At 43.9% G+C, this 129111-nt stretch overlaps 2 protein-coding genes across 3 annotated transcripts; one reads left to right on the forward strand and one right to left on the reverse strand.

The window, feature by feature from the left end:
- Nucleotides 1-26960: 26960 nt before the first annotated feature.
- Nucleotides 26961-74490, forward strand: tox (thymocyte selection-associated high mobility group box). Of its 2 annotated transcripts, XM_056293362.1 has the most exons (10): nucleotides 26961-27531; nucleotides 47141-47206; nucleotides 51493-51603; nucleotides 57551-57832; nucleotides 64687-64932; nucleotides 65816-66052; nucleotides 68393-68473; nucleotides 68608-69117; nucleotides 71616-71773; nucleotides 71965-74490. In XM_056293362.1, the coding sequence occupies exons 1-10, from the start codon at nucleotides 27430-27432 to the stop codon at nucleotides 71972-71974; spliced, it is 1803 nt and encodes a 600-aa protein (XP_056149337.1). In that variant the 5' UTR covers nucleotides 26961-27429; the 3' UTR covers nucleotides 71975-74490. The 2 variants fall into 2 exon arrangements, with proteins under 2 accessions (XP_056149337.1, XP_056149338.1); XM_056293363.1 differs by lacking the exon at nucleotides 71965-74490 and having other exon boundaries at nucleotides 65819-66052; nucleotides 71616-71777.
- A 32734-nt stretch (nucleotides 74491-107224) lies between these two features.
- Nucleotides 107225-115130, reverse strand: cryz (crystallin, zeta (quinone reductase)). The gene is made up of 8 exons (XM_056293323.1): nucleotides 114998-115130; nucleotides 112232-112384; nucleotides 111796-111959; nucleotides 111648-111699; nucleotides 111328-111477; nucleotides 110085-110186; nucleotides 109899-109994; nucleotides 107225-108252 (listed from the first exon to the last, which is right to left on the reverse strand). Exons 1-8 carry the CDS (start codon nucleotides 115103-115105, stop codon nucleotides 108091-108093), a joined length of 987 nt encoding a protein of 328 aa, XP_056149298.1. The 5' UTR covers nucleotides 115106-115130; the 3' UTR covers nucleotides 107225-108090.
- Between the last annotated feature and the right edge of the window lie 13981 nt (nucleotides 115131-129111).

Raw genomic sequence — 129111 nt, forward strand, 5'->3', positions numbered from 1 at the left:
GCAATGTAAACAACAGCTGAAGGATATAACCCCCACCACCCACCCCCAAATTTTGGAAATATACCTCGATAAACAAATGAGAGAACAAGCAAAGCTGACTTACTTTCATCTCACAAATTTGTGAGCGTTGTTAGACAACTGGGAGTACTGCCGATGAGCTTAAGGGAAGCTCTGCCCTCTCTCCACTGCTGTCAGGATTAAGTGACGGCTTTGTTTATTTATTTATTTGTCTTTTACTCAAAATGTGAGAATGTATTGTATTGTTCTTTCAAGTTAAGTGTGAAATAATAAATGCACCATGCGGAGAAAAAGACTTGCGAGAGCATCCCTGTTAACTCGCAACCTAATCTCAACACTTGTTTTGTGTTTATTTCAGCCGGTCATCATGTCGGAAATGCCATCGTTTGCATGTTTGGTTGCTAATTAGCAGCAATTTGACAGTAAATCATCCGTGCCTAGTTGGCAGTTTTAGCTAAAAAAAAAAAAAAAGAAAGAAAAGAAAAGAAAGAGAAAAAAGTTAATAAGATATTAATAACGGGCGAATCTCAGCCAGAACTGATGTGAACTTTGGCTGTAAAAGTTTTGACGAGTGATCCCACTTCAGGTAAATGGGAAATTCAACTGAATTTGTGTAGGTGTTACTAGTTCCATTTAATCTAAACATCCACTATGTTTGTGACAGCTTTTTAAAGTTTTCATCTGTTGTCTTTTGTCTTTCAGCCGCCCCCCTCCCTCAACGCCCCACGTCAGTCGTTTGACTGGCAGGTTGGCATGAATAAAACATCACCTGCTTACCATGGTGACATCACATCCTCACACATTGTCTGACACTACGAACGGGGCCCACCGTCTCCATCTGTTTCCCGGCTCCCTCTCTCACTCTCTCTCTCGCTCAATCTGTCTGTCTGTTGGTCCGTCCGTCCGTCCGTCTGTCTGTCTGCCTGTCCATTTCAGCCCTTTTTCCTACCTGCCTGTCTTCCTCTCTTGTGTCTCAGTCCTCAAAGGTCTGCCCCTCACGCCCCTCCTTCTTTCTCCCCTCATCATCTCACGTTAAACTGAACGGCTGGATGTAGACTGATGAGAATTTACTCAACTTGGCTGCCATGGCAACCGCGGTTCTTTAGCTGTGCAAAGGAAGTTTATCCTCCACTGTACAGAACTGATAGCGTCCAATCACAACACAACAATGACGGAGTGAAGCGAGAACAGAGGGAGAACATATGTCGGGTTGGATTGGGTCTTATATTACTAGTCTAATTAATTGAGGTGATTGAGCTGAATAAGCTGAGGGATCAGATATGAACATTTTGTTATGCGGGTCCTTGTTGCTGCACAGTCATCAGATTCACCTGCAGTTATCTGCACTATGTATTTAATGCCATCTAAGCGCATACGGATTGATTTGAGAGGAAGAGAGAGAGAGAGGGATAAAAGAGAGAGGGAGGGACGGGGGGTAGAGGAGGAAGAGGGGGGATGGAGGGATGTTGCCATGACAACTGCCATAATAATCATCTCGATGATTGATGTGCTGCGCTCTATTTCTCCCCGTTTGGACTGTTGGCTGCTATTTCTTTCTCTCTCTCTCTTCCCTCATCTCATTATTATCCCTCTCTCTCTCTCTCTCTCTCTCTCTCTCTTTGTCAGACTATCTCTACTTCTCTTTTGCTCACTCATTCCTCTGCCTCTTTGCCCTTGTTTTTCTGTACCATAGTGCATATAATGGGCGATAGCCATCTGGCTACAGTTTTTCACAATCGCTAACACACTGAAACGTCTGCCATGAAACACCCCAAACCTTCACGTTAGCTACCAAATCCAAGTCCCGTTCAACAAACCTACAAGCACCACTCACACCTTTACACCCAAACAGCAGATTTGTTGAATCTTTTTTTTTTGCGAATCTCTAGTCTCAAGTCTCTTCCTAGAGCAAACCTCGTGTTTTGATAGAAAGCCCTGCTGTCGATATCCAACACACAAAACATTACATTATATTACAACTCCATTCAGTTAACACACGAGCCTCAACATGCCAAAGGTAACGAGCCTAATTACTCAAATACCGGTCAGAACCTAGGGATGTATGCACGAGGGCCACGGATGCACTGACATACGTTGGAGCAATGGACGCCAACCGTGGAGAGAGAGAGAGAAAGAGTACAGATGAGGGGAGGTGGATGAGGAAGAGGAAGAGGAATGGCAATTGAAAGAAAAATGAAGATTCACGTGACTTTGGTTGACCATGTTTCTGTCCATAATATGAGAATGAGGGAAGCTGGGCAGAGAAGACAGCTTAATTAAGTTTCCTTTATTAATCCCCTTGGGGAAATTCAGTTACCGCAAATTAACCCATGCTAGCTGTGATCTGTGCAGCCTGGAGCAGTGGGCTGCCGCCTTCATGCTGCGCCCGGGGACCAACCGCAGTTCTTTCCCCACGGCCTTGGTCAGGGGCTCAGAACACGCATGTTTCTTTTGATGGTGGGGGAAACCGGAGCACCCGGAGAAAACCCACCACAGACACGGGGAGAACAGGCCAACTCCATACCGAGGATGACCTGGGATGACCCCCTCAAGGTTGGATAACCCCCTCAAGGTTGGACAACCTCAGGGTTCAAACCCAGGACCTCCTTGCTGTGAGGCGACAGCGCTAATCCCTGGGCCACCATGCTGCCCGGTAAATTCGAGGCGCTTCACTGTTGCACCGGTGATGAGGACATTGAGAAAGAGGTTTATCTAGCGCTGTCTGACGCTGGAGTGCTGTACCCTGTTTGCGTTGTTGTGTTGTGGAACTGAGTGCACAAATAAAAGAGACAAGGGAAAAAATACATCGCATGAACTTTTGAGCTGGATTCACGTTTTGTGGCCCCAGCAGTTGGTGTTTGTTTTGCTGAACTGAGAGACAACCAGCTGACGGTGGTAGACCACACATGTTCTAAGAAGAGCAGGCAACTGGCAACGCAACTATGGTTCTTGTCAACTGTGCTATTTGGTTGCATGAAATACAAAGGAGAATAATTATGGGTGGAGGTTTTTTTTTTTTTTTTAAGAAATGGACCGAGTGAGCATTTCAGCCATCGACTGTATCCTTCAACATAACCGCACGTGACTGGAACAAGCCTCCTGTGTCCCGATCCAAAGAAACTCTGAATGAAGCTCTGCAAAGTATCTGCACTTAACATATGTGCAAGTAAGTTACATACAATACTTTGGGGAAATATATTTCAGCACTATGTAGTGTACTGTGTATGTAGGGTACTGTTTATGTAGTGTACTGTGTATGTAGTGTACTGTGTATGTAGGGTACTGTTTATGTAGTGTACTGTGTATGTAGGGTACTGTTTATGTAGTGTACTGTGTATGTAGGGTACTGTTTATGTACTGTACTGTGTATGTAGGGTACTGTTTATGTGCAGGAAGTGTACTGTATATGTAGTTTACTGTGTTAGCATGTATAGTGTACTGTGTATGTAGTGCGCTGTTTACTATGTGTATGTGGAGTACTGTGTAGTTTACGGTGTGCCTGTTGTTGTTTGTGACCTAGAGTAAATGTCTTCAAAGTCTCCATATAAATAAAATGCATTATTATTTTACTGTTAGCTATGAAATGGCTAACTCCCCCCCCTTTTCTCCCCAATTGTACCCGTCCAATTATCCTACTCTTCCGAGCCGTCCCGGTCGCTGCTCCACCCCCTCTGCCGATCCGGGGAGGGCTGCAGACTACCACATGCCTCCTCCGATACATGTGGAGTCGCCAGCCGCTTCTTTTCACCGGACAGTGAGGATTTTCGCCAGGGGGACGTAGCGCGTGGGAGGATCACGCTATTCCCCCCAGTTCCCCCTCCCCCCTGAACAGACGCCCAGACCGACCAGTGGAGGCGCTAGTGCAGTGACCAGGACACATATCCACACCCGGCTTCCCACCTGCAGACACGGTCAATTCACCCTTCGCTAAGCCATGCCCCCGAAACGCAGACTGGCCAGTCACAGTGCAGCATAGGACAGAGGCCCGACACTTTCATGGCGGCGCTCTGTGGACTCCGAGGTAAGTAATTACTTATATTAACCGCAAAATAATGTTAAAGCTTGACGGACTTAGCAACAGTAACTAAGGGGGACGGGCCTTGGCGAAGGGTCAATTGTGTCGGTAGGGATGCTCGACCAAGCCGGAGGCAACACAGGGATTCGATCCCCATGTTGGTAGGCAACGGCATAGACCACTACGCTACCTGGATGCCCAAGATGGCTAATTTTTGCTGGTAGCTTTTGCAGGACTTTACAGTCCTGTGCTGAGTGCAGTGATTTATCTCCGACAGCGTTTCTTCATGAATATTTGAGTTGGAAGTCAGAGAGACCCCAGAAGAATACACCTCTGTGGGTGAGACGGGAATGAACCTGACCAAAGAAGAAGATGGACCATGGCCACCGTGCTATTGTGGATGTCCCTGGCCTGCATGGAGGCAGCATCCCTCTTAGTGCAGCCACCACCTCCATTACCACGCCATCCTGGGCCAACGTAACACACATCTGCTCATATGCTCCTCCATGTTCCTCAGGCTTCATCATCTGGGTTCTGGTTTGCAACTGGCACACAGACAGCCAGAGATTCTCCGTTTGGTTTCCTCCACGCCACAGCAGCTGAGGGGATTCACATTGCCTGTGATACAGACCCAGACCAGAATCAGTATGATCTTTTTAGTACTATACCCATATCCCTTATTTTAGCTGAAAACTCGTTTAGACTTTCACTTGAGTTGTATTACCAGTTTCCACAAACTCTATGCTGGTATTTTCAGTTCACAGTGAATTCAGAACATAGCATTTTGAATTTAAGATATTGTGTATTGTTTTACTTGCAAACTTACACAATTCATGCAGATTACTGTAGCAAAAAGTATCGGGGTTGTTCTGGAAAAGCATACGCCGGCTGACTCATTTGCATTTAAAGTAGTTTGTTTGTTATTTACGTCACCTGTGTGTAAAGCTATTCGGCAGTTTCTATATTTTTGAGGGTTTTTTTTAGTAGTGTTTCTTAAAACAGCAAGGTTTTGCTAGAGCAGTGTAGGCTTTTGGTTTTGTGTGCTGGCAGTTCTGGGAAAACGGAGTATTGATGGAAGGACTATGCGTTGGGACTTGTGAGAAACTGTAATAACAGTCACACACACACACACACACACGCCTGTTGGCTCACTGGGCAGCATGAAGCAAGTCATTGAACCGCACTAGGCTACTTATTTGGGACTACAGATTGTAAAAACAAGCAAATAAATAATATGATTAATATGGATGATTAGATGTCTTCTGATTACATTCAGTGACATTTTATTTACTCGGCCGATAATAGTCTTGAATATTGAGAAAAGATGGGAGGAGGGAAGAGATAAAAGAAAGAGAGAAGAGGAGATGACATTATTTAATATGATGGGGATGTGGCCCGTTTAGAAGCCTGAATCAATCTCTCTGTGTCATTGTGTTAGAGCACTCAGGCGTTAGATGTGTGTTAGTATGTGTGTGTTTCTGTGTCTGTGCATGTGTGCGTGTGCGTGCGTGTGTGTTAGTATGTGTGTGTTTCTATGTCTGTGCATGTGTGTGTGTTAGTATGTGTGTGTTTCTATGTCTGTGCATGTGTGTGTGTGTTAGTATTGTGTGGTTCTATGTCTGTGCATGTGTGCATGTGTGTTAGTATGTGTGTGTTTCTATGTCTGTGCATGGTTGTGTATAAGCGTGCATGTGTGTGTACACACAGATAAGCACATGTCGTTATACAGTGTGTGTGTGTGTGTGTGTGTGTTAGTATGTGTGTGTTTCTATGTCTGTGCATGTGTCCATGCGTGTGTGTGTGTGTATGTTAGTATGTGTGTGTTTCTATGTCTGTGCATGTGTGTGCATGTGTTAGTATGTGTGTGTTTATATGTCTGTGCATGGTTGTATATAAGTGTGCATGTGTGTGTACACACAGATAAGCGTATGTGTCGTTATAGTGTGTGTGTGTGTGTGTGTGTTAGCATGTGTGTTTCTATGTCTGTGCATGGGTGTGTATAAGTGTGCATGTGTGTTTACACAGATAAGCACGTGTCGTTGTACACTGTGTGGGTGTGTGTGTGTGTGTGTGTGTGTGTGTGTGTGTGTGTGTGTGTGTGTGTGTGTGTGTGTGTGTAAAAAAGTGTCATGATAAATAGCCATGTAGTATATCAGAAACACACACTGTTCCATAACTGAAGCGTTGGATGAAGCTTTAGCTGCCCGTGTAGACCAGCATTAGTCAGCGGCCATGTGCCGCTGCTGTAAATACAGGGTTCAGCGCGTCACAGTGTGGACACCCTGTACTGTTCAGTGGGTCCTGAAATTCACCGAGCTCAACACAAGTCACCGCGGTCGATACTTTGGTCAACACCATTTGGAGGGTGAAATATTTTGGTACATGATCTCGGTTAGCATGTTTTACTGAGGCGGCTACAGCTGTCCCCCGCACTTTACCGGGCCAGCCTTCCTACACCTCGACTCTACTGCCCCTGAGCAGGGCTCTGCAGAGCCCCTTCTCCAGGCCACCGGACACCACTGGCGAGTCCAGTTTGAGCCGAGCTCCAGCCTGCATTATAATGAGCCCCGACACCACACGCTGATCCAGAACTCTGTGATATGGGTTCTCGTAAAATCTCGTTCTAAAATCTTCTCATAGGTGTGTTTTTATTTATCCGTCCTCGAATGTCTGTATTGTCTCCTTTTAATTCGTTATCATTCTTTCACTGACTGATCTGCTCCCACGATACCCCCAAAACAAGAGCCCCCCGTCCACACCCCTTCGTCACCTTGACAGCCAGCAATTACTCTGAGCCCATGTGATCCGCTTTATGTTTTGTTTTTCTCTCTGTGCCCATCTCCCTTTATACTGCTGCGCGCGCGTGTGTGTGTGCATGTACGTGTATGCGCGCATGTGCGTCTGTGTGTGTGTGTGTGTGTGTGTGTGTGTGTGTGTGTGTGTGTGTGTGTGTCTATGTAAGGCAATCTGTCAAAATGGAGCAGACCTCATCTGCACATTGTTGTCTATTCAATTTGACAGGCTGTCTGCAATGTTCTCTCTTCTCTTTCTTTCTCCCTCCCTCCTGCTCTAACTTTCACTTTCTTGCTTGCTAGGGCACACACACACACACACACACACACACACACACACACACACACACACACACACACACACACACACACACAGTCAGTCAGTCAGTCAGTACACAGTAAATCAATCTATCCTGTGCTATCAAATAAATATATATATATATATCAGCACAGATACAGGAAAAAAGTTTGTATCTGTGTTGATATTCCGCTCCTCACTAGTTGAGCACTTATAACACCATTGACAGTTTCGGGAAAAAAACGCTATATACGATATATATACACTCACTGGCCACTTTATTAGGTACACCTTGCTAGTACCGGGTTGGACCCCCTTTTGCCTTCAGAACTGCCTTAATCCTTCGTGGCATAGATTCAACAAGGTACTAGAAACATTCCTCAGAGAGTTTGGTCCACACTGACATGATAGCATCACGCAGTTGCTGCAGATTTGTCGGCTGCACATCCACAATGCGAATCTCCCGGTCCACCACATCCCAAAGGTGCTCTATTGGATTGAGATCTGGTGACTGTGGAGGCCATTTGAGTACAGTGAACTCATTGTCATGTTCAAGAAACCAGTCTGAGATGATTCGAGCTTTATGACATGGCGCGTTATCCTGCTGGAAGTAGCCATCAGAAGATGGGAACACTGTGGTCATAAAGGGATGGATATGGTCAGCAACAATACTCAGGTAGGCTGCGGCGTTGACACGATGCTCAATTGGTACTAAGGGGCCCAAAGTGTGCCAAGAAAATATCCCCCACACCATTACACCACCACCAGCAGCCTGAACCGTTGATACAAGGCAGGATGGATCCATGCTTTCATGTTGTTGACGCCAAATTCTGACCCTACCATCCGAATGTCGCAGCAGAAATCAAGACTCATCAGACCAGGCAACGTTTTTCCAATCTTCTATTGTCCAATTTTGGTGAGCCTGTGCGAATTGTAGCCTCAGTTTCCTGTTCTTAGCTGACAGGAGTGGCACCCGGTGTGGTCTTCTGCTGCTGTAGCCCATCTGCCTCAAGGTTCGACGTGTTGTGCGTTCAGAGATGCTCTTCTGCATACCTCGGTTGTAATGAGTGGTTATTTGAGATACTGTTGCCTTTCTATCAGCTCGAACCAGTCTGGCCATTCTCCTCTGACCTCTGGCATCAACAAGGCATTTTCGCCCACAGAACTGCCGCTCACTGGATATTTTCTCTTTTTCTGACCATTCTCTGTAAACCCTAGAGATGGTTGTGCGTGAAAATCCCAGTAGATCAGCAGTTTCTGAAATACTCAGACCGGCCCGTCTGGCACCAACAACCATGCCACGTTCAAAGTCACTTAAATCACCTTTCTTCCCCATTCTGATGCTTGGTTTGAATTGCAGCAGATCGTCTTGACCATGTCTACATGCCTAAATGCATTGAGTTGCTGCCATGTGATTGGCTGATTAGAAATTTGCGTTAACGAGCAGTTGGACAGGTGTGCCTAATAAAGTGGCCGGTGAGTGTATACACACACACACACACACACACACACACACACATATTTCATTGATATTTACATAAATGTATATTTCATATGCACAGTCACATAAAATGCATACATATGTTCATGTACGTATATGCACACTTGTCTTTCCAGTTGTTTTTCATTACTATGTACAACTGGATATCGTAGAGACTGTACAGTAGTGGCCTGATGAAAAAGGGGGGAGTCAGTACGAGAGAGGAAAAGCATCAGATTGGAAATCAGAACTAAGAAATCCAGAGAGAGAGAGAGAGAGAGAGAGAGAGAGAGAGAGAGAGATTTTTTTGATTTTTAAAAAGTGACTTTTATTTTAGAAAAATACAATCATATTCAAACCACAAGCCAATAAATAAATTGCGTAGAAAATAAAAGGTAAATCACATCAATTCTCCAGAAAAAACAAGTTGGTCATCTTTTACTGAGCACAACACTTCCCTGTAAGCCCAGATAGCACTGAATTGCTGGGTATCTTTCATTTCTTTGTAATAATTGAAATCAAGAATCATCCTGGCTTTTACCATTCTAGTAAACAGCAGCTTTACCTCAGTGTCTACTGAGTCTTCTATCTTTCTTTTTCTGCTTATATATATGGCCAGTTTCGCTTGTCCCAGGATGAAATTCATCAGTTGACATTTGTCTTTCACAGTACGTTTATACACAAACCCCAGAATGAAAGTGTGCTTGGAGAAAACCTCCCCTACCTTTCTGAATAAACTCTCCAACAACATGAACAGTGGTACCAGGCGCACGCACTCCAGGTAACAGTGGAAAACAGTTTCTTTGTAAGGGCAAAAAATACATTTATCACTCACACCCTGACCAATAACAGAGAGAAAAGCATTAACTGCTACTATCCCATGCACAATCCTCCACTGCAAGTCAGCAACCTTCTTTGTTAATGGCGGTTTATATAAACCCCTCCAAGCAGGTCTGACATCGACTCCCAAGCCCAGATGACTTCGCCAAGGTGTGTCGACTCGGTCGTGTAGTTTACCTTTGTTTAGACATTTAACCATCGTTCCATACAGTAATTTGCCTTTTGCTTCTTCTAAATTTAGAAAAGTACTTCTCTTCTCAGTAAAAAAAAAAACCTGAACAGTCATCAAAGCTGGGACGAATACTTAAACAAGGAAAAGGATCATCGACATTAGGCACGATCAAACCATTGCTGTATCCATTTAACAGGACGGATTCATGTCTCGTCAGACAGCGTCTCCAGTGGTCAAGCAGCCTGTTGATGATCCTCACAGAACGCACTCCCAGACCAGCCGCAAGAGCAGCTGCATTGCACAAGTCAGGTCCAGCAGTGCGCACCACCGATTCAAGGGTTAGAAAACCTGCTCTGCAAAACACTTCTGTGACTGCCGATCCTGCCCAGCAGGGTGTGTTCAGACGTCCTCCATGCGCCACAGGCTCCCTCAACAACCAGTACAGGGAGTCGCATTGCTTTGTCCTCTCTTTCACCACCATCTTCCACACTGTGAAGACACCGCGGTAGAAAGGTGGCAGGGTTTGGAACTTCACAGTCTTCAAATCCATGAGGAACAGTGAGTCATGCAGTCCCAAACCACCAAACTTCTGCAACACTATGTGTGCCAGTGGTCTCCACACCAAGTCTTTCGGGCCATAAAGCAGTCTCTGGAGGAATTGAAGGTGGAACGCAGCGCCTCTACTGGCCAAATGTGCAAGTCCTTGTCCTCCTTCCTCCTTTGGGAGAAAAAGGACAGCCTGGGGAATCCAATGTAAATTATCCCCAAAAAAAATCAACTAAAACAGCTTGAATTCTTGCAAGTAAATTTGAAGGGGGGTCAACACAAACTAATCTGTGCCATAATGAGGAGGATACTAGATTGTTGATTACAAGCGTCCTCCCTCTGTAAGACATGCTTGGCAGGAGCCACTTCCACCTTTTAAGCCGGCCTTCTATTTTTTCTAAAATGTTCTCCCAGTTCTTTTCTAACACAGATTCTTCACCCAAATAAACTCCCAAGTACTTTATCCCTCCTTTTTTCCAAATCAGCCCTCCCGGTAGAACTAAATTGTCAAGTGGCCTTTTCCCAACCATCACGGCTTCACTTTTTTCCCAGTTTACCTTAGCAGATGACAAACTATTGAAAAGACATACAGTCCCCTCCAAGGTATCAATATCACTCTGTTTGTTAATCATTATCATAACGTCATCTGCATATGCTGAGACCTTCACAGCTGTGGTACAACCTGGGAAAAAAACACCTGAGAGTTTTTCCCTGAGTTTGTGAAGGAAAGGCTCAATGGAAAGGGAGTACAGCATTCCAGAGAGTGCGCATCCTTGACGTACTCCCCTCTGTACAATGAAAGGTGCAGCCAAACCACCATTAATTTTCAGTATACTCACAATGTCACGGTACAGTACCTGGATCTTGGCTATGAAACCTGGGCTGAACCCAAAGGCATTTAGCGTCTGCCACAGGTACTTGTGTTCAACCCGGTCAAAAGCCTTTTCCTGGTCTATGGAAATGAGACCAGTATCTACACCCAATGACCCAGAGAGTTCCAAAACGTGCCCAATTAGTGTGATATTGTCACTTATTAACCTGCCGGGCACACAGTAAGTCTGGTCAACATGAATGGCCTTACTCATCACCTCTCTAAGTCTAGAGGCTAAAACTTTAGAGAGGATTTTATAGTCCCCACACAGCAGAGATACAGGTCTCCAGTTCTTCAGGTCTTGTAGATCCCCCTTTTTCGGCAGCAAAGTGATAACTGCCCTTCTACAGCTCAGCGGTAGCTGTCCTCTGCACAAACTGTCCTGAAGCACCTCCAGCAAATCTTTGCCGACCACAGACCAGAAAGACTTATAAAATTCAACGGGCAGGCCATCAATGCCAGGTGCTTTACAATTGCCCAGGCTCATGAGAGCAGTGTACAGTTCATTCAGAGACAGTTCTGCATCTAACACCGCATTGGTATCACCGTCCACCTGAGGAAGCCCAGCATAAAAAGAACTGGCCAACTCTGCATCCTCCACAAATTCACTTTTAAACAGGTCGTTGTAGAAGGAGGTGGCATATCTGCGGATCTCAGGGGTTCCCGTTATTGTGGTTCCATCGCCAGAGCGTAACGAATGAATGATCTTCCTCTGACCATTCCTTCGCTCCAAACCAAAAAAAAACTGTGATGGGGCATCCATTTGAGACACATTCATGAAACGTGAACGGACCAGAGCTCCCTGTGCTGTAGTGCCCAACAGGTTGGCTAAGGCAGCCTTTTTAGCTTTAAGGGCTTCAATATGCCCTTGATTTCTTGTAGAATCCACTAAACCCTGTAACTCTACTACTTCAATCTCCAGTTCTTTAAGAGATCTGGTAATGTACTTGGTGACATTGCGAGTATACTCCTGACATAATTGTCTTATCTTGCTCTTTCATACATCCCACCATTGCTGTAATGAAGAAAAAGTGGTCTTGCTTTTTCCATGCAAAGCCCAAAGAAACTCAACAGCCTCTCTGAAAGTTCTATCATGTAGAAGACCAGTGTTAAAATGCCAATATGCACTCCGTACTTTAACATGCTGAATGAAAAAAGAGCACTGAACAAGACAATGGTCAGAAAAACCAACAGGAGTTATTTGACTTGATTTAAAGATACCAAAATTATGTTTGAAGCAATAAAAACGATCAAGTCTGGCCAGAGATAACAAATTATCCTTGGAGTGACTCCACGTGTACTGCCTGTCACTCTAGTAAAAACCTCTCCAAACATCCTGTAGGCCATGGGTTTCAATCAACCGCTTAAGTTTAGCAGATGAAGCGGGATGAGGCTCTAGATGGTTCCTGTCTAGTTTGGCATTTTCCGTGCAATTGAAATCACCTCCCAGAAACAAAAAGAAATCGGTACAATGGTGAATTACATCACATAAGGTGTTCAGTAGTCTCATTCTCTCAACGCCCGAAACTGGGGCATAAACATTCACAAAAATCAATTTCGCACCCTCATATTGTACTGTGACTTTTAGAATGTGACCACACACTATCTCTTCAACCTCAGAAGAAGAGGGACTGAAACCCTTAGAGAAAAGCACACCAACGCCGCCACTGTTAGTTAATTTGTGGCTTAGGAAGACCTCCCCAGGCCACTCCTTCTTCCAGTCACTTTCATTCACAGCGTCACTGTGAGTTTCTTGAATAAAGACCACATCCAACCCTTTCAATTCTACCAACTTGAAGAGAGAAGCTCTCTTCACATCGCTCCTGGCGCCATTTAGGTTTAAAGACCCTATCTTCAAATCAGCCATGAAAGGGAAAGAAGTTGTCTCTGCAACAAGAAAAGCACATACAAACAATATGAGGAGAACAAACTTTGTCTTAATCATCACTGATTAATTGTGCCTTGACTTTTGTCGTGATTTTCTTGAGCCGGTAAACCTCTTGGTCAGTGAAAGCCCCCTCTTCCTTCCTCAGTCGTGCCACAGACCTGACGAAAGATCTCAAATCGGGGAAGAACTGTTCGGTTTTAACCGCCCTTTGCCCTTTAGTGTCAGTTAAAAATTTCCTAATTGTCTCGAGGGGATAAAAAATGGTTTCATCCTCTTGTGATGGTGTCCACTCACTTTCCTCATCCGATGAATCATCCAACACTTTCTTGGCCTTGGCACTACCCTGCTCTTTGTCAGACATTTTCCTTTTACTGCGTTTAGCTGTTAAACCAGTCTCCTCCGTAAACATGGTGCCATCTACCAGTTCCTCACTGACCACACTTTCCACACTCTGACCACAGTTCATTTTACCTTTATCACATTTCCTTTCCTCTGCCAGCTTACATTTTTCCGGTTTCTCTCTGGTCTGGGCATTATCGGCATCATTTCGACTCGTAGCTTGGTCCTGTTCCTCACTCTGCTCCCTGTCCTGCGTGTCTGCCTCGGTCTCCTCTACTTTCTCTGCGGACTGCTGTGCACCAGGCGAGTCGGACTCGGCTTCAGGCTGCGGCGCGTCAGGCTGCGGCGCGTCAGGCTGCGGCGCGTCAGGCTGCGGCGCGTCAGGCTGCGGCGCGTCAGGCTGCGGCGCGTCGGGCCGCGGCGCTTCAGGCGGGTTCGAGCTGGTCTGCTGTCCGGCCTCAGGGCAAGACCGAACCACATGTCCTTCTGCACCGCAACCGAAGCATTTCATCGTCTCAGAGGTGGCAAACACGGTATAACTAAAACCGTCCACTTTGAACGTGAAAGTCAGGTTTAAATCGCCCGTGTTGTCCTTAAGGATCATGAACGCCTGTCTTCTGTGACACACAACGTGTCTTAGTTTTGGCGACTTGGACCCCAGCAGAACCAATTTAATGGGGGACACCAGCTGCCCGAAACGCGACAGCTCCGTGCCCAACACTTCGTTCTTAATGAACGGAGGCGCGTTTGAAATAGTGACCTTCTTTGCCAGGTTCCCCAGCGGGAGAACAGGGGTGAAAGAGTCGCGAATCACGACGCCATTTTCCACAACCTTTCCAACTTTGGCCACGTCATCTAAGAAGATGACAACAGCCTTGTTCATACGCGAAGCAGACTTCACACTTTCAAACCCGACAACCTCTCCAACAGCATAGCTGGCCTCCTCCACTGAACAGCCGACACTCGGCAATATCTTAACCGCATGACGGCGTGTCAGCTTCTCCAGCTCCGCACTACTACTGACAACGGGCATAGTGCCCGGCTGCCAACCGCACCACCAAACTACACCCCAAAAAATTGACCACCTAACAACAAACTAATCACGAAAATAGATACAGAAAAGAGAAAGCATGGAAATTTTCACTCACACCGAAGCAAAAAAACGCCGTCGCTCCGTCCACTCACTCGCACTTCCGCTCAGAGAGAGAGAGAGAGAGAGAGAGAGAGAGAGAGAGAGAGAGAGAGAGAGAGAGAGAGAGAGAGAGAGAGAGAGAGAGAGAGAGAGAGAGAGAGAGAGAGAGAGAGAGAGAGAGAGAGAGAGAGCAAGAGCAAGAGCAAGAGCAAGAGAGAGAGATTCAGCTAAATCTGAATTCATCTTCCATGCTGGTAAGTAAGAGGTTCTGGCTGGTGGGGAATGTGTCAGCTGGTACATCAGGAAGAGTGGGGTCGTGTATGTAACACATATGATGATAACTTTGCCTCCAGACATTTTGACCTGGGGTAATATTAATAAAAAAAAAATAATAGACGGGATTTCCTAGTGAAAACTGCTGGACTTCCATGGCTTGTTTGTAAGAGAATCAGTCAAGGTTGTCTCTCTCTCTCTCTGTTCACTGACAGACATGCACTGACCTGAATGAGTCAGGTTAGTCAATACCCATCAGATAAATAAAAAATGAAAACACACACACACACACCTAATTCTAACCTTAACCCTACCTCCAAATTCTAACCCTAAAATGGAAAATTTTCCTTATGGGGACCCCAAAAAATGAAAAATGTCCCCACAAAGTAAGTGACTTCAGGTTTTTCTATTCTAATGGGAACAGTTGGTCCCCATTAGAATAGAAAAACCTGGCTCTGGCACAACACACACACACACACACACACACACACACACACACACACACACACACACACACACACACACACACACACACACACACACATACCTAATTCTAACCTTAACCCTACCTCCAAATTCTAACCTTAAAATGGACAATTTTCCTTATGGGGACCCCAAAAAATGAAAAATGTCCCCACAAAGTAAGTGACTTCAGGTTTTTCTATTCTAATGGGAACAGTTGGTCCCCATTAGAATAAAAAAACCTGGCTCTGGCACAACACACACACACACACACACACACACACACACACACACACACACACACACACACACACACACACACACACACACACACACACACACACTTGCTGCTGAGGGAGATCATAATGCATTTTCACAACTGTTGTAGGGATGCTGGCCAGAAACAAAAAAGAGGATTTAAACTTGGCTGCAAACTCTGTCCAAAGAATGTGACATCCATAAGAACTGTGATTCAGAGTAAAAAGCAAATGGCTCTTATTGCCAGCTTCAGAGGACTGTAACTGGCAGAGGAAACGAACTCTCCCCCGTCTCCCCTGCCGAGGCTCTCCCCTGTCTCCCCCGCCGAGGCTCTCCCCCGTCCCGCGTGCTGTGTGTGACGTGCTGACGAGTCCCCGCCACTCAGAGCTGCCGCCATGTCAAGTCCGACGGCAGGGACACAGCGGGAGAACATGGGAGGAATCCAAATCCCTCTTTTTTATTATAAAATCGCCAGTGAACGATCCCCACACCTGGCTATTTGAATAGTTTGTCAGCTGCTCTTCGTGTAAAGATTAAAAAAGTCAGTCATCCGCCAGGGTCTGGTATTACCTCTCCTCTGCACGGCTGAGGGAGCCAGGCTCCTCTGTCTGAATGACTGACAGGCCATGTGGCTCGTCTGTTGGGACTTCAAAAAACACAACAACCACAGAGTCAGACCCATCCACAAAACTGGACTGGAGTAGAAGTGGGAATTCTCTAGACCGTCCCGGTCCCGGAGCATCCACAGAAAAGGTTTGAGGAATGTGATAAACAACATTTGCAACCATCATTGAAAACATTAAAGGAAAAGTGAACCCACTGAAAAACCCAGTTAGGATGATAAACTTTGACACAAATTAATGGCGTTAATGACTGAAAACAGAGAGCTCACACAACTAGCGCGGAACTGACGATTTCATGAGCGCTGCCTTTGGAATTACTGTAACGCCTCAGAGGAATCCGGCGGACGTCTGGGGGACTTGACTGGCTGACTTGATTTGGGTTTCACGCGTTACACCGGTCAGCGTTGCGTATGTGTGACGTCACAAATCGCGCTTGCCGCAGACTGTATTTCGCCCCCTCGTGGCAGTATAACAGCCATACAGGAAACACTCACTGTCATAAATGGTCAAACATACCCGTGTAGAGGAGCTCACGCAGGAGTCGTGACAACTTTCTCTTTCGGCTACACAACGTGCACCATTTATTCCTTCCACCATTACAACAACAACAAAAACCCGCGCAGCGGAACTGTGTCACTGTAAACCCGAACCTAGAAAACAGCAGCTGTAAACCAACGTTCCTACTAGCTCAATAAGGGGAATTATGTATCCCCATAACCACTACACCCGGAATGTTTTTTTTTATTTCTGATTTTCCCCCCAATTTAGTGGCCAATCGATCCCTATTCTTGTTCAAACACCCACCCTCGTACTGCATGCGTTCGCCAACTGCATCTCTCCGGCCGGCAGTCTCAAAGACTGTCTCGCCACTTCCGTGACAAGGCGACTCCAGGCCGAACCACTGCTTTTTACGAGACACACAGAGACGCATTCATGTGACGAGCACAAGCCGACTCCGCCCCCCTCCCCAAGACATTGCTGCTTCATCGAGTCCGGCCATAGTCGGCTCTGACGAGACCGGGGCGCGAACCCCGACCCAAGTGGGCAACTGCATCAACACAAAGCCGATGCTTAGACCGCTACACAAGATACCAGGCCATGCACGTATTTATTTACTTTTTCTATCTCCATAGTCAAAGAAAGTTGAATCAGTTCATCTGGACACAACGTTTATTGAGAGAAACGTTTCATCACTCATCTAAGTGACCTCCAGTCTCAGCTGACTGCAGGTATCCACAGCCTTACAAACAATACAGTGGCATAACGACCAAAAACAACGATCGGTTTCATATGCAAATTGCCGTGATCATTAACTAGAGTTACAATGGCCACGTGTACTATTCACAGAGTAATATCCGGTTGAAACGGAACGGTCGGATGGGATTTAGTGCGGGGAAGGCGTTTGATTTGATTGACAGCTTAATAATAGCCAGGCATCTTAGGGAGAATGTGGATATCGATATGCAATTGGAATGAACATCACATCCATAACACTATGGATTTCGTGGATTCATAACCAGTCATTCAGAACCATAAACAGGTCAGGAGTCACTTGGAGAAGAAGACAATTTACAGGCTAAGCAGAGGGATATCAATGGTTTCAAACAACCAGAGCTGTGGAGGAGGAGCTGGTACACGAGAACATCTCATTCCTGCCATAAAGAGCCCTTTGCCCACCACTGGACCCCCGGCTGGCCTCAGAGGTGCTAGAGAATCTGACCAAACATCCCTGGCAAACCTGACTGTCAGCATGTAGGATAAGATGAGAATGAATTTCTTCCAGTCATCTGTAACTGTAGACCTGGAAAAACTACCCATCCCTCTCTCAGCTGGTCTGAGGATGGCCTCAGGCTCCCTCCGACCAGTTGACTTGCATATGGGATGTTAAATCTGAAACCAACACAGTCTGGACCAGTGTATGATGCTACACCATACATGGGAGTAGCATCTATGAAATCAGCCATCAACTTCTGAAGAGTCTTTTTTGAAGCCACGAGTTTGGGGGTTTATCTTTCAGTTGCTCCAGAGAGTGACCTGCCAATCAAGGCAATCATGCCCCCAAACATACCTATCTTGAAAACTTTATATCCTCTTAATGGAACAATAACTTTTGAAACCCCCCACCAAAAACACACAGAAGAAGTGAAATTAGCTATTGAGTCCCCACCCTCTTGTGCAAAAATAATAATACAAAAATAAAGAATAAAAAAATCCCAAAAAAAACTTTGTTTTTCTGGAGAGAAGTTGGGAGTTTTTCCTCTTGACTTCCATATAACTGGAATCTTTTTCAAGCTAGCATCTAGTGAACATTCAAAGAATAGTATTTTAAGGCAATTCCACATCCATCCATTATCCAAGCTGCTTATCCTAATTTGGGTTGTGGGGATGCTGGAGCCTATCCCAGCAGTCATTGGGCAGCAGGCGGGGAAACACCCTGGACAGGCCACCAGTCCATCACAGGGCCGGCAATTCCACGTTTGGCTTCTAAGATCAGCTGTGGCAGTTGCCACTTCACCTGAATGCTATGAGTAACAGCAAATTCGAGGGTCATAGGACACAATGACTGTTGATATATAACCCCCCCCCAACCCCAATTTACAAAAGGGCTAAAACACTCATAATATAGGGGCAACCCAGAAACCACTGCTCAGCGGCATGTGGACCAAAGGAAAGCTTTCATTGTTTGGTCCTGGTGCTTTTACACACTGATTCACCTTCACACACACCTTAAAGCGAGAATTTTTCCAATCATTCAGCTCCGTCCCCCGAGAGCGGTCCCTGTGAGCGCTGCCAACACCGTCGCACAGTCATGTGTCCTCTGAGCTGGGATAACAAGGATGACATTGAGACCAGCATCGATGTGGTTTCTTATGATGAAACCTCACAAAAAAAACAACAACACTTTAGGCAATGCGGTTTGAATTTCTGCAATAATGCAGTTATTACCTGAGAACATACACCGGTTTTATCCTGTTTGGAATGACCGTGACCGTAATTTCATGAAAAACAACAACAAAATCTATCCCGTGTCCTCAAATTGTACTTCAATCAAACCCCACTTTAGTCACATCCCATTGATTAACAGTAGATTAGAGGCAGAGAAATATAATTTGTATTAGTACGGTACATCCTCTTAAAACTGAGGAGAATTTAGGAGATTTTAGGTACCGAGTATAGTGCAGCACAGTAAATTGTTATTTTATGAAAATAACACTGGAGTGTGTCCTGGCATTGTCTTGTATTAAAAGCAACGCACTCTCTATTTTCTTAATCTCATGTTGTCAGGACAACTGGTCAAAGTGCACCATTGTGATTTGCCCAACAACCACCTCATTGAACTTAATAAGGGACCCTTTTTTGGACTGCATCCCAGCTGGACCATCCTGGCAGCCCCCCACACTCTAAAAAGGGGACTTAGGTTAATGTGTGTACAAACCTTGAATAAAGTACTCCGCTGATAGTCCTCGTCCATATCTGTGCACCCATGTCTCATTAAATGCTATGTACACATGGGGGCACCTCAATAGCCAAATGGTTAGAGTGCATGTCACATGGTTGCAACCACCGCTGGTTCGGTTCCAACTGGTGACCTTTATTGCATGTCTTACCCCCCCCCCATTTCCTGTCTGCCTCCACTATCTAATAAAGGTATAAAAAATACCAAAAAAAGGAAATTTTATGTATGTAGAATATGGTAGCGCCGGTGTGACCATGTTTAACTGTATGGAGGTATACACTGATCAGCCAAAACATTAAAACCACTGACAGGGAAGTGAATAACATGGATTATCTCATTACAATGGCACCTGTCAAGGGGTGGGATATATAAGGCTGCAAGTGAACAGTCAGTTCTTGAAGTTGAAGTGCTGGAAGTAGGAAAAATGGGCAAGTGTAAAGATCTGAGTGACTTTGATAAGGACCAAATTGCGATGGCTAGACGACTGGGTCAGAGCATCTCCAAAACAGCAGGTCTTGTGGGGTGTTCCCGGTATGCAGCAGTCAGTATCTACCAAAAGTGGTCCAAGGAAGGACAACCGGTGAACTGGCGACTGGGTCATGGGTGCCCAAGGCTCATTGTTGTACGTGGGGAGTGAAGGCTAGCCCGTTTGGTCCGATCCCGCGGAAGAGCTAAGGTAGCTCAAATTGCTGAAAAAGTTAATGCTGGCTATGATAGACAGGTGTCAGAACACACAGTGCATCACAGCTTGCTGTGTATGGGGCTGTGTAGCTTCAGACCGATCAGAGTGTCCATGATGACCCCTGTCCACCACCAAAAGCACCTACAATGGGCACGTGAGCGTCAGAACTGGACCATGGAGCAATGGAAGAAGGTGCCGTGGTCTGGTGAATCATGTTTTCTTTTACATCATGTGGATGGCCGGGGGCATGTGTGTTGTTTACCTGGGGAAGAGATGGCACCAGGATGCACTATGGGAAGAAGGCAAGCCGGTAGAGGCAGTGTGATGTCCTGGGCAATGTTCTGCAGGGAAACCTTGGGTCCTGGCATTCATGTGGATGTCATTTTGAAATGTACCACCTACCTAAACATCATTGCAGACCAGGTAAACCCCTCCATGGCAACAGTATTCCCTGATGGCAGTGGCCTCTTTCAGCAGGATAATGCATCCTGCCACACTGCACACATTGTTTAGGAATAGTTTGAGGAACATGACAAAGAGTTCAAGGTGTTGCTTTGGCCTCCAAATTCCCCAGATCTCAATCCAATCCAGCATCTGTGGGATGGTGCTGGAAAAACAAGTCTGATCCACGGAGGCCCCACCTCACAACTTATAGGACTTAAAGGATCTGCTGATAACGCCTTGGTGCCAGATACCAGAGGACACCTTCAGAGGTCTTGTGGAGTTCATGCCTCAGTGGGGCACGAGGGGGGACCTACACAATATTAGGCAGGTGGTTTTAATGTATTAGCTGATGGATATAAGTATATGTATGGAGGTGAACTTGCATCTGTTGAGTTGAACTTGTAGTCTGATGTTTGGAGCTGAACTTTTAATGTACAGGCTGCGAGAACAAGTTTCCAAGGTAGGACAATAAAAAAATCTATTTATCTGAACCTTGAGAAGTATAAATAACCCTTTGGAGACCACTTTCCTTGTGCACGTTAATCGATTTATCATGAGATAATATAAATGCAATCACATTAAGGAGCAGAGGAAGTTTCTGGCATGATTAGATCAGGGCCTCCACACAGAAAGGTTTCTCATTACCAACCCTGCTCCCAAAGTATTGGTAACAGTTAGTGCTGTGCAGGCATATATAGATAAAATATGAATGCTGTCATATCCTCTAATTCAACCACAAGGAATGCATGAAAAGCTTTATCCTCAGGTAAATAACCTCAACTTCTTTCTACTTATATGGAAATGCAGTATTTCAATCTTAATTTTTGTTCTGCATTTTTTTGGGGAACATGTCCACTGGAGTATGTCTGGGTTACTGTGTCTGTGTGTGTGTGTGCGCGCACACACACACACACACACACACACACACACACACACACACACACACACACACACACACACACACACACACACACACTATTCTGGCATAATAAATAGCCTTGTATGAAATAATGATGAGATTGGGTGTAAAACAGTGACAGTGGGGAAAAATAGCCCAGGATGATGCATCGACCCTCAGCTAAAAATGTGCAAATGAATTCAGTGCACTTGACATTCATCCAGTATCAGATTGTCAGATCATAGTGGATATACTGCGTGCACGTGTGTCTATGTCTATGTATGTGGCTTGTGTTTGTATGTGTCTGTCTCCGTCCGTGTCTGTATTCGTGCATGTGTGTGTGTGTTGAGAGATGAAGAAATTTGAAAGCGGGGAAAAAAGAGCACGATCTGAAGAGAAAAGGGGAGCGATGGCGAATCAAAACGACAGATGGATAGAAAGAGGGAAAGAAATAGAATATGTGAGCTCGTACGAGGGTCAGGTTGATGATGAATATGCCTCTGCCCGGCATTTTTCACTCTGAACTTCTGCCTCTCCTCCTCCTCCTCCTCTACCGTTTCGGCTCTCCATCTCCTCTTCATCACCCCTTCTCTCTATTTCTATTACCCCCACCCTTCTCTCTTCTCCCCTCCATCTTTCCCCTTTCCACTTCTAAATTAAATTATCGATCTGCAGTTGTAGTTTACAAAGTCAGTATTGACTAATAATAACTCCGGATAACCATTAAAATCGTATAAATCTCCCAACATCTAGAGCGTTTCCAAGCATTCTGCTGCTACACCTGGGCAGTGCCGACCCAGTCAAGATGACGGCTGCTCCTTAAAACTACAGGACCAAAAAAACAACAAAACAAAAAGAAAAAAAATGGATTGCAAACCGATTTCCTGTAAGTAACCACATGACAGGGGTACCAGTATATTTTAATGAGCCCGGCTCCCAGGGGAAGAGACCAAATCTCTCTGATAGGGGTGTGCAGCAGAAATAACAATCTGCAGCTTCTCCTGCACATCAAAGGGCGACGTGCAGGATGTCTGAACAAGAGTGTGGAAGCAGGACGCCGATGTTAAGCACGCGCATTTACCGTCCACTTTGTCTCTTTCAACATCATCAAGCTATGATATCGAAATGTGATTAAAAAGAAGAAGAAGAAGAAGAAAAGTCCAACAACTGACTCAATTCACACACTTCCAAATGTTACAAAGAGCAGACAGGGATGAGGAGCTGTGCACCAGCTTCAAATGAATCCCTGGGCACACAATGAGCCCGCATGAGCAAAGCACCCTCCTTCCATTTTTAGGATGTAATTTGCAGTTCTATTTGTATGTAAGTAACCGTTGTCCATTTGTCATACAGCTGTTTTGTGATTGTTTTGTGTTTTTTTTTCTCCCCCAGCTGTTCCAACTCGACGTTCCTTTGGCGCACACGTACCACTCAGTGAGCTTCATTTTAACAGATTTTTTTTTCTATTTCTCTGATTTTTTTTTTCCTTCTCCTCCTCGAGTCCTCAAACCCCATCCCAGATAGCCATACGCATAATGAGCGGTGTGTTTCTGCCAAGGAGTGGACTGCCGGCTATGAATCTATAATGTAATCCCCAACATGAAGAGACACATATCATTCAAGCACTGCAGAATTTCATCACATCAGAAAGCCAATGCATGGAAATCTGAGAAATGTGCGTGTTGTTTCAAGGGAGGGAGAGAGGGAGAGGGGGGGAGAGAGCAAAAGGGAGCCACTCTGTGTATGTTTGTGTGTGACTGTGTTTGTGTCTTTGCAGGTATTAATATGAATAGTATAAGATTAGATGTGTGTATGTATCCAGCTGTGTGTGCGTGCATTCCTTTGTGTATGTCTGTGTGTCTGTGTGTGTATGGTTTTGTTGCACATATTCATGTGATTGATGGTTTTAGTGTACATGTGCATGCAGTTTAGTGTGTGTGTGTGTGTGTGTGTGTGTGTGTTTAGAGTTTTATGGAGAGGAAATGTGCATGGGGGAGGAGAAAGTGGAAGTGAATTATGCCTTTTGCAGTGGGGGAGGGAGGGCGGATGTATGTATGTGGGGGATGGGTGAATAAGAGACTGTATGGATGTGTACTAAGTATGAGTAGGGTGCATGGTGGTGTTTGTGTATGTGTGAACTGATAAGGGAAAGAGAATGAATTGTAAGCAGCACTCGTGTGTATATTTGATCGTGTGTGTGTGTGTGTGTGTGTGTCTGTGTGTGTGTGTGTTAATCTGTTTTGGAATGCACATCTGAAGCATGTGCTTTGTTCTCGATAATGGAAATGTGTTGTTGTGTCATTAAATGTCATTTAGGCTCCAGATGATTTTCTCTCTCTCTCTCTCTCTCTCTCTCTCTCTCTCTCTCTCTCTCTCTCTCTCTCTCTCTCTCTCTCTCTCTCTCTCTCTCTCTCTCTCTCTCTCAAGCAATGTTGAGTCTGCCTGCATTAAAGGAATTTTCTCCTCTCTCACTTTCTTACACTGGTTTAGCGAACACATCCCCAACATGCTATGCTAGCATCTCTCATTAACTTCCAGCCTCTTCCTTCTTCTTGCTCTCTCTCTCCCTCTCGCTCTCGCTCTCTCTCACCTAATCTCTTTATCCCATCTGTTTCTTGTCGTCTATTGAGACACAATGTTTTCCCTATATATCGTTGCGCCTCCTAACACGTGTTTCTGAGTATAAGTTACAAGTTATAAATTATAAATTATTTGGGGACAAATGAAGGCATCTCGGCTTTCTTTATTAAACTGTATACGTGTGAGAGTGAGTGAGGTAGCTAGAGATGGAGAGCGAGAGCGAGAGCGAGAGAGAGAGAGAGAGGGAGAGACAAAGCATTTGAATTTTAAAAAGACCTTTATTGACATATTTTTAGGAAAAACAGTTTCAGACATGTTACAAAGAGGAAACTTTTGGGATTGTGAGATTTAAAATATTCACAAATGCATTTACCGCAGGACTACCACAGAGAGAGAGAGAGAGAGAGAGAGAGAGAGAGAGAGAGAGAGAAGAAAGAAAGATATGCCATAAAACTAATAGCTATGCAATGTATAAAAAAAGCAACAATAAACCACCAGAATTCAAACAACAGAACACAAAGAGATAATAAAAATCACATGCAATTGTATCATATGTGCAGTGCATAGAGAGAGGCTGTAAAACTAATCAAAATCACAACACTGGGTAATGTAAAGTTGCAGGGTGTGCAAGAAACAGACCGCAAATAGCCAACATCTGGCAAATGTTACGTAAAGTAAGGATGAAGGCTAATATTTACATATTCAAAGGTATACTGATCATCCAGCCTACATCAGCTTAACTGAGATACCATGTTGGAAAAGGTAAACTTTGAAATTATTCATTTACCATTTAGTTTGTTGCTGTTTGAGTGCATGTGTGTATGTGTGTGCGTGCATGTGTGTTGCTGCCAATGTGCGGCTCCACAGCTGGTTGTTATGGACATGGACTACCCACATGCAAAACTGCCTGCAACCAGCTGATGAGGTGCTCGGCTCTGCCCTACCTCCTCATAAGGAAAGTCATAAACCCTATCACCGACTGCACGTTATAATTCAACTATGTTTTCTTTTTATGTTTTTGTTAGGTAACACAAATACACTCTGTGAGTTCTGAAAAGAGCAAGCATGCAGCGTTGTTGATTGTTTTTGTCTCAATTTCCATTCCACATTTACCTGTGGAGGGCAGCAATCTTACATAGTTTACCTTTCAAACAAGGGGGGTGCGTGAGAATTGGTATGACATGGAATTTGTGAGAAAAAAAACATGAAAAATATGCTTTTTATTATAATTTTGAATAGCGGATGAAATATGGGTGACAACTGAAAGACTGGCTGAATATGAAAAGCAATATCCTGGATGCCCAGAATAATCATAAAGCGTGCAATATTCCTACTGAAGGAACCAGATGGAAATGAATCAGGTACTGAACACACAGATGTTGGGCAATAAGGCCACGGATAAATGTGTAGATCGTTTTTGGACATGCCAGTCATATAGCATTTATCTGGCAGGTTGTACCAGTTAGACGTTGGCGGCAACCTGCTTTATTGTGTGATGAATTTTAACCTACCGGTTAAAGGTCATTGGACTGACATTACTCATGGGTCTGCGCCTGAAGAGCGGTTTCCACCACTCCATAGACTGCTGAATGAATTGTGGTGAAGCCATCACCTAGTCTACATTTCTGACTGGAAAAAAAGTGATAATTTGAGTAAGACGGCGTTAAAAGGGGAGCACTTTTCAAGTTTGTGAACTCACAAAGTAAATGCTAAAATGTGTTAACACCAACCGTTATATTCCACTGCCTGAAGCCAGATAGCTCACACTTCCTGCGTTGAGATATAATCTATTAAAGCTACAATCCTGAAGATTTACACGCAAAAAAATGTCCATTACACCTTCTAATGCTGCCACTGTAAGAGCACATTGAACCAGCAAACGACCACTTTTGTGGTTGTTCATTTGAATGGCTACTGTTGGATATGAGTTAATATGGCAATAATGGTTTTATGTCTTTAACGTGCCAGCCAAATGAGGAAGAATAAGGTAATGTTTGAAGAGGAAGCGAAGTCGTTTATGACCAACAAGCAGATATAGCTTGTAAAAGCCTTTTACCAAAACCCAGTGAGACATCAGCGGGTTAAGTCCCGTTCCAGCCATGCTGTGTTTGAGTGTCTGAAGAGAAGAGAAGAGAAGAGAAGAGAAGAGAAGAGAAGAGAAGAGAAGAGAAGAGGAGAAGAGAAGGTGCTGAGGTAGATCTTAACACTGGCCACTCACGCTGAATGGCTCTCTGCTCAAATGCCACTACAGCCACGGTTCCCATAGGTGTCAGCAACCCAGACTAGGCGCCAAGATCTACAGCGCAGCAATATTCACCTACGTCCGAGTTTCTACTCACATGAGCTCGGTCATTGCTGAAGCAGAAAACGCACCTTTGTTACCTGAAACTCTCCCTTATTTCGCCCCCCTCCCTCCCCCTGTCTTTCCATCATTCCCCTCTATCCACACATTCTCTGTTTCTCAACTCTCCACGGACCTATTTCGGTACCGTCACACAAGTCTTGCGCTTCACTGGTTTCTGGCTTTTCAGGAACAATTGTTTTCCATGCTAAATGTTCCCTGGACATGTTCGACAACCACGCTGAATAAAAAGCCCCGCACGGGGTATTTTTGGGTGTATGTGCGTCCACCCCTCCCTCCACCCACCACCCAGATGGAGCGCTCCTCGCAGCCCTTTGTATGAACCGTGCGTGAGACACGGCGTGAAAACGCGTCGGTGGGACGAGGGACGACACTCAGTCCCGACCGGCGGCCGGCACAGTTCAGCGCTGCCTGTCCGCATCCACGGCTGGAACTGTGGGTCTTCCGAGAGCGAAGAAGCAAACAAGAAAGAAGAAGTAGAAGTAGAAGTAGAAGAAGAAGAAGAAGAAGAAGAAGAAGAAGAAGAAAAAAACAACCTACCACTACACCGATTTTCAGTCTTTTTTTTTTTACGTTGCGTTCGGTTTTTTTTTTTTTTTGAACTCCTTCCATCGGGAAGTTTGAACTATAACCTATGGTGAAAACCGCGAATCTCACCGGCGCGAGAGACCGAGGGGAGAACAACGCAGAGGACATTTAGGAAGTATCGAAGCTGCTGTTTTAAACCCGTAGATATCCCATGTGCCGGAGACGTGATGCTCTCTCTCTTATTCTGCTCCAGTTCTGTATGAAAACGAGATAGTCCGACTTTATTACCGAGCTAAGCTATTTCGACTGTGGCTGTTCTCCCAACTTTTTTTTTCCTTCCGGGCTCTTTATATATAGTCCCCTGGAGCTCTCATCCACGCTAATCCCGTGCCGGAGAGTCCAGTTTAGACTTAGTCTTTACAGGGGAGAGAAGGAAGGAGAAAATCGTTTAAGTTGGTTGTTGTTTGAGAGATGGATGTGAGAGTTTACCCACCGCCTCATCAGCTGCTAGCCGCGTCGGACCACGCTAGACTGGGACAGCTTTCATACCCCGACCCGTCTCTAGTGAACAAGGTGAGCGAGAAACATCCATCTATCTATCTGTCTGGCAGGCTATCTATATATCTATCCATCCATCTATGTATCGATCCATCTCTAAACTGGGAAGAGTGTATTGGGAATAACGTGTAGTGTAACGATTAAGGCTAGCTGGCTTCCTTTAGTCAAACTCCGGTCGTACTAATTGAACGGTAATTACTCATTTAATCAGTGATTAAGTTTCAGCTGATGAGTGCAGCAAGTGAAGTTGGCGAGGTTGTTCGTCCCCCCTCTTAACGAAGCGAATCAGACGACGGGACAGGCCTGCTTTCTTTTTAACGCTAAAATGATAAAGCGTGGCAATAACAAGGTGCCTCTTGTTCAGCTCTGGGAAAACAGCGCGTGCGTACTATAAACAGAAAGTCTTGTAATGCAAAGCTTATTTTTGACGCTTTGCATTAGTGTATAGAGAGCATAGTAAACCACATTGCTGAATAACTTTTGAATAAGGTAGACTGCTTATCTCGAGACTCCTAAATGTGCTTACTGTAGGCCTACAAAATAAAATAGATTATCTTAGCAGTGTATGACCAGCACAGCCAACTCAAATGTACTAGTACTCTTGTTAATCTGACCAACCAAAAACAGATATTTGACCCAATTTGAGTCCCAAGCCACAGTTAAAAAGATGGGGGGTATATTCTTGGGTTAGGACAGTAGCTGGATCACTCGATATCGGTCCTGCAATGACTGATTTAACCTACTGTTCCCTCATTGTCTGCTGTCTACCTTTCTACAGACTGGGGGTTTGTACTTCTCTCAACCCCCCCATTCTAACACTAATGTCAGTATAAACACCGACTGGCTGACTTGCTGGATTTATTGTAGGGACTTGCAAACTACCAGGCTTACTACCTGACCCCCCCCCCCCCTTCAACTAAAACTTACTGATTGTTTTCGAACTCACAGTAATGTTATTTGGAGGGTTTTAACCCTGACCCATCTTCTCGGCGACTTACACACTACCTTATGATTACTCAGTTGTCAATCCACTCACAATGCTATGAAGCTGAATTTGATTCTGCCATGACTTCACAGCTGTTTGCCGTCCTGTTCTGGCTGGTTGTCAATCCGCCAAATCATTTTATGAGTTTACTGACTGAAATGACTGACCGCCCTCTAATCCTGCATCGCTGGTTCATTATGAAACTGGTGCTGCTAAAACTAGCAGCGTGTATGGTCTGAGCCCAGAACATAGCTTGGTCTGCTGAGCTACGTATATTATCAGTAGCTGCATCATGAGAGTGTGTATATGTATGTATGTATGTGTATGTGTATGTGTGTGTTTGCGTGAGTGTGTCAGAAAGAGAGTTGGCCGGTAGATAGAGGCTGGGGATGCAGGAGAAAAAGAGAAGAGTGAGAGAGAGATAGCGCGGTAAAAGAATGAGAGAGAAAGAGCTTGGGGATTGGGGGTAGGGATAAAGAGAGAGAGAGAGAGAGCGAGAGAGAGAGCAGGGAGAGGGAGTTGAGGCAGATTGGGGGTAGGGATGTCATAGATGAGAGGGAGAGAGAGAAGGGGAGAGAGAGCTAGAAGGAGGTGTAGTGGGGGTGGGGCTGGTATGGTTTGTACTATATTTCTGTGTGTGTGTGTGTGCGTGCGTGCGTGCGTGCGCGCGCGCGTGTGTCTTTTGATTCACGGTGCTGTTGGTCTGATAGAGGAGATCATATTACTCTGCTGGGGAAGAGAGTGAGACAGAAAGAGGAAGGGAAAGAGGGAGTAAGCAAAGAGAAAGCAGAATCAGAATGAGAGAAAGAACAGGGGTAGAAGAGCGAGGCAGGAGAGAGAGAGGATACGGGGAGAGATGGAATAAGAAAAAAGATAGTAACAGAGACAGAGAGAACAGAAGGGAGAGACACTACAAGAAAACGAAAGGAATGAATGTTAAGGATGCCTGTGTGTGTGTGCGTGTGTGTGTGTGTGTGTGTGTGTGTGTGTGTGTGTGCTTGTGAGGAGTATAGAAAAACATTGACTTGAAGGTGCACAACATTTGTGTGTGTGTGTGTGTGTGTGTGCATGTGCACGTGCATGCGTAGCCTCTCACCTGGTGACCCCCGAGCTCATTAAAACATACGAGTCCTCCTGTTGTGTGGAAACCCAAATTAATGTGCAGTGTGTGCGTGTGCTCTGTGCGTGTGTCTGAGGAGGGGCATGTGCAGTGCTACAGACATGTGAAATGTAAGAAATGTGATGTCTGTGCTGCAGTCTACTTCAGACACACGGCTCCACAGAAAGAGTAAATTATCTCGCAAACAGGGCCGAAATGGTAATTGCTCTGTAAAAAAAAAAAGCCTTCAAAATTGCCGAATGCGACGGGTGCAATTATTGATTTTAAATATTCATAACACTGACATAATTTTATTGTAGGGCTCTGTAGCGCAGCGGTTGTTTTCCGATGCTACGCTCCTCTAGCATCAAAGTAGTATTTACTGTAACGGCTGATCGCAAGACAATAGAGAGATTGTTTTTAATCTTATCATCTCTGTACATTTACATAAGGGACCTTTAGCGTGGTCTTTCTTCATACATTTACATAGTACGATGCGCTTTACCTTTGGCTCGTTGTTGTGATTTCATCGTGCCTAAGGCTGCCTCACAGTTAGGGAGACGCACTGAACAATGACCCTGTTGTAGCACAGTGGGGAGAGGATGGAGTACTGTTGCAGTATTGGCCTTTGTGCACTCATCATACTGGGTTTCGTTGCATTACTCTACAATAAAACTTCTTCCAAGATTCAATATGTATGTAACAAAATTCCAAAAAAATGCAGTTTGCAAAAGTGTCTGAGCTTCTTTGACTTGCAATAAAAATATTTTTCAAACGGCAAACCGTTTTTTTTTTTTGTTGCTATGCTTCCATGTTGGGAATTGGAAGACAGGTTTGTTTTTCATCAGTGGCCATACCTATTACCTTACTGGAGTTGTAGATGGAGAAAAGGGCCAGCCAGTCATTCCGCCTCAGTTATCCATGATGCAAAGTTCAAGTGCCAGGCTGCTTATCTCTGCGGCCAGCAGCCTCCTCGGCTCAGTTTCACTGTCTGCTAGGCTCCTGCAAGTTTTAGTCACATGGAACGGTGGATATGAATAGGGATGAATAAGCTGCATACTCTGCATTCAACGGCTATGATGGGTGACGGTGCTCCTTGTGAATAGCCGTAGATGTAAACGGGAGCATTTCAGTCGGTACGGCAGGTACTCGAAATGAAATCAGATGGAGGTAAACTGTTTAACATCAGAAACTAAACTTGTGGGTTTTTTTTATCAAATACTACACAGTTGTTAATCAGGCAAACTTATATTTAAATCTATAGTGGTTTGATTGCAATCACTCCCAAGAGGGAGAAAAAGACACAGAGAAAGAGAGAGAGAGTGCATATCAGAGACGAGAGAAAGGAAGGGAGAAAAGCATGTGTGTGAGTGAGAGAGAGAGAGAGAGAGAGAGAGACAGAGTGAAAAAGAGTGAAACAGCCTAATGTAAACACGTGATTGTGAAAGCTGGGTTAGGTATTTCTTAAGCAAATAGACAGAGAGAGAGAGAGAGAGAAAAGGGAGAGGAGAGGAGGCAGAGAGGAGGGTGAGAAAATGGAATGAAGGACAGCAGTGAGAGCGAGATGATTTAAAGAGAAGAAAAGCAGAGATATAAGAATCCCTGAATGAGAAATAGAAATAGAAATAGAGAGGGTAGAAGGAGGACAAATGAGGTAAAAGAAGAGAGAATGGTGAAGAATAGGAGAGTGAGAAAAGGCGAGCAGAGAGATGAGAGTAGGGAGTCTTAACAGCTCTCAAAACATGTCCCAGTGCTGACAGCAGGCTAAGAGGAGCTGGCACTATCATTTGGTCAAATCAAACATCAAATCAGAAAACCTCTACAGCCAATCTAAATGGTCCAAAGAAGGACGGGCGTGATTGGCCCATACAAGATGGTCTTAGTTGGTGTCAGCTTATCAGAAAAACTGGAGATACTGTTGGTTTCACGTGTAGTTTTTCAGCTGGTTTGACGGGCACCATGTGCCTCGTTCACGCTTTTCTGCTGTTGCATACCTGTCAGAGCACCAGACGTGAGGCTTTGGGTAAATGCATGCTTACTTAAATCAGTGATCGATATCTCTTCACTCAAGTGTTGTGATAGCGAGGATCATGGAACCCATTCAAAACACACCGATTTATCCCAAACCTATTGCTTCTCACTTCCTTAAACGCTTATCTGATAGCAATTTGCGTTTTTCATTTTAGCAACGGAACAGAAAGGCCGCTTGTTGCTGAAAGCTGGAAAATGACTCCTATCTCTTAAAGACCCCGACAAACAAAAAGTCAGGAATAAACATTCTGAGGCAGTGTTGTGACTTGAGGTATGATAAGGTACAAACATGCATGCAGTAAAAAGATGGCATCCTCACTTCCGAATTTTCACTCTAAATGTAGTTCCCAACGCTATCGCGTGAAAATCGACTTTTGTGTATGCATTGTGCGACGATCACTTATTTTCAGACACAAATGTCATTGAGCACGGACAAAAGAAGCCATTTGTGGGGGTTTAGATAAGGAGAAATCGGCAGTTTACGGGGTCTTTAATGCATGTGCATGCTGTGTGGTTCTGCATCTGCATGTTTGTGCAGAATTGATTGGATGCTCATTACCTGCAGATAAAGGTCAGAAAGTATAATTCTGGAACCTCTAACAACCAAATCAATCATCATGTCATCATTTCTTCCTGAATATAGGACCACTGCGGCCAGTTGTATACACTTTCCTTTAGCAACTATATCACAAAACGGGGTAGGGGTAGTTCGAATGGAAGTTCAGCTCAAGTGGACTTGAAATCCTCGGCCTTTCCATTCACCTTTGTTCTTTGCCTTTCTTTTCATCTCTTTCTCTATCGTACATTGTTTTTCTCTATCATACACTCACTCCCCCACTCTCCCTACTCCCTCCCCCCCTCCCTCCTATAACTTTGTAAACCGTCAAAGTGTTGCTATCTCAGCTAATTATCTCTCTGACTGCAACCACCGAAACGTCTGTCTACCCGTCTGTCCCACAGTCCATCCTGGCACAAGGTGACCACATTCTGTCCCACTCCCAAAGCCTTCGCCAGGGGACCCCCAAACGCACGCCGATGTAACGGGCCCTCTCGGCACCGTTACTCACATCCTGGTGTGAGCGAAGGCTTTTTGATTGGTCGACGCGCGGGGACCGAATGATAAGGGCTTCTGGTTGGTGGAGGGATGCCAAATGGAACAGATGAGCGGAGTGAGAACGTTGCCAGGAGAGACTAATTATCGAGAATTCGTTTCCAAAATAAACATATTGCAATCAAATCACATATTGCAATCATTCCTACATTGTTTTCTTTGTGTATATGTGTCAGTGAGGGTGACTTGGACAAGCTAGGTAGCTGTGGCAGATTTTGGAAAGGCTCCTGAAGCACTCGGGATTGGGAAGTTGTTGTCCTCCATTTTACTTCAGCGGTCAGCTTTTGTTCGCTATCACATGCTAACAAATGCCATGTTCAAATCTGTTGTGTGATTTTACTAATTATTTCAGAATTTTGGCAGCCTGAAATTTGTCGCTTTTAAAAAAGCTACAGGCTCATTTTGATCCCGCGTCTCGCTGATGCAAGGCAACCTTTGGTTATCGGATTTTCCGAGCCTCTGAAATCTCTGGGCCACATCTGACACACCGGGAGTGTTGTTCACCGTTCAAGGTGTGTTGATTTTTTTCTTTTTTAGATCTCAAAAATTGTAAATTTCCAATTGTTTCTGCTGCTCACTGGACCCAGTGTACCTAAACCCTCGTGACACAACATACAATAACCCACCAGCAAACTCTGTAAGTGTGTTTTAGTTACCATGGCGATGAATCGGGTAGCAGAGTAATATTTATATCTCCATCAGGTCATTTTGGTCACAGGGTGGTTTTGTTGGGGTTCAACAGTGTGGTTCGAAGAGCTGTATATTGTATTGTTATTATGGTATTACTGCTTTGTTACATAGTAGGGACTAGCTGGAAAAATGGAAGAGCTCAACTTAGTTTGGCTAGTTTCAAACCCTCTTTTTTCAGGTCATGGTTTCTACTACACCTTTGCCAACTGAGTAAGGATGTCTTAAAAGGCTGCTTATTGACCGACTGGCGATACGTTGCTGCATAAGTCATGTTGGTGGAAATGGAAATGGAACTGTGGATGAGGTCAACCGAAATGTACTGAAGCAAGTGTGAAAAAAAAACGGCTTTTTCTTCAAATTCTGGTGCCCTCTATAGAAATAGGAAAATTTTCAGAAATTGGTTAATAATATTGGCAAATATTTGTAGAATTTTGGCCGCTGCACTCATTCTGTAACACAAACACGCTCAGGCATTCAGATTCTAATTTTCCCTTGTAGACAGTAACACAGACACCCCCCCCCCCCCACACACACACAGAGTCAATACAGCCCTACAGTAATGGTGGGTGGGTATAGTGTAACTAATAAAACTTGGTTTACATTCTTGTCATGGTGATAGTGATTGGTCAGATAAACAGTTGCTCAATTTAATGACCGCAGCTGTGTTAATGTCACACACACACACACACACACACACACACACACACACACACACACACACACACACACACACACACACACACACACACACACACACACAGAAACATGCACCAAGGCTCACAGATCCATTTCTATCTCCAACTTGAATTTATTAAGTGAAGCAAAACCTAAGCTTGGCTAGAGGGATGTGCCAGTTGACCGTGTCTGCCTAATGCACTTAAAGAGCCAGACCAAATTCATCAGGTCACACAGTTAGACAGTCCACCCAAAACTGACATTTTTAAAAGAAAGAAAAAAACATTCAGAAAAGCATTCAGTTCTGAGTTTAAGCTTGCTAGCTACGATGACTTTGCTTCTTCGAACTTGGTGCAACCTGCCTTTATCACCCACATTTGGCTGCCGCGTTAAAGACCTAAAATGATGTACACTGCCATGTTTCGCAGAAAAAAATAAAACTAAATTAAGCGATGGTGAAAACACTGATAATTTAGATATTCTCCAATAAGCTATTGTGTTAAATACATCAGTGATATAGGTATCAAACAGGATGTTTGTTTGCATGTAAATCTCTAGAATTTTAACTAATAGACCAGCAAAGTGCTGTCTTCATCTCAGGGCTTCCAGATTATTTCCGGTTCCCTTGTTTTTTGTGCCTATGGTGAAAATGAGCAGGACTTCTGGCTCCTGTTTACCAATTGGTTCATCATTTAGATATATGAATCCAAGACAATAGAAATACCATAGAGTGAATTCTCTACCCGTGTTGTCCACTTAATCTAATTTAAAATATGTATTTGCTCAGAAACTAGGTGAGGATGTGCGTCAAAAAGCCATCATTTCTTTCACTGCCGTATCTCCAGCTAAAGCAGGCCACAGAAATGCTTACATTTATTAATTGCAGCTTCAACATTTGGTTCACATCCACCTAAACAAATACAGAAATCCATTTTAAATACACATTTCTTGAGCAAAATAGTCAGTGGCATAACGACCGAAACCAATGAGTGTACTATTCACAGAAGATTGGGACATGTTTGCAATCGTCGTAAGATGGCGACAGATGTACTCTTAGCCCCCCCCCCCCCCCCCCGTTCAGGGATGGTCATCCCCTCTTCACATAGATGGCCTCTTTGACTCCCTGTGCAAACCGGCATTCGTCCATATCAAGAAACCGTTTTGCATACGAAATGCCACTGTGTTGTTTATAAGGGTGGGGATACCTGGAGTCAGTTTAGACCGAAGACGTCACTTACGCCCCTTTTCCACTACATGGTACCGGCTCAACTCAATTCAACTTTTTCGTTTTCTGTCACTGGAAAGTACTGACATTTTGGTAACTGTTACCACTTTTCTAGTACCATCTTTGTCAAAGTTCCAAAAAAACGGGAGCAAGTACCAAAATCAATGCGGACCAGCTACATTAAGGGGGTACTGTTACGGTAATGGAAAACAACAGTCAACGAGTCGAGTCGAGCCAGTACCATGTAATGGAAAAGGGGCATTAGATGAGTGATGAAATTTTTCTCTCTCAATAAACATTGTGTCGGGCATCCAAGTAGCATAGCGGTCTATTTCGTTGCCTACCATCACGGGGCTCGCTGGTTCGAATCCCAGTGTTACCTCCGGCTTGGTCGGGCGTCCCTGCAGACACAATTGGCCGTGTCTGTGGGTGGAAAGCCGGATGTGGGTATGTGTCCTGTTCGCCGCACTAGCGCCTCCTCTGGTCAGTCGGGGCGCCTGTTCGGGGGGAAGGGAGAATAGTGTGATCCTCCCACGCACTACGCTACGTTCCTCTGGCGAAACTCCTCACTGTCAGGTGAAAAGAAGTGGCTGGTGCCTCTACATGTATCGGAGGGGGCATGTGGTAGTCTGAAGCCCTCCCTGGATCGACAAGAGGGGGTGGAGCAGAGACCGGGACGGCTTGGAGAGTGGGGTGATTGGCCGGGTACAATTGGGGAGAAAAAGGGGAGGGGGGGGGCAAAAAAAAGTTCTGTGATTTCTGTACCTTATTATTGAGCATGCATAAAGATGATAAACAATCTCTTATTTGGGTGTAAAGGTTACGTCACACTTTGGTCTATAGGTAAATAACTTTAATTAAATTCTGTATACTTACAATTGCTAGGAAGCTCTGTTACTTATATTAAAAGACCTAAATGAATATAACCAATACAACTGCACAGGAAATTACTTAACATCCAGGTCTGGTCGGAGCTGGAATGATCTGACCATCTCTCTCTCTAGCTCTATCGCCATTCATCCTGTATCTCTTTATTACTCCCCTGTTTCTCTGTCCTCTCTCATCTCCTTTCGTACCGATCTCCTTCATCTCCTCCTTCTCATCTTATATTTTTCTCTCTTCTCCTCTGCCCCTGTCTATCATCCTAACAACTGCCCCCCCTTGCTTGTCTCTCCACCCCCATCAATCCTTCCCCTGCCCCCCCAACCCTGCTCCTTGCTTCTCTCCTCTTTCTTTCTCTCTCTCTCTCTCTCTCTCTCTCTCTCTCTCTCTCTCTCTCTCTCTCTCTCTCTCTCTCTCTCTCTCTCTCTCTCTCTCCTCTCTCTCTCTCTCTCTCTCTCTCTCTCCTCTCTCTCTCTCTCTCTCTCTCTCTCTCTCTCTCTCTCTCTCTCTCTCTCTCTCTCTCTCTCTCTCTCTCTCTCTCTCTCTCTCTCTCTCTCCTACCCTGACCCATTTAGCTAGCTGCTTGTTATTCAAACCTTTGCTTTACCCCCCCAAAATACACACACACGCGCGCGCATGCATACACACACACACACACGGAGAAATGGGGGAGCTGAGATGAGAGAGTGGGGGGAAGAGAGAGGAAGAGAGTTGGAGGAGAGTGGAGGGAGAGAGACAGAAAGAGGAGTATAATTTGGTTTGACAACAAACCTTGCCATGCCGCTCGCTTCTCTCACAGTAACGCTTAAGATACATGATTTTTTTAAAAAGTACTTGATCTGATAAATACTACTACCAGAGTTTTGCAGAATTTAAACTGTATTTGGGTGTCACCTTTTTTAATCGGCAATTTGCCTAAAATTCTCATTTACATCTGTGTAAATCCCTGTAGGAGCTTTTATTTTTTACACAGCTTCAGTTTGCCTTATTGTTTTTACATCATTTAAGACGATCACATGCTCAGCTGTTCCTTCCATGTTGTTTTTCCGCCACAAAAGTACAACTGAAGGCTTTCTGGCTGGGAACAAAAATCAAGACAACCAAACAACATCTACCCGTCTAGTTGCTTCTTTTCCGACAATACTGTAAGTGTTATTTGCTGATATTTTAGGTCTCCCTGAGTTATTATTTTTTTGTGTGTGGTAAAAGTTACGGTATTATGGTATATTACTGCGGTATTACTGTGTATTACTGTGGCATTACTGTATATTACTGCGGTATGTGCCTGCATACAAACACTTGCAAGTTCATTTTGAAGTGGTGCCATTTGAAATCATATCACGATGGGGAAATTCCTGTCACTGCAAGAATTGATATGAGCACTTTACTGGAAACATCACTCTTGAGGCTCTGATGCATTTTATAAAAAAAAAACCGATGCTATTAGTTCTGGATCGTCTGGACTTCCCTGTACTCTCTCAGCACATACTGAGAAATAACGCACCTTGTTTACTTTCACTACAAGTCAACAAATGGGAAAAAATATTCTTGGCCCTTTCAAATGATAGCCCCACTATGATAATTATTTAGCAGAGAGACAGAGACAGAGGGACACAGACAGACTGATAGAGACAGACAGAGAGAGGTTTTCTTAATCTATCAGATGAAGAAAAACTAGCAGTCCTACTGGGGGAAGACCCAAAGAGCTGTAAGTTAGCAGCAGTCTATGTTGCTGCCTGCCATAAAGTGAGGGACAGTGAGTGACGGTCACCCGACACACGTTGTCGCTGTTCTATTCGATGACAGTATGTTCCTTTGTTTTGTAGTATGTTTCTTTGCTGTGCTATGTTTCTTTGCTGTAGTGTGTTTGTTTTCAATGGTGTTTTCCAATTAATGTTTGGCTTTTTTCAATGTTTGGAGGCTTGATTTGGCAATATGTACATCATTATGTCATGCCAATAAAGCCATTTGAATTTGAGAGACAGAAACGGAGAGAGAGACATACAGACAGAGAGACAGACAGACAGAGAGAGAGAGACAGACACAGAGGGAGAGACAGAGAAACAGAGATGGACACAGAGAGAGAGACAGACAGAGAGAGAAACACACAGAGAAAGAGACAGACAGAGGGAGAGGGAGAGACAGACAGAGACTGACACAGACAGACAGACAGACAGACAGAGAAAGACAGAGACAGGCAGAGTGAGAGAGAGACAGACAGAGAGACAGACAGACAGACGCAGAGACAGACAGAGAGCGAGAGAGAGAGAGAGCACATATTGAGACATTTTAATGAAGCAGTTCATGAGATGAGAGGGGAAGCATGCCGGGCTTTCTACGCCATAAAAAATATACAAACAGAAATACCAGTTAGAATTTGGTTAAAATTAATTGAGCGTGTTATTGAACCAATTGCACTCTATGGCAGTGAGGTGTGGGGTCCACTTACAAAACAAGACTTTACTCAATGGGATAAACACCCCATTGAGACCTTGCATGCAGAGTTCTGCAAGATCGTCCTACATGTCCAGAGGAAACTACAAACCATGCATGCAGGGCAGAATTAGGCCGATACCAACTAATACTAAAAATACAGAAAAGAGCAATTAACTTTTGGACACATCTAAAACTAAGTGACCCCCTCTCGTATCATCACCAAGCCCTGCAATGCCAAGAGCTCAGGAGTAATAGGAACCCCCTTACCCAACTGGTCCTGAGGCTGAGAGCACAAACCTGCTCTATTAACACACCTCAGGAACACAACACATCACCAGTCAGACCCAATCAAATTACCAAACAGTTATAACAAAACTACATCACCCATTGGCAAACACAAACAACAACACAGAGCAAAATGCAGTGCCATCTGGCTCTAAATGGACAGTACACCACAGCAGATGATGTGAGCATGGTGACTGACCAACAACTAAACAGAACCTTGACAAAGTACAGCCTGAGTGAGGACAGCCCTGCTATTGAAAAGGGGAGACACAGGAAAACCTGGCAGAGCGAAGGCTGTGCTGCCACTGCACCCTCAGTGGGCCTGAAACAGAGCCACACTTCCTCGCCACATGTGAACAATATAAACACCTTAGAGAAGCACATTTTAAACAATTCCAACTAATAACTAAAGGTTTTCTTAACCTATCAGATGAAGAAAAACTACCAGTCCTACTGGGGGAAGACCCAAAGAGCTCTAAGTTAGCAGCAGTCCATGTTGCTGCCTGTCATAAAGCGAGGGACAGTGAGTGACAGTCACCCGACACACGTTGTTGCCGCCATATTCGATGACAGTATGTTCTTTTGTTTTGTATTGTGTTTCTTTGCTGTAGTGTGTTTGTTTTCTGTGGTGTTTTGGCTTTTTTCAATGTTTGGACGCTTGCTTTGGCAATATGTACATCGTTACGTCATGCCAATAAAGCCATCTGAATTTGAGAGAGAGAGAGAGACAGACACAGAGAGAGAGACAGAGAGATATGTCGGTGCATGTCACAGCCTAAGAGACAACCAGCACAACGCACGACAGCTGCACTTGATCTCCTCCCAGCTCATGCTCTACTTCTATACTGCTTTACTTCTCTTTCTTTATTGTTGTTTTATTGTTTTTTTTATTGATCGGTATAATATTGTGTGTTCATTATTAGTGTTATTGTGTACTGTCCAAATATTTGGACAAATTGCACTTTGATGTTTTGGCAACATCGTTTTTTAAAACGTTCCTGCCAATAAAACCCTTTGAATTGAATTGAGAGAGAGACAGACAGACAGACAGAGAGAGACAGACAAAGAGAGAGCAGAGACAGAGAGAGACAGACAAAGAGAGAGAGAGAGAGATAGACAGAGAGCAGAGACAGAGAGGGTGACAGCGAGAGACAGACAAAGAGAGAGAGAGATAGTATTATGTAGTAGTATTATGTAGTATTATGATCCCTGCCAGGCTTTACACGCTCACATAAGTCTCACATCCTTACTTCATCATACACTTAATCCAGCAATTATACCTAAAAAAGAGCCTTTACTTAATTTTGATGATTGATTTGGTGGCACTTTAAGAGGTAAAAGTCATAGCCATTTACTTTCGGTTTCACCAAAATCTCTGAAGTCCCAGTGAAAATCTTGAAAATCAACACTTTGTCATGTTGTTGCTTTTGTACAACAGCAGTCTGTACAGATCTATCTAAATGGTTTTCTCCAAATGGTGTAGATGTGTTACTATAAAAACAGAGGTAAATATGTGAAAATGCTTACTAGCTCCCTGGTTGTCAACAGATAGAGACGGACTGTGTTGCACTCACAGAGAAAATTATTTTCCAGTCGGCACAGACCGGCAGCAAACCCCAACACAGTGAATCATACAAAACACAACAGACACAAATAAAATAGCAAGTGATTTAGCACAGCAACCAATAAAGTAGCAAACTATGAAGAGAAAATGTGTTTTTGGCCAATTAGAGTGCACAGATGAAGCCACCTAATGGATCATAATCATGCTGCGGCTCTATTAAGTGGTTTAGTTGAAGTGATAGCAAGTGTCCGTCACAATTACCGCAAACTCTCCAAAGAGTCTCTCCTCCCTATCTTTCCCCCGCTCTCTTCTCAGGGTTGATGGAGAGTGAAATAGGCTCCACTCTGCCCATCACGTCGAGAGCCTGATGAACGGAAATGATCACAATATCTCTAGCCTCTGTTTCCCTCTCATTTCTCCTCTTCACATGTTACCGCATGCAGCATCCTTCTTTTGATCACAGCCGGTGATAACAACCTGCTGCAGTGCTAGCAGCATAGCTTAGCAACAACATCCCTTACTGTACATTCAAATAGTGGTATGTACACAATGAGAGCCCAACATACGCTAACACTACCGTGTAGCGCAAGTGTGTCAAATGGCTGGTAAACCCACATAAGAGGTAGAAGTACCGACCTTTGCTATTTAGTGTGGCAGTAAAAACCGAAGTAGCTTTAAACTCATGTCAAAGTGAAGCAAGCAGAATAACTAAACGGTTGAGGTCAGGTTATGGTTAAGAGATGGAGATCGAGTGTTGGTGATGGGGCTTCAGTTTTAGGTGATAGGTAGAAAAGTTGAAAGTGGCAGCTTGCAATCCTGATTTTTTCTTTTTTTAACAAACTGATACTTATGGTAGTTTGTTGTTATTGCGGTGGTGTACAAGTATTCCAAAGTCCCAAATATCCATTAGAAATAAAACAGAGTCACCAGTCCTGTTGTGTCAGCACGTTCGCCAAAGCCAAACAAGAAGACTCATGGTTGAACCTGAGTTTAAGCTAATGATGTTGTCGTATCTGTTAGTCAAGGTCTTCTATGAATTTGTCCTGGCATATTTGCTTGGTAGCCACAACAATTTTGCTAATTCCTCAAACTCGCTGCTCCCTCGCCTTCTCCTTCTACATTTGGCTGCTAAAATGTAAAATGCTGTGTGCTGTATGTACGTGCACAGCGGCCTAGTGGTTAGCATTGTTGCCTCACAGCAAGAAGGTCCTGGGTTCAGAATCAGAATCAGAATACTTTATTCATCCCCGAGGGGAAACTGGGTTCTACTACAGATACTCACGCTCCAGTAAGAAAAAACTAAAAACTAACAAGATAACAAGCAATAGAAACAAATAGAAATAAAAGATAAAATAAGAAATAGAAATAAGAACAAAATATATCAACAAGCATGGTGCACATAACACCCTATCTATACTGCACTACTGCAGCACAAAACAACAGCACAAACAAAACCCAACAAAGTTCGAACCCCAGGCCATTCCAGGTCCTTTCTGTGTGGAGTTTGCATGTTCTCCCCGTGTCTGTGTGCGTTTCCTCCGGGTGCTGTGGTTTCCTCCCACCATCAAAAAGACATGCATGTTAGGGTTAATACTCCTGCCTGTGCCCCGAGCAAGGCAGTGGAAAGAAGAACTGGAGTTGGTCCCCGGGTGCCGCAGCTGCCCACTGCTCCTATACAATAGGATGGGTTAAATGCAGAGAACACATTTCGTTGCAACCTGTACAGTGATGAAATAGAGTGGCTCTCTTCTTTCTTCTTCGTCTGATTGTTCCAGTGGAAGTCTTGCCCAACAACACTCATTACAATGGGGAAGTAAAGGAGGCATGGATGACTTGGATTTTCCCAAGTTAGGGGTTTGCCTTAAAAGTGGCCATCTTGTCGATTCTCGGTTAAATAAAGGTCTGTTAAGTTGCTACCGTTCGCCGAACAAGGTGACACAATGATGATTTGGCCTATTGGACATTGATGAAAGACCACGCGTTTGCAGTAATACGAAGAAATACAAACAACAAACAGGCTTAATAATGCCCCCAAACTGAGTGGATACGGGATGACCAGCTATCATGTCCTCTTTTAAAACATTACTTTTTTTTTTGTTAAAAACAAGATTTTTTTTATCATTTAAATTTGCTTATATTATTCTATTTGTCTGTTTTATTACGATGAGACCCTGTTTAAAAAAGATTGGTGTTTTTAATTCCAGTTTTATTGCTTGCCTTTTATATGTCATACTGTTTCTAAACTGCTGTACAACACAGTTTTGAAAAGCGGTAGATCAAGTTTATTACTGTGTGTGTGTGTGTGTGTGTGTGTGTGTGTGTGTGTGTGCTTGTACATAACAGCCCATATCAAGGGTAAATGGATAAAGCCAATTTGACAGTGAGGTCAATATGTCTCCTTCCTTCTGTTCCTCTTCTCTCTACCTCTGTCGATGTCTCTCCTCTTCTTCCCTCTAGACGCTTCTGCAGTTCTTTCCTTTCCTCTCTGCTCTCCCCTCCTCTCGTTTTTCTTTTTTCTCCTGTTTTGTTTGGAACAGTCAATGCTCCCAGATATATAGAACAAGATAAGACAGAGAGAGAGAGAGAAATCTCCTCCCTAGCTCTAGCCTATTTCTGTTGTTGTATAGATCAATGGAGTTGCTCCAAGTAAGTATCAATAATTAACTCTGTGTGTGTGTGTGTGTGTGTGTGTGTGTGTGTGTGTGTGTGTGTGTGTGTGTGTGTGTGTGTGTGTGTGTGAATGTTGGGGGGGGGTATTAGATCATCCATGACTGTGTTTTGGCTTTCTGTTGACTCTGTAAAATTACACCTCATTTGCATAGTACCCAACAGCTGGCAAATGGAGAGGGGAGTCATACCTGTTTGTCCACCTGTAAGTGTGTGTGCATATCTGTGTGTGTCTGTGAGTCATCTGTGCGTGTGTGTGTGTGTGTGTGTTTGAATCTGCACATTACTGTGCACCTGTTCAAACTATTATCTATATTGGCCTACCCAACCAATGATCATTTGCCAATTTATACACATAGCCAAACAAAAAGAGTTGAAATCCAGTAAGAAATTGCAGTTACATGATATATGTAATCCAGTGATTCAAGTAAATTCCTTATGAGACAGTACAAGCTATACATCCTTATTTGTTGAGCACTTTTCCTATCATTGAGTGTTCCTTTAACATAGTTTATATATATATATATATACACACACACACACACACACACACATACACACACTACTATATATTTATACACACACACACACACACACACACACACACACAACAACTACTACTACCACCACTACTTTCGGCTGTTCCCGTTAGGGGTCACGGCAGCGGATCATCTGTTTCCATTTTTTCCTGTCCTCTGCATCTTCCTCTGTCACACCAGCCAACTGCATGTCTTCCCTCACCACATCCATAAACCTCCTCTTTGGCCTTCCTCTTTTCCTCTTCCCTGACAGCTCCATATTCGGCATCCTTCTCCTAGTATACTCAGCATCTCTCCTCCACACATGTCCAAGCCATCTCAATCTTGCCTCTCTTGCTTTGTCTGCAAACTGTCCAACTTGAGCGGTCCCTCTAATATACTCGTTCCTAATTCTGTCCCTCTAATATACTCGTTCCTAATTCTGTCCCTCTTCGTCACTCCCAATGCAAATCTTAGCATCTTCAACTCTGCCACCTCCAGCTCTGCCTCCTGTCTTTCATCAGTGCCACTGTCTCCAAACCATAAAATATAGCTGGTCTCACTACCATCTTGTAAACCTTCCCTTTAACACTTGCTGGTACCCTTCTGTCACAAATCACTCCTGACACTCTTCTCCACCCACTCCACCCTGCCTGCACTCTCTTCTTCACCTCTCTACTGCACTCCCCGTTACTTTGGACAGTTGACCCCAAGTATTTAAACTCATATGCCTTCATCAACTCAACTCCTTGCATCCTCACCATTCTGCTCTCCTCCCTCTCATTCACACATATGTATTCCATCTTGCTCCTACTGCCTTTCATTCCTCTTCTCTCCAGTGCATACCTCCACCTCTCCGGGCTCTCCTCACCCTGCACCCTACTCTTGCTACAGATCACAATGTCATCCGCAAACAAGAAAGGGCTCAGAGCCGATCCTTGATGTAATCCCACCTCCATCTTGAACCCATCTGTCATTCCAACCGCACACCTCACCATTGTCACACTTCCCTCATACATATCCTGCACCATTCCTACATACTTCTCCACAACTCCCCACTTCCTCATACAATACCACACCTCCTCTCTCGGCACCCTGTCATATGCTTTCTCTAAATCCACAAAGACACAGTGCAACTCCTTCTGGCCTTCTCTATAATTCTCAATCAAAATTCTCAAAGCAAACATCACATCTGTGGTGCTCTTTCATGGCATGAAACCATACTGCTGCTCGCTAATCGTCACCTCTCCTCTTAACCTAGCTTCTAGTACTCTTTCCCATATCATCATGCTGTGGCTGATCAACTTTATACCTCTGTAGTTGCTACAGTTCTGCACATCGCCCTTGTTCTTGAAAATCAGTACCAGTATGCTTCTTCTCCACTCCTCAGGCATCCTCTCACTTTCCAAGATTGTGTTAAACAATCTATTTAAAAACCCCACTGCCATCTCTCCTAAACACCTCCATAGATAGTCATCAGGACCAACTGCCTTTCCACTCTTCATCCTCTTCATAGCTGCCCTTACTTCCTCCTTGCTTATCCACCGCACTTCCTGATTCACTATCCCCACATCATCCAACCACCTCTCTCTCTCATTTTCTTTATTCATCAGCCTCTCAAAGTACTCCTTCCACCTTCTCAGCACATTCTCCTCGCTTGTCAGCACATTTCCATCTCTATCCTTGATCGCCCTAAACTGCTGCACATCCTTCCCAGCTCAGTCCCTCTGTTTAGCCAATCGGTACAAGTCCTTTTCTCCTTCCGTAGTGTCTAACCTCTCATACAACTAGCCATATGCCTTTTCCTTTGCCACCTCTCTCTTTGTTTTACGCTGCATCTCCTCGTACGCCTGTCTACTTTCTTCATCTCTCTTGACTATCCCACTTCTTCTTTGCCAACCTTTTCCTCTGTATATTTTGCTGTACTTCCTCATTCCACCACCAAGTCTCCTTGTCTTCCTTCCTCTGTCCAGATGACACACCAAGTACCTTCCTAGCTGTCTCCCTCACTATTTCTGCAGCACTTGCCCAGCCATCCGGCAACTCTTCACTACCACCCAGTGCCTGTCTTAACTCCTCCCTGAACTCCAAACAACAATCTTCCTTCTTCAACTTCTACCATTTGATCTTTAGCTCTACCTTCCCTCGCTTCCTCTTCTTGGTCTCCAAAGTCATCTTACAGACCACCATCCGATGCTGCCTAGCTACGTTCTCCCCTGTCACCACCTTGCAGTCTCCAATCCCTTCCAGATCGCACCTTCTACATAAGATATAGTCCACCTGTGTGCACTTTCCTCCACTCTTGTTCGTCACTGTGTTCCTCCTTCTTCTTGAAATATGTATTAAAAAAGTTATATCTATCTATCTGTCTATATCTATGTATACGTATATATCTATATATATATATCCACCTGCTGCCTAATGACTGCTGGGATAGGCTCCAGCATCCCGTGACCCTGAGTAGGATAAGCAGTTTGGATAATGGATGGATGGATAGATATATTTTATTTTATTGAAGTTTACATTGTTTACCTTGGCCTGTGAGTCTAGTTTTTATGATTGCATTATAATAGTTTTATATTATTTGAAAGTATTAGTCAACGTGGACTTGAATTCCAGTGTTATTGTAATATTTACCCCCCCCAAAAGAAAAAAATAGTTTACGTCACAGAGGAGCCAGCCATCCAGGAGCCAATGAGATGAAAGATCACTAAAGTACATTAAGTAAAGGAAGAGGGAGTCTGAGAGAGCTTAAATGCTTTTAATCATATACAATGGACAATGGACATGTGATATAACCTACTGTCTGTCTTCTTTTCCACACACAACCCATGCACGCACGCACACACACACACAAACACACACACACACACACACACACACACAGGATACATGAGATCATCTATTGAAATGATCTATCCTCCACTATGGCTTGTAGTTTAGAACTTATGTCAGACATGTGGGTGGTGGTGTGTGTGTGTGTCTGGAAAATAGATGGGATGGGGTGGAAGGAGGTGAGGATTTAAGAGAGCAGAAGAAAACGATAACAGAGTTTAAAAGGAAGGATAATCAAGGGAGTCAGCGATGAAGAAGGGAGTCAGAGAGAGACAGTAGGGGGAGTGAGGGCAGAGAATAGGACACAAGTATGTTTGAGAAGAAAGACAATTATCGGCCATAGTTTTAATCCCTACATGTGAGGTTCTGTATGCTCTCATTCATCCTTGCACTGACCACAGTGTCACATGTGAGTCTCCCACTGACTTTCAGTGAATACGAGCTAAACCTAGCCTTCACTCTCTTTTTGTTTTGATGTTTGTTTCCTTTCTCCCCCTCCCCTTCCATCACCTTTGGCCAACCTGGACTGTACCCATCCCTAAAATCCATCCTTGTTTATGGCTTGTGTTTGCTGACGGTTATTTGTAACTTATTGATGTTGTTCCTGTTGTTGCTTTACAGATGGATGGGGACACTATGTTCCTGGGCATGCCAGAGGCCGGATTTGACTTCGCCTCAGCCAATCAGGTGAGTGGACGACAAGCTATCACGCTGTGTCTATGTGTGTGTGTCTGCGTGTGTGTGTGTGTGTGTGTGTGTGTGTGTGTGTGTGTGTGAGTGTGAGAGAGAGAGAGAGACAGACAGACAGACAGACAGACAAACTCAGAGAGACAGTCTGCTTGCTATTATGGTCAACAAGCAAGTACAGAGGACAGATGTGTTGTCTGTGTGTGTGTTGTTTGTTTCTGTTTGTCTGCAGAAGAAAGAAATAACATGACTGAAGTGTTTTACAATGGTAATAACACATCAGTGGCTATCTGGTGTTGTATTAAAAGTAGCTTATGCTACGTAAAGCTGTTTGTAGCAAAGGTCTGGTTAAGTCAAGTCAAATCAAGTCAATTTTATTTGTATAGCCCAATATCACAAATATGCCTCAAGGGGCTTCACAGCAACACAACATCCTGTCCTTAGACCCTCACATCAGATAAGGAACAACTCCCTAAAAAATACCCTTTAACAGGGAGAAAAAATAGGAGGAAACCTCAGGGAGAGCAACAGAGGAGGGATCTCTCTCCCAAGACTGACAACATGCAATGGATGTTGTGTTTACAGAATTTATAGAACACAACATTGAAAAAGGATAACAGAATTATAAAATTTATGAAGAATATGATGCGCAGGATGCCAAGCAGTGTCCAGATGCCACCGGAGCAGCCCAGGACCCAAGCCATGTGACCAGCATCGCCACAAAAAAAAACAAAAACAAAAAAGAGAACACATCTATGTTAGCTATGTATGTGTTTTTGTGCATGTCTGTGTGTGTACTTAAGAGAGGCAGAATAGAAATACTATCAAATCAATCTTAAACAAGAGTATAGCTGATCACACTTTAACTAGATTAGGTTATCCTTACCAGTATGACTAGGTTGAAAAACCAAAAGCCAACGTGTCTTAGCTCCGGTTTCAATCTCATTATGTACTTTTCATAGCACCAAACCAACCGTTTCTCCCACGGTGATCCAGAAATCAGTTTAATTTATACTTACACCCAACCTGGCCGACCTATAGCTTTACATTCATTTCCATCTCAGGCATTATCCATTTTAGAGAAATGGCAAATCCTTTATTTATTGAGTTATATTGTAGTCTGTTGAGTTATATTGAGTATTTGCTGGGAATTCCTCTATAGATGGATTCCCAGAAGGGTCTATGATTAAGCTTAATGTAATTCAGATGAAACTATATAACATTTCTTTAATCAACATAATGTTTTAATTGGAATACATTCTTTATTCTAATTCCAGCCACGTGGCAAGCAAGTCTGAGAAAGCATCTGTAAATAAAAGGGTAAATGTCATAGCAGTCACAGCAAAAGCTTGTTTTTTAAGTTGTGTCATCTATGCTGTCTGCTTTTACAGCATGTGAGCAGTGGGCCAGATGCTTATGTAAATTAGCTGAGGTTGACTTGCCTGTGAAGAAAACCTTTTGTAAACTCTGCCTGAAACACCAACCACAATTAATTTTCATCGCTTCATACGGGCAAAATTAGGTTTTAAAATAACGTCTGTACAGTTTCAAGCAAAAATGAAATGTTCATACTGTAGGTTCTGTTTAGACACGCGGAAATCTTTTAAACTCCCGATACACATGGCTGTCTGTGAGGAAAAACTACCAGCTCCTCCAGCTTCCTTCAGTAATACCTACACACACAAGCCGGTATTACTGATTGACATTAAATGTCTGCGTAATCTCTACTGACAGACAAGATTCCGTGGGCACGGGACAAGATTTTGGTATCAGAAGTGTTCTGGTTTCCGTTTCCGATTTAGTCCGAGTAGTACTGACCAATCACGTTTGAGTAGGCGGTGATTTCTACAGGAACGCGCTTTGGTCACATGTTGGTAACGTTTCGTGTGGGGAGCGAAAGAGACGGAACCCAGTCGCCAAAATGTCACCTGGACCTCAAACACCTACAAAAAGTGTCGATGTTTGTGTATCATGTGGAGAAACACACGACTCGTGTCAACTACTTGTGAAACTATCCGGTCGTAGACGTCGACTCTCAACTCTCAACTCCACTCTCGCGTTTCAAGTTGCTAATCCGACTGGAAACAATGACGGGCGCACGGAAGAGGAAGTCGTCATAGGAAATGTAAGCGAGCAGCCAGCAGCTACACCGGAAGCACCGAAATATTGGCCGTTGTCCCTCTGTGTGTTCCGAGATGGATGCCTGTGTCTCTAAGATAGCAGTGATGTACATGAGAATTCAGTGTCCAGATGAAGGGAGATATGGTAGACATGCAGGCAGAACAATGCTTAAGTGAAGTCTGGTCAAATATAAATATGGCTGCTATGTTGCGCCCCCGTATCTACAATTAACACCATCGTCATCATTTCAGTTGATGTCGCTGCAAACTACTAGCATATTTCTACCCTGTAGCTCAAATGCATTGATATGATCACTGCATCAGGTATTGTTACTAATTTGAGTTAACGTTAATTTTCATTCTAACAAAGATTTGCTGATGTAATGTGGCCATTTTGTAAACTAGAGTTTGTACTGGCATTATAGAGGGATCCAAAGCAGAGTAAAACAGTATTTATTTAGGTCCCATCCCCCCCTTTTTTTTTTTTTGGCGGGGGGGGAGGTCATTGTAAACAGCACATCAGATCAATGCAAACAACAGTTTCATTATAATTTAATGTGACAGCACAAATGGAGTGTGAAGTACGAATCAGGGTTCATAGGAGTTGGCTGTAATTAAAGTTACAAATTACATTCCTTAGGATTTACATGCAAACAAATGTCTATTCTAGTACTTTCTATCACTGGCGCATTTAAGACGATCGCTTAAACCACAAATATTGAAATCCTGAATGCTTTTGTAGTTTCTCATTTTAATGGTAATGGTCAGGTAGGCCCTAATAACACTGGCGAGTCTGATTCATCTCTAATGGATCTCCAGGATTTGGAGCGCTTCATCACGGCTGAAATTACTACGTATCGCCATAACATGGCTGCTGCTTATAGCCATGATGGACATATAGCATGGTTCTTGGTACAAGCAGATTAAGTAGCTTGTTTTCAGAGGACGAGTGAGGCCTCTAGGGGGTTGTGTGTTTGTTAGTAGAATATTCCCTCAACGCCTAGCAAAGCCCATATTAATAAGTAACTCCACTACAGATACATTATTCATAAAGTACAGTATGGGGAATATTGTGTGGTATAGGAGTCTATGATTTGATGTTTTATTCATAGGGTTGTACTACTGTACGTGGTGTGGGAGGGGTGTGCGGAATAAGAATGTGCGGCAGTATTTTTGAAATACCGTTGCTTCAGTAAAATCATTGCCCATTGTGACAAGTGTAACAAATTTCAGTCCAGTCCGGTCTTCAGTTTCGCCATTTCCTGATTGTTAGTAGTCCAGTGGAGTCACATTACTGGGCTATGAAAGAGAACTGTCAAATTCTGGAGAAATTAATGCAGAGCAATGAACATTATGATAACCTTAAAGGTAATCGACAATACTATGTAAAACGGCTCTATAAAAAAAACAACAAAAAACGGTGTAGGATAGTTGGTTAGCCGCCTAAAAATAGATCAACTTCAGTATTTGCCAGGGAAAACAGCTTTGGCTCAGAGGATAAATCATTTTGATATGGTCTCCAGAGGGAAAGTATGAGCCTTACTCTGTGTAAATGTAATCAAGGCACAAGATTCCGTCGGACGTCTTGAAATCCAAAGCTAGAAATAAGTGTGTGCTCAGGTTGAAAAAAACAAAAAAACAAAACGTGTCATTTAAAATACACATGCACATCCACAGAACCCATACAATGCCCATTTTAATACTGTAAATAATCCACTCCATCTAAAGCTGTCATGTTTATGTGTTGAGCATGGGTTGGAAAAGTAAATGTGTGCGTTTGCATGAGAACGCTGTGCATACCTGCATGTCAGTGTAACTGCAGTATGAGACCCGTCTCTATACTGTCGCTGTCCAGTAAACACTGTATTATCTGGGACTGGGTGTTAAGGTGTTCACTTAACAACTTATTTGTTTAAAGCCTATCTGTTTCTCCTTCTCGTTGTCTCTCCCTCCCCCTTTCATTCTCTCTATTTCTGCTTCTCTCTCTCTCTCTCTCCCACCCTCCTTCTCGCCTTTTCTCTCTCGCCCACACTGATCCTCTTTTTGTTGCTTATTCTTTCTCCCCTGCTGCGTCCTCACTCCTCTACCTGACCTTTTTATTTGACCTCTGACCTTTTTCTGACATCTTTACCCTGCCCTTTTGACCCATGTGTTTTCCCCCCATAGTTCCGTGTGCCGCAGCCTCCCCAACCGCCCAGCAAGCAGACACCCCCCAATCTTGCAGCACAGCACTGGAGGAGGGAGACTAACATGGCCGACACACACCGACTGCCCTGGGTAAATAAAAATTTAGTGAAACACACGTGCACACACACACACACAAGTAGAGTGTGTACAAGTCATCTTGAGAGGAAGGTTGTTCAGCTCAAGGAGGGCAGGAGTTGTGTGGGCCAAAACCTAAGGTTTCTGAAATAACATTTATCTATCCTTCTCATGCTTTCTCCGTCTCTCTCCTCCCTCCCTTTGCTCACAAACGACCAAACAAGACAGATCTATAATCTCTATTTTGATATGAAACCACCGTGTAACCACCTGACTCTAGTCCTTTGACTCACATGATTTCCAACAGCAGTACATTTTATGTGAGAGAGGCAACACAACAGAAAACAAATCTCATATGGGTTGAACGTTCTGTGGAAAACATTAGTCAAACTATTAGTCAAAAATCTGAGAATGAGTGATGTGTCTTGCGATGCATTTATCACCATGTACAAATTCACAAAAACTCTGGGCTTTCACTCTCTCTTGTCTCTGCCCCACTGTTACTCAGTCATATGCAAACACACAAGCACACAGCTATCTGACAGCATTATTAATGCTTTGCAGTCTTTGATAGCAGAAAGCTAGGGTGAAATTGGAGTGAGAGAGCCGCTGATCAGTCATCCTTCTACCACACAGCTGCTTCTGAACTGTCTCAGTTTCTGTTTGTGCGTGTATGCAAGAGTTTGTGTGTCTGCGTGTTCGCTTTGTGTGCATAGAATGTCCGAGGGTGCTGCCTGCATAGAAGCAAACTATATGGGTGTGTGTCACTGTAACTTTAGGGATGTGTCTCGGTGCGATTTTTTTTGCTATATTTTGTGTGTATGTGTTTGTGTGTGTGTGTGTGTTAAATTGTGTTTTATTAGTTCACGTACTCAAAGACTGCCATTTCTATTTCCATCATCTTTGACAGGCTGACGCTAGTCAGACGTCCTACCTGTTTTCCAGAATAGCAGACTTATGTACAAAGTAGGAGCGTGACGAATTAAGATGAGATAAACCATTTATAATTCCAAGGGGAAATTGGTTTATTATTACAGGAAGGGTCTGAAATGAAATGAAATGATTAAAATGAAGTGATTAAATGTACTACATTAAAGATAAAGAAGGCTGGCCTTTGGTTTGCTAACTCAGAGTGCCAGTTGGCTTGAAAGGGTTCTCGCTGTCCGCTGTTATCAGATTTACTCAGCAGATTTTACAAGTTTGGCTCGCTAGCCAGTGAACAAACTGAAGTAACAAACGTACAAACCTGTTCAAAACAGCTCGACGAGCTCATATACACGTATATGTGTTGAGAAAAATCCACCGTACGAGTTATTTTTATTGAAATAGACCAGTACTCTACCAGGCAGGACAGATGTACGTTACAGCAAATTCCAAAACACAAGAAGCATAAGTCTTCTGGTATGTGTGAGATTAACACCAGTCCTTCATCACTGCTGATGACTATGAAACTAAAAAAGAGGCAATGTTGTAGTGAACATGAGGGTAAGTGGTGCAGGCTGGCATATAGACATCTTTCATGAGTTACACTCATATCTTTCATATCTCTGTACATACAGTGTGTTATGTCCATATGTTGATCTGATAGTGATTCGCCTATAAATGCACATGGGCAAACCCGGACAAATTGTCGTACGTGTTTCCTCCACCCGACAATGAGAGTAGCTTGCAATACACAACTGCCCATCAATTTATGATTGTGTTGCTTTTCCATAATAACTTATGCCAAGTACTGTACATTTGTACTATTCTTGTCTACATGTACTATATCCTAGTCACTGCTTCAGTAGCCCAGGTTCCCCACAGGTATCCCCGAGGTTCACCCGAGTCCAACATACTCTGATCTGGACTGGGAAGGTCCCCCAGCAATAAAATAGTCAGTGTTTCTGTTTTGACACAGACTTGGTCTAGCACTTACCCACTGATTCGCCTTTAAAGCAAGGCACTTATTACTCACCTGCTGTGATAGATTGGCAACTCTTTGTGCCACTGTTGTTTCACAGACACGTCGACACACACACACTTTACACGCAACTGTTACAGCAACTCCTTCATACTGTATTTGCTGCAACAGTCATCAGGAGCGTTGTAGCTGCGAGAGGTGCGTTTGCATGTGAGCACAGTGTGTGTGTGTGTGTGTGTGTGTGTGTGTGTGTGTGTGTGTGTGTGTGTGTGTGTGTGTGAAAGGACTTAATCCTGACTACATTAGTCTTTATTGGAGCCCCAGTCACAGGGAACTTGCTATTGTACAGACATGAATAGAGCAAAAGAGGACTACAGAGATAGACAGAGGACAGAGAGAGAGACAGAGAGCGAGAGACACACACACACACACACACACACACAAGGTATAATTTATGCAGAGTTTAGAGAAATGAGAAAGAGCGGGTGGGGGGCGGGGGGTAGACAGACAAACAGACAGTCTAGTTTATGCAGAGCTTAGAGCTCTAACCCCAAACTGTCGCAGGTCTGGGGACTGCGGCAGACGGTTGGTCCAGATAGTTCCAGTATAGATAGGAGAATCAGGAACTAACAAACACCAGGGCAGGGTGCACTGCCGGGGGAAATGGGAAACATGAGCGCTAAATTTCCCGCTGTATAAAAACGGACGGCGCAAGAGAAAGTAAACAGTGTTGCGGGGAAAACTTTGAATGGCTGCAGGAGAATTAGAAAGTCACAGGGGCCATTTTGACCCTCAGCTGTGGAAGGGCTATAACGGGTCAACATAAAAACCCAGGGCAACTCGGGTTGTGCCGATACCTAACCAGTTCCTTTGTTTCTAAAATGGTGTTATTGTGAACAGTTTGTCATGAGACATGATCTTATGGTCGAGTTGAGAATGTAAAAATGAGGTTCGGTGTTCACTAAGTGGACTTTCTGATAGGTTAGAACTGGTTGGATCGGGCTGCTCTGATGGCCGAGCGGAATAAACCGCCATTCTTGCAGTCTGCTCATGTGGCTGGGAGGTTTGTATCCCAGACTCGCCGTAACTGGTCACGGCCAGAGCGTCCACGGGGTAAGGCATTCATTAGACCACCCTTACCCGAGGGATAGTGGGTGTAGTGTTCGGGGACTCTTCGTTCTCCAGCGGCCCCTCTGGCCCATCCGGGCGCCTGCAGCCAAGCAACCGAAAGCATTCTCCCTACGTCTCCTTCGCGGCCTGAAGGTAATGCAATCCATGCTAGGCTTCAGCGTGTAAAATAGCGAGAGCAGCCGACACGACTTTGAAGGAAGCTGGTGTTTCGACTATCTCCTTCCTGTGGAAACGTGAGCCAGGGGAGTTATTCGACAAGAGTTCCAGCCATATGCCATTGGGTTAATCGGGTGGGATAAGGGGAAAAACTAGAAATTAAAAGAAAAAAGAACTGGTTGGATCAGAATGGTTCCTGGTAAAGCTTAAGAATTTATTCATGAGAAGTGGTTTTCTAAAAAGACCCTCTATACTCTCTGATAGTGATGTTTCCCCCCCCAATCCAACGTGATGTAAAAAGTGGGTTATATAAAACAAACTGCATTGAAAAAAATATTTTAATCACAGTAGCAGCTTTGAAAGGAAGTCATTCGATTTTATTTCTGTTCATCCAGTTATCTATTTATTTATTCTGAAGTGCTAGCATACTTAAAAACGTATGGAGAATTCACCTCACCGGGGGTGTAAGTAAAGAGTGCAGTGGGGGTATGTAAAATGAGCTGTGCTACTTATTGTGTGACGTTATGAGAATGAATGACTGATAGGGAACTTTGTTCATAGACCTCCCATTAAATCTGATAGATCTCGACCAGTGTTAGCATACACGTGCTGTTCATCAGCTCTAAATGGGGTTTCATTAGCAATAGCTGCTGTTTGATGCTCAGCCACCGAGACGCACAAGCGGGACCGGATGGATGGTTTGGTTCTGGTGAAATATGTTCTGCTCGCCGTGTTTTTGTTTGGTGTCAGGTTATTTAACCAAGTGCCTTTTATGTCACGGACGTGAAAACATTGTTTTCAGCGATGCTTTATTTGTCTCCCGTCATTATAAACAGCACTCTAACCGGCGGGCTCTTCTTTTTTTTTTCTTCATCACTTTATTTCCCCATTTCAGCCCCCCTCCCCCCACTCTGTTTAAATCTGTACAGTGTAGACTGCCAACAGATCGCTTACTCTTCCCTGTGACATCTGCAACACAATACCATAATTGTGTGTGTGTGTGTGTGTGTAGCTCTTTACAAAGTTGATGCGACTGGAATCAACTGGAATGAGTACTTTAAAGAGCAGCTGGATTAGAGAGCGAGGGGAAGTGAGACAGCAAGAGAGAGAGAGAGACAGGCACACAGACAGAGAGAGAGAGAGAGAGAGAGAGAGAGAGAGAGAGAGAGAGAGAGAGAGAGAGAGAGAGAGAGAGAGAGCACAGAGACAGAATACAGACTAAAAGAGGGTTTCAGATTCACTGGTCAGTCAGGCCACAAACCTCCGTGATAGGTTTTCTGAAGGATAGCCCCACCTGTTTTCCCAAACACAAACATAGAAATTAAACATGAATGTAGGCCCTGGTAGGCAAAAAGATGGTGCGTGTGTGTGTGTGTGTGTGTGTGTGTGTGTGTGTGTTTCATGGGGAGGTTACATTTAATTGGCAATGGAGAGGATAATGTGCACAATTTTCAGGAAAGTGTTAAGTGTTGTGTGTTTCAGTTTTAAGTGTTAAAATTATGAAGTGTTCAGGATGTGGTGAACCCAAACACAAACAGAGAGAAAGAGAGAGAGAGCAAGAAAACAAGAAAGAGGAGAGAAATTGTGAGTGCGTGTATGTGTATGTGAGAGAGAGAGAGAGAGCAAGAAAATAAGAGAACTTGTGAGTGCGTGTGGATGTGTGTGTGAGCGAGAGAGAGAGCAAGCAAACGAAAGAGAAATTGAGTCCGTGTGTATGTGAGAGAGCGAGAGAGCAAGAAAATAAGAGAGGAGAAATTGTGAGTGCGTGTACGTATGTGTATGTGTGTGAGAGAGCGAGAGAGGCCAGTCAAGCAGAACAGGCTGTCAGTCTCTATAAAAGATCTCCTCTGTCAGATTAGTATTAGAAGGGCTTCTTTAATGTTCCTTCTTACTTCTTTTTCTGTCTTCCTCTCACTCACTCACACTTTCATTTACACATACTCTTCCTTCTCTCTGCCTCATTCTGTATTTCTCTCTCCCTCTGATTTCATCTCTCCCTCTTCTCTCTCATTCCTTTTTGTCCTCATGTATTTATTTTCTCACATACAAACTCGTTTTTGGCCGGCATGTCAGATGAGCGCTGATGGACCTCTGCATACCAAGATATGCCTGTGTGTTTTCAAGTGCACGGGGGACCGTGTATAAATAAATAGCTGCGTCTTCGCAGTTCCACTAGTGATTGAGTGAGTGTTTGTTTACAAGGCTCCCTTTCAAGGCTGGGGATCTCATTAGTGGTAATTAGTCTATAATAAGAGCTCTCAATGGGCAAAGATTGTTGTGCTGAGGTGGAAAAGCCTTTAAGAGCTGGTTCAGAACCATGCAGCAGAAAAGCAGTGTTTTTAGAGTCAATTGATGGACAATTTTTCCATCTGTCATCAGCGACAGTAATTTCACATCAAACTTTTTTTCCCCTAACAAAACAGGCCACTTAAAGCTTGAACATACCTCAGATTAGTTTTTGCAGTTATTATTACTACCTGCCCACTGGCTTTTATATATATATATAAATCTTTTTTCCTGTATCCGTGTTGAGATATATATATATCAACAAGCCATAAATATATATAAGCCAAAGCCATATATAAGCCACACATATATATATATATATATATATATATATATATGAAAGCCAAAAGAAAATTTCTGTAATTGCAAACAACCCAGAATACGTTTTAAAAATAAGTTTGTTTTTCCCAAAGTTTCAACCATTTTCATGTTTCTATCTTGCTTTCTCTTTCTCTTATCTTTTCCTGTCTTTTGTCACGTTTCTAGTCATACTCAGTGGGTTTGGGTGACGAGGATTTCAACATCCCCCACATCACTCCCTCAACCCTGCCAGAGCACATGCTGCCCCAGCATCTCCCCCCTGGCTCCACTTCCGGACCGTACCATCCGCTAGCCCCCGCCTCTGTCTCAGCCCCCCAACACCCCTACCAGCTACAGGGAATGGACCTGCCTGGCATGCCTGGGAGCCATGATGGCGGCTCTGTGTTGAACCAAGACGGCGGCGTGTTTGGCCAAGACAGCGGCCCGATGACGAGTACTCTGTCAGTGGTGAGTGGTACCAAATGAACAAATATATGGTTGGTCTGCTTTACAACGCACAATGCAAGAGACACACAAAACAAGCCCTTATCCCACTAACCTGCCAGGTCCCGCAAGTGTGGACGTTTTTAGAAAAAAGTTTTATAAGTTCAACATTTGTTGAAGATGACAAGTTACCCACCCCACGAGACAAGTGTATGTCACCCGTAACAGTATGAACATCCGTTTTCCATGACTGGATGTAGCTCAGAGCAGAACGAAGGTGATGCTGAACGTCTCAGAGTCTGGATACTGCTTTAACGTTTCCATTATGTTATCGAGTTCATGTCATAAAATTGATTCAGTCCAGCTTGATAAACAAACTAGACACTTAGTACTGTTTGAATATTTCTCATATATTACCATGACTCATATCACAACAGCAAAATATGGCGGGATACAATTAACAAATACTGGTATCTTTTTTGATACCGTTAAAGGCTTACCACAAAGTGTTCATAATTATTTCAACCTGTAATTTGTTCAGTGATGACTCAAAACACTTTCCCTCTCTGGACACTCATGAACAGCTGAGGGATAACTGGTCAACCACTGCTTATCATCTCTGATCATTTCTGGCCATTGATCAGCTCTGCTAAACTAGCCTGGGGTTATGTCCCTTGCCCAAGGGCACACTGACAACTGAAGAGAAAGGAGTGGTTGTCATTCACCTCCCCAGTCCATGGTTTTTCAGTAGGTCCTATTGATTTAAACCGACGGCGTTTTTCTAACAACTCTGACCAAAGAGATGAGATACATCTCAAATAGACGCCATTAAATTTCACTAATGTGTTTCAAACTGTTACGGCTAATTCACTCACATGGCTTTCATCCATCATTTGTTTTTTTCTGTATGTGAAATGAAATGACCCGGGAGCCATTTCATTCGAAGGCCAATTATGGTAGATAGTAGATGCGACATTTCTCTGGAACTTAAGTCTCCGTTTCACAGTAAAATGAGAATTATGTGTCCGACTGTGACATTCACATGTTTGCCAGACAGTCTTTCTCATATGGTGAAGAAATGAAAACTAGACTGGCTTTATATTTTCTTCAAATGCTGTGGCTGTAGAGGTGTGTGTGTGTGTGTGTGTGTGTGTGTATATATAAGGGCATCAATATATGTGGGTAAGTGCTGACTAGCCGTGGTCTCGTTAAGAGAGATTTCACTCATTTCATTCAGAATGAAACTTCCCCTCCCACTCGCAATCTTTCATTCGGTCTCTCTCTCACGCTCTCGCTACACCACTGATGTCTCCCTGTCTGCTATATTATGAATAACTCTACAATGTAAAACTCAGTAAAATGTCTGATGTGTGTACAGAACAACATCTTTAGATTTCCACACCTCTGCTGTATCAGTCCTCCTCTATAGCAAACCCAATGTAAGTAACCTGCTAACATCTATTTCAGCATCTCTGATATATCCTCCGTACCACCGCACTTTACCACCTTCTCATTTCGCCTGTGTATAGTCAGTCCTTGTGCATATATCTGAAGATTGTTGTGGTGTAGTGTTGTTATTGTGTTAAGTACACAGAGAGAGCCACGAAACCGCAGTCAAATTCCACATCTGTCCAAACCTACATGGCCAACAAACAGGATTCTGAAATAAAGCAGACAAAAGCTTTTAAAAATCAGTTTCATGAGCAGAAAGTGAAATTTGAATGTTGAATTGTCCAACAGTCATGTACCACTCAGAGGCCTGCTGGAGACCCAGGCCAGACAAAAGAAAAAAGGGAACAGGAAACTAGAGAAGGGAAGGGAAAGGCTGATAGATATATTCTCTCTATCCCATGTGTCCGTCTTTGTTAGTCTCTCTTGCCTTTTTTGTCCTGCCTTTGTTTTTCACCTTTTTCCTCCTTCTGTCTGTCTCTCCTCCACCCAGTCACTCTCTCTCTCTCTCTATCGCTCTTTTACACTCCAATTCATTACTCGCTTTCTACCCCTATCTCTATCACTCTCTCGTCCTCTTTTTCTCTCTGCTTCCCCATCACTCTCACCTCTCTCTCTCTCTCTCTCTCTCTCTCTCTGTACCTCACCTTAATATTCTCACACTAGCATCCATTTACTGCTGGCCCATGAATTACGGTTGCTTAGCAACCAAGCCAGGCTCGGTAGAGAGGGGAGGGCTATAGTGGCTGATAGAAAGATTCAGTCTTCCTGTGTGTGTGTGTGTGTGTGTGTGTGTGTGTGTGTGTGTGTGTGTGTGTGATTATTCCTAGAGGAGACTCGGGTAGGCTCTGTTTGTTAATAAGATTCAGATTTGGATACCTCTTTGCAGTGGACTTACACATCTGTGTGTTGAGCTAATGAGCTAAATGTGATGCTTTGGATGGTGGTTTTGTTGCAACACGACTCAACATAAAAACCCATCAAGCTTTTTTGTTCCTTCTTTTTCCAGTTCGTTTTGTATCAAGTGAAAATTAATATACTGCAGTTTAGTCAATGGGGAAAAGACTTAAGAGTGACATCTGTGCCCCGGCCCCAAGGTTTTGGATCGTAGATTATGGCCTCATGACCGAGTGAGGCTTTTTTAAGTGTCTGAGAACAGGCAGACACAAACACGCATGAAACCGTCTCGTGTCATATTCAGATATGTTTTGGTCTGAGTCTGCTAATCGCTGCTGTCAGATCACACATAACCTTCAGAAAGTCGAATTTCCATGAATAAGAAAAGCGGGTTTGTCGGCAGACTGACAGCCATGTTTTTTTTTTCGAAGCGGGTTTATGTACACCAGGGTGATGGAACTTTCCTCTGCCCGACAGCAAATTACTGAACTTAAAGGTCTCCCGATGGAAATCAATCGCTTTTCGATTTCCAACATCAGAGGTTTTTTTTTTTCGGTTTTTTTTTCTTCGTCAGAAATCTCAAAGATGTGCGTTCGACCTCATTATAACCCCGCACGTGATGTTAAGCGTGGGGGGGGGGGCATGTGAAAAATAATTAGCTTTGCTTCTACTCCTGAGCAAACGCATACATAGGAACGTTACTAGATGTTATGGAAATAATACTAGGCGTGTCATCGTGGATGTGTCAGATCTGATGGCTCTGTTGATGCTCACGAATAACATCAAATCACAAAAACTGCTTATCTTCAAAGTCAGTAAGTCAAATAAATTTTGCGCGACTGAAAACCAGTTTGTGAATACCAGCCTTTAAAAATGTGGAAGTTCTAGTGAATGAAAAGTTGCTTGCAGACCCCACACATCTACATCTGCCCTTCAATAGCTGAGGTATACTGTGATTGAAATGAGAGAAATCTGTCTTATTAGGTTGTTATTTTTGCTTGTAGGAAGTTTCCTGTGTTTGGTGTGGTGTGTTGATATTGTTTGCTCGGCAGCGTGCGTGATGCTGTTGTATTTGCCTGCGAACTCAGTGTAGTACTCAGTGCTGTACAGAATTGGAGTCCATTTAGATATCCTAGCATTCTAACTCGATAGATCGTTCTCACCATCTGTGGCTGTGATATTTTCCTCCGTTTTGACAGCCGTGCTACGCTTCATACGCTAGTGACATTCTCCAACCCGTGGCCTCCACTGATCAATACATCATTCCGTGAAGGGGATCTCGCCCTTTTCATAACACGTAAAGGACCCAACAATGCTTTCATGGGGCAGTAAGTAAGTGTTGCTACACCAGCCTGTGGCCCAGTTGTAAGAGTGGACACAACCATGCTGTCCATATTAAAACCCGGTCATTACACTACACATATAGATGGAGATAGGAGCACACTCTTAAATCTCCTATTTTGTATGGGGTGGGGGGGGGTATTAAATAAGTTAGCGTTGGCGGTCATTATCGGGATTTTACCGTAGCGTTATTCTCACTCACATTTCTCACTTGCCAACCGAAGGAAAATATGACAAGTTAATCTTATAAAGCATGTAGTCGTTTTTTTTTAACGTATTTATTTGACGCACTTCTATTTCTGATCAGTTTTTTTTCCACGGGTGAGTTTCAGCAGTGGTGTTTTTAAACCAAAGCGTATTGCTGCCTAAGACCCACCATATGTGTCATATTACAATGGCCAGGGGAAATCCAGATAATGACAAATAAAATGTTTCCCTTCACATTATTACAGTGTCATTTTCGATTTGTACTTTCCTCTAATATCACACCTACACCAACCTACATTATTTCGCAACGTTTTCCTCAGTCCGTCTGAAAGGAGACGCCGCATCATGTCATCAAAATATTCTAATTTTGGCAAAACATCCAAATATTTTCACTAGGGAGACTCCGCAATCCTAAAGTGTATTTCAGAAAATGATTTGCCCTCTTAATCTGCGTATTTTGCAGCGTTAAAACATTTGGTCCATCTGGTTCAGTCCCAGGCTTGTGAGCGGTGCAAAAATAAGATGAAAACCGCTAATAAAAAAACCGTTATAATTGAGAAAGGCTTCTAAAGCGTGCTGGTGACGTGTTTTTGGACAGTGTAGCTACTGATGTGAGTTTTAATTCAGTCCAAACCTACCAACAAAGAAACCACATGGGCTATTATTCACTTTTCTCCCAGTAAATGCGTCAACATGAAACCTATCTCAATGTTTGAGAAATAGCTCTCGGTTTTCCATGCAGATACCACAGTTGTATTCTGAGGGTGGGTCCGGTAAATGAGCGATGAGATCAGGTTCTGTGTCAAGGAAAAGAACATTTAGTATGCCCGACCACATCCGACATATATGGAGACGATAACGACAAATAAGTGTATCACCCAAAACCATTTTGTTTGTGGCAATAGGCATCACACTCCTGTTCTCAGGGTGTTAACAATAACAGCTTTTGTGTTCCTGTGAAGGAGACGCTCGTCGAGAACATTCGTGCCAGGGACGGTGTATGTATATGTCACTGTTGACTGCTAATGGACAAAATTCATTAGCATAACTTTAACACTGACAACAGAGGCAGAGATATAAGCTGAGGAGAACGGAGGAGTGAAAGAGAGGCTGTTAAGAGCAGAATGGAGGAGAAGAGAAGAAAGGAGAGGAGGGATGAGAGATTAGATTCTACAGGTCATAAGACCACCTGGTCTATTCTGTGTGTGTGTGTGTGTCCGGGGGGGGGGGTGCAGCCATGAGAATGGAGCACCTGTTAAATTGTCTGGTGTCGGATGAAACGATGGGTTAAACAGAGAAGAGTCGTATAGAAATGAGGACGTAGAAGCAAGTATACAGCCTGTATCATTGTGATTCGGATAATTAATTTAAATTAATCACAAATTATTTATTTGATTTCATTATTTGGTGGAGAAAAGAGTGCGTGCACACCTCCGTTGCACTCTCTGAAATGCCATTTTATATCCACTTCCTCCAAACTTGATTTCCATCCCACCTGACCTACGTGTCATGGCATGTAGGTCAGGTGAATCGGCCATACGGCCATACTAAACTGTCCTTAGGTGTGAATGTGTGTGAATGTGACGAACTGGCGGCCTGTCCAGGGTGTCTCCCCACCTGCTGCCCAATGACTGCTGGGATAGGCTCCAGCATTCCTGTGAACCCTGAGCAGGAGAAGTGGTTTGGATGATGGATGGACAAATTATTTAATGTTGTTCAGCCCACTCTGATCAAGTGATAGGGGTCACATGATATCAAGGTGTATAAGTCAAGACATATGTGCTCTTTCATAACAACTAATATGTGAGGGATAATCCACGACAAGGTGTGCGTTTAAGGATGCAGAGGCAAAAGAACCACCGGATGCGAAGTGGTCAAAATGCTTTAACGCACACTTTGGAGTGGATTATCCCGCTTATACCACAGTCACTTACCAAAGAATGACAATGAAAACATTCTCTTACTTTTTTGTTGAAGGTTTCCGACTTAGAATTAAAACATTATGAGGAAAAAGTTAGCCACTAAGCTAAGGCTTTGAATGTTCAGCGCGCTTGCTACTGATTGTGTGTTGCTGTGGTTACAGTATATGAATTTTGAACGGCGATTAAACTTGAGCCGACGGTTTTAATGCACACCCTCCAGCCAATCAGAGACCAGTATTCTCTGTGAGTCAACATGTTAATTGCAGTAATGTCTGAGACCTCCAAGTCCTGAAGAGATCGTTTGAAATGAAAGAGTCGCCAGTGCTGTTCCCTCAACAACCTCTCTCTCTGCCGCCGCCGAAAAAAATACAGCGGAACCCGAGTTTCAGCTATTGTTGCCATAGTGACTGTTGGTAAAGGTGCGTGGGGTGCTTGGTTTGTCATATCTGATCACTAGCCTCAACAACTTTGCTTCTTCATCTGTATTTGACTGGTATAGAGAAATGTGAAACATATGCTCCACATAATTTTCCCCAGCAAGTCCTGCCCAACTGTTAAATCCTAACTCGTTAACATTGAAATGAGGAACTGCAGAAACATTAATGACTTGGATATTCATGGATTAGTTTCCTGCTAAATATGCCAGCAGTAGGAAGTATCAAAAAGGACATTTGTTTGAAATGAAATATGTTCATTGAATTACCATTTGATCAGTGCACCACTCCACTCTTCTCTTTCACTGTCTGTTTTTAAAGAGAGTTTAGATGCACAACTGCTGGTATTCATTGACTGAATTGAACCAAGCTGATTGATTTTATTAGCCTGTTATTTGAGTTCATTATTACGAGAACACAATTTGTAGGAATTGAAATAACTTGTGGACTTATGTGACACCACTGGTCTATAGGGCCAATATGACAGCCTGGTCTAAAAATGGCTGTCCCAGTCCAAGTTCCACAACTGACAATTTGCTTCACCATTATCAATCAAAATTGTCAACTAACCTCATCTTGTATTTCCTTTCATAATCAGTAACAGTAACCGCTTCCTGTTTTTGCCCAGATGCAGCAGATGGTAAACTCTGATTTGCGGTTTGCCAGCAGCCAACAGCCAATAGAAGCAGCTCTTGGACCCAGGGGCCAATCAGGCATGGGCCAGCAAAGTCAGCTAACCACTATTAACCAATCCATGCTTGGGCTGAGTGGGAACTCTGTCACCCATAATTCTCCTTCACCACCAGGAAGTAAATCTGCCACACCCTCTCCCTCCAGCTCTGCTCATGAAGACGAGAATGATGATGCGCTAAGGGTAAAATGCATTCAAATAACACATGCACACACAAACATACAGAGATGTATGAAAACACACACACACACACACACACACACACACACACACACACACACACACACACACACACACACAGGGCTGTCTGTGTATTCAACCTTATACAAACAGGTGGATGACGGTGTGTGTGTGTGTGTGTGTGTGTGTGTGTGTGTGTGTGTGTGTGTGTGTGTGTGTTTGTAGGCCATGGAGAGTTGTTGTGTTAAATGTTATGTGTCAAAATGGGCCCATTGTCCACCGCGCATATCAACTAGATAGAAATCACCTCCCTCCCTGTGAGGCACCCCTCCCCTCCAAAACAGACACTCTGCAGCAGACCGACTGCTCGTATTCTTGGGAAATGAGCTATTAGTGTACCGCTGAATACTATTTACCACCATTCTTATTGTTGCGAGTTATGTATGGGGCTGTGTGTGTTTGCACCCTGAAATGCAGCCAACATTCAGAGCTAGCACAGACAGGTGAAACATTTTTACGCAGGGATGGGGATGAGGAAAGAGGATTACACTGACATTTCCATTGACATATTTTACTGTGAGGGTCGAGAAAATATCATCCCTGCAACAGGTTATCGTAACAGTCAGCGTACAAAGTAGTTGTCAGCTCCTGTTTGGAATAGATTGGGTTTCATACTTCATTAAGGGTTATTCTATATGTGAAACTTTGGTTTGCCAGAGTTTATGCATTTTTCACTGAAAGCAAGTGACGTAGCAAGCTACCAGCCTGCAGCTAGCTCTCAGACATGGTTTCAATGTAGATTGTAAAACCTGCTAACGGCTATCCATCTACACATGCACAATCTCACCGTAAAACCTTCTCTTGCTCTACCCCCTCTTCCTCTTAGCAGAGTAGTGGAGCGGAGAAGCGGCCAGCAGCATTAGACACCCTTAAAAAACCCAAAACACCAAAGAAGAAGAAGCGTAAAGACCCCAATGAGCCGGTGAAGCCAGTGTCTGCCTACGCCTTGTTCTTCAGAGACACCCAGGCCAACATCAAAGCACAGAACCCAAACGCCACCTTCGGAGAGGTGTCAAAGATCGTGGCCTCCATGTGGGACGGCCTCGGGGAGGAACAGAAACAAGTAGATTGTTTTTCTCTGTGCTTGCATATCACTTTGTCGGTCTGTCTCTGTGTGTTTATATACACTACCGTTCAAAAGTTTGGGATCACCCAAACAATTTCGTGTTTTCCATGAAAAGTCACACTTATTCACCACCATATGTTGTGAAATGAATAGAAAATAGAGTCAAGACATTGACAAGGTTAGAAATAATGATTTTTATTTGAAATAAGATTTTTTTACATCAAACTTTGCTTTCGTTAAAGAATCCTCCATTTGCAGCAATTACAGCATTGCAGACCTTTGGCATTCTAGCTGTTAATTTGTTGAGGTAATCTGGAGAAATTGCACCCCACGCTTCCAGAAGCAGCTCCCACAAGTTGGATTGGTTGGATGGGCACTTCTTTGAGCAGATTGAGTTTCTGGAGCATCACATTTGTGGGGTCAATTAAACGCTCAAAATGGCCAGAAAAAGAGAACTTTCATCTGAAACTCGACAGTCTATTCTTGTTCTTAGAAATGAAGGCTATTCCATGCGAGAAATTGCTAAGAAATTGAAGATTTCCTACACCGGTGTGTACTACTCCCTTCAGAGGACAGCACAAACAGGCTCTAACAGGTACTATTTAATGAAGATGCCAGTTGGGGACCTGTGAGGTGTCTGTTTCTCAAACTAGAGACTCTAATGTACTTATCTTCTTGCTCAGTTGTGCAACGCGGCCTCCCACTTCTTTTTCTACTCTGGTTAGAGCCTGTTTGTGCTGTCTTCTGAAGGGAGTAGTACACACCGGTGTAGGAAATCTTCAATTTCTTAGCAATTTCTCGCATGGAATAGCCTTCATTTCTAAGAACAAGAATAGACTGTCGAGTTTCAGATGAAAGTTCTCTTTTTTTGGCCATTTTGAGCGTTTAATTGACCCCACAAATGTGATGCTCCAGAAACTCAATCTGCTCAAAGAAGTGCCCATCCAACCAATCCAACTTGTGGGAGCTGCTTCTGGAAGCGTGGGGTGCAATTTCTCCAGATTACCTCAACAAATTAACAGCTAGAATGCCAAAGGTCTGCAATGCTGTAATTGCTGCAAATGGAGGATTCTTTGACGAAAGCAAAGTTTGATGTAAAAAAAATCTTATTTCAAATACAAATCATTATTTCTAACCTTGTCAATGTCTTGACTATTTTCTATTCATTTCACAACATATGGTGGTGAATAAGTGTGACTTTTCATGGAAAACACAAAATTGTTTGGGTGATCCCAAACTTTTGAACGGTAGTGTATATATATATATATATATATATATATGTGTGTGTGTGTGTGCATCCGTCTTTTTCTGTATTCCACTCTCAATAATGGTAATATTTACTGGAAGAAGAGAGAGGCAATTATTTTTTTCCGATTTTCTTTTTAACTTTTTTTTGTTTCTTTGTTGAGTCTTTCTTTCATTCTTTCTCTCTCTGTACTTTTTCTCATCTTCACCAAGGGCAGGCGGATTAGGGTCGGGGTAAAAACAAACTCTCTCCCCATCTTTATTTTTCTCTCAAACAAACACACAGATGCACATGCATTCTTCTTATCCCTTTCTCCCTGTTGTTTTCTGTCTCACTCTTGTGCCTTCAGTCAAACACACACATCTACGCAATACACACCACTACGCACACATTCTTATGGAGAAGGATGTTTAACAGAAGAATTAATAGTTCACTTCCTGGTGCAGTATATACTGGGTAAATAATGACAGCTCCATAGGGGTGGCTTATCCACGAAAAACAGGAGAGGAAGAGGGCTCTGAAGAATTGAAGATGTAGAATAAAACAAATATAATGGATAAACATTTGCATAGGGTGATTGGTCGTCAAGTCATTAAAGGGTATGGCTTCTCCACTGCCATTATTTGAACAGATATTACAAGTGCTTTACAACTTGTAATGCCACTCTCCAATTGCTGTTTATGCTGTTTGAGTTGTTCTTCTAAAGGACTACACATATTTCCTCTTAACACTAGTTTGACCCTGTAACATAATGCTGTCTCACTTCTCAACGTCACTGTTTTTAGTCACGTGTATCAGAAATTAACAGAAAGAGATGCCTGGATTGTGGACTTTGTGTTGTGCGATATTTTATAGAGCAATACATGTGAATTATGAACTTCATAATGTTCATGTGTTTGATGCCCAGAGTGTAAATGTAAATGCACAGTTCTGCTTCAAAGGACCCACCAGTAGAGCTGAATATCATAACACTGACCAAACCTCCAAAACTGGTGTCGGTGTTCTGCGTTAGTTTGTGAACAGTCTCTCTCTCTCTCTCTCTCTCTCTCTCTCTCTCTCTCTCTCTCTCTCTCTCTCTCTCTCTCTCTCAGGTGTACAAGAAGAAGACAGAGACAGCCAAGAAGGAGTATCTCAAACAACTGGCTGCATACAGGGCCAGTCTAGTCTCTCAGGTATTACACAATTACACACACACACACACACACACACACACACACACACACACACACACAGAAGCAGAGTACATTTGGAGATCACCAAGTTAACTTAGTCTTTGTGTCTCTGCCTGTCTGCTCCCTGTCTCCAGAGTTACAGCGACCCATCCGAAATGAAACCTCCCCACTCCTCCTCCTCTTCCTCTTCCACCTCAGGGTCCATGTTCACAGCCAAACCCCCAGTCTACCCTGGTCATCCAGGACAGCACCCCTCTCCTCACTCCCTCCCCCACCCTCCTCCCATCCCTGCCCCCCACCACCCGGGCATGTACATGCCCTACCCGCACCCCACACACCCTTCCCATACCCCAACCTCTGGCCTTAGCCCCCACCTGCCCCCCCACCCCCAGATGCATCCCCAATTGCAAGCCCTGTCCTCCAGAGGGACCGCCCCCAGACCAAGTGTCCCCCACCAGGGTGCCCTGTCCCTGGGCAGTGTGGTGGCAGCTTCCCCACCCCCGCTGCAGGTTAGCCCTCCGCTCCACAGTCAAGCACACCTAGGAGGGCTGCATAGTCCACACCATCAGCCTCACCACCAGCAGCAGCATCAGCAGCTCAGCGGACACACACTGGCCATGACACAATCACCTGCCATCACACAGGTGAGACACACACATACACGAAAAAAGGACTTTTAACATGCATGGTATTCCACATAAAACAGCAACATACAATTCTATCTACCTAAGCGTCACTGCCCTTCCTTCCTCCAACACACACATAAAGAAACACATGGATACACACACACACATATAAACGCACAGACACATTTAGGCTTTCCATCTCCTGGAGGTAATAGCCATCTCTCTGACTGAGCACTGCTGATTTAAAAGCTCCAGAGAGGTGGATGAAGATGGATGAATACATCAGTGGAGGAAACAAATCACACACACACACACACACACACACACACACACACACACACACACACACACACAGTAAATTAGATGGTTGCTAGTGAAGAAATACATCAGCCTCTCATTGGGACCCCAGCACTAAACAGAATAGAACAGAACAATGGTTGAACTGTATTGAACTAAACTGAATTGATGTAAACTATTTAGAAAAGGTGAAATTTAGTAAAAGTGTATTTTAATACAGGGGATAGTAAAGGTGAATATTATCTTAGCATTATGACCACAAATCCTGATCTTTGGCTAGGTTTACTGCCCCCTGTAGTTTATCTATCACAACGGCTGTGTGGCGAAGTAATGGAGTACTTGAAATAAGTTGTCAAAAGGTTTATGACAGACACTAATTATTTTCAAATTGTTGAAATTTCAAGCTTTTTGAATGGTGTCTTGGAATATTTGCATATAGCTGATAATGTTTTGGCTATACAAGCAATTCAACAGTGTGAATAAAATCCATTGTTGGAGGACTTCTGAGATTCTAATGACCATCTGCCTGTCTTTGTCTGTCAATATCTGCACTATACTGCGGTGTTTGTGTCTGCCTTTTCATCTTTTTTCTGCGATGTCTGTCAGTCAGTCCAGCCAAGATGCTCACATGGACAAAAAGGTTTCAGGAGGTAAACAAGAGCAAACTGTTTCACAGGATTCATAAATATGAACTTGCAATCGGATCCAGTATGTGAATTCTTGCACCGGGGATAGCCTGTCTCTTCTGATTGGTTAAAGTGGGGGGTTGGGTTGCCATTAAGTCTCCCTTTCCCATTTTATCCCCCTTTTATGGAGCACTTTTAAATCCCACACACTCATAATCCCCTTTTCTCCATTTTGAATATTTGTAGGAGAGGGAGAAAGAGAGAGCAAACAGAGAGAAAAGCAAAAAAAAAGACAGAGCTCCAACATTTTTTCCCTGAGAGGAGGGGAGTGGGGGATGATGGGGGATGGGGGACAGAGAGAGAGAGAGAGAGAGAGAGAGAGAGAGAATGAGACAAAAGAGGCAGATGGGGTCTTTGTGGAGGAGTGAAGGAGAAGAATTTACTGAACAATGGATGAATAGGTGAGGTAGGGAAGAGAGGGGGAGGAGAGGGGGAGAACCCAACCACCTGCTGTCCTCCTCTTTCTCCTCTTTGACTCCGACACTCAGATTAACTCTCCTTTCAGCCTCTCTCTTGCTGTCTCTCACTCTCACACACACACATATTTTCTGTTTCTTTTTTTAGTATTTTTCCTTCTCTGTCATCCCTTTTCTTATCTTCCTCTGTTTTTCCATCCCTCTATCACTCCTCTCTCTCTCTCGCTCTCTCCGTCCACCTCTCCTCTGTCCTCAGGAGAAAGGACAAATCCTCAAGTAGGCTGTTGTTAAAATAACTGCTGTTCCTCCCCATCTCCTTTTACCTTACTCCTCCCCTCTTACCCCTTTTATCTCTTCTCCCCCTTTTTTCCCCTGTCCTCACCACTCCCCCTCGCTGCCCCCTGGCAGATGATAACATCGGCAAGGCACTAAAAATACTAATTACTGGCGACAAACACAGGATTAATTCCTCTCTCTCTCTCTCGTAAAAAAAAAATATATATATATATATACACAATACAAACAAATTCTAAATAACACCTGTATTTTATTTATAAACAAACTACATAATATTTAAATTGGTTCATATATGGTGCACTTGGTGCTTGGTGCAGCTTGCCATACACTTGAGTAATACACTAAGTAAAATCAGTTAAATATTTTGTAAAAAAGAAATGTTTGAGCTGGTATTTTGCTAGGTCTGTCTGCTTTCTGTTGTGTAGCTGTCACTCGCTTGACACTGATTTGAACTGTGTCTCTGTTAGAGTTATGGAGAGCGCTATTCATCAGTAGTGTCCGAGTCAGTTCTGTGACATTCCGTTGATTTTGGATTCCTTCGAATTCGTCTGGATTTCCAGAGGTCATCATTCTGAACCTTCCTTCTCTCTCTGGCTTCCTACTGATCTGCCAAACCTATCTGACTTATTGTCTGTCCATATGCTCTGTCTTGTCCGTCTTCTCTGTCTTGTCGCTCTCCTGTCTATGTAGTCGCCCGTCCAGAGTGCTGTAAATGTATTTGACAGTGAACATATAATTCACCCCACCAGCAGAATGATGAATAAGTAAAAGTGTTATGTAAGACACCGTTTTAAATATCCCCTCCACCCCCCTACTGCAGGGTTACCCCGCCTCGCTCCAGTCAGAGTATCAGCCAATGGGAGGAGGTATGCTGAGTAGTGGAGCTGTGATGTCCTCCTCAGTGGATTACCATCAACTGGGGCGACCTACACCCAATCACCATTCCCTTGACTGGAGCACTGATTACCATGGCAACGGGTGAGTACCATAAGATGCATGTCTCTTTTCATTTTTGACACATGCACTGAAAACAGTAACATTTGTAAAATGTTGATTAATTGACAGTTAAGTCTAGTCAGAGACAGAAGTGGTCATGCGAGTTCTCCTAACCTCTGTTGTCTTCTTCGTTGTTTTTGTGTGTTTTTCTCTCTGCCACTCTCCTCCTCCAGGGGTCTCTAGAGATAACTCTCTGATCATGAGTTAGTCTAAGGTTGAAGTGTGAGACCAACTCTCAGCCAGACCCTTCTTCCTTCACAGCTCATAGCAGACCTCTACTAGACCTGGACCCATTTTAACCCAACCTTAACCCCTTGCAAGACCACAACACAGGCCCATGCAGTTGGACCTACACGGGATGGATAACCCAACCCAAGCCAGGACTGTCTTTTTTTGGATTTGACATTAATTGGGTTAACTCCACCTTAGTTAACCACTTTAAGCAGAAGCCTGTCACTGTACAGCCAGATATATGGCCCGATAAGGCAATGCAGGACTATATAAAGGGCAAGCAGTGTTGGACCACCCCTGAAAACAACCTCAACCCAGTCCCACCTGTTGATATGCCTTCCTCAAACTGACAGAGACCACAACTATGTGCTCCTGTATACTCGACCTCAACCCAACTTCATCCCTGTTTCAGCTAGTCCTGCTTTACTTTCAACTTCAACTTGTTTTGATGGCATTCAGCTGACTCTGAGCCAGAGAAGTCTGCTATACTTTGCTCTCACATGTACCATTTGGTCTCCCCAGTTGAACTAATCTAGCAGAGGATTTTAAATGGGGACACAGGGGAGCCATAACTTCAAGTGAGAGCAAATATTGAGTGGCATCAGTAGAATTACACATTCTTGTATATCACCGTGTTCACCAGTAGTCTAAGAATAAACTACTGTGGACACAGCAGGGCAGCATTAGGAACAAGAACAATTCTTTTAGCCCTTGCATGACTCAAACTGTCTGATGCATACTGTGGGTAAATTCTACCAGCGACTGCATGTTAAATTCAGCTGATCATCTAAACACACCGCTGTATTCAGAGTTCTTTAACAGTCCCTAAATAAACAATATCATAGATTTGACGAGGGATATACTGGCTAAGGGAGTGAGTTCAGCCTGTTCTGTGATCCAGCTGTCGATATATGTGTCCCTGGTTATTTAGCTCTTTGGTGGTATACTTAAAATGGATGTAGAACAAGGTAGGTATACTGTGATATCATCAGCATAGCTTTATAGTTCATTGGTGACTAGGCTAAGAGTTGAGTATTCACAACATGCCCACAGAAAGCTGGGGGATACTGCTTGTTCTTTTTATTTCAGTTCTGCCCCAATGGTCTTTTAGCACTTAACTAGTGGAGTTTGACCTGACACATAATAACCACAAATGAACCAAATCCACACACTTAGTTTTTAGAAAACGCTTTGAAAGTTGGCTCCAAAAAGGGTCTGAACAGTGAATGTTAAATGCTGTAACACAGGTGTTTGACCGGTCCATCAAACGTAAATAAAAAATACTGTCAAAGCTGACCGGCCTCATCTTTAACCTCATAGGTAAGGATTAGTCCACTTCAAACTCTCTGGTTCTGCATCCAAAGATATCAGAGCGAGGGACCACAAGCGAAGAAAAATATGCTGCTGTCCGATGCTATTTGAGCTCAGCGGCATCATTAGTGATGGTTCCCTTTTGTGTTACTGCTCACAGGCAGACACAGGCAATAAGCAGAAAGAATCAAAAAGCACTGAGGATTTCATCGGTGCCTGTCTGATTTCTGGCTAGTCTGACACAAGTACATCTATCTATCTGTGGTAAACACTGATTAGAATATACCCCCCCCCCGGTTTGTAACTTCATACACTGTGTGGAGGAGTCCCCCCCCCCCCCCCGTTTGTCATACATCGTCTACTGCGATAGACAAAAAGTATTCTAAATTATGAACGGAAGCTGTGTTTGAAAAGCGGCGTGATACTGCCCCTTGATCATGCCGGCTTATTTAACTGAAACGTAAGGAACGAGAAAGAGAGCGAGAGAGGGAGAGAGAGAAAGAGAGGCGAAACAGCAGCCGAAGCTGTCAGTTGCCTGTTAACCAGGCGTGGAATTGTGAATAATTATGTGAAATGAAACTGTTCTCATAGTTCTCTAGCAGTCAGCCTCAGACCTGCGGCGGATGGAAAACCGTGGCTTTTAAGTCCACTAGAAATGAAACAGTCAAAACGATGGTTTGCTTAGAAAATACTCCTGTAGAATAACAACGCCGTGTTGAAAATGTCTGTTGATTATATTGATTTTGATTTGACAAAATCCATGTGTATGTGTGTGGGGGGGGGGTGCGTGCGTGCGTGTGTGTGTATGCATGGATGTTTGTGTAAAGCCTGTAAATGAAGGAGGAGAAGCCGAACTGTAAACCCAGATACGCAGTTGTGTCAGCTGTACCTCTTTACGCCCGGTCACTATTTAAGAAACTATAACTGTTGCAGGGTTGAATGCCTTTTGTTGTTATTGTTTGTTTTTTTGTTTGTTTTTTTTTTAAAATAATGTAAAGTTTTGTTTTTAGTGTTAACGGTTTTGACAAGGGACGTCAGCCTTTCTGTATCTGTTTATGATTAATGTGTCATCTGACGGGGAAAAAAGGACTCCAGGCAACAGTAACCACGTGAAGATTTTCCTATTTTTAGATTCTAATAATGTGTTTGAGAATAAAGTCAGCACTGCACTGATGTGCAGTCATCACTTAAGTACTTGTCTCCCTCTTGTCCTTCACTTACTTAATGCAGAAAGTACTGTGACATGTCTGTCGGATGAAAACATAAGCTAAGTGCACCCTTTAAGCCCACTTTTGAATCTGAAATCACATTTTTTTAAAAAGAAGCCAATATTCTGTGCTGTTTATGACTAATCCATCTATTCAGCACACAAACCAATTAGATGTATCGATGCTGAATACGTTAGCACAAAAAGACACATTTTTTTTGGGGTGCCTCAGAAAAACCCTTTCCTCAGCTATTTTCAGTCATTTCTTTGGGGAGTACACATCCACTATATTAAATAAAAAGATTTGTGTTTTGGTCTATGCAAATAATCGAACGTTCATTTGACAATATGTGCAGTTTCTTGTCACGTGGAAGGGGGATTTTAAGGGGCAGGGGAACAGGCCACGTGGTACGTTTAATGCATCAGATTTAAAATGTGCTGCTCTGCAAATCAATCAAGCGTACTTAAGCATGACTACATTATTTTTAATGCATTTCTCATTATTTTCCTACATGAATTGGAATTTTTTTCCTTCAGGTATACAGTACTTGGTCTTAAATGGTGCACTACCGAAAGAAACAAGCTGCCTAAGAAGAGCTGAAATGAGAATAAGCGGCCTAAATATTTCTACATATGATCAAAAGTTTGTTTATATGTTTTAGCCAACAGAATATTTTTTTCTAACCTTGATATGTTTTTTTTTCTTCTTCTGAATTCCTTGCTGGTATGACGTAGTCTTTATTTTTAGCCATTAATCATCGCCGTGCCATTTTAGCCCACTATGAATTTTGAACCAATCTCAATGTAATCTCGACTATAGCTGATTCAGAAATTTAAAAAAAAAATATTTCGTTACCTCAGTGTGAGATCATCAATACCTATATTCAACTATCAGTATTGTCACAGAAGTTGATTCAATATGTGCTACCGACTACATCAGCTAATATGTTTTATTTAAATCGGAAGCATGATGGAAAAAAGTTACGTTTATGTGCCCGACTGTTAAGAGGCATGTCACCTTTACCAAGTTCAGCACAACTGGAAAACCTGTTAGCGTGTGAGAAAATATAGACAGGAAATCACTGAGGCGGGGAGTGATGGCCTAGATCAGGGCAGAGGCGCAATGTGGACTTCAGACCTTACTGGTTTCAACAGTAGAGGGGGACATGCCACAGTGCCTTTAGGTAAGCCATAAACAAGAAGATGCAGTCAATCTGGGCCAAACCTGATAAAAAATAGGGCAGCAAATGTGAGGCCGTAACGTTATCTTACGGAGCGCCGAGATCAATGCTTTCTTTCTTTGTCTTTCAGGTTCTTAGTCAATGAGGTTGGGGCTTCACTCCATTTTCTGTGAAAAAAATTTGTTCCATCCTTTTTTGTTCATCAGAATCAGAATCATCTTTATTTGGCAATGTTTGTTTACACATATACGTAATTTGACTCCGGTTTAGTGGCTCTCAATGTACTTACAAAGAATAACAGCTCCACAGTCTCCAGGAATATATGCAACGGATGACTACAAACAGGTGAAACAGGAAGGCAATGGTGCAGAGTGCAAAGATGCTGAAATAGATATGTTAGCAGGTTACTTAGTATATACATGAGGTAGGTGGACGTGACAGAATACGCATGTATATGTACAATACACAGTCTATACAATGTGCTTAGATTTACACTCACCGGCCACTTTATTAGGCACACCTGTCCAACTGCTCGTTAATGCAAATTTCTAATCAGCCAATCACATGGCAGTAACTCAATGCATTTAGGCATGTAGACATGGTTAAGACGATCTGCTGCAGTTCAAACCGAGCATCAGAATGGGGAAGAAAGGTGATTTAAGTGACTTTGAACGTGGCATGGTTGTTGGTGCCAGACGGGCTGGTCTGAGTATTTCAGAAACTGCTGATCTACTGGGATTTTCACGCACAACCATCTCTAGGGTTTACAGAGAATGGTCCGAAAAAGAGAAAATATCCAGTGAGCGGCAGTTCTGTGGACGAAAATGCCTTGTTGATGCCGGAGGTCAGAGGAGAATGGCCAGACTGGTTCGAGCTGATAGAAAGGCAACAGTAACTCAAATAACCACTCATTACAACCGAGGTATGCAGAAGAGCATCTCTGAACACACAACACGTCGAACCTTGAGGCAGATGGGCTACAGCAGCAGAAGACCATACCGGGTGCCACTCCTGTCAGCTAAGAACAGGAAACTGAGGCTACAATTTGCACAGGCTCACCAAAATTGGACAATAGAAGATTGGAAAAACGTTGCCTGGTCTGATGAGTCTCGATTTCTGCTGCGACATTCGGATGGTAGGGTCAGAATTTGGCGTCAACAACATGAAAGCATGGATCCATCCTGCCTTGTATCAACGGTTCAGGCTGGTGGTGGTGGTGTAATGGTGTGGGGGATATTTTCTTGGCACACTTTGGGCCCCTTAGTACCAATTGAGCATCGTGTCAACGCCACAGCCTACCTGAGTATTGTTGCTGACCATGTCCATCCCTTTATGACCACAGTGTTCCCATCTTCTGATGGCTACTTCCAGCAGGATAACGCGCCATGTCATAAAGCTCGAATCATCACAGACTGGTTTCTTTAACATGACAATGACTTCACTGTACTCAAATGGCCTCCACAGTCACCAGATCTCAATCCAATAGAGCACCTTTGGGATGTGGTGGACCGGGAGATTCGCATCATGGATGTGCAGCCGACAAATCTGCAGCAACTGCGTGATGCTATCATGTCAATATGGACCAAACTCTCTGAGGAATGTTTCCAGTACCTTGTTGAATCTATGCCACGAAGGATTAAGGCAGTTCTGAAGGCAAAAGGGGGTCCAACCCGGTACTAGCAAGGTGTACCTAATAAAGTGGCCAGTGAGTGTATTATGACAATGTTAAGTGTTCATCAGAGTGACAGCCTGTGGAAAGAAACTGTTCTCGTGCCTGGTTGTTTTGGGGTACAGTGCTCTGTAGCACCTACCAGAGGGGAGGAGTTGGAACAGGTTGTGACCAGGGTGTGATGGGTCTGCAGTGATGTTGCCTGCCCATTTCCTGATACTGGAGGTGTATAAGTCCTGAATGGAGAGCAGGCTGGCACCAATGATTTTCCCTGCAGACCTGGCCTGTCCGTTGTTGTCAGTTCCTGTCCAATCCAAACCAGACAGTGATGGATGTGCAGAGAACAGACTGGATTATTGCAGAGTAGAACTGAATCAGAAGCTCCTGAGGCAGGTTGAACTTGAGCTGGCAGAGAAAGTACATCCTCTACTGGACCTTTTTGATGATTGTGACTATGTTGGACACCCACCTTAGGTCCTGGGACGTTGTGGATCCCAGAAGGTTTCCCTGAAGGTTTCCACAGCAGACACAGTGCTGTTGAGTATGGTGAAGAGGGTCAGTATTGGGGGGCTCCTCCTGAAGTTCACTGTCATCTCTACATCCATAAGTCTTGAATATATTGTAATTCCTTATATACACACTGATGAACCAAAACATTATGACCATCTGCCTAATATGGTGTTGGTCCTCCGTGTGTTGCCAAAACAGCACCGACCCACCACAGCATGGACTCCACAAGACCCCTGAAGGTGTCCTGTGGTATCTGACACCAAAACGTTAGCAGCAAATCCTTCAAGTCCTGTAAGTTACGAGGTGGAGCCGCTGTGTTTCGGACTTGTTTTTCGAGCACATCCCACAGATGCTCAATCAATTGAGATCTGGAGAATTTGAAGGCCAGGATAAAACCTTGAACACTTCATCATGTTCCTCAAACCATTCCCAAACAATGTGTTCAGTGTGGCAGGGCGCATTATCCTGCTGAAGGAGGCCACTGCCATCAGGGAATACCATTGCCATGAAGGGGTGTACCTGGTTTGTAACGTTGTATAGGTAGATGGCACGTGTCAAATTGATGTCCACATGAATGGCCGGACCCACAGCTTCCCAGCAGAACACTGGGGAACCTCTTCTTGCAGTGTCTCCATCTACAAATTGATTTTTTTCAACAGGATACAGTCCCACAAGGCTTGTAAAGTTTGTCCCAGAATGATGTCACAAACTTGACAAAGTATTTAGTATTTGGATGGGAGACCTCCCGGGAAAACAGTTGCTGCTGGAAGCGGTGTTGGTGGGCCAGTAGGGGGCACTTGTCCCTCTGGTCCTAATAAACAACAACAAAAATCCCAATGCCCCAGTACAGTGAAGGGGACACTGTGCTGTAGGAGATGCTGTCCTTCAGATGAGCCGTTAAACTGAGGTCCTGACTCACTGTGGACAATAAAGCTCTCGTGGCACTTATTGCAAAGAGTAGGGGGTTCCCCGGTGTCCTGGCGAAATTCCCAGCTTGGCTCTCTCCATCTGGCCACCTAACCATCCCCCCCCATGTAATTCGCTCAATGAATCCTCCCTCTCCACCTCAAGCTGATGTATGATGAGCGTTCTGGTACAAAATGGCTGCTGTGCATCACCCAGGTGGGTGCTACACATTGGTGGTGGCTGAGGTGAGTTTCCCCCCTTTAATGTGAAGCGCTTTGGGTGTCTAGATAAAGCTCAATAATAATCATGTATTACATTTATATAATTATTATTTAGCACATGCAGTGGCCTGCCCTGTCATCTGACCTCAAGCCAATGAAATGTCTGTGTGATGAGAAAGTGAGCCATTCAGAGCAGCAGTCCAATACTAGTCAACTCAACACAACTGTAAGAGGCACAGGATTCAGCATGGGCCAGCAACCCTGTAGAGCACCGTTGAGTCCATTCAACAAACTGAAAGTGTTATTTATTTATTTATTGGCTTCCCCCCCCCTTTTTCTCCCCAATTGTATCTGGCCAATTACCTCACTCTTCCGAGCCTACCTGGTCGCTACTCCACCCCCTCTGCCGATCTGGGGAGGGCTGCAGACTACCACCTCTCCTCCGATACATGTGGAGTCGCCAGCCACTTCTTTTCACCCGACAGTGAGGAGTTTCGCCAGGGGGGACGCAGCGCGTGGGAGGATCACGCTATTCCCCCCATTTCCCCCTCTCCCCGAACAGGCACCCCAACCGACCAAAAGGAGGCACTAGTGCAGCGACCAGGATACATACCCACATCCGGCTTCCCAGCCGCAGACACAACCAATTGTGTCTGTAGGGACGCCCGACCAAGCCGGAGGTAACATGGGGATTCGAACCAGCGAGCCCCGTGTTGGTAGGCAACGGAACAGACCACCACGCTATCTGGACGCCCAAACTGAAAGTGTCATGAGAGCCATATAAGATAGCTGCGCTACTGGAAAGCCCCCCCCTAATGTACAGTACATAGTTAGCTATGCACAACTTGTAAAGCAAATCTCTTTAAAAAGGTCGAGATTCTCCTACACAGGGAAAAACACAAAATACATCTGAACTCTTTTTGTCACATATCTGAGCGTGTGGTGATGGTTTTACGTGAAGAGAAAATAGAGAAAGAACAGATATTCCATTTAGATTCTTTTGTTTAAACAGCCAAGCTATATAGTTGATATATCGTGACTGTGTTGAACACTTATATAAACATGAGCCTTTTACAGTTTTCTCCTGAAACAAGCCAACAGTTTGTGCTATAAAGCCTGAAACTTTTGAGGGAGGGTCAACGCTATAAAAACACCAACCAGATGTTAAGTTAGTGCTGTGTTCAATGGCCTACATGAACTGCACATTAATACTTTGGATAAAGATTAGATTAGTTCTGAAAATAAACGGTCTTACTGGAATAACACTGGTGCAGGCCTGAGTGATACTGCTGAACTAGGTATAGCTGTCACATTCAATTCAGCAAGAAGTAACTAAATACATATACATATGTATAGATACACACACACACACACACATATATATATATATATATATATATATATATATATATATATATATATATATATTAAAAGTGCGTGTGTGTGTGTGTGTGGTTGGGGTTTGGGGGGGGGGTGAGCCAGGTTTGTAAGCAGCCATGTTCTAGACATTTAAACATTAGCACTGTATGTTCATAAAGTTGTAATTGTTTTGTCCTTATTGAGACCCATGTAACGCTACGTCTGAAATACTAGCGTCAAAAAAACATCCATCCATCTGGACCGCTTATCCTGCTCTCAGGGTCGCGGGGATGCTGGAGCCTATTCCAGCAGTCATTGGGTGGCAGGCGGGAAGAGGGGGCCCACAGGGCCCACACACACACCCATTCATAGTACCTAGGGACAATTTAGTATGGCCAGTTCACCTGACCTACATGTCTTTGGACTATGGGAGGAAACCCACGCAGACAGGGAGAACATGCAAACTCCACACAGAGGACGACCCGGGATGACCCACCAAGGTTGGACTACCCCGGGGCTTGAACCCGGGACCTTCTTGCTGTAAGGCGACCGCGGTAACCACTGCGCCACCGGGCCGCCACGTCACAAAACATTACCGCCATTTTGGAGACAACACCAAACATCCAATTACACCCACAATAACAAAAAACTGACTTTGCTCAACCCCACGTCAAGACAATATTTTCAGAATAAATCCAGATAATAAAGTTGTGTTAGCATTATAAAGTTAGCCGTCTCACACAGATAACCATCCTTACCCGTATTTTTTTTCTTGTGTTTTGTCACCTCTAGAAAATGCTCTTTCAGTTCCTTCCCTTATAACGAGTTCAGTCTGAATTTCTGCCTTTCTTTCAGCAGGTTCACATTGCCCCCTAGTGACAGAGAGGGGGAACTACATATCGTCCCTATGGTCCTATTTGTTTTCCAGACCACTTTTTATTATTATTGTTATTGGCAAGAAATCAAACCGACTCTATAATCCAGAGTCCTGCCTGGCAGAAAAACAACATGAACATCAGTCTGTATCCAGTAAAAGGTTCACAATGTTAAGTAAATCATACTCTTGCTTTACACGGCTTCTTCTCAGCATGTGTGTGCCACTAGTGAATAGTCGTAGGGATTATTTTTGATGAAACTTGAATGATCTGTAAAGGGTTGAATTAAAAGACACACAAGTTTTTCATCCAAATAATTCCATGCCACCAGCGATGAAAGATCTATCTTATTGCTGGCCTGATGTACACACATTTGATTTATTGTGTTGCCAAGACGAGGAGAACCATGCATTACTGTCCCAGAGTCCTATATAATTAAGGCTGGGTTCATTCTGTAAGCCATTATGGCCCTGAGTTGGCTTGCTTTACTCTTTGTAACTTTAGGCTTTGTATGCAGCACTTAGAGAGTGTGACCAGTGAAACCCAGCACACTGTAAAGAGTTAGCATGAGGCCAAAACAGAAACCCAATACAGCTGCACCACACCAGCGTCACAACTACCAGAGAACAGCGGTCATTCCATTTCTGCACTTCTTTTATTTGTTGTCCGTTACATTATACCTGTTTGTTTATCCGTAGCTTTAACTTCTAAGTACGTTTTTTTCCCTTTGAAACTAGTGCATACGAAAATGTGATATTGTTTGAGTTGGGTTTCATGTATGTGTTGCAATGAATTGCCTTTTTGGACATTACTAACGTTTACTGACTTCAGCTGAACATAGGAACACTAGTCTTATCACACAACTACATGGTTGTGTGACCAGAGAGGAACAGTTTTAGGAATAAACATGCAATGTGATCAAGTATGACATCCTGTACACTGATATCAAGCAAGGTTCTGGGGTTTTGGTGGCCCTACACAAGAACAGATGTGGAGCCATAGCAGAAAATAAATAACTCTACTCACAGCAGACTGGATGAACTTTTTTCTTGCTTACAGCAGTCGTCACATAAAGCTGATGCCACCTTTATGCTTTGGATGAAACAATACCTTCTGATGCTTTGTCTCTGTCATAAGAACACAAAGAAAACAAACAGGTAGGTTAACAAAAAAAATAAATCCCTTTTTATAGTCCAACAACTGGAAGATTTATAATGCATGTTGATGATAAAAAGAATATTTAAGACTGAAATGTTGAGTACTCAAACACAACAGTCAAACTTAAATTATCAAGGCACTGGAAAATAAAATATATATGCATACTGTTATACATGAACTACATAAAATAGAAGAAATCAAAATGAATAAAAAAATAGCATATTTCAACATTATTATTATTACTACTATTATTATTATTATCATTATTGTACTTTATTGTTTGATCAAATCTGAAAATGTTCTTGCATCGCAGCATCTCCGGTTGCAACATCACAGAAAAGACAAAAATTAAGACAAGAAACAAAGACACATATATTTAACATAACATTATAATCAATATTTAAGCCCCATCAATGTACATTTGATCTCGGATTATTATTATCATTATTAATATTAAACACAACGAGTGCAAAGTTAGTTAAAAAGTGTCACATTTAGTAAGTATTTTTACTATGGTACACTCACGCACCGCACATAAGCTACTGTGAAAGTGTCCAACATCAAAACATCCCCAGTAAATGGTCAGCAATCAGTCAGTCAATGTAAGAATGTAAAAGTCTTCAAAATGGGTTCTACTAGATGTACACATATATATATCCATAGCGGCGAGAAGTAGGGGTGCTGAGGGTGCTGTAGCACCCCCTGGCGTGGAGCCCAAGAAAAATTGGGGGGGGGGGTTAAAAATAAATAAATAAAAATGTTTTAACAAAACATAAATTCAATTTATGCATTCGTCTATTCATTAAAATTCATTGGAATCATTAATGACTTGACTGTAAAAATCAAGTGGCCTAAGCCACAATGACAACAAGCAACAAATGTCTCGTGACGGCACCCGTCAGTGCCTCAGTCAGGTCACGTGTCTGAACACCAGTCCAAATGGCGCTGTAGCTGCCCTCGATGTTTCTAATGAAGACGAAATGTGGAGAGTCTCAACGGGTGCATTTACTGCTTCAGACACCACACAGGTACATTCTTGTCGAGCACCGTGAAAACCATATAGAATAGAATGACAGTCACAACACAATTAGGCTAACTACTTCATAGCTTCACAAAATAATACACATTTAGAGGAATGTACCATAAAAGAAAACACATGAGCAATAGTAGGCTACACTTAACGTAAAACATGACGTACCTCGCTCCGCTTATCAAGGGGCCAGGGAAATCTTAGAACGCCATCTTGAGACACGTCTTGGAACAGCTAGCAACGCGCAGAAACTGCAACTTGCTCTTCATCTCTAACAGTCTTCTGGTCTCAAACGTTTTAAACTGCTTATCAATAGTTTTGAATCAATTGTTGTTCAGTATTCACAAACATTTAGGCTAATTCTCGTGTTATGCAGTGAACACTACGATCCTTTTCATATTGCGATCGCACATGCACATGACTTCACCTGCGTTATCGTTGAGCCAACGTGAACTTCCGCAAGTCGGACGGCAAGGAAAACATTCTTCAAAATAAAAGTCCCCATACATAGGTAAAGCTATCTCAAATTAAAAGTACCTGTAGGTAAAAAACGACATTAGGGTTTCGGTCACTTACACTCCCACCAATCATGTTATGATGAGGGAAAATACAGATGAACCATATTAAACGAAAGATACATGATTCCATATAGGCTAACCATTTTAAGTTTCACGGCTATAGTATACTAGATTGCTAAAAAATAAGCATGTCTGAGTGGTTGAGGTGTCACTCCGCTAATCACTCACTCTCTAGGAAGAACCAATTTCTGAATGGGCCTTTCTATGATTGAAGGTTTAGATTTAGATGGATGATCTTGTTTTCCCACTAACACCTTTACACGGCGTACTAAACCTCTCTTCCGTGGTTTCACCCACGCGTCCTAGATGCCACTGGTTTCTAGGAAGGGTGTCTTTGTAAACTTGACTTCCGGGTAAACATTTTACATGTGGTTTCCCACATGTGGTGCACCTGAATGGCTTCCCCCCTATATGAATCCTTATATGTCTTTCTTTAGGGAGAATGATAGGGTGTTTAAGTTCAAGACTGAGAGATGACTGCTTCAGTCTTCCACCGACACGAAGAATACCTCTGTCCAAAATAGGACAGAGGCAAAATAGAGGACTTGAGCTTGGAAGACTGTCTCCTCTTTGAAGTGTCTTCATCTCTTGAGAGAAGGCTTTTTGTTGCACAAGCTTTATTACCACCTCAGACAGCAGTGGACTTCACCCCTTTCATTTTTGAATCTGAGATAGGAACATGTCCCATATCCCACATTACTAGCATCCGAGAAATGGTGCAGGTCCGTATTGACAGTTTTGCTGATGTCTTGTGGGCGGTAGCATCTCGGTATTGAGACTTACTTCAGCTTCTGGAGATCGTTCTTGCATTCCTCCCACCGTGGGTTCTAGTCCTCAGGAAGTTGGTCATCCCATCCAATACCTCTATGGCACAGCTCCTGAAGGATGCACTTTCCGCTTAGGGTGAATGGAGCGACAAACCCCAGTGGATCGTACAAGGAAGCGATGACTGACAAGATACCACGGCATGTTGAGGGCCTATCCGGTAAGTCAGCATTGAAGCTGAAGGTGTCATGTTCTAATGACCACTGGATACCGAGTTCACATTCTGCTGGTGCAGCATTCAGGCCAAGATTGAGTGGTTCGGTTGTTACTGTTCTTTCAAATGGGTCCACAGAGTTCAGGACTTCTATTTCATGCGAGTTGAATTTGTGAAGGCATAGACCTCCTCTTTTGCACAACTCTTGTGCCTCAACGACCAGCTTCTTTGCCTCTTCTATTGAGGGGACACTGGTTAGACCATCATCCACATAAAAGTTCTTCTCAGTAAAGGCTAATGCTGTTGGACAGTTCTCTTTGTGTTGTTGAGCTAGGTACTTCAGGCCAAAGTTGGCACATCCGGGGGACGAAGCAGCACTGAAAAGGTGGACAGCCATCTGATACTCTTGTGGTTCTCCTTCCCAATCTCCGGTCTCCCACCAGAGGAACTTTAGGTAGTTCCATAATTCAGGAGAGACAGAGAATTGGTGGAACATCTCGATGTCGCAGATCACAGTTACAGCTTCTTTCCTGAAGCGATGGAGCACTCCCAACAGGGAGTTGATCAGGTCAGGGCCTGTCAGCAGCATGTCATTTAAAGAGACACAGTGGAACTTCGCTGAACAATCAAACACGACCCTTATCTTTTCTGGCTTCTTGTGGTGGTACACCCCATGGTGGGCTATGTACCGCACAGTCTGCCCTTCAGGTGTTTTAGGGGCTGGCTCTGCATCACCTTTGATCATCATGTCCTCCATGAAGGCGGTGTACTGGTCACGATACTGTTTGTTGGCCTTCAACCTTTTCTTTAAGTATTGCAGTCGGACTGTAGCCAGCCTTTTGTTGTTTGGTAGTGAAGGTGGACTGTTGCTCTTGAAAGGGAGAGACATTTCAGTGTCCATCTTCCCTCTGACTGATGTTGTCGCTAAGAAGCTGTACAAAGTGGACGTCATCTTGGGGTACATACTTGTCCTTGTGTTCATATCTCCTTTCATTGATGTCTGATTCCAAGACCTTCAGTACATCAGTGGTAGATGGAGCTGGTATTTCCCTCACTACAATACGATGCACAAAACTCTGGTTTCCCTGTCAAACTAAATGTGGGTTGGATGAGCCTACTATACTCCATCCGAGTTCAGTTCTTTGCGCAAAGGAATCATTATCACTTCCTGTGATGACCTCAATGGGAGCTAATGCTAACGGACAGTCATTTCCGATTAACAATCCCACTTCACAGCCTTGTAGTGGAGATAGGTTGTTCGCGAGAAGTTTGAGATGAGGCCACTGCAGCGCAGTCTTCTTAGTTGGAATGTAGGACTTGTCTACTGGAATGAAGTTGTGGGTGTAGGCTTGGCGTAGTTGGATCTGTTTTTCAGATTGTAGCCCTCTAACTTGTAGACCACGAACACATCTGCTTGCTATGACTGTGTCAACAGCCATCATTGTGCTAAGTTTCAGTTGTACTGGTTGAGTGTCTACTTTTAGCTCTTCAAGTAGATCTTCCAAGATGAACGTCGAGTCACTCTGCATGTCGAGTAGAGCATAAGTGAGAACTTCTCTCTGTGGCTCTTCTGTTGATGACATGAGAACTGGAACATTGCTTGAAGTGGCAGAGGCGTGTTGCATCACTGTGTTTGACGTGACCGTGTGAATTTCCTGGCTTGCATTGTCTGTGGAAGTGGAATGTTTCTCTAATGCTTCCACAGCCCTTTTATCTCTCTCTTCATGCAAGCAGGTAGGGTGATGTCGGTTGCATGTGCCACATGTTTGTCATCTTTTGCAGTCTTTGCTGCTGTGTCCCTTTCTCAGACATCCAAAGCAGAGGTGATTTTCATGAATGAAAGCCTTCTTGTCTTGCATAGATTTTGCTGCAAAGGTGGGACACTTGGCGAAACTGTGCGTTTCATCTTCGCAGGTGGGGCAAGGTGGTTTTGGCTTGGAATTGGATGATTCTTGATTCTCTGAGGTGGCCTTGTTCTTATGAGCGCTAGTGTTGAGTGCTCTAGCTCTCTTAGGCACTCTTTCATCCGTGGGCTTGTTATTCATTAGGAATGGAGAGGCAATGGGGTTTACAGGCTATGCGGGCTTCTGTTTGAATGAACTCAGTGAAACAGGAGAAACGGGTAATCTCCAGATGCGTCCAATTCTTTCACAACAACTCGGCTCCATCTACGCACGATCCACTCTGGTCATTTTTTTGTTGTTGAATTTATTTCTGATTTTTCCCCTTTTCTCCCAATTTAGTGGCCAATCAATCCCTATTTTAATTCAAACACCCACCTTCATACTGCATGCGTTCGCCAACTGCATCTCGAAGGAGATGCCTTGCCAATTCCGTGACAAGGCGAATCCAGGCCGAACCACTGCTTTTTCCGACACACACAGAGACGCATTAATGTGACGAACACAAGCCGACTCCGCCCCCCTCCCGAAGACAGAGTTGCCAATTACTGCTGCTTCATCGAGTCCGGCCATAGCCGGATCTGACGAGACCGGGGCGCGAACCCCGGTCACCAGTGGGCAACTGCATCGACACAAAGCCGATGCTTAGACCACTACACCACCGCGAACCCCCACTCTGGTAATTTTTTAAGCATCTTGCGATTTTCTTCACAATCATTTAGAATGGACAATCCTCTAACATGGGGCATTGCCTCAATGCAGCCTTGCAGGAAGTCTGCAAACTCTTGAAGCGCAAGAGGATCATTTGCACTAACCTTGGGCCATTTCATTAGCTTGTCTCGAAAGGCTTTCTGTACAACAAAGGGGTTTCCATACCTCTCTTGCAGGACTTTCAAAGCCCCATGATATGCATCTTCTGGGTTTCTATAGAAGAATCTCTCTACAGCCTTGAGAGCATCTCCAGCAAGGTAGATTTTCCGATAAAACACCTTCTGACTAGCTGGTAGAGGCTGCCAGTCTATCAGAGCCATGAAGGACATTTTCCAGTCTATGAACTTTAAGGGTTCGCCAGTGAATGTTGTTGGCTCTGGAGCAAGCAGACGATTCATACTTAGCAAGCTTATGATTGCTTGGGTTAGACTATCTTTCTCCTGAGTTACTGGTATTTCAGGGTGTGCTTGTGGAGGTTGGAATGTCATGGCTTCTGGGTTTACATGGATTTTCGATTCATTATTTCGAGGAACAGAGAGCGTTTTGTTATCAATCTCTTCATCACAATGCTTAGAATCATCTTCAAAACTGTTGTATGCTCTCACCCGTGCCGCTGCTACTCTAACTTCTTTCTCAGCTTGTAGCAGCTGTAGCTTTGTCTTCTCTTCTTGCATCTCTGTCTCTAGTTTATGAAGTCTTGCTTGCTGAGTATGGATTTCATGCATGGACTTAGCTTGTTCTTGTTTAGGTGCAAGTTCTGCTTCTGCATCAGCTCGCTTGCTGGAAGCCTTGGAGGAGGCATTTGAGTGGTTGTCTGATCCCTGTGATGACCCTGAGATTACGGTTTCTGTATTTGTGCCTCAAAAGACAGGCATATACTCATCCTAAATTAGCACCATCCTCCCTCTTTCCTTCTCAAGATGGGCATTGAAGGCCTCATCAACGGTCTTTAGCCGTTTACTTACAATGTCACATATCCCTGCAGTTATTGCAAGACAGGCATCCATTTTATGAACAATATCTTGAGTAGTGTGCAGTTGTGTTGGATGAGCTCATAATGTAGGCTTATTACGTTGTGCCTGGCTTGAATATCCTTTTCAATTTCATCAAGGTCTTCTTGTGAACAGAATGATTTCAGTGCTGTTCTAGCTTCCCTTGCTATCTCCTTCCAGGAGTTATAAGACTTGTTAAATGCCTTTGCATGTTTCTTTGTTTCCTGATTGTACATCTCTCTGCCCTTGTCTGTTAAGCTTCTTTCACGAGAGCTTGACCTAACCTGTTGTGTGTCAACCATTGTCTCTTCAGGGATCGACATTTTGTTTAGCTTGTACAGCTGTATGATTAACTTATGACTTTAGAGTGTCTTGAGTCTGGGTTTGAACTTCAGTGAATATAGACTTTCTTTTAGCACTGAGTGACACCACTAGACATATACCATTTTAAACACCTAAAGGATTTCTATCAAACAAACATTGAGTAAATCTCAAAGTACAGCACAATTACACAGTTTTCCCTTTTTGATAGTTTTACAGTAACACAGGTTCAGTAGTTCTAATTTTAAGTGATGAAATTAACTGTAGGCCTATTCTTAGATCATGTAACTAAAGTCTTTAAATCCCTTTACAAATCAGAAAATATACAATCATTTTCAGGTAACTTTCAGTCCAATACGTGGATATCAACGTTAGGCTACTTTTATCAGAAAAGGTCTCTCACTGCGTCTGTGGGCCAAACGTGGGCCAATGGACTGAAGGTGGGACTTCAGGCACTCTCGAAGCACAAGATGGCAGATGGCAGATGAGGCGTTGCGTTGTCGTCGATGCTCAGCGGTGAGTTTTCACTGTAGCTGCCCTCGATATTTTTAATAAAGACGAAATGTGGAGAGTCTCAACGGGTGCATTTACTGCTTCAAACACCACACAGGTACATTCTTGTCGAGCACCGTGAAAACTATAAAGAATAGAATGACAGTCACAACACAATTAGGCTAACTACTTCATAGCGTCACACAATAATATACATTTAGAGGAATGTACCATAAAAGAAAACACATCAGCAATAGTAGGCTACACTTAACGTAAAACATGACGTACCTCGCTCCGCTAGCAACTCTGCAACTTGCTCTTCATCTCTAACAGTCTTCTGGTCTCAAATGTCTTAAACTGCTTATCAACAGTTTTGACTCAATTATTGTTCAGTAATCACAAACATTTAACCTAATTCACATGCACATGCCTTCATTTGCATTATCGATGAGCCAACGTGAACTTCCACTAGTCGGATGGCAAGGAAAACATTCTTCAAAATAAAAGTCCCCATACATAGGTAAAGCTATCTCAAATTAAAAGTACCTGTAGGTAAAAAAAAAACGACATTAGGGTTGTGGTCACTTATAGCACCAGTGATGGCATTTTGTATGAACTGATGCTTGAACATACCTACAACCTCCCAGGAGAGAGACAGCGGCTTGAGAGGAGAGATAACTGGCTCTCGGACACAATCCAGAATGAAGTCATTCAACAGTATGCCTGCGCTATTCAATGTGAGATTGTAGCCCGTGCCAGAAATAGTCCGTACTATGGACTCACAGCTGATGGTACCACCAACTCCAGTACAATAGAGCAGTTCTCATTAACGCTGCAGTATGTGGATGAGAAATTGGAGATTCACTCTGAATTCATTGGATTTTACAATAGCCCCGACAGCAGCAGAGAGACCCTGTTCAAGTGCATCAAAGATGCATTTCTCAGGCTAAACATCCCAATTAAGCGTGTCCTTGGATATTGTTTTTATGGAGCTTCTAACATGTCAGGACTGGTTTTGGGTGTTCAGGTGCGGCTAAAAGAAACATGCCCTGAGCCCCTCTTCGTCCACTGTGCCAACCATTCACTTGACCTAGTTCTTCAAGGAGGCTGCGTGTGAGGTGGGTCTCATCACTGATTCAATTAACTTTGTTCAGGGCATAGCTGTGGTAATCCGTGAAACAGCAAAATGCAAGGAGCTCTATGAGTCCATGTTTGGCTGCAATGAGATAGTTACCATACTGGCCATATGTTCAACAAGATGGTGCATACAAACAATAGCTATCAAACGTGTGTGTAGTGGCTACAGAGAAATCACCAAAACACTGGAGCAGCTTAAGGAGGACAAAAGTGTGAGGAGAGAGACCAGAGCTAAGATCGGAGGCCTGCTCAAGCAAGCAATGAAGGCTAAAACATACTATGGCCTCCTCTGTTGTGAAGCAATACTCAAGCCGTGCGAGTCGGTGGCCAGGAGTTTGCAGCAGCATACCAAAGCCAGCGCACCGGGCGCCCTTGAGTGTGCCGAACTCCTTGGGAGGCGCACGGAGGCCCTTCGGCATGATACAGTGGTGGATAACATGCTACAACAAACTGTATCCACAGCGAGACTTAAAATGCCAGGTGAGCACAGGGTGACAAAAACCCCAGCCCGTTATCAATACACAGCAGAGCCAGAGGCAGACACACAAGTTGTGCAACACTCATGGAGAAGAGAGTTCTATGAAGCTGTGGACTTGGTCACAGCAGAAGTAAAGAGGAGATTTGATCAAGATGGTATGAAAACAGCAGCTCCCTTCACCTTCCCTTGCACTTTGACAAAGCCCAACTGGAGATCCAGCTGAAAGTGATGGGAGACCTCTGCAGTGATCTCCCAAGACAGTAAAAGACATCGCAACAACCATGTCTAAACTCCATCCACAAATAAGGGCTCTTTTCAACGAAGTTGAAAACCTCATCAAACTCTGCCTAAGTCTCCCCATCTCAGCTGCTTCATCGGAGAGGACATTTTCCGGTCTCCGCCATCTGAAGACATGGTTACACACAACTATGATGCAAAAAAGACTGACTCACCTTGCTCTGATGCATGTTCATGGAGATATATTGGACAGTTTGGACACTGATGCAATCATGAGGGACTTCATCAGCGCCAACTGCCAACTATATATTTCTTGATTGGAGATTGTGGCTGATAGGTCTATGTGTATGGGTTGATTTTTATATGCTGTCGCTGTGCAGCCTACAGTTGTGTTTTGGAGATTGTGCGTTGGCTATAGGCTACATATATTACGTGTGTTTATGTGTTTGGTTTTTTTATGATGCCGCCGAGCAGTCTGCATTTGTGTGGTGATGTGCTTTTATGTGTCATGCATAAATGAGTGTTGACTGGAAAATCATTGCTTGCGCCCTTCGGCATTCAGACAAAGGTTGCAAGCAATGATTTTCCATCAGTTATCACACTTTTCTATTATAATACATGCTTTATGTAAATATAACAATTGGATTTTTTACACACGCGGCACCACAATTTAAAAAATAATTTATTTGTTACACTACTTAATTCGAACTGTAGGTAGGGCGGCGCCCCTAGTGGACGACAAGCCACTGAATTCAAACATTGGTTTGGCAGTTGCTCTACTAGGCCAGTATCACATTTAGAGCCGTTACTTACGTATGGGACGTAGAAGAAGGTGACGCACCAGGTGTTTCTTCGTTGGCTGGGCCAAGAGCAGTCACACCAGAGGAGGAAGATAGCCTGGTGATGTCCCCTTTATGGCATCTGCAGCAGCAATCTCAAAGGGAGGAGTGATGCGTCTGAACTCTCTGATGATGACTCCTCACCAACATCTATTTCAGCTAAATATGTGGATGGTCCTGCTGCCCCGGATGAGGATGCTCCTAATGACTTCGGTAAGTCCTCTTGGCAGAACACAAATTCATATCATTTTTTCTTTTTTTTTTGCCAACAGGCTGCCAGCTTTTGTTGACAGTGCCCCAATACTGTAACGTGCATGGGTAAACAAACACGCTGGCCACTGGTTCGCGGGCCTAACCCTTTAGTCGAGCGGTTAGCGATGCCTCCTGCGGTGCGGGCGGTACGGGTTCGCGTCCCGGCCGCGGCAGTTCCTGTGGTTGCGTTGTCCCCCGAATTCGCCATAAAACCATTTGTAGTATATTTCAAATTGACAATCTCGCATGGATATTTGCCCTAGCAAGTGAATGCAAAACTTATACTACAAATCTTCAAGTTAATTAAAATACCAAACTCAAGCAGTAATAAAACTATGCTAACCTCCCTCTGAGAGCAACAACTGCTGGCATCTAAACCCTTGTGCAAGGCACTGTGTAATGTGCTCGCTGTGAAGAGATAAAAATACACTGCAGTTCAGTGCTGTAGGTAGGCTACGCAAGCAAACCAAAATACAACCAGACACTTTCAACCCAAAACAACCGTAAACTGGTGAAAGCCGACGCGCGTGGCGTTTTTCCATCTAACTTTCGATAAGACTTCCGTGTGACGAAAGCGGATTTAAAAAAAAATACAAAATTGGATTGGCTAACTCTAACCCCAGCCCAAACCCAATTTAACGAATCAGAGGCAGGCCTTCCCGAAAACGGTTGGGAAAATTCCTCGCGAAAGGCGACACGAATTACACATGACGTCCTCTCCGAGTTGCCGCATGAGGACGTTATTTTATTTTATTTTTTTGACGTGAGCTAGCTTGAACATTACAGCTAGCAAAGTTAACTAAAACACAGACATGAAGGAGCAGGTAAACACAGGTAAGTGAGCCAACATGCACAACAGCAGCGCCCTGACTCTGACCTGAAAGGATCGGAAGCTTAGTACCATTACCTGTGTTTTCCTACTATTTCATGTCAAAATGGCCGCCGTGAAAAAGGGCTATCAACCAGAATTACATAGCTGGCCTTCACCAGCTGTTCTTTTCTCTTCTGCTATGTTTTTCTTTTCTTCTGCCCCTTTTCTTGTAGGAGGCCCTTTTCCCACTTCTTCCTCTACTGTGCTTACCATCTGGTTCGTTTTGGGCATCCATTGTTCTTGTTGTGTGTGTGTGTGTGTGTGTGTGTGTGTGTGTGTGTGTGTGTGTGTGTGTGTGTGTGTGTGTGTGTGTGTGTGTACAGGGGATGGTTTTTTGTTTAGAGGTGAGATCAGACACCTCTTTTAAGTTGTCCATTTGAACGTATAATATGATCTGACGTATAAATTCACTGATAGGTTATTTGAACTGCACACAGCAATCTATTTTTCAATTAATTATGATGGAAAAATGTTGAAACTGATATTACAGGTAGTTGACGTGCTGGTTGCACTGTATCACAGTACTTAACTTCCTAATGTAAGCTAATGGAGCAAGACTAGACCGTGGACAACCATGATCATGTTATTTTTACAAATGGTTCAACCACTAATATGAAATATTTGGTATATTTTTACTGAGAACAACTTCATTTTACATATCTCAAAGTAAAAAGAAAAATCCATCGATTTATCATGGCAACATCTGTGACAACGAATAATTAAATTAAACTACTAGGCATCCCTAAACAAACCCATTTATACAAACCGCTTCAAGTATACTTGATAAAAATATTCCTTTATTTTAAGTAATCACATTTCATTGTAAAATTGTGTTTATCAGCACAGCAGCAAAAACACATAAAATAAAAATGGCTCAAATATATGTTAGCAGTTCATCACAACTACTAACTATTACAAGCAGGCAGATACAAATATAAGTCAAGAATCTTTGTTACAGGTTTTTGTGAATCTGACACTTAAATCGACTAAAGTTGAATCTCATTTTCATTGCAGTGCTTCTTCCAGTCAGTCTAAAAAGAACCTATATAACTTTTAAAAACCTGGTCCAATGATTGTAATGTATTCAGGAAAGTTTCAATGTGGACTATTAATGTTAGGAGTGTCCTTTTTCAGCTTTAAAGATGTCATATGATTTGTTGTATGTTTTAACGCCCCCCTCTGAACACAGCTAATTCTCAGGAGACTGAACATGATGTTGCGAGGCAGCCGCTTGAAAACAGACCAGCTGACAGTGATGACGTCAATTCATTGATTGCTCAATGAAATCAGAAAATATAATTGCTGTAGTTTATAACCAGAAGCAGACTGATTCTCTGAAACAGTATAATTACGTTGACAACCAGGAGGATATCTTTTCAAGGGGCTTTAGTCTCATTTTCACAACAGCAACTCTAACATTTTGAGTGACTTTACAATAACAGACCTTCTCATAGGCGATGCCATTAAGGGGCTAGGGGAAGCTTCCCCAAAATTATCACTGAAAATTTTTAACCTTCGATTTTTTTGGGCAGTAACTGCTGGCAAACCCCACTACTACGACTACTACTACTACTACTACTACCCTAATTTACATCAGAGAAAGATGCAGGACAGAGGTCCAGAAGCAGGGACATATTATTATTATTATTATTATTATTAATTTCAATACCAACCAACATAGACTATTCTAGCGTACAATAATATGCACTTACACTCGCATAGTTGTTAATCTCGTTTCGTATCTGGTGTACTGCTAGATTCTTGTAATACCCTAGTCGTTGAGGTGGAAAAAGCTATGATTATTTTCATTTCAACTCGCTATGAATTATGTTTATGTGTTGGTAAAATAACAAGCACAAAACCGTCCAGACCCACGGTGCATCTGATGCGAGAAGTGAGTGTGTCCTACAAGAGTCCCTCTCAGGTCATCCACGAGTGAGTGACCACAATTTGTGATGTGGCAGCAGGTGCACAGAGCCGTGGGGAAAAAAAGGTATATAAATACGGGTTTGAGATCCTCTGTCTAGCAGCCACAGCTTATAGGTGCATGCAAACACCCTTTTCACTCTGAGATGGATGACTGTGACCATCTTAAATAATAATAAAACAAACGTCTCTGACTAGTAAAGGCAAATTGACCTCAGGATAAATGAATGAAGAATGAATGGAATTATTCTGCTGCACCATCTCACTTTGATGACACCAGCGATAGGCCTAATAGGAAATTTGATTGTAATTTTGAGTCAAGTGCTCATAGTTGAATTTAAGGTTCACTGAGTCATATTTGTAAAAGTGCCAGTCTAGCTTTTCGGTTAAGCTAATTTTGTTTTATGAAAATCCTAGGAAATTTAGCTCCCCCATAGCTGATGCCCTTGCGCGTGTAGGAACCTTCTGTTGAAAAATACATCAAGACTGGTGACTGATTTTGGTAATTTATTTTCATTAGACTGGATCGTTATTTTTCTGGTTGTGAAATATGTTTTGGAAACCATCTGAACATTTATACGCAAAATAATGCGTTTGATTTTAAATGCTTATCGTATTTTCTTCTCCAAAGCAGTGGGTGGTCTGCTTGAGGTTTTCTCAGGAAGTACCAGCCTCAGTTTCCTCCTTGGGGAGGAGCCTCCCTCTTCTGATAGGTACTCCTGCTGCACTAACGTCCCAGCTGCTGATGCCCCAACTTCTGAAGACCCGCCCTCTGCTAAAGACACAACTCTTACTGAGGACACATCCTGCACTGCAGGCACAACACCTGTGGACATATCTGATGCAGAGACACCTAGCACAGACACACCTGGTAAATTCATGTTAGCTCCAGAAACTGCACCGGCAGATGCATCAGAAGTACCAGCTACCACAATAGATGCCAACCCAGGGGTTACAAACTCACCCCCCAAAGACCCAGTTAATACTGATAAAGCCCCTGTGTCAGTGTGTGTTAGCGTGTTTTCATTTGTCAGGTTTTTCTCAGTCGTTGAGCTGGGAGCTTGATGAACAAGTGAACCCTGAGCCTGGAGAGGTGCAGAATGGCTGTCGGTGGTTTGGAGCACTGGAGTTTGAGGGGCCGGTGGGTGTTGTTCACCCTCCTGATTTTTAAGTTCTGGTCCCTGGGATGGATCAGATCTAAGCTTGGATTCTTGTGAAATGGTGCCTGGAAGCTGCTGGGTCTGGATGTGTGCTGGATCAGCAGCTATGTTTGCTAAAGGGTTTGTCGCTAAATTGGAAGTCAACCCCCCAGAGTGTGAGGTAAAGACAGATGATGCATTTACTGTATTCCCTAGCAAAGGATTGCTGTGTTTAGTCTTAGTTAGGAGAGAGGCAGCAGTGGAATTAAGACCTAATCCACCCTGTAGGTTGCCAGTACAAGCTGTATTTGGGTTCAAAATGCCAAGTCCACCATATGCTGCATTAGGGGCAATGGCAATACTTGTATTACTGGGGAACATTGTTTTAGCTGTTTGGGGCATGTTACTGAGCGCAGTCCCTCCATGGAGAGAGAGGAGGCTACCAGTTAGCTGTGAGCCAGCTGTCCCTTGCAAGGAGAGGTTGGTGGGATGAGTCCTGTCAGAGAGGGGGAAGGGAGACTGTGAATACAGTTGGCTACTCTGTAGAGCTAAGTTGTTTGCATGGTATGAAATATTAAGACCATGAACACTTGACGCCTGTCCACTGATGGGATTCCCTGCCTGCTGTCCAACACCAGAGTCATCAGCACCTCTGTTCGGGTCAGATTGGTCAGTTGGGCGGGTGGTAGTCACCTCAATAGGTGTTTGCTGGGACTGTTGGGATCCCAAATGAGCATAGCCCTGTTTATCACCTTCAGAACTCTCCTTGAAGCCTTTTGCCGTTTTGGAGGTCGACTTCTTTTGTTGAGAGGACATTGTATTCTTCTGTCTTTCCTCTTCCTCTTTCTCATCCTCTTTATTTTTAAGTAATGCCTCAGTCTTGGTAGTTTTAGATTTCTTCTTTTTTTCGCTAGATACTCTCTTCACTTCCTCTCCTTTTCCCTTTTTTGCATCCCGTCTTTGCTCCTTACTCCTCTTTTCTTTGTTGGGGCTGCTTTTATCTTTGTGGCCCTGCTCAGCTTTTTTCTTCGGATGGACTTTGCTTCTTCTCAGAGGGTTCAGGTTCATTTTAACCCTTAGCGTTCGGCTGGACTGGACGTTAACTCTATGTCTTCCAGATCCTCCCTCCCTTCTTCTGTCACCCCTCCCTCCCTTTCCACCTCTTTCCCTCTCTCCAGATCTCTTCATCCCTTCTTCCCCACTTCCTCTGTGAATGTTTCTTTCCTCTGGTGTTCCTACACTTTCCAGGTCGAACGTGACGTTTCTGATCTCTCTTTTCAACCTTCCGCTCCTCTCCACATCGAAACAGCTGTCATTCTCAGTCCCACCCCTGTTACTCAGTCTGTGTTGAGAATCGGAGGTGTTAAACAAATAAGCATCTCTCATGCTGTTGTGATGTTTCCCCTGTCTGTCCGTCTGTTCAGATGCTCTGTACTCGTATGTCTTGTGGCAGCCCTCACAGTGCACCATCTCATATCCGGTTCTGTTCTTACCATCTATACCACTTCTGTAGAAGTCCATCTCTCTACTTGTCATATGAGTTGGCAGGCTGTTTTGAGTGGCTGTTTCTCTGTGAGTGGGACAGAAAGAGGTAGAGCCACCGTCATGAAGTGATTTGTGCCCAGTGACAATGGCATTGCTGTTCAAGATACTGTGTTGAAGGGTCAAGGGCCTCCTCCTCCCTTCTTCTATAATTCCTGTTCTCCTTGTCTCTCGGTCCTCTTCTGTTTTCATCCCTCCATACATTCTCCTGTCCCGTCCGAACATATGAGGCCCCACACCTCTATGCTTCTCAGCGATGCAGTTGGGGCACTGTAAATGGCTGCCACCCTTGCTTATCCCGGACCTAAAACGGTCACTGTGGTTCAGTATTGTTTCCTCCTCCACCGCCCAGGGCCAACTGGTATTTGCAAGGTCCTTCCTCTTCTCACTCCCATCTTGGCCTCTGAACGTGTGATTCGTCATGGTGCTCCCTTCCTCAACTTTCTCGCTCTGCTTGTCCCTTCCTTTTAGTTTCTTCCTGCGAGACACTTGATGGTAGATCAGCACCACCACCAACAGAGTCAATCCAACTCCACCTGCAGAACATTGAGACAGATGGTTTGAGTAAATAAAATGCTATTTCTGCTTGTCTAATGAGGAGATAGGGGAGTTGAGGATGATATATACAACCTTTGCAGTGTTTGGCATGCTTACCATTTTGTAGGTTCAAGGGAAAACACAATTATTGTCTATGTTGGTTTTCTGTGGTAATGCCATAAGGAAATAACATTTTGCTAGCATTTTCTGCCTTATTTTTCATGAAATTATATTGGTTTGTTGTAAACTAGCAGAGGTACCCAGCATTGCCCGGGGAAAATGTTCTCACCAAAACAACCAACACGATCTGATCTTTATGATATAATTGATGATGAAATATAGGATAATTTATGATATGATACATGTGATAAACAAATGTCAGATAAACGAATCTTATTAACGAAAATGATCAAATGTCATAATTTTCAATCCATTCATCAAGCTGCTTTGCCAATGTGTGTATTAATCGTTCAGTGTGCAAGTGCCTCAGGGTAAACCACGTTGCGTGCCTTCAGGCTAGCATTGACAATGTTAGGTGTAGTGCCTCCCTTGACCACTGGAAGGATTTGCCGGAAGTCTCCACAAAGGATCGTTGGAATGTCTCTTTCGCAAATAAATCAAAATTTTTACTTGGTTTTTTAAATATTTCTTGAACTGTGCAATCATTGGAAAGTGCTGATTCTAAAGATACCTTTCTTTTTGTTCTACAATAAGTATTTCTGGAGTTTTAAGCGAACATACAAACATACACTCTTGCTTTATATATATAAATCTATATATATGTATATATATAGATATAGATATAGATATTATCAGCTTACCAGCAAAGTAAGTTGGTAAGCTGTGGCTGCACATCTACTGTGATAACATTTCAGGGACGACAAAATTCAGTAGATTCTCTTCTATTGTTGTTTCCCTCCATCCTGTTCTCACCAGCAAAGCAGACTACAGCAGTGATAGCCAGGTCTCGTGCGTAGAGTTGAGGTGTGACACTTTGGGCCATCTCTATCTGCAAAGTGATGTTCTGATTAGATGGGATGCAGTTAGCCTCGGTGAGCTCAAGGACTGTGGTTACAGAAGGATTGTCAGCGCTCAAACACACCATCCGACGACCGTTATAGAGGACCTGGGAAGACCAGAGGGGAGAGATGACAGGACTAAATTATAGTTGGGAGTTTGTGAAAGACTAGGTTAATATAGCACCAACAAACACCTAATGCTGCTCAAACATTACTGCATTGATAATTACGAATAACTTATTTCAAATAACCATACTGTATGTTTACTACAGGAGATATTACTCAAAACTACCATCTATAATTGAGCCAAAGTGAAATAATTTTAAACTGAAATGCAGCAGTTAAAATTCTTTTTTTTTTGTGGCCCCCCCCCCTCCCCCTTTTTTCTCCTCAATTGTATCCGGCCAATTACCCCATTCTTCCGAGCCGTCCCGGTCGCTGCCCCACCCCCTCTGCCGATCCGGGGAGGGTTGCAGACTATCACATGCCTCCTCTGATACATGTGGAGTCGCCAGCCGCTTCTTTTCACCTGACAGTGAGGAGTTTCACCAGGGGGATGTAACGCGTGGGAGGATCATGCTACCCCACCCCCGAATAGGTGCCATCCTCCCCCCGAATAGGTGCCCGGACCGACCAGGTGTTAGTGACTAGAGGAGGCGCTAGTGCAGCGACCAGGACACATACCCACATCCGGCTTCCCACCCGCAGACACGGCCAATTGTGTCTGTAGGGAAGCCCGATCAAGCTGGAGGTAACACGGGGATTCGAACTGGCGATCCCCGTGTTGGTAGGCAACGGAATAGACCGCTACACTACTCGGACACCCCAGTTACAACTTAATTCTGTACAAAGGAGACAAGAATTTTCCTACAATGTCATGTGTCATGTATTCTTTATTCGTCTCAAAGAATAACTTCGATTTCTTTTCTTTTACTGTGGCATCCATATTAAATTTGTCCCATCAAATATATAGTGATAGTCAACTGACACTGACTATGAGTTAGAATCAGAAACTGATTACTTTGCCAAGCAAGTTTCCATGTTACCATATTTAAATAATATGAAATATGAAAATAAGGTGGCATGTAATTAAAGAGATCAAAAGTAATATGAGGGGCGTCCGGGTGGCATGACGGTCTATTCCGCTGCCTACCAACACGGGGATCGGTGGTTCGAATCCCCGTGTTACCTCCGGTTTGGTTGGGCGTCCCTACAGACATAATTGGCTGTGTCTGCGGGTGGGAAGCCGGATGTGGGTATGTGTCCTGGTCGCTGCACTAGCACCTCCTCTGGTCGGTCAGGGTGCCTGGTCAGGGGGGGGGGGGGGGGGGGGAACTGGGGGGAATAGCGTGATCCCCCCCAAACTCCTCACTGTCAGGTGAAAAGAAGTGGCTGGCGACTCCATGTGTATCGGAGGAGGCATGTGGTAGTCTGCAGCCCTCCCCAGATTGGCAGAAGGGGTGGAGCAGAGACCAGGACGGCTTGGAAGAGTGGGGTAATTGGCCAAGTATAATTGGGGATTAAAAGGGAAAAAATCCAAAGCAAAAAAAAAAGTAAATGAAAGAAACAAGTCAAATAAATATGTACATACAGCTGGTGTTCTATGCATAGTGGAATGTTGGCTCTCTCTCTGCAAATATTTGTGCAAGTCTAAAGGCGATGTCAAAGTCCATGTATACATTGACCTGACTAGAAAAAGTGGACTTTTCGCAACAGCAGTTTGCAGCCTGCCCATCCGTACGAGCTCTGACAGGCCCCATGTCTACCTTATCAGGCTGTTGCATGTAGTGAGATAGAAAGGCAGACAGCTCCAGGAGCTGACAGGAGCAGTTCCAGGTATTGAGGTCCAGGTTGAGGTCGGTCAGCAAGCTGAGGTAGGAGAAGGCCTCAGCAGGCGCAGAACTCAGACGGTTTCTGGAGAGGTCGAGGCTCCGCAGGCTCACCAGGCCATGGAAACTAGGACAAAAAGACAAGACGTTACCGTCGAAGCCTTTATGTGATATCACACGTTCTGCCTGCATCCATTTGGAACGGCTTACAGGACCGTACTTTTAATTCTGATTGAGCTCAGCAATATGCAAGATAGAGTATCTCGTATAACGGAGTTGTGCAAAATAATATAAACAACATATGAAATACACTAAAAGTCAAAATTTTTTTGATCAGTGATCAAACATAACTCATTACATAATTGATATTAATATAGTTATGCTATTGCTGTGCAAAGCATGTGCTGTGGAAACTGGTTCTAGACAAAGTAAAAAAAACACTTTAAATTGCATGCATGCCTGGCAAATAGCCTCTTGATATCCTTAAGAAACAAACTGTCCAGTTTAGATGATTTTGTTCCTGTTTGTCATGTATCAGATTGCCCTCTTTGCAACCTGAGGGACTGAGATCTGCACATTATGCATGTCATTTATGCCACAAGCTAGGCAGAAAGGACTCTCAGTATTATTTAGCTCCAAATCTTTGTCAACCTGTCTCTGTCCAGATGTTCTATCAGGTTATCTGACAGGTCCAGTTTCTCCAGATCTGTGAAATCATTCAGAGGGAAGGAATTGGAGTCCAGTCTGGTCAGGAGGTTTCCCTCCATTTGCAGAGTCTGCAAGGCCCGAGTGCCTTCAAACCAGCCGGCCTCTATCTGCGAAGGGAGCGGTGGGCAGGAAAAGAAGGATCATATAAGACAACAGTATGATCCCTAAGAGTCAGTTCTTCAGAGGGTTCACCAACTTTGGCCTGTTTGATCAACTACATTATTTTCATACTTCAACTGTACCCACCATACTGATGTGGTTGTTCGCGAGGGACAGGACCTCTAGGTGGGCCAACTTAGTCAGAGCTCGTCCCTGTAGGGCCTCACTGGTCAGGAGGTTGTGGTCCAACAGTAACGTATGGAGGAACGAAAGGTTTCTGAAGGAGTGTTTATCCAGCTCTGAGATGAGATTGTGACTCAGACCTGAAGATGGCACAGAGTGGTGGGCGGATAGGTGGAAGAAAAAACAAAGTAGAAAAACATATTTTGATTGTGCCTAAGGGACAATTATCAGTCCATCAGAACCAATTTAAGCTTTCCAGGTTCATTTAGTTATCAGACACTCACAGGCCAAACAGCCACCCGAATCTTGTCATCAGAACAGAACATGTATTTTGGTGTGTGTAGTGCTCACTTGGAAGAATAACGTTAAGGTCAAAGAGCTGGGTGTGTACACACACACACACACACACACACACACACACACACACACACACACACACACACACACACACACACACACACACACACACACACACACACACACACACACACACTTGCCTATCAGTGTGATGTTGCTGAGGTCAGACAGAGAGGAAGGCTGGACTGTGGTGATTGAGCCCTCTGTTAAGAACAGAGCCTGGGTTGAATCAGGGGCATCTGGGAAGACAACACACACACTGAAAATATGCAAGCACATGCATACAGAGACAATCACACAATCGGTTCACAAGTGCAAGAAAGCACACGCACACATGGGTGTGGATCAACACAAACAGATGTGAGTTAAAAGACCCATAAGCGTACTAATCCGAATCAATACAAGGGAGTTTACTTACACATGGCGACACTAAGAGCAAAGGTCTCTTTTACACTTGTTTTGTGCGTGTGTGTGTGTGTGTGTGTATGTGTCTGAGTTACCAATAATGTGAGTCAACCTGTGACAGATCACAGCATCCTCAGAGCACACCACACAGGAAGAAGGGCAGGGTGGAGGGCGGGACAAACGCTGGGCTCCAATGATTGACAGCAGCAACATCAGCAAAACACCTGGGGGTGAAATCATACTGCAGTGTATACCTGGAATAACGCTCAACGAGATGTCAGGGGCTTAAATTAGGAAATCAGCTAGGGATCTGTTAACATATTAAGTAAGATTATTTTTACCCCCCTTTTCTCCCTAATTGCACTTGGCCAATTACCCCACTCAGCTCGGAGGAGTGGGGTAATTGGCCGAGTACGAGCTGTCCCGGTCTCTGCTCCACCCCCTCTGCCGATCCGGGGAGGGCTGCAGATTACCACATGCCTCCTCCAATACATGTGGAGTCGCCAGCCGCTTCTTTTCCCCTTACAGTCGGGAGTTTCGCCAGCGGGACGTAGCGCGTGGGAGGATCACGCTATTCCCCCCAGTTCCCTTCCCCCCCGACCAGGCGCCCCGACCGACCAGAGGAGGCGCTAGTGCAGCGACCAGGACACATACCCACATCCGGCTTCCCACCCACAGACACGGCCAATTGTGTCTGTAGGGACGCCCGACTGAGCCGGAGGTAACACGGGGATTCGAACCGGCGATCCCCGTGTTGGTAGGCGATGGAATAGACCGCCATACCACCCTGACGCCCCCATCCCCTAATATGGACAATGCATGTAGATCATGATAAAACACTGATTGAACATTTACAGAAAGCATATAGCTATAGATTGTTCTAGACACCATTATACACAGTCCACATCAGTAAATAGGACGGTAACTGGTCACATAGCTCTATTATTATTATTATGATGATGATGATGATGATGATGATGATGATGATGATGTGTGTTATGTTAAAATGGGTCGTGACGCCCTCCCTCCTCACCAGTCATGTTGCGTTAAAGCACCGACAGTGGGGTGCCGCATCTCTTCCAAAAGGGGGCTCTCGCCAGACACACTACCGTTCGTACCATCTTCACCACAATCGCCAGCGCCTGTTCACATCCACATCCATCACGGTTAGCCTATGCTCATCCCCACTCAGCACGCTGTCCACGTTCCTGAAAGCCCACACGGTATAACCACTGCCAATTACACTGGCGGGCCTCAAATTTACCGAGTGTGTTGTCGTGTCTGTAAACTACATCACATATGATGGCAACAACCTATGTTCAGTGTGTTAATGTGTGTGTGTTCTTGTACTTCTATCTTTGTGAGGACCACTTTGAGTTTTTAACCATCAGCGTGAGGACATTCTGACCAATCCTCACTTCTTTAAGGGATCATTTTAGGTTTAGGATTTGGGTTTAAGGTTAGGGTTAGGATTAGGATTAGGATTAGGTAATGTTAGGGTAAGGGTTAAGGTCAGCCATGTGGTTCTGATGGATAAGGTTAGGGTTGAGCAATGAATGTAGTCATGAGGGGCCCCCACAAAGATAGAAGTACAAGTGTATGTGTGTCCTTGTACCTCTATCTTTGTGAGTACCAATTTAACTTTTTACCCATCAGGGTAAGGACATTTTGACTGATCCTCACTTCTTTAAGGGTCAGTTTTAGAGTTAGGATTTGGGTTTGGCGTTAGAATTAGGATTAGTTTAATGTTAGGGTGAGGATTAAGGTTATAGTTCTGATGGATACGGTTAAGGGCTAGGGAATAAATGTTGTTAATGAGCAGCCCTCACAAAGGTGTGAGTGTGTGTGTGTGTGTGTGTGTGTGTGTGTGTGTGTGTGTGTGTGTGTGGTACCATCAGGTGCAGTTGCTGGAGGTGTCCCCAAAAGATCCAGAATGGATGGATGACTGTCTGACATTGTGACAAAAGTGTCATGTTTCTGTGCGGGCTCTTCCCCTAATGGATTTTCCTCCGGTGTGCCGTCTTCATGGACGACACGTCATGGGTAACGGCTGGAGAGGAACGTCTCTTTTAAAACTCATTCTGCCACGCTGGACCGCCACAGCTGGAACATTATCGCCATGGCAAGACAGCTCAACTTTCTCTGCTTCCTGCCATATCAACAAGATACATCATGACACAGTTCTGTTGTAAAGTGACAACTTGAGACCACAGGCCAAATTGAAACGCAATCCTTTGTAATACCACGATGCAGAGAATTAGTCGTATTCCTAGTGTAATACTTAAAATATTATTGGAACCATAAACCATATATATCAAACGATGGTGGGTTAACTAAATGTCATTATGTGAATTATATACTCGCTACATGTAGATAGTAATGCTTGTGTAGCCAAGGCCAGCGAGAGGAGGTAAGAAGTCTGGAACAGAGAGACCCTTGAGGTAGACACGACATGTCAACACAGGATGAACCCTCCCTACCCAAACGGGGGATAGCTAACAGAGAGGGGAGGTTATGCAGACGGAAGGGATATTGTAGAGCAGTAAAACAAGTCGGTAAGAAAGCTCAAGGCCATGTGTGACGAATGAACAAGGGAGGTTTAGCACATAAAGAAGCTCACACACAAAGAAAGACAGACACATAGGGAGGATTGGCTGTTTGTGTCTCCAGATATCTGTCAAAATAATAAACTGCGGAATTATCTCCAGAAACGTCTCGACTGTCTTTTCTTCACATTAACGGACTCGGATGAGGGGATAGCGAACGATACCCCAACAATTTAGTTAACCCACCATCGTTTTATATATATGGTTTATGGTTCCAATAATATTTTAAGTATTACACTAGCCTGTTAAAAAACTACAGTATTTTTTTTCAATCTTCCTTCTTCCTTCCATCATCACTTATCGAAAATAACTTGCTCATTTTTTTGTCATCAACAGACAGCACGACTACACTCAGGTCTCTAACCTGGCTGCTGTTGATCGGCGTTATAACTAGCTCAGTTTAGCTAACACAGGGAGCCATATCCTTGCACTAAAGCAATATGCTCCATTCATTCAGCAGCCTGTATAATGACCTGGCAGTGACCCGTTTCAGCTGGAACATCGCTGGTTAAATTGCAAATGGACATTCAGATGAAGCTACGAGTATCTTTTTATTGTTAATTCATTGTCCTGTGGCACATCCTCTACCTAAACTGGTCAACAACACAGCTGGTGATTATTCTGATCGCTTACGTCAGAATAAAACTCATCTTACCGGTTGTCCATATTCCAGCAGAGCTTGCCTGCAGGTGAAATGAGAAACTCCGATATGATTTTAATCCACAGGGATGAATAAAACGAACTCTGGATGAGTCACTTCCAGAGAACGGCTTGAAAGATGCTCCCGTTGTTGCCAAGTCATCACAACACCGTAGCATGAACTGAACCGAGTGTGTGTGTGTGTGTGTGTGTGTGTGGTGTCCAGGTTAGATTACTCGGGCTCTCCCTGGAGCATGCTCAGTAAAGCCAGCTGTCACCTGAGAGGCACAGGTGTCTTTTATGACTCATTCGGTGTCCTGCACAGGTCTGATCAACAACACACGATTCTGTTAAGATTACAAAAAAAAAATAAAAAATCCTACATAATGCTAATTCACGTTAATTGACCGAGGAAGGAATTTGACTCTGGGTAGCTCCTTAGCTTGGTGACGTGTTAGCCAACAGGAGCGTTGTCATGTTTGCTGCTATTCAGCACCATGTGCCCCCTAAGTCGAATGAGTTGGCCTTAAAAGTTTCACATATGGGCGTCTGGGGTAGCGTAGCGGTCTATTCTGCTGCCTACCAACACGGGGATCGGCGGTTCGAATCCTCGTGTTGCCTCCGGCTTGGTCGGGCGTCCCTACAGACACAATTGGTTGTGTCTGCAGGTGGGAAACCAGATGTGGGTATGTGTCCTGGTCGTTGCACTAGCGCCTCCTCTGGTCGGTCGGGGCTCCTGTTTGGGGGGGAGGGGGGGACTGGGGGAATAGCGTGATCCTCCCACACACTACGTCCCCCTGGTGAAACTCCTTACTGTCAGGTGAAAAGAAGCGGCTGGCGACTCCACATGTATTGGAAGCATGTGGCAGTCGGCAGAGGGGGTGGAGCAGCGACCAGGACGGCTCGGAAGAGTGGGGTAATTGGCCGGACACAATTGGGGAGAAAGGGGGGGGGGGAACAGAAGAAAAAAAAAACTAACAGATTTCAATTTTCTTCCATTTTATTTTCAGGGGCCTCCAAAATAAAGGAGTTATTCTCTGACATCTCATGAACCGTACTGTAATGTGTCAACAGACCCGGTGACAGAGGAAAGTAGCTCTGCCAAAGCGACAGTGGGAAGCTGACTGTTCATAATCACAGGAAGTAGAAAATGAATTCATGATGATTCAGCAGCTCTATATATACTTCACTTCTCCACTCGGTCCTAAATTAGTTAAAGATTATTCAAGATATTAAGCTTTGGTTGGGTTGCAGAATTAGTCAAAGCAGAAAATTAAAAATAAAGTAGAAAAAAAAAATCCACACATTCATAATACAATATTCTCATTAAGAAAATGATCCAAAGCGTATTTTTACACCGTTTGTTAGGTAACAGTTGAATCAAAGGTTATATAAATGTTTCCATTTAACATTCTTTATTATCTCAAATCTTTCTAATACAAGTGTGTTGCATGTTACAATGGAATAAAAGCGCGTGCACACACACACACACACACACACACACACACACACACACACACACACACACACACACACACACACACACTGTAGTTCAGGTGTCTCTAAACTGAGTCAAGTCATTCTCACAGTTGGGTCTCAGGTACAACAAAACGTATATTCTTATGGAGACCATCAGAAACAGGCCGGCATGTGACCTATTTTGGCCAATGACCCACAACTGGAGAAAACACGTGTTGCTTCCTCTGCACTTCTGTTCTACGCACTTTATATCCGTTACATGTATTTTTATGTGGCAGCCTTTATGTCCAAGACAAATTTCCCTCAGGACAAATGAAGTAAACTTGGATCTTGAATCTTCTACATGAACTTGCTGACCTCTTTAGTGACCTTCGACTTCACACATTCACATGGTTAGCACCATCTTCCCTGCAGCCCCGGGACTCTCGATGATGTCATGGTGGGCCTGGGCAGCCATGTTTAGCGGATACTGGCGACCCACCACCGGACACAGCCAACCGTCTCCCATCCCTGTGGAAAGCAAGGCCGCGCAGCTGCTCTTCTCCTCCTGGTGGAGGGAGACAGAAAGAGAGAGATGGAGAGTTACGCCACTTTCAAATAGACATTCCATAACATTGGTGGAAGGATTTTTTTTCTGACAACGCCGGCGGTTTCCACCATTCACACATGCAGCTTCTTTTATTTACTTCTTTTTTTGGGGGGGGCGTTCCCCGTTTTTCTCCCAATTGCACTTGGCCAATTACCCCACTCTTCCGAGCCATCCTTTTTGCTGCTCCACCCCCTCTGCCGATCTGGGGAGGGCTGCAGACTACCACATGCCTCCCACAATACATGTGGAGTCGCCAGCCACTTCTTTTCCCCTGACCTGGTGAGGAGTTTCACCAGGGGGATGTAGCGCATAGGAGGATCACACTATTCCCCCTAGTTCCCCCTTCCCCCCGGAACAGGCATCCTGACCGACCAGAGGTGGCGCTAGTGCAGTGACCAGGAAACATACCCACATCTGGCTTCCCATCCGCAGACACGGCCAATTGTGTCTGTAGGGACGCTTGACCAAGCCGGAGATAACACGGGGATTCGAACTGGCGATCCCTGTGTTGGTAGGCAACGGAATAGACCACCATGCCACCCAGGTGCCCGTATTCTAAATAGCTTTTAATGAGAAAATCTGTGACTTAAAAATGAATCTACTTCTCCAGTTTCTGTACCTATTCCAGTCACCTCCTGCTGCGGTTCCTCCTAAAGATTTCGGTGAATGGAATAGGATGATCTCAAGATTAGTGTGGAACAGCAAGAGGCCCCGGATTAAATACAGGACCCTACAATTATCTAAAGATAAAGGCGGACTCTCCCTTCCATGCATTGAGGATTATTTGACTGCTGCCTGGCTAAGACCATTGGTATACTGGTGCAATCCAGACTACTCAGCCAAATGGGAAGATTTGGAGTTAATGCAATTCGAATTACCGGCACAGTCTATTTAGGCAATTACCAACACTGGGATTCTTATCTGGATAAACCAAACCAATGGACCAAGGTAGCCATTAGGGTTTGGTTTAAGACTTATGAAAAGGTTTCACCTTGTGAAGCATGCAAGAATACTGAAATGGGTGGCATACGATTCAGAGCTTAAACCGTCTGGTCTAGACATGTGACTTAGGCAGTGGGCACATAATGGTGTAATAAGCTTACTGCACTACTACTACTACTACTACTACTACTACTACTTCCGGCTGCTCCCGTTAGGGGTCGCCACAGCGGATCATCCGTTTCCATTTCTTCCTGTCCTCTGCATCTTCCTGTCACACCAGCCACCTGCATGTCCTCCCTCACCACACCCATAAACCTCCTCTTTGGCCTTCCTCTTTTTCTCTTCCCTGGCAGCTCCATATTCAGCATCCTTCTCCCAATATACCCAGCATCTCTCCTCCACACATGTCCAAGCCATCTCAATCTTGCCTCTCTTGCTTTGTCTCCAAACCGTCCAATAAGCTTACTTCACGATAACCGATATATTCATCCAGTCGCCCAAGCCATCACCTGTTGTGTCAGGTATTCTAGCTATCTCATCAGGGTGTTTTTAGACTTGACAAAACAAGTTTAGCTCACTATTGGGAGATACACAAGGCTTATTTATGGGTACATACAGTCAAACAGTAGTGTTTACAGTGTCTGTGTGTCTCCGCCTTTTACCGGTGTAGCAAAGAAAACCGCCACTCCAATGACACTGCTCTCTTTCACCATGATGTCTCTGGGGTTGATCTCTGTTGAGCCTCTACTGCCCACTATCTGTGGAAACAAAGCCTGGAGTAAGACCTACAGACAGACAAACAGGTGGGTAAGACGAGTGTCAGACAGAGACAGAGAAGTCCTACTGACGGTAACTCGCCCTCCATAGGCCAACATCTGCAGGTCCTTGCTGAGGTTGACATTTGACAGCATCTCTACAATCACGTGGACGCCTCGACCCTCTGTGGCTTCCTAGAAAACACACACACACACACACACACACACACACACACACACACACACACACACACACACACACACACACCTCCCTAAAAATGGTTTCTAGACCACAGAAAAAACAACAACTAACCAATCAACCAACAGAAAAGACACTTTTCTGGATTCAAACAGGTTATGTCTGGGTCATCAACTTAAAGTAAAAAAATAAGACTTTTACATGGCCCCGACTAACGTGTGTGAGGGCGTGTGTGTACATACGTGTGTTTGTGTGTGTGTGTGTGTGTGTGTGTGTGTGTGTGTGTGTGTGTGTGTGTGTGTGTGTGTATTGCAATGGAAAAAGGTAAACTATAATGATCTGTGGCTAAATGGAAAATTCGGCATGTATCTGTGTTCTGTGTTGTATAAGCCTTTGCACACCAAATCTGAATAATTCATATTTTTTTCCTAAATCCTTCATTGTGGTACAACAACTCTTTCAAAAACCTCCGAAAGGCTATTGATGGATGCTAAAAATAAATAAATAAATAAAAAACCCACAGAAAACAAACTGGTTTTCGGAGGTGGAGTGTAAACATAATTGGACAAAAATGTGAGGTTCTATTTAATTTTTAACAGGCGAAATGTTCTGATGAATAATTCAGACTTGCAGTGCAAAGCCCTTCGGTCTAAAAAAAAATGTCCATTAGTAACACGGGCACAACCTCTGGGTATGGATTTGAATGAATCTACATATAAATGTGGAATACAAGCAAAATATGCAACCAAACTATGAGGTTTCGCACAAACTGCTGCAAACTTAGCAAACTATCCCCGTTCTGTATAATTTATACCGCGACAAGCACAACAGAAAAATAACTATGTACCACAGCAAAGTGTCCATAGAGCTGAGCTGTATTCGTGTACTATACTTGTACTTGCTTGTCTATACTGTATATGTACAGTGACTGTCAAACCTCTACACATCTGCCAATTTTCTAGCACATTGTTCACATTAATATATTTATGTGTACATAAAGTTGAAATCCACACACATCAGGAACAAAAATCAAAAACTTTGTAATTCTCACAACATATGACAGCAAACTAACCTACCCACTGTTCCTATATGAAATACATACACATACATACATACAAGGTGTTTGTGTATTCACACCATGATTTTGTCCGTGTAGTCCTTCTCTCTATGGTTAAAGACCTTGTGAGCACCGTTCTTCAGTACCAGCTCCATTCCTTCCTGTGTCCCGGCCGTTCCAAGAACTGTCAAACCCAGGAAGCGGGCTAACTGACAGGCAGCCAAGCCAACCTATGTGAACACACACGTGCGTACACACACACACACACAACAGAAGTCTTGAATTTTTGATTTGCACTGTTTTCAATTACTTCAGAGAGAGAGAGAGAGAGAGAGAGAGAGAGAGAGAGAGAGAGAGAGAGAGAGAGAGAGAGAGAGAGAGAGAGCGAGAATGGTCTCACCCCTCCACTTGCTCCATGGATGAGAACAGTCTCTCCAGCTTTGGCATGAGCTCTGCAATGCAGAACACGACAGATAAGCACATCGCAGGGAGCGCTCTTGTCTAAGGTTATGCCTTCTTCGACACCATTTCAGTTCCTGTTATCTTACTTATCAAACAGCGCTCTGTAGGCGGTGAAGTAGGGGATCCCGATGGCGGCTCCCTGCTTGTAGTCTAGACCATCAGGCAGTCTGTGGACAGAGTCGTCTTTTGCTACGGTGTATTCTGCATAGCCTCCTGATTCTGTAGATGTGGTGAATACACGATCGCCTATCTGAAACACACAAAATTCATATTACTAATATACATTATATACACATGCATATACACAAAGAATCTAATCATGGCCTCACCCCAAAAATTTCGAGCGAAAACAACTGAGGAATTCAATCAGATTATTATAAATATCACTCAACACCACTGTCAGTGTGGGGAAAGCTCCCATTTAGGCATGTAAGACAGGGTAGGACTACTCAAGACATACATAGAATACATCACATTATAGCTTTAGATAGTCCTAACCCACACAGTCTCCTCTAATCATACCTTCCACGCAGTGACTCCCTCTCCTACACCCACCACATCCCCAGCTACATCAGTGCCAGGTGTGTACGGTAAGGTAGGCCTGCGGGCATAGCTCCCAGCTCGGATGTACGTTTCCACAGGGTTCACCCCACATGCATGGACGCGGATCAATACCTATATCAAGACAAATTATACACATACATGGTTGACTGCTACTTGTCAAAGAGTAATTATTGGGCTGTGCATAAATTAAAGACATTTGACATAGTTCTACACCAGAGCCGATGCAAACATATTAAAACCGATCTCTGTGCAGGTCTTTGAAAGGGCAGGTCTAAAATAATATAGTTTCAATATGATTTTGACTTACATGTCTATGCACTTATTTATTATATCTATCTACATTTCTACCTATCCAACAGTAAGTAACTCTAAAATGACTGCTGTTCTCTGTTTCCTATAAAGAAAAAATGTCATGAAGGGATAAAGGCTCATTAAAGATTTTATATCGCAGGACTGATTTCTTAATCACAACATCCATCCATCCATTCATTATCCAAGCCGCTTATCCTCATTAGAGTCGTGGAAGCTGCCGTTCCATCACAGGGCCGACACATTCACACTTAGGGACAATTTAGTATGGCCGATTTACCTGACCTACAGGTCTTTGGACTGTGGGAGGAAACCGGAGCACCCGGAGGAAATCCACACTGACACGGGGAGAACACGCAAACTCCACACAGAGGACGACCCCCAAGGTTGGACAACCCCGGGGTTTGAACCCGGGACCTTCTTGCTGTGAGGCAACCGTGCTAACTACTGTGCCACTGTGCCACCTTAATCACAATATTTTTTCAGATATAAAACTTTCTGGATGTTTTCATACTTGGCCCGTTTCAGCTTCTCATGATTAAGTAAGTAAGTAAGTAGGCAAGTTAAAGTTTATTTACATAGCACTTTTCAAACACATGGTTACAAAGTGCTTCACAAAATCATAATGTATCATTTCATCAGAAATATATTTAGTAGACATGGTTTGTAAATTAATGTGTTGTTGATGTTGGGAATTCTTTGTTTCTTCATAAATCAAGTCTTAATATACACTGATGAGCCAAAACATTATGACCACTCCAAGTGAACCGTAAAGTGTTGATCATCTCCAAACAAGGGCACATGTCAAGGTCTGGGTACATTAGATGGTAAGTGAACAATCAGTTCTGGTAGTCAACGTGTTGGATGCAGGGGAAATGGGCATGAGTAAAGACCTGAGCAACTTTGACAAGGGCCAAATTGTTACTTCCAGATGACTGGGTCAGAGCATCTCTGAAACGGCAAGGCTTGTGGGGTGCTCCCAGCCAGCACTGGGGAGTACCTACCAACAGTGGTTCAATGAGGGACAAACCATAAACCGGTGACAGGGTGTTGGGTTCATCAAGGCTCATCAATGCACGAGGGCAACAAAGGTGCTCCTGTCTCATCCGAACCGAGAGAAGGTCTACTGTGGCACAAGTTACAGAACATTTTAATGATGGTTACGGGAGGAATGTGTTACAACACAGTGCATTGCACCCTGCTACGTATGGGACTGAGTAGCCACAGACTGGTCCGAGTGCCCGTTATGACCCCAGTCCACTGTTGAAAACACCTATAATGGGCACGCAAGCATTGGACCTGGACCTTAGAGCAGTAGAAGGTCGCCTGGTCCGATGAGTCCAGTTTTCTTTTAGATCACACGGATGACCGTGCACGTATGTACGCACCATTTACCTGGGGAAGTAATGGCACCAGAATGCACTGTGGGAAGACGACAAGCCGGTGGAGGGAGTGTGATGCTCTGGGTAATGTTCTGCTGGGAAAGCTTGGGTCCAGCCATTCGTGTGGAAGTCAATTTGATATATGCCACCTACCTAAACATTGTTGCAGACCAGATACACCCCTTCAAGACAGTGGTATTCCCTGATGGCAATGACCTCTTTCAGCAGAATAATGACCCCTGCCACACTTCACACATTGTTAAGGAATGGTTTTGAGCAACATGATGAAGTGTTCAAAGTGTTGTCCTGGCCTCCAAATTCTCCAGATTCCCCATCTGATTGAGCATATGTGGGACGTGCTGTACCCACAAGTCTGATCCAAGGCGGCTCCACTTCACAACTTATAGGATTTGAAGGATCTGCTGCTAATGTTTTAGTGCCAGATACCACAGGACACCTTCAGGGGTCTTGTAGAGTCCAAGCACCAAGGACCAACAGCATAAGCAAGTGGTCATAATGTTTTGGCTCATCAGTGTATCTCTTAGAAAAAATACTGTTGATACCTACTATACCGTTATGGCTTGTTTTGGCCCACTTAAAGAAGGCTGAGTTCGGTTCATTTAAAACGGATCATATATGGGGGGGGGGGGACACCTCCGTCATTTCTTGGTAAAGATTTCCGTATTTTCCTGTCATTCCTATTTAGCCTACTTACGTAACATTATGTCAAAATGAAAGTGAAAATTCAAAGAATCGTTATAACCTTAACATTGCGTTACCCAAAATAATCTGAAGTTTTATTCGAATTTAACTGTATTAAATAGAAGATATGGCTTTACGTGTATAATTTGTTATTTATTTCACTTTCTGTATAGGTTATGATACTTAGCAACCAGATGCGAGTGCCTTGTTTGTACCAACTGATGCCTTTATTGGCGCCGTGTGCTGAAACCATACCTGGTAAACTGTCAACCAACACGTTGCGTGTTTATCTGAAGTGTCAAACTGAAACCCGTTCAGCCTCTTTTCTCACCTCTCTGTGTCCCGTCTGTGGCACCGGAACATCTGAACACAGTTTGAGGACTGACGGCGCTCCAAACTCACTGACTCTTACAGCTCTCATGAACTTGTGGCTCGCCATTTCTGTCAAACTGCGCACAAACACAGAGCCATGCGCAAATGGTCTTGTTCTTCTTTGCTTGCGTTTTTTGGCAGATTGCGATACCGACTGTGAAGTGCATAGCGCCACCTACCGTACCGGAGTATATAGAACAGGGTCTAGTTTGCATGAGTAAAAAAAAATATCCAGTATTTATTTTTTTTTAAATAATCTATTACCCCCTCTGTGTTTCCCCACACCTTAGCTCAATTTGTTCCTAATATCCCTTCCAAATCCCATCCTCGTCCGCTCTCTCTCATCCTTTGTTGCAGCCTTACCTTCCTTCATTATATTTGTCATGCAGAGTCACGCCATCTCCGTTCTCTCCGCTGGACCTTTTTCTTTTTTTTTTACCGCAATGGCGGAACATGGAGCCTCCCTATAGTTCCCGTAACTACTGCTAGGACATGCAATACTCCTGCCTGTGCCCCTGACCAAGGCAACGGAAAGACGAACTGGAGCTGGTCCAGCGACGAGAGGGCCTGAGGCAGCTAGGTAGAACTAAACAACATGAAATGGCACCATGATCTGAAATAATAATTTGATATGAGCAGAAGCTTACATCGAGAAGAAAGTAGTCAATGTGAGTATATATATGATGGAAAAGAAAGAAAAAAAACTTTTTTTTGTCGGGGAACTTAATCATTGATAACCTTAGCAGACTTAGAGAGAGGCTGAGCTCTGTTTGACGATCTATCCAAAATGGAGTTGAGAACACAGTGAAAGTCACGCCCAACTATCAAATTATAAATCATTATGCCCAGGTATAATAAAGAATAGCTTGTTGAAGAAGTTATGATCGTCACTGTTTGGGGCATAAACATCGACCAAAATAACAAGACTGGTGAACAGTTGCCCAGACACAATAACAAATCACCCATGTGGATCGCTAATTACCTCCTTCACTTGAATGGGATATCTTTATGATTGGATTGCTGTTCCTCTGGCTTTAGCATTGAATGGTGAGTGAAATACTTGACCAGCCATCCTCTTTTAAGGTAAACGGCATGGTTATTTACAAGATGAGTTTCTTGCAGCAAGGCTACATCCGCATGCAAGTGTTGTAAGTGGGACATACTTTTGTCTTGTTATCCAATTATTTATCCCTTTAGTATTTAGAGAGACAAAGTGGATTGGTCGGTTGTGAATGTAATTAGGGGGTCACTGTCATGTGTTATTAATCTGGTTTGAATAGTACAAATGAGCGACAAGCAAACCACGCCAAGGGCTTTGGTACTTGATCACTGAAGATGAAGGAAATGTGGGAGCAGCAGAGATGAAAGGGGGAAAACCGCAGGAAGTTGAGAACGAAGGTTGAGGGATGGTAAGGAGGCAGGGGTTAATTACCTCTGCCGGCCTCGTAATACTCCTAACCGCCATGGTAAAGCATTTAATTTACGCTTGAACTCCGTTTTACAAAATTTACTTATGTGGAAAAAAAGTGACAAATGTATCTACTTTCCCATTAACGACCGAATGGAAGCGAATACAGTGGGATATCAGCAAAATGAAAGTAGCGAGAGAGAAAAAAATAAAATAAGTAGTTTTAGTTAACCTTTCAACTGCCTTCAACGTCGTAAATTAGTGGTACTAAATAGTGCAGACAGAAAAAAAAGTTTCATAATCCAACAGAACGTTAACTTGCACATTAAAATGTGGTGTAGCGGTTTAAGCATCGGCTTTGTATCGATGCAGTTGCCCACTGAGGACCGGGGTTCGCGCCCCGGTCTCGTCAAATCCGACTATGGCTGGACTCAATGAAGCAGCAACTATTGGTGTAAACTACTAATAAGACACGTTAGCCCCTAGCTAACGAGTCTGACCCCTTAGCCGAGCGGTTAGTGATGTCGCCTTGTGGTGCAGTACACCTCGTAACGAATCCCGCACCGGTAAGAAAATAACCGGTTACATTGGCAACGCTGTCTTCACGAGGGGGGGGGCTGTGATGAAAGTGGGTAGGCGTTGTGAATTTAAAATTATAACTACATTGTTTTAACGGCTATATACAAACATAACCTGCCAAAAAGAAATCATGCAAAAAATAGGAAACAGCAAAGTGTAGTCACCTTCCACAAAACGACTCCCCTAATCCCGCCTCCCTCGTCATGAAGTGGTGGATCGGTGGGATGGATGGACGTGGGGGGTCGTTCCGTCTCCTTCGCAGAGTGGGTACTCTGTGAGCCCGGTTCACAACGAAAGGGGTGAGAAAAGCGCCATCACCAAAAACTTCTTTCAGACATTCTTCAAAAGAGAGATGGGTTGTGAGCCTTAAACTTTTTCCGGTATGCCCGTTATATGAACGTTATAGCGCCTCGATCCGTTTTCCAAATCGTCCAACTTGGAGGATTCTAGAGAAGTAAGTCTTGTCTGCTGGTCATTGAGCGTCGTTTCCGTTTGTACAGTTGTCTCGTCGTGTCGGTCAATAATTTCCCGATCAGCAGAGAGTTGGGCAGTTAAGGTTGGATATGATACTGTAACGACCACGGATGACTAGACTCGCTAGCCCTTGGCTAACGGGTCGGACCCTCTAGTCGCCCCGGGTTCGCTTCCCCGGCTGCCCCTCGAATACGGTCTCCCATGGCCTTCAGCAGCTTCTCCATGCCCACGAAGGTTAGCGGCGAGTTGCCAGTGTAAACTACTAATAACACCCACTGGTCGAGCGGCTAAGGGGTCTGACCCTTTAGTCGAGCGGTTAGTGATGTCGCCTTGTGGTGCAGTACACTCCGTATCGAATCCCGCACCGGGCGAGAAAATAACTCGGTTACATCAGTTTCCACAGTGCGAGTTTGGCTAGTTTTTTCTTCATCATTACGGTTAACTTCGTCATTATCGTGCTTTGCCTGTTGGTTATGCTTTTTGTTTGGGTTCCTCCATCTTTGGTTACGCAAAGTAGCAGTGAGAAAGTACGTTTCAACAAAATTTAGCCAGGATTTCAACAGAGCTATCCCGGTTCGTAGCCTACTCCACCGTTTGTCAAACCGGAAGTCCCCATGCTGGACTGTTTTAATGAGCCTTTTGTATCATTGGGCGCTTTGTTTGACTCTGCCTCTTCAGCAGTACAACCTTCTTTAGATGAACCTCAACTTTAGCTTCTTACCTTTTCTTCAGTTCAGGTGTCACGGCGAGAGCAGGAGAGGACCCAAATGCAGACAGCAAGCACAAGCTGGGTTTGAACAAAGCTTTAATAACACAAACGCTTACAAACAGCAGGAAAGCTCACAAAATAACATGGCGATCTGGCGACCAAGAGTCTCTGTGAGTGTCTCTGGGAGTGTGTAAGGCGAACTGACCAAGAGCCCGAGCAACCAAGGGACATATATACCTAGGGGAGGCCATCAGGGAGATTGGTTGCAGGTGCGCAGGACCCCTACAGCCAATCGGAGGAAGGGGAGGGAGATTGGGCGCAGGTGCGCAGGACAGGGCAGGAACCGGACAGCCAGTCGGAGAAAGGGGAGGTGAGTGAAGCCGGGCATTCGGGGTCACTCAGGCGCACGGGTGCAGGTGAACCTAAACACCAATCAGGGGATGGGAGAGCCCCGTTGACCCAGATCACACACCCATGACATGCAGGCCCTGATATGCTTGTTCCCAGTTAATCTCACTCTTGAAACAAATAAGATCCCAAAGATATGGAAGTCAGCATGTTTTCCCATTCTTAAAGCGGGGAGACCCAATTGTTCTGAACAATTATCGCTTATGTCAAAGCTTTCTCCATTGGATAAACTTTTAGAAACCTTGGTTAATGTTCAACTTAAAGATTTCCTATACACTAAAGCCACCTAGTCCTCAGTCCAGTCAGGTATCAGAAAAAACATGTTGTACTGTCTCAGCAGCCATGAAGGTGATAATTGATATCACTGTAGCCCTTGATAAAAAGCTTCACGGTGAGGCCCTTCACATGGACCTGTCTAAAGTGTTTGGTACAGTAGACCACACTATCCTGGAGGAGAGATTAGTTAATATAGGACTGTCTGAACAGTCAGTGACTTGGTTTGACAAGAAGAGCAGAGAGACTATTCGTCTTACAGCTGACTCACTGGACACACACATGCATGCAGAGAGTGGTGGCTGAAGAAATGTTCCTTCTGCATTTTCCCATCCTGCTGTCCTTCCTCCAGGGGCAGCCAGGAGCAGTGGGCAGCCGTTTCCTCCGGGGACCAGTTTCAGTTGGACATCTGTGTCGAGGTCAGGAACAGGATACGGGAGTATTCTGAATCTTTTTATTGGGGTTCTTTTTGAAGTTGGAGGAAACGCATGTGAACATGGGGCGAATATGCAAACTCCACACAGAAAGGCCTCTAGCTGAGGGATAACCCACTTTCATGAAGACTTTTTTTTCCTTCGAGGCTAGGAGAAGGCTTGTCTAAGATGATGATGACCTTTTGTATTCACATGCATCTGCCAAGTGTCTTCGGTCAGTTGACAGTCTACCATGATACGCTGAGGTTCATCACAAATTCAAAGGCTCTGACTCATCACTGCATGCTTTCTTCCGGGGTTGGCTGGCCTGCACTAGACATGTGTAGGCTTAGCCACTGTATCTTTGTATCTATAAGGAAATTCTTGGCCTTCTGCCTCATAATGTGTGTAGGAACAATGCCGAAGGGTGTTCCCTGCACTCCTAGGACATTGTACCACTGTTCATTCCTAACATGCACACTGAAATGGGAAGGAAGGCTTTCAGTTATTTTGCCACCTTTTCTTGGAGTTGTCTCCAAGGGGAGCTAAAATTGGTCCACCTGGTGTCCCTAAATGACTTCAAGTTCATCTTGAAAAACAGAGGGACAGACTCTTGTGGAAGAATTTTCTTCTCAACACACTGTGGATCAAAGTCATCCAAAGTCAGAATCAAGGTTCAAGAATCAATCAATCAGTGTCCAATACTTACAAGTCTGATGTGAATAGGTTTATTGTTAGTAGTTTGCAAAAGGATACAACAATATACCAAGCTGGTCCATGGAGCAACTGAAACAACCTGCCCAAAGCACTCTTTTACTGTAGCTTAACCCCACCTATTGTGGAGCTTAACCTTAGACCACATCTTTGACTCTAGATCGTGTCCCACTATACACCATTGTTTTCTTGTTAAGACATTGTTCTGGGTTTCCAAAATCTACTGGCGTCTCAGTCTTTTAGGCAATGTGAACTAATGTAGCCTATTACACAGACTGCCATCTAGTGGTCTTATCAGTATACTACAATTCTTTCCACAGTTCTCATATAGTTAATAAAAAATACTTGATTACCTATAACAGTTACCATAATAATCCATCATTTGATTCTTGGTTGATAAAAAAATAATCATACATTGTATAAAATAAGGCTACTGATTGTAAATGCTTAAACATTATTTCCCACACTCTCAGTACTGCCTTTGTTTTAACACTGTCAATGCATGTTGTTTCATTTATGTTATTGTAGACTGTTTTTGTTGTTTGTTGTAATGTTGTGACTTTGTTTTTCTGCTGCTGCCTACCTTAGTCAGGGCACTCTCGTAAAAGAGATTTTTAATGTCAATGGGTTTCTTCCCTGGTTATATAAAGGTTAAAAAAAAACATTCCATGAGACCAGACAGAAACAGGTCAGACGGACTCTTGAGGTTCTCTGTTGTAATAATGCATGGTGACCAGTAGAGGTCCACCTCGGCCGCAAATACACCCCATCTCTGGGCAAGAGGTGGAAATTTCCACTCCTGACACACTGGACAAGGCACACCATAGAGAGAGAGAGAGAGAGAGAGAGAGAGAGAGAGAGAGAGAGAGAGAGAGAGAGAGACAGACAGACAGACAGACAGACAGACAGACAGAGACAGACAGGCTCATATGGTTCCTTTGATGACTCCATCTATTTCGTCTCATAATCTGAAATGTTTAATAGCCTTTTTGGTGCAAAATAACTCAAGAACTGTAAATAAGAATCCACTTCAACAAGAGTGCACAAATGTTAATACCACATAAAAAAGAAGCAGCTGGTAGTAAACATCATAGGTCTTTCTCCAAATATATTTGTGTAGTTGTTTAAAAATATGGTGCTTTTCAAACAACTTTTTGATAGTTAAAGATTTCAAGAGAGTACTAATTTCTGAAAGAAAATGTAATAGGTTGGGAAGAGATTTACAACACTTTTGTTTACATTCAAATAAATAAGTTTGCAATGTATCAAAATCACATATACTTTCATGCTGGAAAATATCTTTTAAGGTAAACATGTAAAAGCAGTTGATAGAAGTTTAAAATTTGTGGCAAAAATTCTTTACAAATTACAGTGGAAAAAAAGATGTGTAATGGTTTAATCCGTCTGACAGGAGTGTACATGCATTTTCAATGCTCACATATTTGGCAATTAAAGAGTTAACTGGGTAAAAGGGGTATAGTACTATGTCAAAGTGTTCTTTTGCTTTGTCCGTATTCAAAGAGTAATAATCTCGTGTTATTCAGGGGGAAATAACCTCAATTTAATCTCTTCTTAACTGTCAATCAGCGAACTTTATCCAAGCGCAGGAGGCGGGACTTCTCGGGGCGCGCGCGCGCGCGCGCGTGGTTATCGCGAGAACTCAGCAAAACGTTGCAAGCTGCAGCATGAAATATTAAAGGGGCACTTGCCTTACCACTTCTCTATCTTTGGTTGTTGTGGTCGTGTTGCATATACTGAAAGAGAGACAAGTGCGGTGTTTCTGGGGTTGGTTTTGTTTACCTTTCTTCCGCGTTTTAAAATGTCAGCTTGAGCTTTGTCACTGACTGCTGATGGAGGATTTTATTGTATCCAATTTCTCTGCAGATGGGATGAAGAACATTTTACTGGGAATTTCAACACTCACACATGAGGCAAACTAAATGTGATGTGGGAGTATCGATAGAATGAGGTAGAACATTAAACACAACATGTTTCATCCATGCGTCCCACGTGTCAGCGATTCTCTGCTGACTTAGCACATTTTGGAGAGAGAGCCTCCAAACCTTTTGGGGAAGTGAGACCCAAATGTGTAAGTTAGGTAACTGACACTGCAGTGTTTTAGAGGAATGAGGTTTACTGTTAAAAAACAAAAAAAAATAAAGGTTGTTCAACCAGGCCCGTTTCCTTCCCTTTTCACGCTATTCACTTGCAATATTGTGATCCTGTTTAGACCTGGTACGCCTTGCAGTGGCGGCTGGCCAGTACAGGGAGCTGGGGCGCCCCCCCCCTTCAAATACCAACAGATTAAAGTCTACTTAAACATGTTAAATATAATTTAGTCGTATAATGCAAATAATTATGAAACAAGTGTTTTTCGGTATGTGGGCGCCTGTCAGCAGCCATTGAATATTGGTTCCAAATGGTATTTGGTTGATTTCTGTCTGAATACATATACTTCCTGGGCGAGGGGCGCTGGCCAAACAATACCCTACGTAAGCCCTCAAACTTTTGGCGAGCAGGTGACCTGAGGCTAACTGGTTTCTTAAGATTCTCCACTCCCACTTTTATTGGCAGCGAATTGGTATTGTTTTAATGTTTTTTGATCTAATGTGATTGGACAATTCTCGTGACTGTCAATCATGTTCACGCCCACCATGATGCCTCGTCTCGACTGTCAATCATCCACCGTCTACGAACCTTGATAAAATCTATAGTCTACATTGTTCTTCTTAATAACTCTGTGACTGTGTGGACATTAAAGCAGCTGTCAGGTGTGCTGCGCCAAGGTAAGTCCCCCCCCCAACATTTTTAGCACCAGCCGCCACTGGTAGTGATCCGAGCACAAGTCGACTGCTGTAAGTACAGGTTTGAATGGATCCAATGCGTCCTCAATGCATCTTGAGGTCAGATCGCTCAGGCAGACGTGTCTGCGTCGTCTCTACATTTCTATGCTTATGTAAGAAAGAGAAAAATGCACAATTGTCTTATTAATCAAACGAGTCAAGCTTGAGACACTGCACCCTCTTCGCCATGAACCCCCCAAATGTGCCCTGATCCCCGACACAAACCTTAGCTGTCAATGGTACGGTCACAGAGGTTTCCATCCTAAATATTTATCTTCATGTAGCTACGGCACACAAATATTCTTCATTTCATTCAACAGGTGAATTAATTTGATTTTTGAGTATTGAAATTTTGTTTTTCTGTAGAGAAGTGAAAAATGTATCCCTGGAGAGAAATTATCCCGCTGTTTTTAAGAAACCGATGACGCTGCCGGAAATCATATGGAGAGATGTGCCTTGTGATTTAACTACTTGTTTCTGGAGTATTATAAGAACAAGATAGAGTATGCTGAAATAAGTTAAACTGCATCACCCATTGGTGGATGTTTTCATGTTTCACTAAAAATCTCGTTTCAAAACTTGATTTCATTTTTTTGTGCAGTACGTGCACCCTTCTTACTGTAAATCTTTTTTTTTGCATGATGAAAAGTCTATATAAAATAATAAACATGATTTGGTAAAACTATTTTTTTTGTCATGTGGAAAACCCAGCTTGTCTGTAGCTCCGTCTGAGAAGAGGGATGTGGGTGAACGCAGTGTAGTTGTACAGTTGTGGTTATTGTTAGGTCACACTCTCCCAGATATACACTCACCGGCCACTTTATTAGGCACACCTGTCCAACTGCTCGTTAACGCAAATTTCTAATCAGCCAATCACATGGCAGCAACTCAATGCATTTAGGCATGTAGACATGGTCAAGACGATCTGCTGCAGTTCAAACCGAGCACCAGAATGGGGAAGAAAGGTGATTTAAGTGACTTTGAACGTGGCATGGTTGTTGGTGCCAGACGGGCTGGTCTGAGTATTTCAGAAACTGCTGATCTACTGGGATTTTCACGCACAACCATCTCTAGGGTTTACAGAGAATGGTCCGAAAAAGAGAAAATATCCAGTGAGCGGCAGTTCTGTGGGCGAAAATGCCTTGTTGATGCCAGGGGTCAGAGGAGAATGGCCAGACTGGTTCGAGCTGATAGAAAGGCAACAGTAACTCAAATAACCACTCATTACAACCGAGGTATGCAGAAGAGCATCTCTGAACGCACAACACGTCGAACCTTGAGGCAGATGGGCTACAGCAGCAGAAGACCACACCGGGTGCCACTCCTGTCAGCTAAGAACAGGAAACTGAGGCTACAATTCGCACAGGCTCACCAAAATTGGACAATAGAAGATTGGAAAAACGTTGCCTGGTCTGATGAGTCTCGATTTCTGCTGCGACATTCGGATGGTAGGGTCAGAATTTGGCGTCAACAACATGAAAGCATGGATCCATCCTGCCTTGTATCAACGGTTCAGGCTGGTGGTGGTGGTGTAATGGTGTGGGGGCTATTTTCTTGGCACACTTTGGGCCCCTTAGTACCAATTGAGCATCGTGTCAACGCCACAGCCTACCTGAGTATTGTTGCTGACCATGTCCATCCCTTTATGACCACAGTGTTCCCATCTTCTGATGGCTACTTCCAGCAGGATAATGCGCCATGTCATAAAGCTCGAATCATCTCGGACTGGTTTCTTGAACATGACAATGAGTTCACTGTACTCAAATGGCCTCCACAGTCACCAGATCTCAATCCAATAGAGCACCTTTGGGATGTGGTGGACCGGGAGATTCGCATCATGGATGTGCAGCCGACAAATCTGCAGCAACTGCGTGATGCTATCATGTCAATATGGACCAAACTCTCTGAGGAATGTTTCCAGTACCTTGTTGAATCTATGCCACAAAGGATTAAGGCAGTTCTGAAGGCAAAAGGGGGTCCAACCCGGTACTAGCAAGGTGTACCTAATAAAGTGGCCAGTGAGTGTATATGCTTGTTGATAAGGGGGACAGCATATCTGAAAGGCATTTGTCATGATGACCCATACAGAAAGAGAGACCAAACAGCACTGGGTGTGAGAGTCTGTCCATCCTGCAGAAGGAGCAATGTCATGTTCTTTCATCCCGTGGGCTATCAATATTCTTAACTCTACAAAGTGACTGATGAGATTTAGGCCACAGACTGACATGAACTGTTTTTAATGTGTAGGGCTAACGTGACCTTGTCTGTGTGTTTGTTCTTACTTAACTGTTTGTCTGCCTTTATCCTGTGTTTGGTGAGCCAAACACAAATTTCCACCGTGGGGGACAAGGGTGTACTGGGAAAGAAATTCAGCCCTGGACTTATCCATTGGATAAGTATATACGACAGTCGGTTACATTTGAGGGTGGGGGTGGGGTGGGTAATGAAATTACAGGACATCACCCACTAGATTTAGCACCCTAGTCCTTGCTGATAATGATATAGTCTTTTATTGTTGACAGGTGATTCTGAACATATTCAAAGGCTTTTGTAATGGAAAGTAGCATATACATCTATTCCAGGACATATTCCATAGTAACAAGTATCCTATCAGCGGGGGTCGTTTTGTAACCAGTGGAAAAGAGGGCTCTGATGTCCTATCCAGGGACACCACCTACCCATTGGTTCAGATTTGTGGATGATACCTGGGTTAAAATTAAATCTCAGGACATACCACATTTCACCGACCACATTAACTCTGTGGACAACCACATCAAGTTCACCAGGGAGGATGTGAAAAATCAGGAATTAGGGATCAAAAGCACTTTGTCATTTCACTTCATGTATTTGTGTACATGAAATGAAACGAAATATCGTTTCCCCCCAGCCCACAGCAGTGCAACACAAAGACAAAAATACATATCCAAAAACTACAAGAACACACATACCCAAACTAGAACATATATATCCAAACTAAACACATACAGCCAAACTAAGCACAAAAAAAAAAAAATCACTGTTCAAGAGAACGAACACCAACCTGTCGGAACTGCCGGTCTGCATGGGCTAGCAGTTAGCTTCGCCTGCCCCGCTTCTGTGTCCTGTCAGACCACCCTCGGTGTTTCCTCTTCGGGCGCAGCTCCAGGCAGGGCCGTGGTCCGTTGGCCCACTGAACACAGCAGACCAGACTCCCCCAGCTGATCCAACACCAGCTCTCGCAGCTAGACACCCTCAACACACGTCCCCAAACTCAACATGATGACACCAAAAACACAGTCAACGCTAGGTGAGGCCGGCACCAGACTGCCCTCGGTGTTATCGGAACTGCCGGTTTGCATTGGCTAGCAGTTAGCTTAGCCTGCCCCACTTCTGCGTCCTGTCAGACCACCCTCGGTGTTTACTCTTCGAGCGCAGCTCTGTGTAGGGCCATGGTTCCTGGGCCCACAGGACACAGCAGACCAAGCTCTCCCAGCCGATCCAGCGCCAGCTCTCCCAGCCATGAAATGAAGATAACCTTAGACACAGACATCGACAAAGACACTGCATGGACGGTAGTGGGTGAGGCCGCCACAAACATGAGTTCGCGCCATCATCTTCTGACCAAAATGACAGGTTAGCCTTCTTAGACTGTGGAATTGCAATTGATGATGGGGGACATTTAATTGTTGATGTTTACCTTAAACCAACTCATATTGATCAGTACTTTAAGGTTTGACTCTCATCATCTACTGGAGCACAAACTAGGAGTCATCAGGACGCTGTTCCATCAAGCTGACAATGTCCCCACCGACACAGTGGCCAGGGAAGGGGAGAATTCCCACATTAAACATGCCCTGGTTAAGTGTGGTTATCCTAACTGGGCGTTTGTCAAAGCCAAGAAGACACACAAACAGTGCACCAACCGATCAAAGAGAGGAGAAAGACAACAGCTGCCTAAGCGTAAACCAGTGGTGATTCCATATGTGGCGGGAGTTTTGGAACAGTTGAGACACGTATTTTCTAAACACCACGTCTCAGTTGCTTTCAAACCCCAAGCAGAAATTGGTCCACCCAAAGGATTGGGTCCCCTCGCATAAACAGAGCAATATAGTGTATGCTGTTAAAAGCCAGGAGGATTGCTGTGACTTGTACATCGGGGAAACCAAATGGACACTGGCTAAGAGGATGACACAACACAGTAGAGCCACCTCCTCAGGCCAGGACTCCACAGTCTACACCCATCTACAGGCCAGTGGCCACTCTTTCAAGGATGAGGATGTGCACATTCTTGAAAGGGAGGAACGCTGGTCTAAACGGGGAGTCAAAGAGGCTATCTATCTGAAGCGGGAATGACCATCCCTGAACTGAGCGGGGGGGTGGGGGCTAAGAGTACATCTATTGCATCATAAAGACCCGTGGGATGTTTAGTAGATCGCGGTCGCAACTGATGTATAGGCACACGAAGGACAACAAATAACATTACAGAGGTGAGGACATGATAGCTAGCTCACAACTGATGTATGGACACACAGAGGACAACAAATAATTTTACAGAGGTGAGGACGTGCCAAAGCTAGCTAGCTATATAGTTAGCCTAGTTTTACTCATGACACTTTTAGGATATGACTAATCCCTAGAACATAATCACTACTTGCTGGTCCCTCGCCTTTCTCATTGAACACTAGCTTGCTCCACCTACACGTGTAGCACAGGTGCATGGTGGGTCTGGATGATTTTTACCTTTACAATTTCATTTAGCAGACGCTTTTATCCAAAGCGACGTACATCCGAGAGTTGATACAACACAAGCAAGGATATAGGCAGGAGAGAACAACATGAGTAAGTGCCATAAAGCTAAGTTCAAGTCCAGTAGGATCTATATGCCAACAGGCAGCGCACAGAGGCAATGCATAAAGTGCATAGAATGCATAAAAGCAAATTTTTTCTTTTTTTTTCTTCTTCAGTCCATCAAGTGCAGAGGTGTTCGCGAAAGAGCTGGGTCTTTAATCTTTTCTTAAATCTTAAGAGGGACTCTGGCGATCGAACAGAGTATGGTAACTCGTTCCACCACTGCGAAACTTCAGAAGAGAAGAGTCTAGCTAGTGACTTAAGGCCCTGTTATGGTGGGAGTACCAGGCACCTTTCATTGCCAGAGCATAGTGAGCGGGAGGGAGCGTAGACCTGAATGAGGGAGTTCAGGTAGGCGGGAGCTGTATTAGTTGCTGTTTTGTAAGCGAGTGTCAGGGTACTGAATTTGATGCGGACAGCGACTGGGAGCCAGTGAAGGGATATGAACAGCGGGGTGACGTGCTGTTTTGGGCTGGTTGAAGACCAGATGTGCCGCTGAGTTCTGGATCACCTGCAGAGGTTTGAATGTACATGCGGGGAGGCCTGCCAGTAAGGAGTTGCTGTAGCCAATGAGTGATATTACAAGAGCTTGTACCAGGAGTTGTGCTGCATGCTCAGACAGGTATGGTCTGATCTTCCTGATATTGTATAGGGCAAATCGACATGACTGAGCAATTGAGGCCACGTGAACCTTAAAGGTAAGTTAGTCATCAATAATGATGCCCAAGTTTTGGACAGACACTGTGGGCATCAGTTGGGTTGATTCGAGCTGGATACTGACCTCTGTTGTTGAGAGGGACTGGCTAGGATGACAAGGAGCTCGGACTTAAAGAGGTCAAGTTGAAGATGGCGTTCTTTCGCCCATATCCGCAAGGTGTGACGAGATCCAAGCTGAGACTGTGTGGTCTTCCGGTAGGAACAACAGGAAGAGCTGGGTGTCGTCAGCATAGCAATGGCATGAGAAACCATGGCATTGCACCAAGTGAGGTGGTGTATACTGAGAAGAGAAGGGGACCAAGCACTGACCCTTGCAGAACCCTTGAGGATAAGCCATGCTGTTTGAACACTTCTCCCATCCAAGATATTCTAAAATATCTCCCTGAGAGGTTGGATACGAACCAATGGAGGGCAGCTCCTGAGATGCCAAGCTCAGTGAGTGTGGAGAGGAGGATTCAGTGGTTAACCGTGTCAAAGGCAGCTGATAGATCTAGCAATAATAGAGCTGAGGGCTAATCAGCAGCTCTAGCTGAACGCAGTGATTCTATTACCGACAGGAGTGCAGTCTCGGTAGAGTGCTCCTGCTTAAAGCCAGACTGATTCAGGTGGTACAGGTTATTCTCAGGAAGGAATTCAGAGACTTGGTTAAAGACTGTGTGCTCAAGTATTTTTGATAGGAAGGGCAGGACTGAAACTGGTCTGTAGTTT

The sequence above is a fragment of the Lampris incognitus genome, chromosome 14 (assembly GCF_029633865.1).
Source record: "Lampris incognitus isolate fLamInc1 chromosome 14, fLamInc1.hap2, whole genome shotgun sequence".
NCBI lineage: Eukaryota > Metazoa > Chordata > Actinopteri > Lampriformes > Lampridae > Lampris > Lampris incognitus.

Bases quoted from the DNA above. Each gene is read 5' to 3' on its own strand.
- tox (XM_056293362.1), top strand. From the start codon at position 27,430: ATGGATGTGAGAGTTTACCCACCGCCTCATCAGCTGCTAGCCGCGTCG. The intron at 51,604-57,550 runs GTAAATAAAAAT...TCACGTTTCTAG, and splicing joins ACACACACCGACTGCCCTGG to TCATACTCAGTGGGTTTGGG. The intron at 68,474-68,607 runs GTATTACACAAT...CCCTGTCTCCAG, and splicing joins GGGCCAGTCTAGTCTCTCAG to AGTTACAGCGACCCATCCGA.
- cryz (XM_056293323.1), bottom strand. From the start codon at position 115,105: ATGGCGAGCCACAAGTTCATGAGAGCTGTAAGAGTCAGTGAGTTTGGA. The intron at 112,385-114,997 runs GTGAGAAAAGAG...GTCTTGATATAG, and splicing joins CACAGACGGGACACAGAGAG to GTATTGATCCGCGTCCATGC. The intron at 110,187-111,327 runs GTGTGAATACAC...TGTGTTTTCTAG, and splicing joins ACTACACGGACAAAATCATG to GAAGCCACAGAGGGTCGAGG.